Raw genomic sequence first — 144,179 nt, 5'->3', positions numbered from 1 at the left:
TGTGCGCTTAATCTATATTTTGTAATCAATTGAACATACTTGGATGGAATTGGTTTCATTAAATGGTATTGCATGCACAGTTTATTTGTTAAATATCTATACACAAAACACTTTGAAGACGAAGGAAAAAAAGCATCACACTCTTGTTGAAAACAGTCAGTTAATCTTTGTTAGAAAATTTTTAAAAATATATTTTTGTTTGTAATATTTTGACAATACCAAACATCTCCAAATCCTACTGAAAATAATAAATATTTTACACTAAGTAACCAATTATATTTTGTACACGAACTTGTCTCAATTCTTTCAAGCATATCTTGGTAAATACTTTTCAATATACAGTTTTCTGACTCCAATAGTTTTAGCCAAAACTTTATTATGCGGACTTTTCTTTGAATAAAAAGAGGTAAGCGACCAAGTTCATTATAAATCATCAATGACGAAGTATTTTTTCTCACTTTCAACATAATTTTGGGATATTCTAAATGTATTTTCTCTATAACATCACCTTTATGGAATCCCCATATTTCACTTGCATAATTCAAAATACTACTTACATAAGTATCAAACAAAGACAGACGAGTAACATAATTAAAATGCACATTTTTCATAGACTTCAAAAGTTTAAACATATATTTCCTCCCCTGAGAAGCCAATTTTACCTGAGCTTTATGAAAATTACCTGTGTATGTCAGAGTAAGACCAAGATAAGTAAACTGATTAACAGCTTCAACTTCCTCATCATTATAAAACCATTTAATATTTGGATTCATTCGACCAGATTTTCTAAATACTACTATTTTAGTTTTACTTACATTTACAGATAATTTCCAATCATTACAATATGAGTAAAGCGCATCAAGCATTTTTTGTAATCCCTCAGGAGAATCGGAAAACAATACCATGTCATCTGCATATAACATTAAAAACAATGACACTTCTTGGAGACTAATATCTTGACAATTGGACGTGATAAAAGCATTCTCAAAATCATTTAAATATAAAGAAAAAAGTAGTGGAGACAGTGCTTCTCCCTGAAGGACTCCTTGTTCTACTTTGAAAAAGTCACTAAAATTGTTTTTGTATTTCACACAACTCTTAACATTGTAAATCATACATGTTTTAATTGCTTATTTTATATTTTTATACACGTGTACATAAAATTAATTTAGAGAATCAATGAATGTTACAAAATTCAAAACATGAATTTAATTCATGAGTGCGATAAACAACGTCATTCAAAATTCATTTTGATGTTTGTTCCTGATTCAGTGTTTCCTTGTTTCTTGCTATCACTAAACCTTCTAATTCATTAGAATTTATATCTACATTTTGCAGAATTTTTAATTATAAGATGAAGTCAAATGTTCCCCTATCAATTAATTCTCGTGTCCGTTTATACATGTATGAGCTCTATTAAGTCAAATGTTCCCTATCAATTAATTCTCGTGTCCGTTTCACGGGCCCAAAATCATCATTAACAGAAAAAAACCCTCCCCGGAGTATTCTTTTTAGATTTATCCCAAGAAATGCGCGTAAAATTAAAAATATTAAATAAAAGACTGAGCTTAGATAGATAGCTAGACTATACAAATTAAAATAATTATTAAATCTGCACAATGTTTATAAATTGAAACTTCATTTTTTTTACTTTCAGTACTGCACTGTCCTATTTTGCTAAATATTTTTTCTATCAATTTTATTTGTCAAAATTAAAATTACAGGATAATTCTTTTTCAAAAACTAGTGAAGATTGTTTCTTCTCAAAGTAGCAAGAACAGTGTAGGTAGTTAGTTTGTTTATTGTGTACATCGGTAGCCGCAGACGAAGAACAAAAGGTGATTAGTGCCCATTGTTACGCTGACCACTATAATTCACATGGAATATACAGGTTGTACCCCATTCTGCCTCGGAGCCGGAGACATGTACACAACACAGCTAAATCACAGGTTGATCATCGAGTTCTGATCAATGAAAATCAATTTGATCATCTAAGATTAAAATCGATCAATTTGATCCTTAACTTTTATTATCAAAATAATAGATTACACTAGATCTCATATTTTATTTCTCATTTAAGGTCAGATGGCACGTTCCTCAGATATAGGTTTTGAATCTCTTGGTATTTATCAAAAAATGTTCACATCTGTCATTCTCTTCTGATTTATACATTGTTTTTAAAATGTGTTTTTAAAATAAGTACACCAAAAATTGTGTGATAGGCCATTTAGAAGATTACTCATAAAGGTTATATAAATATTCCACCCCCAAAGTTGTATCTACGATACAGAACCTGTCGAGTTCTCTAAATAATTTGTGACACGATCAATCAAAAATAGCTCCGCCCACTTTATAACTTTGCAGCATCCAAACTTCCGCCAGAGTCCTGTAGACGAGGCCCCGACGGGGAATACGCATCTGCAGTATATATATTTCAACGGAAATCGTAAAATTCGGTCAGATTAGTTTTGACAATTTAACGGGGTAGACGTAATTGAATGATAGTTAGTCTTAATGGATAAACTGGAGGATTTAACCGTCATTGTTGTAATCTATTGTAGATGGAGATTTATGATAATTAATTTCAGGGGTCTTAAAATCCCGGTTGAATTAGATTTATATAAACAGGATTTACAGAAAATTCCTCGCTGGCTTTGATGTCACGGATTTTTATTTCCATTTTGAATTGCGACATTAAAAACGAAGTGAAAGAGAGTGTGACTGTCGTCAGCGAGAAGGATTTTAAAAAATAAAAACGTGAAAAAATGATTTTGCACGAGGAGAGTCAGTGGCGTAGCGTGCCTCAAATATATGTGTAGGCACTAGAAAATGAAGCCGAAGGCTTCATTGAGGCGCGAAGCGCCGAAAGGGGGCAGGTGCGGGAGGGGGTCACCTCCTCCTGTAAGGGGGATTTGGGGGACCTCCCCCGAGAAAATTTTGAAAAATAGACGCAAAATTAGCACTTTGGAAAGAAGAAAATAATTGTTAATTTAAACAAAATATGTATGCTTGTTGTAATAGTTTTATAAATGGGCATTTTGGGAATTTCGCCCATTAAACAGTCTAGTAAGTTTTTATAAAGCAAACTCTTATAAATTCCAAATATATATGTCATATCAAAGTACACAGAAGTTGAAAAAATTTTCTAAGCAGATTAATTTTGGAAACGATGATACATATAAAGGCATATATATTATTTGTTATAAATTTGAATAAATATTTTCAAAATTTAAGTAATATGCTGTCATTGTTTTGTAGAAACAGATAAATTTTATACAGAGAGAGAGAGAGAGAGATAGATTTGGTCTTAGCCGATTCCGTTGTAGCCCCTCACTCTCCCTTAATGCATGAACATGTGTCAAACAAATTTTAATATACTAGTATCAGGAACGCTGCTGAGCGAACGGAAAAATGGAAAGAACGTTTTAAGGATTTGAAACTGCATGTAAGTTTGATGCTAAATTTTGGTTGAATTCGAACGACAACATATTACACTACAATAACTTTGTTAATTGGGATTAAAAGAGCAAAAGGTTTCCACTTTGTTGTGAGAAACTCGATTTTTTTTAATTTGTCAAAGATTGCAGGAATGTCCCAGGGCATCTCTGTATGGGGTTCTCAGTTTGACTGCTAACGCCACTAAAAGAAACAAGACTGTAAATCATGTTTTACAGCTATAAAATATATATGTGTACTGAATTTTATATTTTTGATTTTATCTATTATTGACAAATTAATTCATTACATTAATTTTATTTAAAAAAAACATGACCATATATTTTGCCCAAAATTATGTGTAGGCATTTGCCTTTTTGCCTTAATGGACGCTACGCCACTGAGAGTGGATGTTTTCCGTTATTGCGAATTTTCCGCGAGGAGATGGATGTTTTCAGTTATTGCGAATTTTCCGGTTCGTTTGGATCGAAATTACATGTAGATTCTGTGTGGAATTAGTTTTTAAAAAGTCATTGAGAAATTTTGACATTTTACATTCTCAGGAAAATACCGGATATTTCTCTAAAAATTATAATGGAAAACATCAAGCATTTACTATTTGTACGTGCTTTTGCTAAATTGAATCAGATTTATTTTTAGACCGTGCTGTATTTCAGATACAGAATAGTTGGCAAATATACAGGGCTAATACAGAACGGAAAGTAGCTCCGCCCACCACAGTCCCGTTCTGTATTGCTAATACAGAACAGTAAACTTCAAAGAAAAACACCGCTATCGTGTCACATGCTACCGCACTCGTCTCACCCCCAAATTTGTATCTACGATACAGAACCCGTCTCGTTCTCTAAATAATACATATAAACCCATGGTATCTTGGCCAAATGCCTGGTAAGATACCATAATTTTTTTGTGAGGAAATATACTTCGATGACAAATTCTTAGAAAAAATTATATATTTTTGAGGAACGTGTCGTCTGACCTTAATAAAATTAAATTAAATTGAAAGAAACAACGAAATTTTAAAACATAATCATGATAGATAATGTTTTGTGTCTTGAAATTTAATAAATCATCTACCGTATATACTCGCCTATAAGTCGGATTTTTGGGAGTTAATCTCTTGTCCAAAACTCTATGTCCGACTTATAGGCGAGCTATAAAATGAATGGTATTATATGAGGTCAGTCCCTCTGATATATAAGCTTATTAAATACAACCGACTTATAGGCGGACCGACTTATAGCCGAGTATATACGGTATATCAAAATTTTATGTTTAAACACCTGTGTACTCTACACTTATACCGGCACTAGGGATTCTGACCACTAAATTTTAATCAGCCCCTCATCTGCTGGTTGCACATATGGTGTGTGAACAATGTACAAGGCATGTGCATGCAGAAGATTTATATTCTGGGCCCGTCTACAAACACCTACATTACGTTCAAAAATAAATAAATAGATAAATAAATAAATAAAACTGAAAATAAATGAAGAGAAAGCTGTGCGTTCAGATTGAACATAATCATGATAATTATTTGCCCCTTTTTATCTCTAACTTACATAATTTTTTAAATGTATAATTTTTTTCAATTTTGAGAAAATTAAAAATAATTTACAATAAGGGACCAGGAAACTTAACACGTAAAATAAAAAAAAAATTCTTTTAGGAAAAAAAAGCTCTATGAAAGGTGATCTTTAAAAAACGATTGATGTCCTCTCTTGACCAGTTGACCGAGTGAAAACGGTACGAATAAAGCTTTTCTTACCTGCAAAAAACATATTTTGTCCCGAATTTTTTCCCATCCACTAAGAATTATTTCTTATTATTGATAAATAACCATAACTGATCTACCTACCCTATTTTAGAGTCTGAATAGTTGAAGTTAACTTTATAAAAGATGGTCTTATGTTATTTTTATTAAAGACGTAGAACACACTGGGGGAGATAACTCTTGCGATTTCAATTGAACGTTTGACGTTACGTCAAATTTAACGTCAGAAATAAAGCGTCAAAACGACGAGTAAAACGATCCCGATGTATATTGATCAATCATGAAAGAAAACTGGGATATGGGGCTTGGCTGTGATTGTGCGTACCATACTCAATTAATTAGTATTTTTTTAATTAACCCGATTAAACTCCGTAAAAAACAAGACTTAAAATACCATCCCTTAATGTTTATTTCATTTCATTTTGACAAAAAATTGTATTTTTGATCAAAGCGCAGCATTTTTTTTTATTCTTAAAATTTTATTTTGCCGAAATTCTCATTATGTACATTTGGCTATATGACATTCCAATTAATGGTCTTCATTACAATTTGTGCATACACGATATAAATATTGTTTTTTTTTCTTTTATTGAATAAAACAACAATAAATAAACAATAAACTTTTTACAATGTAAAATCGATGTTGTACTCAGACCCTTACTGATCAAAGAGGAACAACTCTGAAAATGTAGGAGATGTTTATTTTCCTCCTTTATTCACGGTTTTCCACAGAATCAATCTATACACAGCAAGACCTGATAAATCCGAGAATTGAATACTATAGACCTCAAATGCACAATTTAAGCATAGGCGTCGGAACCGGGGGGGGGGGGGGGGGGGGGCTAGGGGGCTTAGCCCCCCTCCCACTTTTTTTTAAAATATATACTTTGTATATACATTGAACACATTTCCGTCGGTTTAGCCCCCCCCCCCCACTTTCCACAGATACGTCTTAGTATAGGTTAAAAACTGGGTAAGTAGTAGTGTTTGGAAAAGAAAATTGGTACTGAAGTCCGAACCTAGCCCCCCCCCCCTTCCCCCCCCCGAAATAGGATGATTTTCGTGTTTGGGAAATGGACATTTCCCTTTTTTTTTTTTGCTTGTCAGATATTGTTGAAGGTACCAAAATTTTTTTTTACCCTTAGCCCCCCCCCCTTTCAATTTGCTTCCGACGCCAATGGTAAGTATATAATTGAAAAGAATTGTTTACTTGTTACTGAAATTATCTGCATTCATGAATATCCTATTGCAGCAAATCGTAACTTTGACTTTATGTCAACAATGTCGGTTCGCATTTCCTCGAATCAAAACAAAACGTAGCCTATAAGATTTTAGAAAATATCAATGTGCGATTTGATATAAATTGAAATAGATGAAGAGTTTAATTATTGATATTTTGATGTTCATGTGGACGAATGCGGAATTTTCATTTTAACTTTAGAAGCGACGACATTGAAAGAAATGCGTACACTATCTTGAGGGGTGAATGTACATCTAATGCAAATGTCGATGTATCCCCACTGCCACATACTGTCTCGTTTGAAAAGATGACATGAAAGAAACTACAATTATTCCATTCATATCACAGGACAGGAAAGTTGAACATACACCATTTTTTTAATGAATAAAATTAAAGAAATAAAATTGAAAATCAACATATTCAAGTTCAACAAAACTTGAATTCGTATCCAGGTTTCATGAGATACTAGTATGGAATGCATAACGCATAGGTATATATGGACTAGACACTAAAATCTTTCAGTAATTTTTTCCTGATACATATAAAAAGAGTAGTTAATATTTATTCTTCATTCGTGAATTTAAAAACTAATGCATACATCCGGGATTCTTGACGAAATACCAGTATAATTATTTGCACTGTAAACGACGTTTCGTCAAACGATAATGGTCTGCGACACAAAAAAGGAAGGAGTGGGGGTGATAGGGGTATTCAAAAATTGCCTAAAAATCTACATTTAAATACGCTTTACATATGAGAACTTTTAAATTTGTAAGTTAATATATTTTTGAAGCAAAAGCAATATTCCAATTTAATTTTTTAAATGTGTATTTGTAGATTCATATAACAAAGTGATCGACCCCCGTCTGAAAGACGCGCTTGGACGTGTTTTATTGAGAAAGGGGGAGGGGCTAATAAATCAAAACTGGTCGTACAAAAATTATTCAAAAAAGTATTAAGATTATTTTTACTACCAGCTACCTAAAGACAGTTTTTTACAAAAATTTAACAACAGGTTTTTTCACAAAAAAATTTTGAATTTGAAAAATACGCAATTTTCAAGGCTTAGAAAATTCATAGTTTTTCGGTTTAAGGTCTTTAAAAATTGTTTTGATGATATGTATATCAAAAAGATGACTATGTTTTTGTGTTAAATTGTTAAAGGAATACTAAGTAAGCCAATGAAATTTGACATTTATATCTAAGCTGGTTTTTTTGAAAATCAAGGTTTAAGTAGTTCATTGATTAAAAAATGTCTTTCCTTGTAAACAACTAAAGGGGGGGGGGGGGGGGGGTAACTTTCGGAAGTTCCTGTCCAAAAACCACTCGAACGATTTTGTCCAAAATATGCATACATGCAGTAGATATATTCATGTACTAAATATACAAAAATAACGAAAATTAAACGACAGGAATTTTTTGGGGGCAGGTGTGTTGTACATCCTTAATAACAGAACATTTTATAAATTATATCTTCAGTAAAATATACAATAATTAATCCATTCATCTAGCTTACAGATAAATCATACTATTTTCATAGAACATTTGCCTAATACACGCTGAAGATTTCATTTAATTACTTGTCAGCATTTTCACAACAGTATCATAGTAATAAATTGAGATCAGTGTTTAAAAAGAAATGGGGAAATGCCATGATTATTTAAATAAAAGAAGGTAATAATTGAAGATTTTTATGGCCCTTAATTCTGTTTTAGCTTCTTCCCAGCTTAAAAAAAGTGGCCACAGTAATTAACAGTAAATCTCAGCAACGACAGCACATCAACAGTATTTATCAGTATTTATCAGACTCAACAGTAAAGACGACAGCAATTATCAGTATTTCTCAGCAACAACTAAAATTATCAGCAACAACAGTAATAATAACAGTAAATATCAGTAATTATCAGCAAGAACAGCAGCTTATCAGTAATTATCAAACATTATCAGTAAAAATTGGGATTCTTTTTCGTTCAGTAGTGGACGTATTTCATGTGCTGTAAGAGGCAGATTGAGGAATTTTTTTTAACAATGAAAAATGCGTTTTATTATTAAATATTCGATAAAAGGTATATCCTTTGTTTAGTGCAATGATTAATTAACTGCCAAGAGAATATATTTATTTAATTATGTCGTGTTTTTATGTACAGGTTACGTATATTTTACATCGAGATGCCTCATAAAATCCTACTTTCGCAAGGGCATACACTGCATAGATCTGAACTATTTTTTGAATATAGGTAAAGGATATTTTCCTTAACTTGAAAAGTGCTGCTGCTTTCTTTAAATCGAAATTGTGATTTTATAAGTACACAAAATATTTGGTAAAAGTCAAACATTTTTCGACATAGGCTTATTTACTTGAAAATTTAACTATCAAAACGCGATTTCTATTCAAAGCTGCAGCACTTTTCAGAAACTACAAAGTTTGCAGATACAATTAATAGCTTGAAATTTGAATTTCAAGTAGGGTATGCCCTTACGATATTGACATTTGTTAATGACCTACATTTAGTTCACGAACTATGCATTCATCACGTGATTGTCCTTCGATGGGACTAAACTTCGTACAGTACAAAGTGGGTTATACATAGCTATTCACATAAGTATTAAAGTTCTGTGATAATACAACAGCTTAATTAAAATAAATTCAATTTTAAAAGATACCCTGTTTTGCAGTCTATTTTCCGTTGATTTCTCATAGCAGGCCTTAACAGTGCTGCGAAACGGCTCAAGCTAAAAGGCTGAAATTTTTAGTGCTGATAGAGGACATGTTGCCATGTTGCAAAATGGTCAGAATGTTTTCCGGAAGTGCCCAGTATGGAAGCTCGGTGGGGGGTCAAAATTTAGGATACGTTTTATGAGTCTTTTTTTTTTTAGACATTTTGCATCATATCCTTCAAAATATAATTATTTTGTTAGAATATACTGAACAACATTTGTGAAAAATATAAAGATCTTTAATATGATATCAATAAAAATGTGCTGACTCATCAAATTAAGAGCTAAAAGGGGCAAACAGTTTTTATTCAATAACTCTTTTAAAGTCATTACTGAAGAAAAAATGTTAATCTCAAGAATATACAACTATATTATGATTTTTATGACGTATGGTTCATAATTAGGGACCACAAGGGGCCAGAATGCTAATTCTTTGACGCTTTCTATCTCGAAAGTGAGAAAATTTTAGATAAATATTACTAAACAAAAGATGTTCAAAATAATATTCTGAACAATATGCAACCTTTCATTTTTCGCTAAACTTCCCCCTTAAGGAGTTGAAGGGTTGGCCCTTAAATATTTCTTTTGCAAATAACTCAAAAACGAAAAAGAATCTCTGAATAGTTGTTGAACAAAAAGTGTTCAAAATCTTAAGAGCTTTAAGATCAAATCAGGAAAAAGGGGCTGGGCACTCAAATAAGGTGCCAAGAGGGGCCAAAAGTCTTCAATCCATAACTCTTTATCAGTTAATATTTTGTAATACATTACTGAAGTAAAGATGTTTATCTTAACCATCTACAACTATATGTTACAATTTTAATGTCGTATAGTACATGATTAGGGGCCACAAGGGGCCAGAATGCGAAATCTTGGACGTTTTATATCTCAAAAGTGGAAAATATTTTGATATGTAATATTGAACAAAAGATGTCCAAAATAATATTCTGAACAATATGCAACCTTTCATTTTTCGCTAAACGTCCCCAATAGGGAGTTGAAGGGTTGGCCCCTAAATATTTCTTTTGCAAATAACACGAAAACGAAAAAGAGCTTCTGAATAGTTGTTGAACAAAAAGTGTTCAAAATCTTAAGAACTTTAAGATAAAATCTTAAAGTAAAAAGGGGCTTGGCACTCAAATTAGGAGCCAAGTGGGGCCAAACTTCTGCAATCGATAACTCTTTATCAGTTAATATTTTGTAATACATGACTGAAGCAAAGATGTTTAATCTCAACCATCTACAACTACATATTATGACTTTTATGTCGTATGTACATAATGAGGGGCCTCAAGGGGCCAGAATGCTAAATTTTTGACGTTTTATATCTCACAAGTGGGAAATATTTTGATAAGTAATATTGAAAAAAAGATGTTCAAAATAATGTTCTGAACAGTATGCAACCTTTCATTTTTCGCTAAACGTTCCCCTTAAGGAGTTGAAGGGTTGGCCCTTACACAATTCTTTTGCTAATAACTCGAAAACGAAAAACAATCTCTAAACACTTGTTGAATAAAAATGTTTAAAAGCATAAGGACTTTAAGATGATTTGAAGAGAAAAGGGCTGGCCCCTCATACATGTATAAGGGTTCTAGAGGGACCAGAATTCGATTCTATGGTTATGTAATGTTCAATATTTTTTTTTATAAAATGTAACGGCAGCATAATCGTTTTTCTTAACAATATAATCATTTAAAAAAAAATTCAATCAAAATCTCATCTCATCTCATCAAGAATCGGACGAAAGACCCACTCGTTACTCGCAACGAGATCTCATCTAGTTATTATTCTTTTTTCTCCACACATTTTGTGCTGACGATTTCTCAAAGATGGTTGGATGGATTTGCTTCAAATTTTCAGGGTTGTTGCTGAGTAATCTGAGGTTTGAACCATTTGAAGGATTTTTTGAAACTCACTTTCTGTCGAGAGTTATCGCCCCTTCATTAAAATTCAGCGGACCTTCTTGTCCGTCATTGATCTCAAAGACGGCTTGAGCTAGAGCACTGAAATTTGCAATGATGATAGAGGACATGTCTCCATGTTACGACGAGTTTAGATAGCTTCCGGAAGTACCTAGTATGGAAGCTCGATAAGAGTCAAATTTTAGGATACAAATCATGTGATTTTTTAAGACAATTTTAATGATATTTTTAAAAATATAATTAATTTGTTAAAACATATTAAATACCAATTGTGCAGAATGATAAGATCCTTCATATGATATAAGGAAAAAAGTGCTGACTCATCACATTAAGGGCCAAGAGGGGCCAAAACTCTTAATTCGATAACTGTTTTACAGTCAATATTTTATTTTACTGAAGCAAAATTGTTGATCTGAACAATCTCCAACTATGCATAATGATTTTTACGTTATATATTACATAAAAAGGGGCCACAAGGGCCCTGAATGCTATATCTTTAAATCTTTATATCTCAAAAGTGAGAAATATTTTGATACTGTATACAGGGAAATTTTCGCCCCCGTTTTATTTTCGCCCCTTTCGCCCTCTTCCTGATTGGGCGAATTTAAAACTGTGCGAATTCAAATTACACAGCTAATTTCTTAAACAAAACCATGACTGGGCGAATTTAAAACGGGGCAAAATTGTTCGAACATAACACGGGGCGAAAAAAACAATGTAAACAGTGAGTAATATTGAACAAAAGATGTTTCAAATGATGTTGTGAACAATATGTCACCTTGAATTTCTCGCTAAATGTCCCCATTTAGGAGTTGAAGGGTTGGCCCCTAAATATTTCTTTTGTAAATAACACGAAAACGAAAAAGAGCCTCTGAATAATTATTGAAAAAAAAAGTTTTCAAAATCTTGAGACCTTTACGGAGACATCAAGAAAAGGGGACTGTCGACTCAAATTAGGGGCTGCAAGGGGCCAAAAGTCTTCAATCGATAACCCCTTTGCGGTTAATATTTTGTAATACATCACTGAAACAAAAATGTTTATCTCAACAATCTTCAACTATATAATACAATTTTCATACCGTATGATACATAATTAGGGGCCACAAGGGCCCAGAATGCTAAATATTTGACGCTTTATATCTCGAAAGTCAGAAATATTTTGATAAGTAATACTGCGCAAAAGACGTTCTGAATGATGTTTTGATGAATATGCTACCTTGAATTTTTCGCTTAATGTCCCCATAAAGGAGTTGATGGGTTCGCCCCATAATATTTATTTTAAAAGAAACTCGAAAATAATAAAGAATATCTGAATAGTTGTTGAACAAAAAGTGTTCAAAATCATGTGACCTTTCAGATGAAATCAAGAAAAAGGGGCTGGCGACTCAAATTGGGTGCCAAAAGGGCCAAAATTCTCCGATCGATAATAGTTTAAAGGGCCAAGGGGGACCAGAATTCGAATTTATGACTATTTAACGTTTAATATTTTTTTTAAACATAACTGAAGCAAAATTGATTTTCTTAACAATGCTATCATTGTAAAAGAAATCTAAATCAAAATCTCATCTCATCTCATCAAGAATCGGACGAAAGACCCACTCGTTGCTCGCATCTCATCTAATTATAATTATGATTGTACAGGGGTCATGTTCTTTTATCACAAAATGCGCAATTATTATTATGTGTTGTGTTTTTTTTAAATTATACAATGTGCTTTTGTTTTTATGTGTTGTGCACTGATTTAGTCAAGGTAGAATATTGTGTATGCTTCCTTATTCCCCCTGCTAACTAGGCTAAGTAACCGATTTAGGGGTAACCCCTATAATTTTTGCTGTAGTTGATACATTCCTCTGATTATTATCTGTCCATCAGCGATTTGTCATCCTTTACATTAGACTTTTTATAAGCCGTTTTTCAAAACTTAATAAAAAGATAAAGTCGGTCGGTCTAAGAGAGAGAGAGAGAGAGAGAGAGAGAGAGAGAGAGAGAGAGAGAGTTGCAAAGTGGTCATACACTAAACAGCTTTGAGTCAGAAAGAGTACATTAGAGTACAGTAGTAGAATTTTATAATCTTTGAAATGTAATTAAGGTTTTTCACTCGTTAATATTTTTGAAATAATGTTTTTTTAGAAGTATATTTGGATAAGTACTCATAAAGTGGAACTCAAAATCACAGAGAAAAAAGGAAGTCAGTGTGCATCTTACAAATCTACAGTGCAATTAAGTTGACATTTCTGCACTTAAATTTTAACTCTTTGATTAATTACTCTAACCTTTATCATATTTTATCTCATGAAACCATGGTAATAAATCAAATTTTATTTTACGGAAAAATTATCATTGATCAAATCTTTCAAATTTATGCGCGTAAATTATTGTGTGACCTTTTCGCACTAAAATGTAAAATATTTGGGGTATTGAAAATCTAAATAGGCAATAAAACATTTTCTTGAATCAAGCTTTTTACGACTTAAGTGCTTATCAGTCAGTCACAGTTATGGAGTACTTTTAAATGAATAAAGAAAATGGTGGCGTCAGCAATATCAATTTTGAAATATTGGTCAAAATATGTTATTTTCAGGCAAAAAATGGTATACATATTATCTTGACTTATGTGAAATATCTTCATTTTTTGGCATAGTTTGTAGAAGGAAGATGTGAAAGTTATTCTAAAAATATGAATTAAATTATCTTCTAAATATCCTTCCACCACTAGAAACGGCCCCTCATAAATCTTGCTTCATTGTAGCTTTTTGAACAGTTTTTTTCGTTGAATGTTTTAAAACATTAACATTGTTAAATTTAGATGTCATAAAAATTGAATTTTGATAAATAGTTTTGAAGTATAAGGTTCGGTGTTAAATTTTCCTTAAAGCTGAAGAGTGACATACCTTAAAATGTATGTAATTCTACTTTAGCTGAACATAAATACATATTTTAATCAAAATTTATACGTTCCTCTTATTTTAGGAGTAATTTAAATATTTGATTTCATGTTGCGATTTATCGTATGATCTAACTTGACTTGGAATATTTCATTGTTAATGTGAAAAATATTTACGTAACGCGATGAATTTAATGTTTGATGAATATCATTTAGTTGATAGCAGGGAATTATATACTACATGTATATAGGTCCCTGTTGATATCACTATAATGGCAAAGAAGAAATATTATAAAGTATGCAATTTATATTAGATATATATATATATTATTTTACCCCACCTCTGTTGATTTTTCCGTGAAATCCTGGCTTACGATTGGTTAAAGTCTCTCACGTGAAGGAGGTGGATTACTTATACCCGGTCAGTTGTAAATCTATACCCGGTCAGTTGTAAATCTATACCTGGTCGATGTATTACGTCACAAACATAACGTGACGTCATAATAAGCGTGATGAAGCATTTAGCAGAGAAAACCATTTATAAACCACAGATAAAACGTAAATGTTTCATCGGTGTTTCATCGGCTCCGCCTCGCCAGGTATTAAATTTATTAACCAGCTATCATCACATACCCTGTCACTAAAAGACTATGTAACTAAGAAATACCCGCACTTTCTAAAGAAAGTTCGGGTATATTGTTGTTACTCATGTCCGTCCGTCCGTCTGTCACACTTTTCTTCCCTGAACACCTCCTACATTTTACACAGTAGCTTAATCATCTTTTGGGACATGACTGGTGGTGTCATGTAGATGTGCAGTAAGGTTTCGGAATTTTGATTTTGCCCCGGGGGGTCAAATGGGGGTCGAAAAATGACGTTTTTGATGCAAAAAGCCCCATCTCCCCTGAACTCCTCTTACATTTTATTCAGCAGCCTAATCACCTTTTGGGAGATGGTTGGTGGTGTCATGTAGATGTGCAGTTAGGTTTTGGAATTCTGATTTTGCCCCGAGGGGTCAAATGGGGGTCGAAAAATGATGTTTTTTATGCAAAAAGCCTCATCTTCCCTGAACTCTTCTTACATTTTACTCAGCAGCCTAATCATCTTTTGGGAGATGGTTGGTGGGGTCATGTAGATGTGCAGTAAGGTTTCATCTCTCTCGGGAATTTTCCCCTCATATGGAGACACCACCAAATAATAATAAAGACAAGATGTGTTTGTGAAACACTGATGTCCCCGTATGGAATTCTATGGCGAAAGTTTCTCAAATATATGTCAAACTCAAAGGTCAAAGTCAAAGGGTTCAAATTGTTGGTATTAGAAGAAAGTCTTGTCACAAGGAATGCACATGTGAAATAACCAATCTCTAGTACTTTCTGTTCAAAAGTTAATTGCCAAGGTTAATTTTTTATGTGGTTCAAACTCTAGGGTCAAGGTCAAACATATTTATACCTGTTGACAGTTCACAATGAATACACATGTTAAGCATGAAAGCCCTAGCACCTACTGATCAAAATTTAGGCCAAGTTCAAAGTTTGGTATTTTTCTTGTAAAAATGTGTATCCTAGGTGAAGCGATCAGAGGTAAAAATTAATGGTACCCAAATAAAAGGTCTTAATTGTCACAAGAAATAAACCTATAAAATATGGAAGCCATTTGTTTAGCCCATCCCACTTAAAACTTATGGGCAAGGTTATAATTTCTGCAGACAAATAGACAGACATAATATAAACACAAGAAACAAAATATGTATAATTAGTCAAATCACTCAAATGGAAAAAAATATACTATTTAATTGGAATCACAAAATAGATTGTTATTTCAGGGACAGGGAGTGGGTAGGGAGATTGGAAATCCCCCTCCACCACCTGGAATTTGCTTTATTTAAACAAGACTATATACTGAAGCAAATAAAAAATGACTTTGGACATCCTCCCCCTACATGTAACTTAGAAAACATTGACCCCACTATCATTGTTTTTATTTTGTTTATTTGTTTTCAGTTTTATCTCCTGCTTGTCAGGAAATTCTGGGCTGGAGTTTTTTGACTGAGATGTGAACCCCCCTCCCTACTTCCGAAAAAAAAATTCTGGATCCGCACCAGTATTGGCAGTAACTGCATGCCACATCGACAACGGGAGATAACTTCACAATATGAAATTCGTCTAGTGTGGCATGCGATGATCTTTGACCCTTTTTGAACTTTAACCTAATCGTTTGAGTTTTTTTTACCACCCCCCCCCCACTATACTTAAACTTGTACTTACCGACTGCCATAGGTCTTGTCAACTTCATGAAATATAATCCAATTATAACACAAAATGAATTAATCCAATGCACAGCAGACTGCAGCATGTGCTAGTGCTATTCCATTCGGCAAACCTTCGTCGATTCCGTCACCTTATCAGATGAAGTGGGAATCGGCCGAGATGTGCCGAAGGGTGTTTAATCTAAAAATATGATAATGGGTGACGCAACGTGATGTGATGTAGAAATTTACATGTTAACGTGTATAGTACAAGAACAAATTTTAAATTAATTCATAAAAAACGATGTTTTAACAAAACTTTTGCATCTAGCATATTCCAAAAAGTATGTGCTGTGTGATTTTGGTGTCGAGGGGGAGATTAGTAAATTTAAAAAGGACCTATTATGAGCAAAACATTTATCAAAATCTAATTTACATCATTAATAGAATTCAAACTGGTATATAATGAAATAAGCATGTAAAATAAATATAAGAGGTTCTGAGTTATAGGTCACAGGGTCTGAGAATTTCATACTCAATTTGATGAACACATGTAAATTATAGAATTATTTTGACTTTTTACTTGGAAAGCCGCCCAATATGTAGGAGCGTGTATTTAGAGGCAAACATCTTAGTGCGGGTATTACTGTCTCATGACAGCATCTAGTTTATAATTTATATTAAGTTAAAATGCTTTATTTTCTTAAACGGTAGAATTATTTACAACTTGTTTGGTATTTTCGTGACAACTGTTTAAATAAACTCCGTAAATTGTTGCCCTGGGTACCCGCCTACCCATTTAACAAACGTTTAAATTGCTGATAATATCTTAAATTCTGTATATTTATATTTAAAACGAATACAAAGTAACCCATAACCAACAACCCGAAAATCTAAGCTTAATCAGTAAAGTATTTATATAGAAAATAGAAAAATCTCAAACAGTCTCAGTTTTTAATTTGCATTTTGCATTTTTCCCCAAAAGTATATTTGCTTTTATGTCATATATTTAGATGTAAGAGATTTAAAAGACCATATTTTTCATTCCTCGTCACAATTTTACAACTTTAAGTAGTAATGGTAAAGTGCATTTAAAAACTAGCAGGGACTATATTTTTGGCGGAATGGTGGCGTATGAAAGTATCTTTTTTTCTGCCTCTAAAAAATATTATACAACATTGATTTTAGTTATAATTTTTACGCAATCAAAGACTGGACGGAATTTTCAAATATAAGTTAAATTAATAATAAGGGACTAAAGTTTCAAAATATATCAAATAAATAAGATTTTTCACACTATGTTTTTCACTATGTTGGCTTTTAAATGCTTCGAATCTAACTGCAGATTTGAGCCAAAAATCTGAAAAAAGTGTTATTTCTCTCTTAGTAAGCGATCAAAACTTTTAGTTTTGCATCATTTTGTACTTGTATGTGACAACTTTACCATATGTGAAAATGAGAAAAAGTTAAATATAGGAAGCATATTTTTGCCAGATAAGTTTTACAGTTAAATTGATTTGTGACATGGTTTTAAAAAATTGAGTGAATCTGTAGCATCATTACTTTTGAGACTTTCATATTCTAATACTTATGTATTGTATAAATGTTTTGGGAATGGAGAATTGAGGCTGGTTTGTTACGATAATATAAAAATAAATGAATGTTTACCAATAAATAAATAGGCATGACAGTGTACAAACTGTTGTAAAAATTTCTAAAGTGTAAATATTTTAGATATATCTTTTTTATCGACGGTATCAATCTCTTTTCTAACATTTAAAGATAAACATGTTGATATATTTCTTTTTATTTCAAGAAACATGGATGAATACCTGATTGTTACCTCCATTGATATTGGAACAACAAAAACGGCATGTGGATTCTCCACTCGAAATGACTTTGAAAATAACCCATTAAAGGTTAACTTTTTGAAATGGGAAGAAGGGGTTATGTTTGGTTGGAAAACTCCGTCCTGTATTTTGTTTGACAAACAAAATAAATTTCATTCATATGGATATGAGGCAGAGGAGAAGTATGCAGAAGTTCTTTCAACAGGGAAACGGGGCGATTGGTTCTACTTTCGGCAGTTTAAGAATAAATTTCAAGAAACGGTGGTAAGAATAATCAATAAGCTTAAATATTTACATTTGATATGCGCGCTTCACGAAATATGTCTGCTTGACAAGTCTTTGTGATTCACACACCAATAACTCACACAAAACTTAAAAACATTCCTTAAATGAATTCTGTTTGACTATGCTTTGAAGATGGAATGTAAAATCTGTATTTGATTTTTACATGGGAATATATTTGATGAAGTTCTGCTCAAACTTAATAGCAATATTACCACACAATTCTAAATAACATTGATATTTATCAAAAGTTCCCCTCTTTTTAGGAATCAAAGTTTTTCGCATAATCTTTTTTTGAAAAAGGTGTGGCTAACTTTGTTTTAAACATCACATAATATAACCAGTTTTAAAGGGATTTTTGAAAAAAAATAATTACAGCAACACTACCACTGACATTCAGAATCCTCATGACGTTTTGATGAATTGGTATTTTTAACGAGAATAAATTTAATGTTTTTAAAATGCTCACTCATGAAGCTATTATAAATAAAACGCAGTTATTTTTTTAGCGCTATTTAATTTTAGTGATCTCAGCACCCTCACTAATTATGCCAAAATTAAATCCTCGATAAGAATGCTATTTATACGGTATCATAAATTCAGTTTTGAAAGAGTAAGTATCAATGATATATTGTTTATTTATAAATGTATTATGTTTATTCACAGGAATCTGAATTCTTATCAATAAGATGTAACATAGGCTAAAATGTCGAAAAATTATACCCGTTCATATATAGAATACACAGACAAACTTAATCAGAAAAAATAAAAAAAAAACCGCAAGTTTATGTTGTTTGTTATCCGTTTATTTATCAAACATGTTAATTTTTTTTATGTATTAGAACATTTAGTTTGGAGATTTCATTTTCGTGACGTCAGGTCGGACCTTGAGACGAAATTTGAAGTTTGTATGAAATTTAGTAGCTATCTAGTAGCTATAGGACTGGTGTATCCGATTTATGTGTTGAATTGAAGCCTGAAACAAGCAGGAGGGGGGGGGGCAAAATGGAGTTGCATATTTTTATATTGTATATAGAAAGGAGATACAATTTTTCGATGTCTACCAAAGTAATTGAGCGACTTACTGATAAAATATCAAGTGTCCGTGGCATAATGTAGAGATTTTTATTATCATTTAATAGACTGATGAAAACGAGTACATCTTGGAGAGTGAGGATGGAAAAGCTTTCCCAGCCAAGATCATTATTACTTCAGCATTTAGATATTTAAAAGAAAAGTTGCTATCAGAAATGCAACTGTCATATCCTTCTGTAGAGAATGAAAATGTGAAATGGGTCATTACTGTGCCAGCAATGTGGTCAAACAAAGCAAGGATGTTTTTCAGAGAATGTGCTTCAGAGGTATGTTTACATGTAACATTTTTCATGTTGTATTTAATGAAATATGTACATTAAGATTTATAATGTGTTATCAATAGTATATCGGTAATGTATTTTTGTTTCAAATATAAGTATTAAAAGCATACAGTACTACAAAATTTTCATCATATTCATGTATGTAAATGTCAAATTTTCTCTGAAATGGAGCTGTATGTTTGAAAAGTTAGTACATTGATATATATATATATATATATATATATATATATATATATATGATTAAACATAACAATATTAATTTCATTTAAACTCTTTTACTGGCCTGAAAATAAAGGTAGAAGTCAAAGTTTAAACACACCCAACTACCCCCCCCCCCCATCCACCCTCGCATAACCTCTCACACATTTAAGGTTAAGGATGCTCCTATCAGGGGTATTTTCATATGATCACAAGTTTTGAATATTTGTATGCAGGCAGGCATTCAGTCTAATCACCTTGCAATTGCAATGGAATCGGAGGCTGCTGCACTCTATGTTAATTATATCGAAGAGATGGAGGAAGACAGGAGACGTACTTTTCAGAGTGGCCTGAAATATTTGATTTGTGATATTGGCGGTAAGTGCACAATTAAAGTTAATTGATAAAGCTTAATCAGACATGTGCTTGATAAGCTGATTTTAAGATAATTTAACACTGGTATAGCACTGGCGGATTTAAGAGGGGGAAGGGGCGTGGGGGCGCACGCCCCGACCACCCTAAAATTTTCGAAATATGAAAGACTAATATTAATAGTGCCACATTTTGGCACATAACTATACAAAACCAATTTTATCGTGCCTGGTTCTACTCTTTTTAATACACGAAAACCCAGGAGTTTCCGGGGGCTTCGCCCCTTGGGCCCCCACCATTCAATGTATGATATGACAAGTAATAATAATTCCATACTTTGGTACATAACTATCCAATACCACTATTAGTAAGTAAGTAAGTAAGTTAATCGTTTATTATAGTTATAATACAATACAATTAGAAACATTTAATACAAACACTCGGACCTATATGTCACTTTTAACAAAAATAATTAGAAACTAGATACGATCTCGTTGCGAGCTACGAGAGGTCTTCCGTCCGATTCAGGAAAATATCCCTGTAACCCCCGAGCCTGATTGAACCTGGGTGACCAGCGTGAAAATCCAATAAACTATCCATTACGCTACTTGGAGCTCTGCTCTTACTTTACTTGTTTATACTCCTACAACAGTACACCTGTCTTGGAATTATGAAAGGCGTGTCACTATTCATTTTTTTGCACCAAGCGCCATGAGTGAATATTCGCGTCTTTTGTTTGGAGTGTTCTATTAAATAGACGTGATAGCTTCAATGAAATTAAAAAAAAAAACAGAACGTTCTTATCGCCTATATTTTATTTTGAGGTTTTGAAAGAATATTTCATACATTGTACACATTGCATATTGTATCGAGCCCAGTAACACTAAAGCAGTGAAACGACAATTAATTTTTAGTTTGACACAGCATTGCAACGTAACTACTACGTGACAATCCAAGTAGTCTTTTACATTTCATTTATCCTTAGAATCATTTAAGCAAACGCTCAGCTGCCTCCATAAACCCCGAATTGCGAAATGGCGGAGTTGACAGAGAGAGCCGCCATCTTGGTCCCGCATCAGATTTTCAAATGTTAATATCTAAAGTTCAGACTAACCAATATTCAAAAAACTTATATAGTAATCATCAATCTAAGGGTCTCTATTAACCATTCAAAAATTAAATAAAAAATATTGAAAAACAAAAAAGTTAGAAAATACGATTTTTTCAATTCGCTTCTTCTAACGACAGGAAGTACCGACGACGAACAAAAAGTCGCGTACTGGATAGTATATATCACGATCTATTATCCCTGAAAGTTTCATATTGATATCTTTTACCGTTTTTGAGTTTAATCGTGGACAAAATGTCACTTTAATTTCAGAAAATTGTCCGTAACCTGGCACCGGAAGTGAGTTTCAAAATTTTCTCTCGGATCTAATAAATTCATGTAACAACACATCTGTCCGGACAATTTCATGTTATTTCATCCAGTAGTCTTCGAGAAATCGCGTGCACAAAATTAAAAAGTCAAAATAATAATAATAATAATAACTAGATATAAAACTCGTTGCGAGCAACGAGAGGTCTTCCGTCCGATTCTGAAATAAAAAACGAAAAACCTAGCAGAAAAAGTGATAAAAAAAGTCGGACATTCGAGGGAGCGAACCCGGGTCGCCTGCGCGACAATCCAACGCGCTAACCCTTCGGCCAATGAAAACACCGCTTCAAATTTTTAAAAGCGAATATCTCAATATTGCCTTTTTCGATTCAAAAAGAAATTACATATTACGCACTTGCAAATGAGTCTCTAAAAAAAAACACCAAAGAAAAATATTGAAAAACCAAAAAATTGAAAAAAAAATTTAAATATGCTTCCGGCAGAAACCGGAAGTGCTGACGACGCACGAGAAGGCGAATCTGCAAACCACAAAGTCATGATCTATCATCTCCAATTAGTCTCCAGTTCATATTCTCAGCTATTTTCGATAAAAGTGCGCGACAAAATCGCATTTTAAATCAGGAAACTGTCCATAAATTGGCACCAGAAGCGAATTTTCCAAATTTTTCTTCGGATGTAACAACTTCATATAATGACACATATTTTGTGAAAATTTTCATGAAAAATCACTGAATAGTTTTCGAGAAATCGTCTGCACAAAATTTTGTCCAAAAAAATAAAAGAATTATAGTAATAAGACTAGATGAGATCTCATTGCGAGCAAGAAGTAGGTCTTCCGTTTGATTTCTGATAAGGTCTTGATTTATTTTGGAGAGTTTGTTTGTTAAAAGAAAGTAAAACAACTTTATATGTAAAAAAAATATTCATATCAATTCGTCAGAATACGCTAAAACACATAAGAGAGTGAAATCTATCGATTTCAAACAACTTCCGGTCTTTTTATTCACTTCCGGTATGACCGGAAGTACTCAAAATGACTCGTAACTCCTTTCTGAGTGTGAAGGAATCATCCCTGATAATTTTAAGGAAAAATGCTCATTTTTTGGACAACTTCCGGTTTGGAAGAAATAACTTCTGGTGGACATAACATGACTCGAGACACTCTATTTGCCAAGATAAGAAACATTTAAACAAGGAAAAAATAAAATTTTGCATATTTTTAAACTACTTCCGGTGGACAACGGGCGTGACGGCAACAAAAACTTTATACAAAATTCAATGATGCCTGTCACAATCTATCATCCCTTAAAGTTTCAAGACTCCCGGACAAAATGACACTTTAAAAAAAGAAAATTGGCCGTATCTCGCGACCGGAAGTGACGAGGGCAAAATAAAAAAAAATGCCTTAAGTTCATATGATTTGCCATCATTGCTGAAAGTTTCATGAAAATCTGTCCAGGCGTTCTCGAGAAATCGTCTGCACAAAATCGGTAAGAAAAAATAATAATAATAATAGTGGAAAAGAAACAACAGAATCAGTAGAAGGTCTTCCGTTGGAAACGGAAGACCTTAAATAATAAGAAACAGTAGAATCACTATAAGGTCTTCGGTGAAGACGGAAGACCTTAATAAGAAACAATAGAATAACTATAAGGTCTTCCGTGAAGACGGAAGACCTTAATTACAAAATGCCGGGTAGGTTCAGTCAAAACATGGTTGACGCAAAATAATTCCTGAATTTTCCCTTTCAGTTCGAGCATTTCTGCATTGGACAGGGCTGATGTTTGTTATGAGATGATAAACCATGTGTAAACTTTCTTAGTTTAGCGGAATCATGAATATTTTCGGCGTGAATGAATTGTTTACAGTAGCGATGAGGCCACCGCGCAGCTGCGAGCGGATCCAAGGATTTATGAATGAATAAAAAAAAGATGGAAATAGAGTTCTATTTCTTTTATATTTTTTAATGACGTTATTCATATGCATTTATCATTTTCTTAACTTCAAGAAGAGTGCATTGTTATATGAATGTCGAGATCATTTTATGTAGAATATAAAACATTAAAGCGGAATTAGCATTCCTGTCAATTAGTGAGAAACGTGGGTGGGGGGGGTAGGTTTCTTATAGCTTACAAAAAAAAATTGTTGGGGATAAGATTCACATACATGATATATGTTTTAAACATTTTATTTGCTAATATCTCGTCTCTGTGGAACCAGAGAAGGTTTTCTACAGGTCCATTCCCCATCCCGGGGAAGACCTTACCTGCACATTTGTACAATGTGTATTACCCGCGCAGTCTATTTATGAGAAAATGAAATGAATATTTCTTAGTGTTTAAGGAAACGTTGAACCTACGTTTGCGAAAATTCTAAGATATTTAATTCCTTCTTAATTAAATGAAGAAATACGTAAAATTATCAAATAGGGACCTTTACTTACGCCAAGAATATCACAGAAAAAAGAAGAAAGAAAGGCAAAGAAATGTTCAAATTCGACTTTTTATTCCCTTTTCTGTGACGACCGGAAGTATTGACTGAAAAAATGTACATCGACACATCTTCAAGTCAGGATCTATGATATCTGACACAGTTAACTTTCATATCTTAAGCTGTTCTGGAGAAATGGACCGGACAAAGGTCATTTTCAATTTTTTTTTCAATACGATAATAGTAAGAATACTAGAAACGATCTCGTTGTGAGCAAAAAAAAATAACACGTAAAACTGGGCAGAAAAAGTTAGTAAAAAAATTTGGTCTCAAGAGGGATTGAACCCAGGTCGTTAGCGTGAAAATCCAACGCACTTTTTTTCTCTTTTATTCCTAACGCTTTAACTGTTATTGCTCTAAATGTACTTGTCTAAATGAACACCTATCTAAGAATTATGAAAAGCGGGTCACTAATCATAATTTGGTGCCAAACGCCACGAGTAAATCTTCTCCCCTTTTATCTGGATCGTTTCATTAAATAGGTTGGACAGCTTCAAAGAAATTAAGAGAAAAAAGAACGTTCTTATAGCTTAAATTTCGAGATTTAGAAAGTATATTCAACACATTGTACATATTCTCTATAGTATATAGGTAAGTAACACTAAAGCAATGAAATGGCTATAATTTAAAACTTTTTTATTTTCCCGGCAATCATCACCGAAGTGAACTATCCCGATTATTTACACTGTCATGAAAAGGTTTGCCAAAAAACATGTCTCGCTCTACGAGTGTCAAGGAATGAGATACCATTTATGTTCAAAAGCTTGAATAAGAATGTTAAGAGGTCATGTCAGTAAGCATTGAGCTTTGAATGGAAAGTCAAAAATTTAAATTTTCTTGAAATCAGTGTTTATGGATTATTTCTGTCACAATTAAACAAAAAAATACAAAAATATTGATTTCAACCACAACGACACTGTCGTATCCAAGGAAAAAAATTTCCTTGGTTACCAGAACAGATTTTTTACTTTCAAAACAGGCAAATATTGCCATAAAAAGAGTCTATATGCACATATATAGATGTTGTCAAAAGATTGTTTGCAATTACCTTTTCCTTAAAGAGGATTTCATTCTAAGTTCTCTGGTGACCAACTTAGTATGATTACATTTTTTCGGTACGTTGCTATGGTGATGGGAAGAAAAGATATGATTTGAACAAAAAAATAGTCGAATTTGCACCATTTTTTGAAAAGAAACTACTTATAAACTCTTTAGTGTGATTTTTTTAGGGTAGGGGTAATTAAAAAATTAAAAAAATAAAATTGGGTAGACAATCAAAAACAATGTTGCCATGGAGATTCAAAGATATGCTAATTTAGGCATTTCTAGATGATTTCCTGTGAACAGTTCATAGTATTAATAGTAATTTATCCTATAAGAAACAATGTCCAATGTAACAGTTTGGTGCATCTGGAATAAAAATGAGTCAGAAAGTACCATGACCTTCTTTTCACCTTGACCTTTGACTTCAAAGTCAAATTATAAAGGACTATATATAATAAGAGCCAATTTGGGCCCCGTAAAAATCAACATTTTAGAATGATATTCAGATATGTTAAATTGATATTTAATTTGAAGAAGAGGATATTTTAGAAATATTTCCAAATATTTTTCATATTTATACATGTATGCACACACTGGCTGTAAATGGCATGAAAAATAATGCTACTTTTGCTATCTAACCAAAAAAGGCAAAAAATGTGCCTTTTCTTGATGTTTTGTCTTATGGGAAACAGAGCGCAGTGTAGAACATAATATTATATACTTTTTCTGTCACTAATTATAATTGTATAGATACATCTTTGGTAAAAATATAAAGTTTGTTCTAGTCTGCACTCTTTATTTTCTGAAGAAAAACTGCTTAAAAATAAGCAGTTTTATACAAAATATGCTAAAATGGCAGGAAAATGTGAACTTTATGTCATATTTCTAAATAAGCGGCATTTTGATCAATTTGAAAATGTCCAATAAAGGTTGCATGTATACAGTAGCTGTACAAATTAAAGCTTAAATATTTTAAGTAAAATAAAGATATTAATTTTAAGGGGCCATTGAAGGTATAATATTTATGATACATGCATATTGCTCTTTATCTTTTGCTTCATATTTTTCAAGCTGCATGGTCCTTTAAGTTGTTAATCCTTGCTTCATTTAATAGTATTCCACAGGTTCACAGGTCTATGCATACTGTTAGACAGTTCAAGAAAAAAAAAGTTTTTGGTTATTAAAAAATTAAAAAATAAATGAAATTGGGTCGACTTTCAAAAACATTGTTGCCATGGAGATTCAAAAATAAGCAAATTTGGGTTTCTGTTAACTATTCAGATCACTAGAAGTAATTTATCCTTTAAGAAACAATATATATTCTTATTCCACATGGGTTCAGCTGTAAGAGGTAATGAGTCATACATTACTTTGACCTTCTCCTCACATTGACCTCTGACCTCAAGGTCAAATTATTCTATGTCTAATAATTTCTTAACTAAATCTACATGGTTCTTGATATTTTGAACCCTGCTTCGAATATTTCATGCATTGATACATAGTGTTTGTGAACTGTTTGACAATTCAAGAACAGAAATTCATGTTCTACTGTTGACCTTGACCAAAGTGGCAAGATCAGTTGTTGAAATACATATACCAAGTATTTGAAACATGTGCAAAGTAACTCATCATGATCAAACTTTAATCAACATTTTGATGCTTCAACATCAATAATGATTAAAATACCCTTGATGTTTCCCAAGATTTTTCTGCCCTGCAGTATGCAGTTGTGTTCAAGATGATGAAAACAACAACAAAGTTTTTTTTTAAACAAGAGGCCCATGGGCCTTATAGGTCACCTGAGTATCATGCAACAACTTTCCGACAAATTAAATTTGATTCATGTTTTAAACCAGAGGCCATGGAATTCTGACACAATTTTGAAAGAGGCACCATTTAAGTTTTATTTCATAATGTTGTTGATTAATACCAAAGTTTCAGATTATGTACCCCCCCCCCCACACACACACACCAAGCACCTCTGTCCCAGGGGCCAGTAAAATAACCATTTTTGAAAGAAGCAGCTTTCTTCGTCATAAATATATACTAAGATCATTGGCATAATACCCACGAAAAAAGGAAAACATTTTCAAAGAATTCATGCATTTTCACTAAATAAACATGAGAGCCCCACCCTAACACAAGATTCACAAACTCAAAGAAGCATCCTTCCTCCTCATAACAATGTACATAGTTCATTGGTTAAATACCCAAGTGTAGAAAAAAAGATTTCTAGAGAATTTATGCATTTTCACTATATAATCAATAAAGCCCCACTCTTACACCAGAACCCCTAACCCAGGGGTCATGAAATTCACAAATTTGGAGGAGGCAGCCTTTTTCAACATAACTACGTACTTGGTTAGTTTATTTAATACTCAGGAGCAAAGAAGAATATTTTCAAAGAAATAAATCATTTTTACTATATAATCCTTTAGCCCCGCCCTAGCACTAGAGCCCCTGAACCTGGGGCCATGAAATTAACAAATTTGGAAGAGGCAGTCTTATTCAACATAGCTATGCACTTAGTTAGTTTATTTAATCCCCATGAACAGAGAAGAAGAATTTCAAAGAATTTTTGCATTTTCACTATATAATCTATATAGCCCCGCCCTGCCACAAGAACCCCTGACCCTTGGGCCATTAGATTCACAATTTTAGAAGAGGCAGTCTTATTCAACATAGCTATGCACTTTGTTAGTTTATTTAATGTCCACAAACAGAAAAGAAGATTTTCAAAGAATTTTTGCATTTTCACTATATAATCTATATAGCCCCGCCCTAGCACTAAAACCCCTTGCCCTGGGGCCATGAAATTCACAATTTTGGAAGAGGCAGTCATTTCCAACTCAACTATGCACTTGGTTAGTTTATTTAATGCCAAGGAGCAGAAAAGAAGAATTTCAAAGAAATAATGCATTTTCACTATATAACCTATTTAGCCCCGCCCTAGCACTAGAATCCCCGACCCTGGGGCCATGAATTTCACAATTTTGGTAGAGGACTCAATGCTGATTACAATCATACTAACAGTTTGACTGCTTGATGTCCAGGAGTAAAGAAGAAGATTTTTAAAGATTGCACTAATTTTAGTGGTTTTTGTCCCACCCCCCAGGCCCCAGGGGGGCAGGGACCATGAAATTCACAATTTTTGTTCCCCTTCACCCATAGATGCTCTATGCCAAATTTGTTTAAAATTGGTTCAGTGGTTTCATAAAAGAAGCTGAAAATGTTCAATGTTAACGCACGACGGACAAAAACAGATAGCAATAGGTCACCTGAGTTTACTCAGGTGACCTAAAAAAGAAACAGAAAAGCCCATTAAGAACAGTTATGATTAATTCCCCTTTAAATGTTTCTCATTTAATACACTTCTTCATGTACTGAAAGCACTTACAGGAAAATACAATGAAAAATCTATTTTATTTTACCCCTAGCTTTGATTACTAGTATGTCATTCATGTCAGACTGAACTACAGTTAATGTTTATTTAGACTAAAAATTATTTAACAAAAATTATTTTGACCACATTGTGTAAAAACATGCTTAGAGTTCAGGCGACAACCCCCCCTTCTTTGTTTTTAATTTATGCCCTGCCATGAATATGGCCGGGGCATATAGCGTTTGACATGTCCATCTTCCGTCCTTCCTTCGTCATATTTTGAGTTTAGCTCAGTTCAAAGCTCAGTTTTAAAAGAAACCATCCAAGATATTTTTATCAAACTTCCTATGCTGATACATACAAATGTAACCAATTCAACTGTATCAACATTTTTGACCTTGTCCTTTCATTTGACATTGACCTCACTTTTATCAAATTGTGTTTAAATCAGTTTTAACGAAACCATTCATATTAATATTTTTTTAACTTCATATGCTGAAATACATACTAATGAGAGCTTTTCAACTGCATCAACATTTTTTGACCTTGGCATTTCCTTTGACCTTGACCTCACTTTTCTGAAATTACTGTCAAACTTCATTATGCTGATACATACTAATGTAAGCAATTCAACTGCATCACTATTCAAGATATTCTGATCAAATTTCGTACATTAAATTTCATTGTTTCATGTTACATTACTAATATAACCTCGACAGGGCATTCATGTCTTATGAACATATTTCTAGTTTTTTTTTTTTTTGTTTTGATAAAGTAAATTAAATATAATTTGTCCCCTTTGCACAATCTTCATTTCCTTTTTAGGGAGTAGGTTTCTTTTAAGTGTATGAATAATGCTTCAACTCTTTACAATTACTCCTTAACATGCTTAATAAAATACCTATTAATAAATAAAACCCCCCATTTTAACTTGGGAAATCCTAAAAATCAAAAATAAAACTTTAGTGGTAGCTTATACTTGCAAGTCCCATTTCCTAATAGCTCAAAATACAAGATTTTTTTTCATATTTAAAAAGAAAATGATATTCTTGGAATATTTATTCATTTAAAATTTAGTTTACACAGACATGATGCTAGAAAAAACAATACAAAGATTCCAGGCAAGTTTAAGTTTCACCTGTGATTTGGGCGCATACATGAATTAACTCTCCATATCATATTTTTAAAAAATACATAACACATAGTCCTCCATTACATTCCTTCACATTCACTTCCTGAGATAGACTGGTTTTTAGACAGCTATGTGGCAATTGATTTGGAACATGGTAAAACAATTATATTAAAACTTTGATTATAATTGTTCTAAACAAGACACATGTAGATTTCCTCCAGTGGCTTCTTTAGGGGAACAGGATGTTATCTTCAACTACCATTTGCTGTATAAAAAAAAAAAAAAAAAAAAAAAAAAAAAAAAAAAAAAAAAAAAAAACAGTTTATGTATTAATACTGAAAAAGTGATACATGTAGTAGGATTAATATATATTTTGTATATGTATATACATCCTATCTTCTGTGAAGACTGCATAACCATTATTATTGTATGCAATTCCCTCTATGCTAGTCAATGAATATAATTAGCATGAATCAGTTAAACAGTGGAACAATGCAGATGAACAAGCTTCAAAATATATAGGAGTTCTGTGTGGATTTTTAAGTTGGAGTGGGGTGGTTCAATACTCAAAGACAAACATTACTTAATTCCTTCATCATAATTTACACATGTATGTTCTGACTTTTTTAACCTGATATATGAATTAATGAGGTTTGATTTCTTGAAGATAGGGGGTGGGGTGGTAAGGTAATTTATTGACTACTTTAAAATAAACATTTTATAAATTTTGGAATTGTAATCTGTGATCCCTGTTTTTTTTTTTTTTTTTTTAAATTCATTAATTTTATTTGCACTTTTACATACATTAACACTCGTGAGCAGACACATTGATTTATAATAATTATAAACTACCTAAACATATTCAATCTTAACTTCCTTTCATAAAGAATTTACAAATTCCATTTTTTTTTTTGGTAGAATAACTTTTCTCTGTGTCATTAGATAAAATATTTCATCTAAAACTTAAAGGTAATTAAATAACTTTGATGCTATTTTCCACATTGAATTGGTATATGTACACTGTACCATTCCTAACTCATTTGGCAAATAAGTAGAAAAAACTCATTAGTCTAGATAAGTATCATGATATTTGTCAGTTTGTTCCATCACTAAGAAAAACTAAGATTTGGACATAGTTTAGGTTTTGAAACTCTGATTTATAAATGGTGAAGAAGGTGAGTTAAAATGCTTTTTGTGTGTATATAGCATTAGGGATTTCAGTGTTACCAGCAGTGTGACCTCATGACCTCTTTACATAATTCACAAATATTATAGGCATAAATTATTTTAAATATCATTATTTGCATTAATTTATCTATCTTTAATTTTATTAAGGGTAATCTAACAACTGCAGAATTAAACATTAGTGTTCATTTAACAGGTTGCTCTTAATTAGCTGTTTTAATGCAGTAAGTTCGTTGCATCACTCAACATGCTCAATATGATAATATCACATCATAGGATAGAGAAATTAATCTGAAAATACCTTACTAATCTTTACTCTTGCTTTAAAGAGATTAAGTTATCAAAAGTTTACCCAAAAATGTACATGACAAATGCATATTTAACATACCATTATATCAATATGTTTTGTATGAAGTTTTCCCTTTTCTCCGGCATTTCCTCTACTGTTGTCTGTTCCATTCTTTCCTGTCTCCTTTACTAGAGAGCTCACGCAAGGGAGGCAATCCAATCGTTTTTCAACCGAGTTTTACAACAATTCAATCTGATATTTTACTTAAAGTCTTAAGAGTCTACCCAATTATATTCATTTAATATATTGAATAGAACATTCTCCTTCTACAGATATATATAGAAATTTCTGAAGGTGCACAGCATTTGCAAACCACATAGCTCTATATGGGATATAATTCTATTGGTAAAATCTAAATAAAATTAAGCACAAATTAAATTTTACTTAGAAAACAGAAAAATATAGTTCAAAACACTTTATTAGCCACATAATAAAATTATACATGGGGCTTTGATGTGAAATAAATGAATTATAACAGGATAGGCCATTCCAAATATTTCTCTGATAAAGTATGACAAAATGCTCTGGTTGCCATGGAAACAAGAGGTCATATGCCTTGGTAGATATATTTTTTGAAAGACTAATCATATGCATCATGTTCACAAAATTTGAGCAAAAAATAAATTTTTCCACTTTCCATGTTTATATAGGGTGAAGCTCAATGCTTACTGACATGGCCTCTTAATATAAACTCCATTAAACGATCTTCTTAAAAAAATGTTTTTCTTATTTTTGTCTCTTGTATTAGTTTAATATTACACAAATGTGCATGGAAAAACCGATGGTTACGTTTTATACTTATTATATACATCGATATTGTTTCTTTTAAAAACTATTTCTTAGAACTTTGATTAAAAATATGTTTTTCTGTGATGCAAAACATATAATATAGCAGATGTATTTCATTTGTATATTTAGTCTTTTCTTTCTCTACTTTGAGAACCAGCCAAAACCAATTATAGAAGATGTTTGAGATGACCTTGGATTTAAACTTAGCTTGACACAGAAATGCAACGTAACTACGACGTGACAATCCAAGTATTCCTTTACATTACATTTATCCTTATGTTACTTTCGTTCAAGCAAACGCTCGGCTGCCCCCGTAAACCCCTATTGCGAAATGTCGGCGTTGACAGAGACAGTCGCCATTTTGGACCCGCTTCAGATTTTTAAGTTTTAATATTTAGAGTTTGGATATATCAATTTACAAAAGAATTATATATTTATCCTAATTAAAAGGGTTTCTATTAACCATACTAAGATAATTCGAAAATCTTGAAAAACAAAAAAGATAGAAAATTCGACTTTTTAAATTCGCATGCCGTAACGACGGGAAGTAGAGATGACATACAAAAGATCGCGTCCTGGATAGTACTTATCACGATCTATAATCCCTGAAGTTTCACATTGATATCTTTTACCGTTCTTAAGATTAACCGCGGACAAAATGTCATTTTAAAATCAGGAAATGTCCCGTAACTTGGCACCAGATAGGAATTTTGGAAAATTTTGGAAAAAAATAATAAAAAGAATAATAATAATAAGAAACAGTAGAATAACTATAAGGTCTTCCGTGAAGACGGAAGACCTTAATAATAAAAAGAAGAATAATAATAACTAGAAACGATCTCGTTGCGAGCAACGAGAGGTCTTCCGTCCGAATCTGGAAAATAACCACGTAAAATCGAGCTGAAAAATGGATTTAAAAAGATTGACACACATATGTTGAACCTGGGTGACCAGCATGAAAATCCAACAAGCTATCCATTACGCTATTTGGAGCTCTGCTTTAAATTTAATTGTTTATACCTCTACAACAGTACATCTATCTTAGAATTATAAAAGCCGGGTCACTATTCATAATTTTTCTCCAAAAGCCGCGAGTTGATACACGAATCTTTTCGTCAGAGTGTTCTATTAAATAGGTGGGATTGCTTCAATGAAATTAAAAAAAAAAATAGAACGTTCTTTTCGCCTATCTTTTATTTTGAGGTTTAGAAAGAATATTTAACACATTGTACGCATTACATATCGTATCAAGCCAAGTAACACTAAAGCAGTGAAAAGGCAAATAAGGTTCAGTTTGACACAGAATTGTAACGTTACTACTACGCGACAATCCAGGTAGTCTTTTACATTTCATTTTTCCTTATGTTAGTTTCGTTTAAGCAAACGCTCGGCTGCCTCCATAAACCCCGACTTGCGAAATGGCGGAGTTGACAGAGACAGCCGTCATCTTGGTCCCGCTTCAGATTTTTAAATGTTAATATCTAGAGTTCATATTAACCAATTTTCAAACAACTTACATAGTAAGGATCAATAGAAGGGTCTCTATTAGGATTCCAAAAAAAAAAATATATTGAAAAACAAAAAAGTTAGAAAATAAGATTTTTTCAATTTGCTTCTCCTAACGACAGGAAGTATTGACGACGAACGAAAGGCCGCCTCCTGGATAGTATCTTTCACGATTTATAATCCCTGAAAGTTTCAAGCTGATATCTCTTACCGTTCTTGAGATTAACCGCGGACAATATGTCATTTTAAATTCAGAAATGGTCCATAACTTGGCACCAGATTGGAATTTTCAAAAAATCGCTCAGATAGATCAGGTTCATGTTACGACACATCTTCTCTGAACATTTCATGTAATTCCATCCAGTATTCTTCGAGAAATCGCGTGCGCAAAATTAGAAAGTCAAAAAAAATAATAAAAAGAACTAGAAACGATCTCGTTGCGAGCAACGAGAGGTCTTCCGTCCGATTATGGAAAATATTCCATGTAAAATTGAGCTGAAATATGGATAAAAAAAATTGACACACGGGCGATTGAACCTGGGTGGCCAGCGTTAAAATTCAACAACCTTTCCATTACGGTATTTCGAGCTCTGCTCTTAATTTACTTGTTTATACTTCTACAAAAGTACATCAGTCTTAGAATTATGAAAAGTGGATCACTATTCATAATTTTGGGCCAGACGCCGCAAATAAATATTCGCGTCTTTTCTTTGTAGTGTTCTTTTAAATAGGTGTGATTGCTTCAATGAAATAAAAAAAAAATAGAACGTTCGTATCGCCTATATCTTATTTCGAGGTTTAGAAAGTATATTAAACACATTGTACACATTACATATCGTATCTAGCCAAGTAACACTAAAGCAGTGAAACGACGATAAAGTTTGAGTTTGACCCAGAATTGCAACGTAACTACTACGCGGCAATCCAAGTAGTCTTTTACATTACATTTATCCTTATGTTAGTTTTGTTTAAGCAAATGCTCGGCTGCCTCTATAAACCCCGACTTGCGAAATGGCGGAGTTGACAGAGACAGCCGCCATTTTGGACACGCTTTAGACTTTTAAATGTTTATATCTAGAGTTGAGATTTACAAATATTTAAACAAATTATATATTTAGCTTTTTCAGAAGGGTCTCTATTACAATTCCAAAAAGATATGAAAAATATTTAAAAACAAAAAAGTTAGAAAATACGTTTTTTTTAATTTGCTAGTCATAACGACCGCAAGTACCGACGACGAACGAAAGATCGCGTCCTGGAAAGGGAATGTCACGATCTATAATCCCTGAAAGTTTCACATTGATATCTTTTATTGTTTTTGAGATTAACCGCGGACAAAATGTCATTTTAAAATCAGGAAATGTCCCGTAACTTGGCACCAAAAAGGAATTTCCAAAAACTCGCTCAGGTAATTCAAGCTCATGTAACGACACATCCATCTTTTCTGAAAATTTCATTTAATTCCATCTAATAGGCGCTGAGAAATCGCGTGCACAAAATTTTGGAAAAAAAATAAGAACTAGATACGATCTCGTTGCGAGCAACGAGAGGTCTTCCGTCCGTTTTAAAAAAAAGAAACCCACGTAAAATCGAGCTGAAAAGAGATTCAAAATTTTGGTCACAAGGAGGATTGAACCCATGTCGCCAACGTGAATGCGCTTTTTTTTTTTTACTTTTTTATCCCCAACGCGCTAACCATTAAGCTATTGGGAGTACTGCTCTAAATATACTTGTGTATATCATATCAGAACTGAAAGTTTACTGAGGTTGGGAGGGGGGCTTGAATTTTACCCCCCCTCCCCCAGGATCATGATTTGAATGAACTAGAATCTACACTACCATTATGATTCCATATAAATGTTACTAATCATGGCTTTGAAGTACTTGAAAAGAAGGTTTTAAAAGGTTCCCTATATATTCCTATGTAAAACTTTGGTCGGCCATTTTGGCCCCACCCTACCCCCGGGAGTCATGATTTGAACAAACTTGAATTCCTCCACATTAGTTTCATCTTTCCTGGCCCAATTGTTCTTCAGAAGAAGATTTTTAAAGATTTTCCCTATATACTCCCATGTAAAACTTTGATCGGCCATTTTGACCCCACCCTACCCCCGGGGGTCATGATTTGAACAAACCTGAATCTACACTACCTGAAGATGATTCCACATGAGTTTCATCTTTCCTGGCCCAGTGGTTCTTGAGAAGAAGATTTTTAAAGATTTTTCCTATATATTCCTATGTAAAATTTTGATCGGCCATTTTGGCCCCACCCTACCCCCGGGGGTCATGATTCGAACAAATTTGAATCTACACTAACTGAGGATGATTCCACATGAGTTTCATCTTTCCTGGCCCAGTGGTTCTTGAGAAGAAGATTTTTAAAGATTTTCCCTATATATTCCGATGTAAAACTTTGATCGGCCATTTTGGCCCCACCCTACCCCCGGGGGTCATGATTTGAACAAATTTGAATTAACACTACCTGAGGATGATTCCACATGAGTTTTATCTTTCCTGGCCCAGTTGTTCTTCATCAGAAGATTTTTAAAGATTTTTCCTATATATTCCTATGTAAAAATTTGGTCGGCCATTTTGGCCCCACCCTACGCCCGGGGGTCATGATTTGAACAAATTTGAATCTACACTACCTGAAGATGCTTCCATATAAATATGACCATTCATGGCTTTGTTATTCTTGAGAAGAAGATTTTTAATGACTTTATCTATACATTTCTATGTAAAACTTTGGTCGGCCATTGTGGCCCCGCCCTACCCCCGGGGGTCATGATTTGAACAAACTTAAATCTACACTACCTGAGGATGATTCTATATGAATTTCATCTTTCCTGGCCCAGTGGTTCTTGAGGAGAAGATTTTTGAAAAATCCATTAATTTTTTACTAATTCATAATTATCTCCACTTTGTAGAGGGCGTGGCCCTTCATTTGAACAAACTTGAATCTCCTTCACCCAAGGATACTTTGTGGCAAGTTTGGTTGAAATTGGCCCAGTGGTTCTTGAGAAGAAGATGAAAATGTGAAAAGTTTACAACAACGACGACAACGACAACAACGACGACGACGACAGACGACGGACAAATTTTGATCAGAATAGCTCACTTGAGCCTTCGGCTCAGGTGAGCTAAAAAACATTCATAATTTTGCGCCAAACGCCACGAGTAAATATTCGCGCCTTTTCTTTGGACTGATCTATTAAATAGGTATGATAGCTTCAATTAAATTTTAAAAATAAAACATTCTTAGCGCCTTTATCTTATTTCGACGTTAAGAAAGTATATGTAACACATTATACACATTACATATCGTATCTAGCCCAGTTACACTAAAGCAGTGAAACTGAAATTAAGTTTTAAGATTGACACTCAGTTGCAACGTACTTCTGTAACGTGTCGGACCTGAGCGGTCAGTAGGTCCGTGCTCGGATTACCGATTTTTACTGGGGATATGATTGAATGCAATATATACAGATAATAATGTGACACCTGCCTGGTGTCTTTAAATCAAATGACCTAAGTGCTTTGTACAATTATATATCTTCAGTTAATACCGGCACCTGCCTGGTGCCATACATGTATGACAATTGCCTCACTATACAACTGACTATATAAGTCAACAGCCACCTGCCTGGTGCCTCTTGATTTAGCCTTTAGTGTGAAAATTAGCGACATCAATCAACCAAACTTGTAAGAGATTTATTAGGACCCGACACTCCAAACCACACTTTAAGTAGATATGATTTTTGCATAGAGCAGATTAATATCTGATTTGAATTATGCAAGTAGTTGTAGAGTGTTTCGGCTATTAAGAAGCCTCATCAGGGGTCACGGACATAAATCATGGTGTTTGTTTTAGGTGAGACCGGATTATTTCGTCACCTATATTCTTGTGTTTGCTGTAAGCTATGATTGGTTGAGAATGAAATAAAGTTTTGCATTCTGGATTTCTAAGAATGGTGTCCCAGTATTTCAGAATTCGTTTTTTCAGTCCTTTAACGCAAGGGTTAAATTTAGTAACCAGTACTGTAGGGTTACGTAATGAATGTTCTTTAGTCTTTTTGATGATGAGTTTTGATCGGTTTGTGTTGACCGTTTCCTTGATAATAGGATCAATTTCCGAAGTAGAGTAACCTCGCTTTGATAAGTGCGTCTTGAAGTCATTAAGTGTTGCATGTAATATTTCAGGGTCGGTAGTATTTCTTGCATGTCTAATGCATTCTCCTTTAATGAATCCTTTAAACACAGCTGGGCTATGAGCGCTCTGTCTGTGTAGATACTGAAAGTTATTTGTTGGTTTGATAAACGACTTGATATCTAGTTTGTTAAAATTTTGAAATTTCTGTCCCTTATACACTGTAGTATCAAGGAAGTTCACAGCAGATGGAGAAATTTCAAATGTAAATCTGAGATGCTTGTGACAGTGATTGCCGATATTGAAGAATTCTTCTATTTCTGGTTGCGTTCCATTGAATATTATGAAACCGTCATCACGGTATCTGCCGTGGAAGACAATTTTGCTGGCATGACGAAATTGTGCCATTATATGCTTTGTGATTTGATACATTCTGATGTCACAGATCTCTGGACTGGGGACTGCCCCCATACTTGCTCCTATTACATGTACTTGTTTGTAATATTTTCCATCGAATTCAAAGTAATTGTTTTCCAAGACGCATTTCAGTAAGAAGTTTAGATCCTAAGGGTCCGGATATGGAATGTCTAATTGCGTTTTATTGGCCTGTGTGTAAGCCTCATTTACTGATGAGAGAAGTTCGTTGAATTCCATGTTTGTGTACATGCTCGTCACATCATAAGTAATTAATAATGCGTTTGTTGGCAATGTGAGGCCTTCGATTTTGGTGATGAAGTCCGTAGTGTCTTTAATATAAGTTGATTGTTTTTGTACAATGGGTACAAGAAAATAATCGCAATATTGTCCTATTTCCCTCGTTGGCGTATCGCATTGCGAGGTAATTGGTCTACCAGGTGGTAATTTCCTAATGCTGCACTGGCCGTTTATTAAAGCATTGTAAATGTTTGCTGGTATTTTGTGGGTTTTCGGTAAAAGGTATAAATGCCCACATCTGAGTGAAGGTTTTTTGTCATTTAGAAATTTGTAAGTTTCTTTGTCCAGTGACCCATTTGAATGCATTTCGGCAAGTTTATTTTGAATGTTTTCATGCAATTTGAGCATGTTGGGTTCAGATACTTGCATATAGTGCTTAGATTGCAGTTGGCGTTGTGCTTCTAAGACATACTGGTCCTTGTTCATGATGACAATTGTGTTGCTTTTATCTGCTTTTGTAATAACAATGTCATTGTTATTTTTAAGAGATAAAATCGCTTCTCTTTCAGCATTTGAGATGTTTGATCTCTTTTTTACAATTTCCAAAGAGGAAAGTTCCAATTTTGTTTTATCTATATATTCCTCGAGTTCGCTGCATGTAAATGGCGGTTTGTAGCCAGATTTTGTTTTAAAGGGGTGAATGGCAATGTCGTCTCCGGTATCAAAATGGAATTTGCATCTGAGTTTTCTGGCAAATTCTTCAAAATCTTTGAGCAGCAGGCTTTTAGCATTGTCGCTTTTAGGCGTTGGAATAAATTTTAAGCCTTTGCTTAGAACTGAGAGTTCATGTTGGGATAAGTTGTATCTTGAAAGATTTAGAACCAACTTTCCCCCTGTTGCCGTAGTTTCCTTGCAGTGAGCTTTAACTCCCCGTAGATAATTACGAGTGCGTTTAGCATTTTTGCATTGTTTACTCCGTCTATTTATTCGTCGAGCCATTCAAATAGAGGAGCAGTAGGTGGTAAATTATATTGATTATAGCGAGGCGCTATAGATCAACAGTGAGTATTTTGATGAAATAACGAATCCGTCTAATTATCAATAAGTGTTGATAGATTAGAGGATAAGAAGAGTATGTGGCTTAAGAAGCCGATAGCCAGATTCCGGTGATTCGTTAAGGTCACGTGCGAGGGGGCGGTGTTTGTTTAAGAGCTGGTCCAATGGATGGCTAATGCACACCAATTTAATGGTAATCAAATCCTGAGGATGCTAAGTCGTCTGATGTACATAGTGTCATAATATGAGATTAAAATAAAGATCCGTCTTAATATCATATGATGATAATAAGAGGATTAATATTTCACATAACTGTCCAAATCCTAAATGAATTCTTCCTGGTTTATGTTGATCTGGTCCTTCAATATATCCTTGTATTCACAGTCTGATATTCTCGTGGTTTTCTTGTCTGGTAAAACGTTGGTACTATTGTATGTGTATACTTGAGCAAGTCGAAGTATTTGATTATAAGAGAAGCGTAAAAGACGATCTTTAAAAAGTCGCAGCTCAATCCTTTACAAACATGTGCTGATTTGGTAAAGGAAGTGCTGGTAATAAAATGTCTTAGAAGACAATAGAAGCGAAGAGTGCGGCCGGATTGTTGGATGACCAAATAAACCACACAAGTCGATCGCTGTTCAAGGGAGGGCGATGCACGGGATGATGCCGGTGGGACATTGTCCCTAGTCAAAGTGTGAAAATTAGCGACATCAATCAACCAAACTTGTAAGAGATTTATTAGGACCCGACACTCCAAACCACACTTCTAGTAATTATGATTTTTGCATAGAGCAGATTAATATTTGATTTGAATTATGCAAGTAGTTGTAGAGTGTTTCGGCTATTAAGAAGCCTCATCATGGGTCACGGACATAAATCATGGTGTTTGTTTTAGGTGAGACCGGATTATTCGGATTATCCTATATTCTTGTGTTTGCTGTAAGCTATGATTGGTTGAGAATGAAATAAAGTTTTGCATTCTGGATTTCTAAGAATGGTGTCCCAGTATTTCAGAATTCGTTTTTTCAGTCCTTTAACGCAAGGGTTAAATTTAGTAACCAGTACTGTAGGGTTACGTAATGAATGTTCTTTAGTCTTTTTGATGATGAGTTTTGATCGGTTTGTGTTGACCGTTTCCTTGATAATAGGATCAATTTCCGAAGTAGAGTAACCTCGCTTTGATAAGTGCGTCTTGAAGTCATTAAGTGTTGCATGTAATATTTCAGGGTCGGTAGTATTTCTTGCATGTCTAATGCATTCTCCTTTAATGAATCCTTTAAACACAGCTGGGCTATGAGCGCTCTGTCTGTGTAGATACTGAAAGTTATTTGTTGGTTTGATAAACGACTTGATATCTAGTTTGTTAAAATTTTGAAATTTCTGTCCCTTATACACTGTAGTATCAAGGAAGTTCACAGCAGATGGAGAAATTTCAAATGTAAATCTGAGATGCTTGTGACAGTGATTGCCGATATTGAAGAATTCTTCTATTTCTGGTTGCGTTCCATTGAATATTATGAAACCGTCATCACGGTATCTGCCGTGGAAGACAATTTTGCTGGCATGACGAAATTGTGCCATTATATGCTTTGTGATTTGATACATTCTGATGTCACAGATCTCTGGACTGGGGACTGCCCCCATACTTGCTCCTATTACTTGTTTGTAATATTTTCCATCGAATTCAAAGTAATTGTTTTCCAAGACGCATTTCAGTAAGAAGTTTAGATCCTCAGGGTCCGGATATGGAATGTCTAATTGCGTTTTATTGGCCTGTGTGTAAGCCTCATTTACTGATGAGAGAAGTTCGTTGAATTCCATGTTTGTGTACATGCTCGTCACATCATAAGTAATTAATAATGCGTTTGTAACCCTACAGTACTGGTTACTAAATTTAACCCTTGCGTTAAAGGACTGAAAAAACGAATTCTAAAATATTGGAACACATTCTTAGAAATCCAGAATGCAAAACTTTATTTAATTCTCAACCAATCATTGCTTACAGCAAACACAAGAATATAGGTGACGAGATAATCTGATCTCACCTAAAACAAACACCATGATTTATGTCCGTGACCCCTGATGAGGCTTCTTAATAGCCGAAACACTCTACAACTACTTGCATAATTCAAATCAGATATTAATCTGCTCTATGCAAAAAACATATCTACTTAAAGTGTGGTTTGGAGTGTCGGGTCCTAATAAATCTCTTACAAGTTTGGTTGATTGATGTCGCTAATTTTCACATTTTCAAATCAGATATTAATCTGCTCTATGCAAAAAACATATCTACTTAAAGTGTGGTTTGGAGTGTCGGGTCCTAATAAATCTCTTACAAGTTTGGTTGATTGATGTCGCTAATTTTCACACTCACAACTAGAATGTACACTACCATTATGATTCCATATAAATGTTACTAATCATGGCTTTGAAGTACTTGAAAAGAAGGTTTTAAAAGGTTCCCTATATATTCCTATGTAAAACTTTGGTCGGCCATTTTGGCCCCACCCTACCCCCGGGAGTCATGATTTGAACAAACTTGAATTCCTCCACATTAGTTTCATCTTTCCTGGCCCAATTGTTCTTCAGAAGAAGATTTTTAAAGATTTTCCCTATATACTCCCATGTAAAACTTTGATCGGCCATTTTGACCCCACCCTACCCCCGGGGGTCATGATTTGAACAAACCTGAATCTACACTACCTAAAGATGATTCCACATGAGTTTCATCTTTCCTGGCCCAGTGGTTCTTGAGAAGAAGATTTTTAAAGATTTTTCCTATATATTCCTATGTAAAATTTTGATCGGCCATTTTGGCCCCACCCTACCCCCGGGGGTCATGATTCGAACAAATTTGAATCTACACTAACTGAGGATGATTCCACATGAGTTTCATCTTTCCTGGCCCAGTGGTTCTTGAGAAGAAGATTTTTAAAGATTTTCCCTATATATTCCGATGTAAAACTTTGATCGGCCATTTTGGCCCCACCCTACCCCCGGGGGTCATGATTTGAACAAATTTGAATTAACACTACCTGAGGATGATTCCACATGAGTTTTATCTTTCCTGGCCCAGTTGTTCTTCATCAGAAGATTTTTAAAGATTTTTCCTATATATTCCTATGTAAAAATTTGGTCGGCCATTTTGGCCCCACCCTACGCCCGGGGGTCATGATTTGAACAAATTTGAATCTACACTACCTGAAGATGCTTCCATATAAATATGACCATTCATGGCTTTGTTATTCTTGAGAAGAAGATTTTTAATGACTTTATCTATACATTTCTATGTAAAACTTTGGTCGGCCATTGTGGCCCCGCCCTACCCCCGGGGGTCATGATTTGAACAAACTTAAATTTACACTACCTGAGGATGATTCTATATGAATTTCATCTTTCCTGGCCCAGTGGTTCTTGAGGAGAAGATTTTTGAAAAATCCATTAATTTTTTACTAATTCATAATTATCTCCACTTTGTAGAGGGCGTGGCCCTTCATTTGAACAAACTTGAATCTCCTTCACCCAAGGATACTTTGTGGCAAGTTTGGTTGAAATTGGCCCAGTGGTTCTTGAGAAGAAGATGAAAATGTGAAAAGTTTACAACAACGACGACAACGACAACAACGACGACGACGACAGACGACGGACAAATTTTGATCAGAATAGCTCACTTGAGCCTTCGGCTCAGGTGAGCTAAAAAACATTCATAATTTTGCGCCAAACGCCACGAGTAAATATTCGCGCCTTTTCTTTGGACTGATCTATTAAATAGGTATGATAGCTTCAATTAAATTTTAAAAATAAAACATTCTTAGCGCCTTTATTTTATTGACGTTAAGAAAGTATATGTAACATATTATACACATTACATATCGTATCTAGCCCAGTTACACTAAAGCAGTGAAACGGATATTAAGTTTTAAGATTGACACTCAGTTGCAACGTACTTCTGTAACGTGTCGGACCTGAGCGGTCAGTAGGTCCGTGCTCGGATTACCGATTTTTACTGGGGATATGATTGAATGCAATATATACAGATAATAATGTGACACCTGCCTGGTGTCTTTAAATCAAATGACCTAAGTGCTTTGTACAATTATATATCTTCAGTTAATACCGGCACCTGCCTGGTGCCATACATGTATGACAATTGCCTCACTATACAACTGACTATATAAGTCAACAGCCACCTGCCTGGTGCCTCTTGATTTAGCCTTTAACACCTGCCTGGTGTCTTACTGCTTACCAAGTTGCCTATATAACTCTAGCCAAGTGGCTACAATATATACTTACACAGTATGATTTAACTTTGCAAGAGCTTCTCTGTCCTAATGACAAACCTATAGCTAACGTCACACAGCTATATTTTAAATAGTCACTGACTACGGCAACTTTGCACAATCCGATTTGATCGATACACCAATTTGGTTCCTGTACCAAAGTGAAGACACAAGCCAGTTGGCTGTACTGCCCCCTTGTACCTCAACTTAATCAATGATCATAAGTTATCAGATATCATATTGATAAAAAACAACAGACTGCCTCTCTTTTGGCAACATTATTATTATTTTCTAACAGAACATCATTTATCAATAATACTTGTATAATTCTTTTGTCAATTGACCAATTAAATACAATATTTACATTGATTATCTATTATAATATAAAGAAGTAACGGGAGGTAACTCCTCCAACCATTTCACTACTACGTGAGAGTCGAAGTAGTTTTTAACATTTCATATATCCTTATGTCAGAATCGTTTAATCAAACGCTCAGCTGCCTCCATAAACCCCTCCTCGCGAAATGGCGGAGTCTACGGAGAAGCCGCCATTTTGGACCCGCTTCAGATTTTTGAATGTTAATATCTAGACTTTGGATTTGTTAATATTGAAACAGATTATATAGTAAGCATCATTGGAAAGGTCTCTATTACCCAAGCTCAAAATACTTCAAAAATATTTAAAAAAAAAGTTAGAAAAATCGACTTTTTAAATTCGCATCTGGTAACAACAGGAGGTACTGACGACGAACGAAAAGTTGCGTCCTGGGTAGTAATTACGACGATCTATCATCCCTGAAAGTTTCATTTTGATATCTTTTACCGTTCTTGAGATAATCCGTGGACAAAATGTCATTTTAAAATCAGAAAATGTCCCGTAACTTGGCACCGGAAACGAATCTTCAAAAAATCTCTCGAATGAAATAACTTCAGATAATAACACATTGTTTCCCTAAATTCCATAAAAATCCATCCAGTAGTCTTTGAGAAATCGCTTGCACAAAATTAGTTGGGCGGAAAAATAATAATAATAATAATAATAATAATGATAATAATAAGAAACAGTAGAATCACTATAAGGTCTTCCGTGAAGACGGAAGACCTTAATTAGATGCGATCTCGTTGCGCGCAACGAGTAGGTCTTCCGTCCGATATCTGATGGAATAAGACCTGTGTTGAGATAATTCCATTGATAGGAAAAAAATGTCAAAAACGCACAAGAATTCTTCAAAATATGTTTAGAAACACAAAAAATGTAGGATCTATCAATTCCAATCAACTTCCCGGTTCTACTTATTCACTTCCGGTGTGACCGTATATGCTCAAATCTACTTTCATCTCTACATCAAGCAAGCAGTAATCATCCCTGAAAGTTTCGATGGAAAAAACTCATTTTTAGACAACTTCCGGTTTGAACAAACCGTACTTCCGGTGGAAATATTAAGATGCTACGCATTCTTTAAATCTCTATAATGAACAATTACATTCATTAGAAAATGAAAAATAAAATCGCTGAACATGTATTTAAACTACATGTACTTCCGGTTTACAACGGAAGTGTCGACAGAAAAAATGAAAAAGGAAAAAATTAAAAGTATGCATATTGTTGGGAACATTATTTTGACCATCTTTTGTTCAATATTGCTTATCAAAATATTCACGCTTTTCGAGATATAAAGCGTCAAAGATTTAGCATTCAAACCCCGCAGCACTGTTAAGGCTAGAAAAAAGGGGGGGGGGGCTAATTTATACGGGAAAAGTTTACTGTGACGTCACACGAAAATATGACTTTAATGCATTCCTCATATTACCCAAAAATGAAATAATTTGCAACTTCAAACTGTATTAGCATAATAAACAACAATAAAACTTATCAAAGCATTAACAAAAGTCGCTAGTTAAATCCCATACAGCTGGTTTTGAACAAATCACTGATCTCGATGAACTTGTCAATCATGACGTCATTTTGGTAAAAATGACGTATTTCATGTGCTGTGAGAGGCAGATTCGGGAATTTTTTAACAATGAAAAATGCGTTTTATTATAAAACAGAATATTATTTAAGGGTATTTAGTAGGCTAATAATACCAATGTATATCCTTTGTTTAGTGCGATTATTCATTAACTATCGAGAGAATGTATTTAAATAATTCTGTCGTGTTTTTATGTTCAGGTTAGGTATATTTTACATCGAGGTGCCTCATTAAATCGCTCTTTCGCAAGGGAATACACTAAATAAATCTTGACTATTTTTTTAATTAAAATAAAGGATATGTTCCTTAACCTGAAAAGTGCTGCTGCTTTCTTTAAATCGAGAGCATGATTTTATAAGTACACAAGATATTTGGTAAAAGTCAAAAATATTTCGACATGAGCCTATTTACTTGAAATTTTAACTATTGAAACGCGAATTCTATTCAAAGCAGCAGCACTTTCCAGAAAGTACAAAGTATGCAGAAACAACTAATAGCTTGAAATTTTAATTTCAACTAGGGTATGCCCTTGCGATATTGAAATTTGTTATTGACCTACATTCCGTGTACCTACTATGCATTCATCACGTGACTGTCCATCGATAGGACCAAACTCCATACAGTACAGAGTAGGTTATACTATGCTATTTTCATAAGTATTTAAGTTCTGTGATAATAAAACAGCTGAATAAAAATAATTTAGTTTTAAAAACAATTCTCGTTTTTGCATTTCTATTTTCCGTTGATTTCTCATAGTAAGCCTTAACAGTGCTGCGCCCCTGTGACCCTTTATTACGTAACATATGATCAAATTTTTAGTATATATTGTTGCAAATCTTTAAGTTAAATATCTTTGCTTCAGTAATGTATCACAAAATATTGATCATTAAGGAGTTAAAGACGAGAGACTTTTGGCCCCACTATGCCCCTAATTTGAAGGGCTAAACCAATTTTCTTGATATTAAATAAAAGGTCTTAGTATAATGCACATCTTTTGTTATGTATGTCTTAACAAAATATTAACAAGTAAAAAGATATAAAAGAAAACGTATCAATTTTTGCGAGATGCGTATGAGCCTATTTTTCAAGCCCAGGCGAGCGTCGATGCCTTTTTACCTGGAAAGGGCTATATGCAAAATGTCACATCTACTATCCTTCCTCTACCTTCACTGAAAACCTCAAGTCGACATCTTGAGTCGTTTAGGAGGAGATATCAGGACAAGCCGACCCTCTAAAAATCAGAAAATCGTCCATATCTCACGACCGGAAGTGACGTCATCAACGACGAAAATTTCCGACAAGGTTCAGATGAATATCTATCAGATCTGAAAGTTTGATGAAAATCGGGCGAGCCGTTTTCGAGAAATCGCGTGCCCAAAATCGGTAAGAATAATAATAATAATAATAATAATAGGGAAAAAGAAACCGAACGAAAACAATAAGGTCTTCCGTTGGAGATGGAAGACCTTAACTAGAAACGATCTCGTTGCGAGCAACGAGATGTCTTCCGTCCGATTCTGTAAACAAAAAAAAAAAAAAAAAAAAAAACGTAAAATTGAGCAGAAAAATGTTAGTAAAAATTTTCTCAAAGGGGATTGAACCCAGGTCGCCAGCGTAAAAATGCAACGCGCTTTTTTTTCTCGTTTAATCCTAACGCGCTAACTATTATTGCTCTAAATGTACTTGTCTAAATGTACACCTGTGTAAGAAAAGCGGGTCACTAATCTTAATTTGGCGCCAAATGCCAAGAGTAATTCTTCGCACTTTTTCTTTTGAACGTTCCATTATATACGTGTAACAGCTTGAAAGAAATTAAGAGAAAAAAGAACGTTCTTATTGCCTAAATTTCGAGATTTAGAAAGTATATTCAACAGATTGTACACATTCTCTTTAGTATATAGGTAAGTAACACTAAAGCAGTGAAATGGCTATAATTTTAAACTTTTTTTTAATTTCCCGGCAATCATCACCAAAGTGAACTATCCCGATTGTTTAGACTTTCATGAAAAGGTTGAAATGGTTCGCCAAAAAACATGTCTCGCTCTACGACGGTCAAGGAATGAGATACCATTTATGTTCAAAAGCTTGAATAAGAATGTTAATATAAACTCCGTTAAACGATCTTGTAAAAAAAATTTTTCTTTTTTTTTGTCTCTTCCATTAGTTTAATATGACACAAGTGTGCATGGAAAAATCGGAGGTTACATTTTATACTTATTATATACATCGATATTGTTTCTTTTAAAAACTGTTTCTTTTAACTTTGATTAAAAATATGTTTTTCTGTGATGCATATAATAAAGCAGATATCGTATTTCATTTGTATATTTAGTCTTTTCTTTCTCTATTTTGAGAACCAGCCAAAACCAATTGTAGAAGACGTTTGAGACGACCTTGGATTTAAAATTAGCTTGACACAGAAATGCAACGTAACTACGACGTGACAATCCAAGTATTTCTTTACATTTCATTTATCCTTATGTTACTTTAGTTCAAGCAAACGCTCGGATGACTCCGTAAACCCCTATTGCGAAATGTCGGCGTTGACAGAGACAGCCGCCATTTTGGACCCGCTTCAGATTTTTAAGTTTTAATATCTAGAGTTTGGATATATCAATTTACAAACAAATTATATATGTAGCCTAATTAAAAGGTTTCTATTAACCATACTAATATAATTCTAAAATCTTGAAAAACAGAAAAGATACAAAATTCGACTTTTTAAATTCGCATGCGGTAACGACAGGAAGTAGAGATGATGACGTACAAAAGATCGCGTCCTGGATAGTACTTATCACGATCTATAATCCCTGAAAGTTTCACATTGATATCTTTTACCGTTCTTAAGATTAACCACGGACAAAATGTCATTTCAAAATCAGGAAATGTCCCGTAATTTGGCACCAGATAGGTATTTTCAAAAAATTGCTCAGATAAATCAAGTTCATGTTACGACACATCTTTTCTGAAAATGTCATGTAATTCCATCCAGTAGTCTTCGAGAAATCGTGCACACAACATTTTGGAAAAAAATAATAAAAAAGAACTAGAGCAAAGCTCGTTGCAAAGCAACGAGTAGGTCTTCCGTCCAGTTTTGACCGGAAGTGACGTCAACAAGAGAAAGGCATGAGTTAAGACGCCTTCAGTGTCTCTAAAATTTAAAAAAATCCAAGTTTACGTCAAAACCTTCAAAATAAGCTAATTTGGCTACTTCCGGTTTGACCGGAAGTGACCTCATTTGACGAGTTTAGACAATGTAGGCATCATTTCCGGTCGACGTCAAAGTCACAAGTACAAAAAAACTTTGAAAAAAACTCACATACAACCATTTGTTCTATTTCTTTTGACGCAAGAGAGAAAGTTTAATTTTTCGACTACTTCCGGTTTACACCGGAAGTTATTCAAATGGATGCGTTTTGTTGACGATTGTTAATGTGAACATAAGTTTAACTTGCCATTATTCAAAACGGTTAAGTTTTTCAAAAAATCTCGAAATTTAATGTCACTTCCTGTGTCGACCGGAAGTGACGGATGCAAAATCAAAAGATGCCATGCATAACTGAAAGAGATGTTTTAGCATCCCCGAAAATATCATGATTAAATCTTGAATGGTTAAGAAGGAGTTGCTTGGACAAAATGGCAATTTAAAAAAAGAAAATTGGACAAAAAATGTGACCGGAAGTGATTTTACAAAAAATAAAAAAATGGTCTGGAGATATTATAACAATGCATCATTCCTGAAAAAATCTTTGAAATCGGTCAAGTAGTTTCCGAGAAATCACGTGTACTATGAAAAGGGAATAATAATAATAATAGGAAACATAAGAAAAACAGTAAGGTCTTCCGAAGGAAGTGGGAAGACCTTAATAATAACTAGATACGATCTCGTTGCGAGCAACGAGAGGTTTTCCGTCCGATTCCTAAAAAATCCTGTAAAATCTAGCTTAAAATATTGCATGCAAGGGGGATTGAATCTATGTCGCCAGCATGAAAATCAAATGCGCTAAATATTACGTACGCTATTGGGACCTCTGCTCTAAATCTTCTTGTATATACCTCTGTATAACAGTGCCTTTGTCTTTGAATTATGAAAGGCTAGTCACTATTCATAATTTCGAGCCAAACGCCAATCTCCCCCCCTTTTCTTTAAATGTTCTATTTAATAGGTGTGATAGCTTCAATGAAATAAAAAGAACGTTCATATAGCCTAAAATTTGATGATAAGAAAGTATATTTAACACATTTCACAAACTCCATATAGAATGTGAGCAATTAACACTAAAACAGTGAAACGGCTATGAATTTTAACTTTTTTTTTAAATTTCATGTTTATTGCCAAAGTGATCGTATCAGGAATTCGTTAAATTTGTGTAGTTGGGGATCTAAGATAACTATATCCGTGAATTCGCAATATCCGTGTTCGTACTAAACGAGTTTTACTGTATCCCGATTAGTTAAACATTCATGAAGAGATTGAAATGTTTCGCCAAAAAAAAAAAAAAAAAATGGCTCGCCTTATGACGGTCAAGGAATTAGATACCGTTTGTGCTCAATACCTTGATTAAGATCTTTGAGACAATATTGTTAATATAAACTTCATTAAACGATCTTTAAAAAAATATGGTTATCTTATTTTGTCTTTTCTATTGGTTTAATGTGGCACAAGTGTGCAAGGGAAAACAGTGGTTAAGTTTTATACTTATTGTATTTATTGATATTCTTTCTTGAAAAACTATTACTTATAAAAATGATTAAAGATCTGCTTTTCCGTGGTGCAATCAGAAGATATTAGGTATCGAATTTCATTTGCACATTAAGTCTTTTCTTTTTCTACTTTGAGAACCAACCAAAACCAATTATAGAAGACGTTTAAGAATTTTGTTTGACACAGAATTGCAACGTAACTACGACGTGAAAATCCAAGTATTTCTTTACATTTTATTTGTCCTTATGTTACTTTCGTTCAAGCAAACGCTCGGTTGCCTCCGTAAACTCCTATTGCGAAATGTCGGAGTTGACAGAGAGAGCGGCCATTTTGGAATGCTTCAAATTTTTAAATGCTAATATGTTGAGTATAGATTTATTAAAATTCAAACAAATTATATAATAAGCATTTCAAGAAAGGTGTCTATTAACATTCCAAAAATAAACGAAAAATATTGAAAAACAAAAAAAATTGGAAATTTGGACTTTTTAAATTGGCTACCGGTAGCGACCGGAAGTAATGACGAGAAACGAAAAGTCGCTTCCTGGATAGTATTTATCATCATATATAATCTCTGAAAGTTTCACATTGATATCTTTTACCGTTCTTAAGAAAATCCGTGGACAAAATGTCATTTAAAAAATCAGAAAAAGGTCTCTACTTTGGCACCGGCAGCGTATTTTCAAAAAAATCTCTCAGATTTATCAAACCCATTTAACAACACATCTGTCCTGAAAATTTCATCTAATTCTAGCCAGTTGTCTTCGAGAAATCTCGTCAGAAAAATAATAATAATAATAATAAACAATACAATCGCTATAAGGTCTTCCGTTAAGAAGGAAGACTTTAATAAGAAACAGTAGAATAACTATAAGGTCTTCCGTGAAGACGCAAGACCTTAATAAGAAACAGTAGAATCACTATAAGGTCTTCCGTGAAGACGGAAGACCTAAATAATAATAAGAAACAATAGAATCACTATAAGGTCTTCCATGAAGACGGAAGACCTTAAATATGCACTATTATTGTGCCTAGTTTTACTCTTAAAATACACGAAAATCCAGGAGCTTACGGGGGTTTCTCCCCCTAAACCCCCCACCAGTGCTTCGCCTTGGAACTCACTGGGGGCCTTAAGGCAGCCCCCAGACCCCTTGCCTCAACAACATATCCATGCCCCCTCCCCAATCACAAATCCTGTACTCTGCCCATGTATAGGATTTGCATTATTTTCCGTTATTTTGAAGGAAAAAGATATCCATTTTTGTTTCGTGCAGAAATTGTTCGTATTAAAACTAGACTGTTCCAAGGAACGCATGTGTCGCTTGCTTTAGAGTCGAAACTAAATCTACATGTAAGAGTGGTCAGATATTTCAATTATATGCTACTAGCATATACGGTATTTCTAACAAAACAAGAGGCCTATGGGCTACATTGCTCACCTGAGCACTGTAGCTTGGAAAAAAGCAGAAATCAGTTTATTATTGAAAAGTTTAAACCCAAAAGTGGTCCCATCCAATTCTTAAATGGGATAGGGTATGATTTGAACAAACTTGAATCTACACTAACTAAGTATGCTTGCATATTTCTTTGAAGATACCTGTGGCTTTATTGCCCTTTACATTTGAACTTACATTCTGGCCCCGCCCTTCCCTCAGGAATCATGACTTGAACAAAATTGAATTTATACTACCTGAGAATGCTTCCATATGAATATGACTAATCATGGCTTTGGCATTCTAGAAAAGATTTTTATATGTAAAACTTGGATTTCATGTTGTGGCCCCGCCCTACCACCAGGGGTCATAATTTTAACAAGCTTGAATCTACACTACCAGAGGATGCTTCCATATAAATATGATCATTCATGCCTTTGCTGTTCTTGAGAAGAAGATTTTCAAAGAATATCCCTATTAATTTCTACATAGGAATTTAGCCACATATGGTCCACATATGCATTGCCTTTCATATGAGGATCACATGTGGATCATATAAGAATCATATGTATATACAATCATACGGGAATCATATGTGGCAAATCATAAGTGGATCATATGATCGTACATATGTGAATCATATGAAGTAATATACATATGATTCACAAATGAATATTTTGACAGTGATAATATGAGAATCATATGAAACAGTGTTCATACGAAAATCATATGAAACAGTGTTCACTAATTTGCCCTTGGTATACCCAAGTAAAATTGAAATTTCAATAATATAAATTTAATCAATAGGTATTTAAATGTACATGAATTCAAAAGAATTTGTTAGCAATTACTTAGCCCTATGTAAAGTTCTACTCTGTTTAACCCCCCCCCCCCCACCTCCTTCCCTTATAAAAAAGAAAAACCTTTCACAATTTTTTTTTCTGTAATAACGCATTTCCAAGAAAAAAATTGATAAAGAATAAATTAATTTGCTTTTGATTTCAAATCGTTTGGGTTTGGTTTATTACTTGTGTAAAATCAAATTAAATTCCGTATTTTTTTCGGACCGGTTTTGGCTTCTATCGGATGAAAGTGTACGTCATGTTTCACGTCACTGCTGCAGCAGAAGTGCTTGGTGTTGGAAAAGTAAGTTAGCTCCTAGCAATTTTTAAAGACCTTTAATTCATATTGTTTAAATATTCTTTCATCAGGGTTACAGGTTCGTATGAACCTATTTCTATAATAATACTCTCATCACTTCTAATTGTTAACTTAATGCATTTCGTAAACCTACATAACGGTAGTGATCTGTACGTAATTTTGGATAAATTTTTCTGAATGGATGTAAACATTACAATTTACATGTTAGGCTAAAGGCATTACTTCGTTTTCCTTTTGACTTTTGTTACGTACTGATTTGAAAGTGAAAGTAGAAACCTTGTTAGTTGTATAGCAGTTGGCGTTTATGTATGTTGAGATCGTAATCGAATCGATTCTTTCGTCAACTTAATGACAAATGTTTGTTTTTATGGCCTAAAGATGCATTCAACATGTTCAACAACTTGAGTTCAGTGTCACAGTGTTGCTTTTTGTATGAAGTCCAAAAATCCCAAAGCTGATAAGACTGGCGATTAAAGGTAAAAATCAGTACTTGCTATAAAAAATCAAATTGTACATCTGTAATGACTCCTTTATGACAAAATATTTCTTGATAATTTCTTTTTGTTCCTTTATAATTCTACATTGTTTCCATGGCTTCATCAAAAATAAATTCAACTCAATATAATATAGAAGTTTTATTCTACATTATGATACAATTTTAAACCAGTGCACTTTTAAAATACGGAAAGTATGAATACAATTTGATGGCTTTAAAAGCTATGAAACTATACAATAACTTCATGGGGGTAAATTGATTTTTTGAATTTGAGCTAAAAATCAATAATAACAGTGGAAACTTTCAAGGTACAAATACATGTGCATCTGCATGTGTTGAAAGTATCCATTGAATATTCACATCTATATTCATTGGCTCATGACATTTATAAAAAAATTTCCAACACTAGAGAACCTAGTTTCAGGTTTATATTTAAGAACCCTCTCTACACTGCACACTGAAGAGTTTTGATTCTAAGGTATTTTTCTGCAGTTAGAGTGATCTGCCTTTAGATCTAAATTCTAAAAATAGAAATTTACAATATAATAATCAATTTGTAATTAATTCAAAGAATTTTGATACTTTATAAGGCCAAGATAAATTAACTGAACGTGTTATTTACATATATTATATAACTTTGTGAAATCCAGTAATCTGATTGGTCAATACGAAGTAATTATTTTTTAATAATGACCGCTGAAAGCGAATAATGACTCGCACGAGCTGCCTCGTTTTCACTTTCGCTTTAGACAAACATGAAAGTTCGCAAGTTTGCAAGTTGTAGGTGAGGAAAATTTAAAATATATAGTGAAGAACTCTAATAGACTGAGAATACAAAACAATTACAAGGATTTCTGTGAACATTTTTCGGGAATACTTAGCACACACCATTCCATGGTTGAATTCGACTTTTCCACTCGGCGAGCAGAGTTTTGACGCTGTTTCCGCGATTACGGAGACTAAAGAAAATAAAGACTAGCGTGCCATGTATTGTATCTTATCGTAGAAGAAATAGGTATTTATATTTTTTCAGTGCGTATAATTTCCTCTGCAAGTGTAAACGAGTTCGATTCACAATCTGGGGGAGGGGGTACTCTGTGTTATTCGGAGATAGATAGGCCTACTTTGTGTTATTATCATGCTATGGCGGGTTAATATTTATTCCCGAAACAAGTTCCTCTGAGTAACATTCAATAAATTCTGAAACATTTACATTCAGCTCATTTATGGTTAATACTATCTCTGTAAACATTAGGAAGATAAACTTGTATCAATAAATTCGGGAAAATATTATTTATATAATATAATAAATATGGACTCAATGCACGGTCAATATGCATTTATAATGACCCAGGGTGACAGATATTGACCTCAGATACATGGAGTATATCGACCTCGGGCTAGCGCCCGAGGTCGATATACACCATGTATCTGAGGTCAATATCTGTCACCCTGGGTCATTATAAATGCATATTGACCTACATTGAGTCCATATTTGTATAGTATTTTCTCTATTGAAGTAATTAACATTGATTTCTATTCATTGATACTGTGTTGTCTTTGAACATTTTTCCACGCACCATATAGTGAAAGTTAGGTAAATAATCTAAATATTAACTCCTTTATACAATATATTTTTCTCAATGTCCAAAAATATATTTACACTTGTGTAGAGAGGGTCCCTAAGACTATTAAGAACCTACAAACTTGTACTCTCTCTTTTTTGCTTAGAAAATATCTACTGTGTGAATATTTGCTTTTCAGGTTCAATATACAGCCAGCTCCAAAGATCCAAAGCTTGCTTCAGAGTTAAGGTAACTACACACTGTTTAATAGACTTTGTTATAATCTTCCCAACAAAGTCTGGGATATCCTGGAATCACAAAGTTCTGTTTATCTGCCTGTCTAATTGTCTGTAGTTTTTTTTTGTCCAAAAGTAATATATTTGTGTCAGAACTTTCTTAATTCTTGGCAATTTGAATTAATATATATTATTATATGATTGAATAATTCCCATCTCTCTGATTGGCTTAGATCCAACTATGTTAGAGAAATACTACGTTGTATTGACCTGCACGTGACGTTCCAAGTCAATACAAGGAATTATTTAAGCTACATCGGACCAAAATAGATAGGGAACTTCTTGATGACGCGATCGATTATTCTTATTTTTGTCGTCCAATGAAATTGCGCGTCTTACACCGAGTTCGGTTATGACTTCAGCAGACGTAAACAATCCAATACACAATGGCTACTAGGTTGCTTCGATTGACGACAGCGATTTTGATAGACTTTTAAAAGATAAAGATGCCGAAAACACACAGAAGGCCACGAAAATGGCAACAAAGATATTTCGTACCTATTTACAAGAAAAGGGTCTATCTACGGAATTTGAATCGTTTGAACCGAGTGAACTGGATGCTACGTTAAGCAAGTTTTATGCGGAGGCGAGAACAGTTAACGGTGAGCTTTATAAACGCAGCAGTTTATTTTCCATTAGACATGGACTTAACAGACATTTGTCGGTGAATTCCCAAAATACAAGGGACATCATCCATGGAGTAGATTTCCGCAAATCACAACTGGCTTTCACCGCAGCTACCAAGGAGCTAAAACGCAGTGGCAAGGGAGGGGTTTCCCATTACCCTCCAATTGAAAAGAACGATTTAAAGCTTATGTACCAGTATTTTGATCTTGAGAACAACGTGAAACTACAGGAAAAAGTGTTTGTAGACATTGTCTTGTATTTTGGACGCCGAGGCCGTGAGAATTTACATCAGTTAAAGATATCGGATTTCAGTGCCAGGCACGATGCAGAGGGCCATCTTTACATTTATTTAGACAAGGATGAACTGACCAAAAACCACCAGGAGAACGCTAACACAGCGGACGGAAGGATGTATGCAATGCCAGGTTAGTACATCATATAGCTTAAACAGTGTTTAATATGTTTTGTTTATTTATAAACTTTAAAGACAAAGTATTTTTTTAAACATGTTAGAAATGTAAACATGTAAAGAAATGCAATGTGACATTTTATTTATTCATTTTATTTAATTTTTAGATGATCCTCTGTGCCCAGTGAAGTCATTCATCAAATACAAAAGACATCTTAATCCAAAGTGTGACCGAATTTTCCAAAGGCCAAAACGTAATTTTTCTAGTTCTCATTATTGGTATGACAACGTTCCTTTGGGACATAACACTATAGGGAACTTGATGGCTGCAATATCCCAAAAGTCAGGACTATCACAGAGGAATACGAATCATTCTTTGCGTGCAACCTTGGTGCACACCCTGGATTCAACAGGTTTATTCTCAGGACGTCACATCATGAGTGTCACCGGACATCGTGCGGAGTCCAGCTTGAAAACTTACTCAGGCCAAACAGAGCCAGAAATAAAGCGGAAAATGTCCGATAGTATATCCAAAACTCTCCGTACTGACACCAGTGTGCAGGAGAAAGAAAATTCAACAACTACAAGCTATTTCGAGGCTTCTGAAATGAAACTTGAGCCAATACCGGAATTAAATTCACTGTCTGACATTGACAATGTACTGGCAGATTTATTAAATGATCCTGATGATTTTGATTCCATTTTAAGAAGTGCAGATTTCGATTATGGCATTCAAAATGTGGGGGGTCCAGGTATTTCTGAAACGAATGCACTGTCGAATCTGAATGCAAGTACTTGTAACTCAGTAAGTAAAAGTGGACAGACCACAGTTACCGAGCACGTAGAGATGTCCAGAACATCTTTTCAGTCTATTGCCTCAGGCCTTCCAGTTTGGACTCTAAACAATTCATCAAATATTACTATCAATTACAAGGTCAACTTCAAGTGAAAAGGGTTTTAATGTTCAGTGATAGACAGATAGACCTGACAAAAGAAGCTGATGTTTCAATATTTTATTGTACCATTTATTCTGTTACAATGTGTTAAATATTGCTGAAATTTCTTGTTAAAATATTCAACTAAATCGAAAAACAGACTTTTTGGAGTTTGCTATCATGTAATCATATTGCTATCATGTAATCATATAATAAAGCAGTTGCCATAATTTAATCATATAATAAAACAGTTATTGCTGTTTTTTCGGTCAATACAATGATTTAGCCATCTTCGAAGTACAATATTCACCTCGCCCTCCGGGCTCGGTGAATATTGTACTCCTCAGATGGCTAAATCATTGTATTGACCTCAAAACACAGCAATAATTGTATAATATTTGAACATTTCAAATTAAATTTTCAAAATAAAAAAAAATTGCTTTTTTAAGATTTTGATATGAAGCATATTTTCTAATTGTGTAATTTTCTTGCAAAATTCAATTCAATTGTCAAAAAAAAAAAAAAAAAATTCTTTTTATAATTTTGTTATTAAGCATATTAACAAAAAGTGTCTTGCAAATTACATAATAGGAATCCACAAAACACATAGTATAACATGTGTCTTTGAATTGGGAATACATGTATTTGCTGATGATAAGTAACTTTAATATAACTTGTAGAATTGATTTTGTATTTTGAATCATTTTATTTTTACTTTTGAAATTTTTGTAGAGAACAATTAGTGCCAAAAAGAAATTGTTCAGGAAGGGCAAAACTAGTGGGTATGCATTTTTGGTACAGTTCAAAGAGATTTTCAAAATGGTCATGGAAGATCAGAGGGAGGACAACTAAAAATATTCAAAGATACAGAAGGAAAAAGAACCAAGACGTATATGGAATAATTATGAAATGGAAAGGATGTACACAATCTTGTCTGAATTTGACCTGTAAAGATTTCAAATTTTTATTTTTATGCTGGAATATCAAATAACTTGATTTTTCATGAATTTACAATAGAGAATACATGGCAAATGTATATTTTTCAATTTTGCTGTGGACACTGTCATGTCATATGGTACTTTTATACAAGTACATGACCTGATTATGTTATTCATTTGTACATGTATCCATGTTTAACTTCTTAATCATTTTTGCTGAAATCTTATCAATTGTACTCATTTTAGAATATGTTAAATACATGTATCGACAAATGCTACTGACTTGTTTGTATATTTTCTTGTTTAGAATGAAAAATAAGTTATTTCTCTTGATGAAAATAATTTTATCGAAAATGTTGTGAAAGCATTATAAGATAGTTTCAAATATTTAACCCATGAGGATAGATCATTGGAATGTAATGAATTTTCATTTAAAGCAGAAATATCTGATTTTTAAATGTGTACAAGAATGCGTATTTCCTTGTGATAAATATTGAAAGAGAACACGATATGATTTACATATGATACCATTTTCATTTGATTCTCATATGTAAATGGCTTGAAACACACTTAAACTTTTCATATGCAAATCATATGAAGTTAGTTTCATATGATTCACATATGATGCCCTTTTTCACAGTGTACATTCTGTAAATTTATGAAAAATCAAGTTATTTGATTTTCCAGCACAAAAATAAAAATTGGAAATCTTTACAGTTCAAATTCAGACAAGATTGTGTACATCCTTCCCATTTCATAATTATTCCATATACTTCTTGGTTCTTTTTCCTTCTGTATCTTTCAATAATTTTAGTTGTCCTCCATCTGATCTTCCATGACCATTTTGAAAATCTCTTTGAACTGTACCAAAAATGCAAACACACTAGTTTTGCCCTTCCTGAACAATTTCTTTTTGGCACTAATTGTTCTCTACAAAAATTTCAAAAGTAAAAATAAAATGATTCAAAATACAAAATCAATTCTACAAGTTATATTAAGGTTACTTATCATCAGCAAATACATGTATTCCCAATTCACCGACACATGTTATACTAGGTGTTTTGTGGAATCCTATTATGTAATTTGCAAGACAATTACACTATTGGAGGATATACTTCATAAAAAAAAATCATAAAAAGCAATTTTTTTTTGACAATTGAATTGAATTTTGCAAGAAAATTACACAATTGGAACATATGGCTGCTTAATATTAAAATCATCAAAAGCAATTTTTTTTTATTATTTTGACAATTGAATTTGAAATGTTCAGATAGTATATATTAGTTCAAATTGCCAAAAATTAAGAAGATTCTGACACAAATATATTACTTTTGGACAAAAAAAAAAAACTACAGACAAGTAGACGGGCAGAAAAACAGACTTTGTGATTCCAGGATATCCCAGACTTTGTTGGGAAGATTATAACAAAGTCTATTAAATAGTGTGTAGTAACCTTAACTTTGAAGCAAGCTTTGGATCTTTCGATTTTTTCTTATGAGAGGCTGGTTGTATATTGAATCTGAAAAACAAATATTCACGCAGTAGATATTTTCGAAGCATAACTAAAGCTTAAACTACAAAAAAGAGAGAGTACAAGTTTGTAGGTTCTCAATAGTCTTAAGGACTCTCTACACAAGTGTAAATATATTTTTGGACATTGAGAAAAATATATTGTATAAAGGAGTTAATATTTAGCTTATTTATCTTAATTCCACTATATGGTGCGTAGCATTTGCCCCCGGGAAAAATGTTCAAAGACAACACAGTATCAATGAATAGAAATCAATGTTAATTACTTCAATAGAGAAAATACATGTAAATAACACGTTCAGTTAATTTATCTTGGCCTTATAAAGTATTAAAATTACTTGAATTAATTACAAATTGAGTATTATACTGTAAATTTCTATTTTTTAAAATTTAGATCTAAGGGCAGATCACTCTAACTGAAGAAAGATACCTTAGAATCAGAACTCTTTAGTGTGCAGTGTAGAGAGGGTTCTTAAATATAAACAATTTACCTGAAACTAGGTTCTGTAGTGTTGGAAAAAATTTTAATTTATAAATGTCATGAGCCAATGAATATAGATGTAAATTCAATGGATACTTTCAACACATACACATGTATTTGTACCTTGAAAGTTTCCACCGTTATTATTGATTTTTAGCTGAAATTCAAAAATTCAATTTACCCCCATGAGGTTATTGTATAGGTTCATATCTGTTAAAGCCATCAAATTCTATTCATACTTTTCATATCAGCCTCGTCGGATAGAAATCGACCTTATCGTATACAACGTCATAATTTAGAAATAAACGAATAAAGCCGAGAAAGATTTCCCGGTATTATTTCTACACATGGTTTTCAATTCAAAGAAATGTTGAAAACATCATCAAATATAGTTTTCTAAGAAAAAATCGGATCATTTTGAATTTGTACTGAAAAAATAAAAGAATTCTAAATTTATTCCCCTTCGTAGAGCCTTAAATTTCATGTATCGTTACCATGGATGAATGTAAACACAGGCGAAATGAATGCCGAGTCCGATCTACATTTATTTTTTCAAACAGCAGAAGACGCAAAGTTAAACCTAAAGCCAGATAAAGATTATATTGGATAAACATTTCGCAAAGCAGACTTAATATGGGGCATCACTGAGGAAGAACAGAATGTATGTCTTTTATTGCAGTTTGGAATATAGATTTAAATTTACAAACTTAAGTTATATTTTCCCAAAGTAGTACACGGTGAGGCTGGCGAAAATCGCACATGCACTGATGCAGTGTTTGAACCTCATTATCATTTTCTGTATTCATTCATTCAAGATTATATTAACGATATTATATTAGATATCCTATAATGTTTTATTGCTTCGAATGAATGTACGTGTAATGGCAGATTTTAAAGCCTAGGCATTAAAATTTTATTAACCAACCAAAAAATCAACAAGAGTAAAACGCGGTTATAAGTTCAAGATACAAGGGTCACGATGCATCAATTTTTAAAACGCACTTTTCAAACTACAATATATCAAGATATAAGGAAACAAATTATACTTGTACTATAAAAGACAGTTTCTTTATATCAGTAAGCCTCAAATGGAGTCATGGAGCGTTAAATTCCGCAAGTTGCTTCCCTTTGACGCTAAAAGAGGCTCAGCATGGGAAAATCATTTATTTAAAAAAAAAATTATTCTCTCTATCTTATGTCTTGCTTCCATAACATTTTTTTCACTTGATTTTCTTGTATATTTCGTTCCTTATTTTTACAAGTTTATAAAAATATATATACCAACGATGAGTTATCTATATATTCTTGGCTGGCGAAAATGGACTAAGCTAGATTTGGATACTTGTACACGTGTAATTCTTATACGTCATCAATATTTGTAAAAAAAAAAAAAAAAAAAAAAAAAAAAAACTAGTTATTTTAAACCGAAAAAAAAATCACGTCTGATGTGAAGAAACAATTATATTTTTATGGAAGGTGTATACTTAAATATTCAATAGTTTTCACCACAATAATAGGAAAATTAATGATAAGTATTAAGAGCTCATTTAATATTTAACTCTTCTGTAAAATACATCTTGAGAAGGAATTAATTCAAGTGTACATTAATAAACAAATATTTGGTTTCATTTCGTTCAAGAACCTTCAATAATTTTTGATTTCCTTACATTACTACATTTTACAAGTTGCATTTTTTTTTATAAAGAGGGGGGAGGGTTATTCACAAACGACGATAATTTCTAATTTAAGATTATTCAATTAAATTTATGATTAAAAAATCAGCTGTAAAAAGTCAGAAAACGAATAATTATGAAAAGTCCACTTTGCATACCGCGAGTATGTTGTGTTGAATTGGGTTAGGAACGGGATAGGAGAATATTGTTTTTGCATATGCAGCATGCCTTCATAAACATTATTAGGGAGGATAAGCGGTTATTTTTTTTCGCGGGGAGGGGGAGGGCTTCTTAAATCAGCATTAGACTTCTTCACTGGCTAAATATGACATATTATAGTAACTTAGAATCCTACGTGCCCCTTATATCCCCAACTGAATATGTCTTTTTAAAACAATGACATTGAGATACTTATCCTATGGACTGGTTTAACTTTTTCCAAATAAAATAATTATTAAGACATTTTTCAATACAGACAACACGATCAGCTCTTTTATTAACACTCACTTCTGTCATTTCGCGTTTGCAGTTAATTGAATTGTATAAGAAAGAAAATTTGCCACATGATTTTTTTTTTTCGTTATTCAACCTAGCCTGTGTTTTGTTTTTTTTATCTCTCTCAATACCTGTCTAATACTCCAGTTAACAAAGGAATAATAATTTTTGCATTTCATGTTGATCCTTCATTTTATTCTTTTGATCTAAAATATCTTGTAAAACTTTACGTAAATTCTCTTTGTAGAATAGTACATGTAATGGCCACAAAAAAAGGAAATTCATGATCAAATTCGACTTAAAACGTCAGAATGATGTGATTATTGGTATTTAAAGAGTGCGGCACAAGTCCAAAAATATTAATGCCTGCATACTAATTGCATAGGAAATATTCAACAAGTGTGCAAGTGTATACATGTTTCCCGTAACTATCCAGTAACTATAAATGATATTGTTTTGAAAATTTACTGTTTTTCTCATAATCGATTTTTCTTTAAATAATGTACGTGTACAAGCGATGCATGATTTTTATTTTATTAGTATTTTTTATGTACCAATTTTAAATTTAATAGAATTTTAGATTATTTGATTACATCACATTGATTTTTACGAAAAAAATATTAGAAGTACATTATGTGAGATATTTTTCAATGGACACAGAAAGAATTTTTTCAAGGGTTCACATATTTTTTAAATCTCAGTCCGTCTGATTGAATGTTTAATAACTTCTTATGTTAAGGTTTCCAAAACCTTTTCATGCAAAAATTGGCTGAAATCTTGCCGACTCGGCGTTAAACAATAATCAATCAATCAATCAATGATCTGTACACTGTTAAACATCGCATCTTACACATATTTACTTTTTTTTTTCTACAAACATCATAGATTATTTGATTACTGGTTTGATGAAAAGGCAGATTATTTTAGGGGGGGATAATATAAGGCACAGAGTGGTTAATTTTTTGCCGAGCCATCCATCCAGTAACGACCAAGTGAGACGGATGTGAATGAAAGGAAATTATGTATAAAGTTGCTATTTAAAGGTGAACGTGATTGCGGTATAGACACTGCTTTAGGTAAAATATCCTGATAAAAAGAAAGTGTAAATGAGCTAACCTCGACACACAGGACTAATAACATTATGTTTTATTTCAAGTTTAGTCCGATTCTATTTGTCATTTTATAGGCTGCATGCTACATACATGTATTTCCTATAAGAAATGGAGTATTTCAAAGATCGACTCCGTTTAAATTTGGCCTTGTCCTTTTCTGTAGATGGTAATTACGTGTTATTGTTACTGTCCATCATGTTTAAGGGTTACAAGCTCGATCAAACGTAAAAAAAAATACAATGTAGATATATATTTAATTTTGTTAAAATCAAAAATTCACGAATTTGTCGATAGGAAAGAAAGAAAAAAGAAATCACAGATCTATTTTTGTACTCGGTTTTTACAGGTTTTAAAATTCAATTCAGGTATTGTCCGTACGTTAACAGTGATTAAGAAGATCATGTCCATCTATTTTTTGTAATTAATTCAGCATTTTGTTTATCATATAAATGATGACCATGACGTCACAATTGTGAAAAAATTATGATATGCTCGGAGTTGATTTTGAAAACATACCGATTTCAAAATGATATAACTTTATTATAAATGAAAATATTTTGATTCCGTTTTCAGTTTTTATCGTTATTTTATATGGACCACTAAAATACATAAAATCTCAAATTCGATAAATTTTGCCATAAGGTCGATTTCTATCCGATTTTAAAAGTGCACTGGATTAAAATTGTTTCATAATGTAGAATAAAAATTCTATATTATATTGAGTTGAATTTATTTTTGATGAAGCCATGCAAACCATGTAGAATTATAAAGGAACAAAATGAAATTATCAAGATATATTTTGTCATAAAGGAGTCATTACAGATGTGCACTTTCATTTTTATTGCAAGTATTGATTTTTACCTTTAATATTGTGTCTGTCAAAATCATCTTTAGGATCAATCGCCAGTCTTATCAGCTTTGGGCTTTTTGGACTTCATACAAAAATCAGCACTGTGACACTGAAATCAAGTTGTTGAATGCATCAATAGGCCATAAAAACAAACATTTGTAATTAAGTTGATCAAAGAATCGACTTGATAACGATCTCAACATACATAAAAGCCAACTGCTATACAACTAACAAGGTTTCTACTTTCACTTTCAAATCAGTACGTAACAAAAGTCAAAAGGAAAACGAAGTAATGCCTTTAGCCTAACATGTAAATTGTAATGTTTACATCCATTCAGAAACAAATTTATCCAAAATTACGTACAGATCACTACCGTTATGTAGGTTTTACTAAATGCATTAAGTTAACAATTACAAGTGCATATAGGCAACACCCATCAGCCACGCAATTCTAAATCTATAGGACCCGACACAGTACTGTGATTTTTTTCACATTTCTTTTTCATTTTGACATCGTTTTGAATAAGCTATTGTTTATTGACATAATTGTTTCTTCAGCAGTGTGTTTCGGCGGTTTTATATAGTATTGATGTATTAAAAATCTAAATCACGGCCCCACCTTCATCAAGGATCCTGCCGTAATTTTTATTGTGGCAAAATAGCATTTGTTAGCAAATCACCAATACTTTTATGCTTAGCATATGCAATCACTGGTTTTGTTTCAAAAATTTGTTTACATGTTTCATCTTTTAAGATTAATGACCAGTATTTTAATAACTTGGATTTCAGACCTTTGATTCTTGGATCATACTTTGTAATTAGAATATTAGGTTTTTCTTTTGTTTTCTTGGTTTCTTGTAGTGTTGTGACTCTGTTTAAAGCCAAGGAGTCATTAATAATTGGGTCAATCTCCATTTTCTTGTACTCTCTTTTTAAAAGATGTGATCTGAACTCAGCAAGTTTTTTATGTTTTATGTAATTGTGTATTTTCACTTGTATTGCGAACATGTCTTAAACATTCCCCCTTCACAAAACCTTTAAATACTAATTTGGGGTGAGCGCTGTGGCGGTGCAAATATTGGAATGTATTTGTTGGTTTTATATATGACTTCACATCAAGAATATGATATTCTTGGAATCGGGTTCCTTTGTATACACATGTGTCCAGAAATGCTATTGATTCTACAGATAATTCAAAGGTAAATTTCAGTAAGGGATGGCATTCATTTGCTGTTTCGAAAAACCGTTTGATTTCGTTTTCCGAGCCGTCATAAATCATGAATCCGTCATCCCGGAATCGCCCATGAAAACAGACTTTCTGTTTGTATTCCGAGTTGTTTACTAACATTTCAGTTATTTGATACATTCTGATGTCCGATATTTCTGGACTACTGTGGCTTCCCATTGGACACCCGATTGTTTGTTTGTAATATCTGCCATTGAATTCAAATAGTGTGTTTTCTAGAATGCACTTTAGTAAAAACATCAAGTCAGCTGTCTCAAGACAAGGAATGTCTGAGTGCATGTTGCAGTCGAAATTCGATAGCGCTTCTTCTGCCGCCGTAGAAAGTTCATTGAAGGTCATATTTGTATACATTGATGTTACATCGTAAGTGACGAGTAAACAGTTTTTTGGCGGTTTGATACTTTCAATTTTGTTGATGAAATCTTTAGTATCTTTGATATATGTTTTTTTGAGATTGAACAATAGGTAGTAAGAAATAATCCACGTAATGACCTATTCTTTCCATTGGTGACCCTATTTGTGATATGATGAGTCTACATTTTGGAAATGTATTGTCATTTTCTCTCATTTTATGTACTTTAGGCAATAGATAGAGTCGCCCTGGTCGTACATTCTGTTCGTTTGTTTTTGTATGATATGAGAATGTTTGTTTGTCTTATTTTCTTTTCTGAAACATTTCATTTAGTTTGTTTTCTATAATTCTATAGATAATAGATAAATTAGGTTTTTTTATTTCAGTATAATACTGTGTCGATAATTGGCGCAGACCCTCTTCAATGTATTGTTGTTTATTCATTATCACAACAGTGTTACTTTTGTCTTCTTTTCTGATAACGATGTTTTATTGTTCAGTAGGTTATAAAGTGCCCTCCGTTCGGAAGGTGATATGTTAGAAACATCTGATTTGATCTGAATTGATGACACCTCTAATTGTGTAAGATCTATATAGTTTCCGAGCGCTTGGCATGTATAGCTAGGTTTATAACCAGGGATGTAAACGTTCATTTTCATCCGTGCTAAAATGATATTTGCATTTCAGTTTTCTTGCAAATTCTAGAAAATCGTTCATGACTTTGTTTTTGACGTTTTTTGTTTTAGGAGTCGGGATATCTTTTAATCCCTTTGATAATAATAATAATGTTTCACTCTCTGTAGGTGAATGATTGGAGAGGATAAGTACGTAGCTTTGAGCTTTACTTATTTTGGCCAATACTACTCGCTTTTTCCGAGAGGAAGAATTTCCTGCTCTTTTTTGTCTTTTTTAAATCAAAGATACTAAAGATTTCATCAACAAAATTGAAAGTATCAAACCGCCAAAAAAACTGTTCACTCGTCACTTACGATGTAACATCAATGTATACAAATATGACCTTCAATGAACTTTCTACGGCGGTAGAAGAAGCGCTATCGAATTTCGACTGCAACATGCACTCAGACATTCCTTGTCCTGAGACAGCTGACTTGATGTTTTTACTAAAGTGCATTCTAGAAAACACACTATTTAAATTCAATGGCAGATATTACAAACAAACAATCGGGTGTCCAATGGGAAGCCCCAGTAGTCCAGAAATATCGGACATCAGAATGTATCAAATAACTGAAATGTTAGTAAACAACTCGGAATACAAACAGAAAATCTGTTTTCATGGGCGATTCCGGGATGACGGATTCATGATTCATGATGGCTTGGAAAACGAAATCAAACGGTTTTTCGAAACAGCAAATGATTGCCATCCCTTACTGAAATTTACCTATGAATTATCTGTAGAATCAATAGCATTTCTGGACACATGTGTATACAAAGGAACCAGATTCCAAGAATATCATATTCTTGATGTGAAATCATATATAAAACCAACAAATACATTCCAATATTTGCACCGCCACAGCGCTCACCCCAAATCAGTATTTAAAGGTTTTGTGAAGGGGGAATGTATAAGACATGTTCGCAATACAAGTGAAAATACACAATTACATAAAGAACTTGCTGAGTTCAGATCACATCTTTAAAAAAGAGAGTACAAGAAAATGGAGATTGACCCAATTATTAATGACTCCTTGGCTTTAAACAGAGTCACAACACTACAAGAAACCAAGAAAACAAAAGAAAAACCTAATATTCTAATTACAAAGTATGATCCAAGAATCAAAAGTCTGAAATCCAAATTCTTAAAATACTGGTCATTAATCTTGAAAGATGAAACATGTAAACAAATTTTTGAAACAAAACCAATGATTGCATATGCTAAGCATAAAAGTATTGGTGATTTGCTAACAAATGCTATTTTGCCACAATAAAAATTACGGCAGGATCCCTGATGAAGGTGGGGCCGTGATTTAGATCTTTAATACATCAATACTATATAAAACCGCCGAAACACACTGCTGAAAAAAACAATTATGTCAATAAACAATAGCTTATTCAAAACGATGTCAAAATAAAAAAGAAATGTGAAAAAAATCACAGCACTGTGTCGGGTCCTATAAATTTAGAATTGCGTGGCTGATGGGTGTTGCCTATATGCACTTGAGAGTATTATAGAAATAAGTAGCCTGTAACCGTAATGAAAGAATATTTAAACAATATGAATTAAAGGTCTGTAAAAATTGCTAGGAGATAACTTTCTTTTTCCATCACCCAGCACTTCTGCTGCAGCAGTGACGTGGAACATGACGTACACTTTCATCCGATAGAAGTCAAAACCGGTCCGAAAAAAAAAATACGGAATTTAATGTGATTTTACTCAAGTAATAAACCAAACCCAAACGATTGGAAGTCAAAAGCAAATTGATTTATTCTTTATCAATTTTTTCTGGGAAATGCATTATTACAGAAAAAAAAAATTGTGAAAGGTTTTTTTTTCTTTATAAGGGAAGGGGGTGGGGTGGGGGTAAACAAAGTAGAACTTTACATAGGCCTAAGTAATTGCTAACAAATTCTTTTGAATTAATGTACATTTGAATAACTATTGATTAAATTTATATTATTGAAATTTCAATTTTTACTTGAGTATACCAAGGGCAAATTAGTGAACACTGTTTTGTATGATTCTCATATGATCACTGTCAAAATATTCATATGATTCTCATTTGAAGGAGTTTTCATTTGTGAATCATATGTATATTACTTCATATGATTCACATATGTGTGATCATATGATCCACAAATTATTTTCCACATATGATTCTCATATGATTGTATATACATATGATTCTCATATGATCCACATGTGATCCTTATATGAAATGCAATGCATCTGTGGATCATATGTGGCTAAATTGCCGATGTAGAAATTAACAGGGAAATTCTTTAAAAATCTTCTTCTCAAGAACAGCAAAGGCTAAATTGCCTATGTACATGCACAAAAACATCCACACATATAGTATAAGACTGCGATAAAGTGTGTTAATAAAAAAGTATTATTCCTAACCCTCAAATGAATAATTAATCATTACAATTTGCTAAACGTAAATTCATACACTAAATGTAAGTCTATCAATTGAAGCTTCCAGAATTTCCCAGAATGATTACGCGGAAGTGAGTATTGTCATTTCGTACATAAAATTTCAGGATTTGAAGCTAGTAAAAACGCGATATCTAAAGAAATATTTGACCGATTAATTTGAAAATGAATAGGGTATATCCACCTACAATGCCACATTGGTATACAAAAAAAAACATTAATGTGACCATCAATTGTCGCCCGGGAAATAAATGAAGTAAACAATAGAAATGATTGTTGATCATCACGTTCAAGTTCAATTTATTCACTCAAAGCAATTAATGGTACATGAGGTTCTACAATGTATGTACAATATATACAAGAAAAAACAATATACAGTGTACAAGATACACGTGAAATGGCGGAAATACATTCATATTATAAAGAACAAAACATTTTTTTATGGAAGAGAGATTTTTTTCAGATACTCTATTTATGTAACTGCATAGTTTAACTAATACCTTAGGGCCTGCAGATGACAACAATTCTGAAAATTTGAAAAAAAAAATATGGTCTATTACAATATTTGCTAGGTAGATATTTTTTCTGCATTCTGAAAAAAATTCACATTCTAAAATGTAGTGATATTCATCAGCTATTTGTCCGTTTTTACATATAGATTACATAGTCTATCATTTTGGGGAATTCCAAACCATCTTCCAGTCTCAACTGAGATGATTTGCTGTTCTTAATTTAATTAAAATTGTTCTATATTTTTTGTTAGTAAGTCTAAATATTCTTCAAATCCAAATTCTGTTTTGAAGATACAATACTATACATCAGACCTTTCGACGAATCCCGCATATTACTTTGCCATTTCTGTATGTACTGATCTTTAAGACAATGTTCAACTGTAGCTTTTAGCCAATTAATATTTAAAAATGCCCGTTCATTCTATATATTTGAGGAGCCACAACTATCAAGTATATTCTTAATACATAAAATCAAAGGGTTCTTATGACTTCCTAAACAAAACTGTTCTAATAAATGCCTATAAGTAACATAAACAATCTTATTTTCAGGGCTTACTAGTAGTTTCGCCCAATATGATACCATTCTTATATGAACTGTTATATGCAGAGGGAAGCGACCCGTTTCGGCATAAACCATATGACTAGGAGTACTATCTTTTAGATTAAAAATATATTTCCAAAATTTAATATGTTTAATTATTTCCATGTTCTCAAAACCCAACATCCATACAAAAGTACTAGAGTGACTACTTCAGCGAACAAATCAAGCTGGCAATCTCCTGCTAAATTAATTATAAATTACCTAATTTTTCGTATAATTCCATACATGGCTTTTTGAACTTGCTTACATAAAAGTTTTTTAGTTTTACAGAATGAACCTGATCGGGAAAATAGTATACAGTACCTAGGTATTTAAATTCGTTCACAATTTCAATAACAGGATTATTGTAGTAAAATATATTTTTAACAGATGGACCTTTCGAAAAAAATCTTAATTTTTGTTTTGTCTATATTGACATTCAGTTTCCATTGTACACAATACAAATGAAACTCATTTAAAGCATGTTGTAAACCCTCTGCAGACTCAGACATTATAATTGTATCAACAGCATAGAACAAAATATATGGTTTAAAATACAGCAAAAGTACATTTTCTGCAGCGTTTGAACTGCTCCCATTAAAAGATAGTCCATGCACATTTTTGCTGGCGAGAAATTCTTCTAAATCATTTATATACATAGAAAACAGGAGAGGTGATAAATTTTGTCCTTGACGGACACCAATGTTACAGCTGTAAAATTCAGATGAAAGACAATTCAAAGTCAAAAGGAACTTAACTCCATTATACTGGAGTACATGTTTTTTATAAAAGTAAAACATTCACCTCTAATGCCATTATTCAACAATTTGTACCAAACCCCATTTCTCCACACACAGTGTCGAATGTCTCTTTGAAATCAATAAAACCACAAAAAGTTTTCTTTTTTAAAGACATAACCATTTTTGTAAGAAAATGTAAAGTCAGTATATTAACCAAGGTAGAATAACCTTTCCTAAAGCCAGTTTGACTTTCACTTATATGGTTTAAATTCTCCACATAACATTCCAAACGTTTACATAAATTTGATGTAAAAAGCTTACCAAGGCAACTTACAAGTGTTATTGGACTATAATTTTCTGGATTTGTTGAGTCATCTTTATTTTTGAATATCGGTTTGACAATACCCATGAGCCATTCGTCTGGAATGATTCCACTATCAAAAATCAAATTAAACATTTTATTATATATACAGGCAAAAATATAGCTATTGTTGATGAAATGTGTTCGCTAAACAATTGATCATAGTCTGCGGCCTTATTATTCTTCAATTTTTTAACTGCAAATAATTTTCCCCCTCACAAATCTCAAAATTCAAAAAATCATCACATTCATTGCTGTCTGTTGGAAACCTTAGAGTATCGACATCATCTATGTCATTGTCTTGACCTTCATTGATGCCCCTAAGAAAATCAAACATAGCATTAATATCTGCAGCACATTTATGTGACGCATTTTGATCATTTAAAATTTTCCAGTAATCTGTAGTATTTGTAGAGCGTGATGATTTCAAGTTTTTTGCGATGCCTTTTCTATAAACTTTTATATAGGAATCAAAAATCTTTTTTTTTTTTTATAGTTTTTGCTTTCTAATTGACGATTATCTTTATTTTTTAAACAGGAATTTTTACTATTTAATCGCTTTGCCAAATGATATTCTTTCTAGCCTTCCTGCACTCTTTATTGAACCAGGGTTTATCGCGTTTGTTATCACATTTACTTTTCTTAAAATCACGACTAAACCCAAATGTTGATTTTAGTTGTGTTTAAAAATATAACACATATCTTATTAGTAACATCATTTAAAGTGTCTTGACTAATGATTACTAATGTTTCTGTACTACTGGTCAAAATATCTCATTCTCTATGTTCTTGACCTTAGAAATATCCACATTCTAAGGGAAATGTTTTGCTTGGTCTTGTGACCATAGTTTTACAAGTGATTGATTTTCAACAACACCACACCTGTGTTCTGTGAAAGGCGCTGGTAAGACAGAAAATGAAACAGGATTATGTACGCCCGAATACAAGATACAGAAGTCAGTGATATAAAAATCTTGAATAATTTCAAACATAGGTGCTGTGGCAACCACATAATCCACTGTGCTACTATCCGTACATGTTAAACCTCCCACGTATTTATCACTGCCAACACGACCATTTACAATATAAATATCATTGTTTTTGCAAAAATGAATTATTTTGTATCCAAAGTTATTAACGTGGACATCTTGTACTACCCTATGGAGAGGACTCTTAAAGTTATCAAAAATAATGGTTCTAGTTTCTATGGCTGTGTTAAAAATTGCTCACCTTTATGTAATTGTAACTGAAAATCATCACCTTCAAACCAGACATGCAAATTGCCAACTCTGTAGTTAAAATCACCCATTAAACACACATATTTACTATCGTTAGATATAGAAATAATTACACACTCAATGTTTAAAATACAATCTGTAGATGCGTATTTACTGCCTTCCGGGGGCAGGTACACGACACCAAATATTGCGTATTAAAAATACATTTGCTTATCTTAAACCAAAGAACATATTTACAAGTAGTGTTCATCTTTTTCACATGTTTAACCAAACTATCATCAAACCGCTTTTATATGTGTGAAAAAAGCATGCGTCTGAATGATGGAGACATTCGATAGTGGAGAATATTTTGAAAACTTATAGTCGGATGAAAATCGAACAAAAACGATACCCATTTAAACTTTATCAATTCCTCATGTAAACGTTGGCTGCATAAATATAAATTGAAACCAGAAACATGTATCACAAAGATATTGAAAAAAAATTAGTTTACTTTAAAACTTTAAAACACGAACAGTGTAGAGTGCGTTTTTTTTTTTTTTTTGAGACATGTAAAATTCGATGTTCTAAAAAAAGGACCTGTTGTTTTTCGAAAGTAAATGATAAGCAACTTTATATATTAAATGTGAAATACATATAATTCATATTTTTACAGATTCACTTTATCGAAGTAAATATGTATCTCATAATTTATAAAAGGATAGAACATTGTGATTAACACTTTTTAATGTTTTAAAAACCATAATTCTGAATTTCTCCCAGCTAAATATCCATACACCAACACTTAAACTTATATGTATAGAGCAGCCCAATCCTCCGGGCTGCAATAAAAGCTGAGAATTGATATTCCGAAGTTTTTTTTAAATCTTGCCCACATGCTGTAACGGACACACTTACACACACATAAGCACATTCGCGATGCTAAATTTTCTTCGTAACTCGTTGCGCTAGTAGATAACAAAAGAAATAGCTCCGCTAGCCACATTGGTCACACCGTTAGCATATAACATGCCCTTATTATAATGATACAAATGTAAATTAATTCCAGACACACAACTATTTACTACAAATGAACTTAATTATACTCCCGCTTGAAAAGCGAGAGGATATATAGTAAGTGTTATGTCCGTTGTCCGTCTAGCTGTATACCCATCCGTCTGTATGTCTGTACGTCCCTCTATCTGTTACGTTTAGGGGTACACATCTCTTATTTGCAACTCCTTTTATACCGCTGAGGGAAATTTAATGAAACTTTCACAGAATCTTAATTACAAATTGTCAATGTGACCTTTTATTTCACTTTTTGACCCGATACATATTTAAGAGGGCTGTTCAATAAATAATGCCATGAACTGTATGACAAACAATACAGATATTATATGACATTAAGCTTGACTTTCTCTCATTATTGAATCTATAATGATTTTATGACAGTTTATGTGACCACTTTTCATCACAGAGTTTTACTGTGAGAAGCTGGAAAACAAGGGCTATTCGAGACACTGCATTATAAATGAATGGTAAAGAATCAGTAAACTAGAGTGAAAATAAAAGCTTCATTACAGCTGCCGTTAAACGTGCTAAAAATCCCAAAGAAATATTCACTGAAATAAGTGACACTTACAGCAACCAATGTCTGTTTTACACGTATAGACAAATGCGCAGGTTGATTTCAATGATAAAAAAATATATAATGGGCATCAAAAATGGGTACAGTCCTTGCTAACAAAAAATTATAACAACTTATGTACTGTTTGCCAAATTTCAACAAATGATATATGATGATGTATGATTGACTTTAAAACACATAGCAAATACGAGGGCTGTTCGGAAATTATTGAGACATTGTGTATATTTTGCTTTCTAATGAGCGTCTTTCGGTGAAATTTGCATATACGTTTGACATACACAAAGAATTGATCAAAGCAAAAATATTTTACAAATATTAAATATTTTCTGTACAATGGTATATAAATGCGTCAATAGTAGGGGTACCCGGAGCAGTCACAAAATTAGATATTGAAAATATGTAACAACAACGTTCCAACTCTTCGTGGACCTATAATAAGAGCGAAAATAATTCAATTTATGTGTTTAATTTTTCAGCTTTATTTCAAATTCATGTTGTGCAACTTTACTACAATTTTGATCAGAAATACGGAGATCATAAAAAATTAAGCGCGGTAGAGAAATCTGCTAAGAACGAAAAAATGGATTTTTGACGTCAAGGGCGGAGCAGCCAGCATACCTAAAATTTTGTATAGCGCAATGTAAAAATCTTTTCCAGGCTGAAGGACCTGCTAAAACATTACAACGAGAAAATGATAATGTGTTAGGGTTTGTTATTTTATTGGTATTCATTTTTATTTTACAATTAATTTAACCAGAGTAAAATAAAAAGCTTCGGACGATCGTCAGTTATTACGTACGTATTAATATCGTTACGGTATTAATATCGTTGACCCGCGTTGCATAAATCGGCACTGCATGATTCTAAGTCATCCTTTTTTCACAAATGAAAATTTTACACTGGGGTGGCAACAGCATACATGTTTAAAGAATAGTGTAAGAAAAGAGACTGTTTGATTTTGTAATGTTATATGTAATAACAAAGAAGGAATGGTTTTAAAGACTTCCCCATCGTTTTACATGCGAAACCATCTCCGGCTGAAGTGACGTTAAATGACCTAGCGATGCTGCTCCGGGTCGATAGACATATGCATACTTATCAATTCACCAAAACTTTTCTTATTATCATAGGAATTTAAGATTTTGTATAAGTATTTTATTCGTTCTTTATAAAAAGTTGATGAATTTTCATGAAATTATCTCCATCCTTTATGAAGTAAATGTAATTGTCTCAATAATTTCTGAACAGCCCTCGTATGTATCAGCTTAGTGTCAATAATCGGAACGGAAATAGATAAGCTTTTTGTTGAGAGAAAAAACAAGCCCGGTCCTATAGGTCATATCCCTATTTATAATGAAGTGATCCTTTTTTATAAGATGTATTTGATAAAAACAGCGAAGAATTGCAAGAGCACAAAGACGGATTTATATGCAATTTTCATAAATATTAGTGGTATTGTTGTTAAAATTCGTATTCAGGGAGACAGTTTAATTTCTGGAGGAGTCTAGAAAGCAATTTCTTTGCAAAAAATTGAAAGGTTTATTAGAGGAAGGACCCAGAATAAGGAATATACTACATTAAATTTTCTGCATGACAGTTTCCAAACCCGCACGCCCTGAAGAGTTAAGGGGTTTTCGAGATAAACAGAAAGTTAATGTTTTTATACACCCGAATCGATAGGCGTATATTGTTATTGTCCTGTCTGTCTGTTTGTCTAGCTGTTTATCTGTCTGTTGTCAACTGTAACCATCGCCATAACTTTTGAACCGTGAAAGATAGAACCTTCATATTTGGTATGCATACTCCACATTAAGCCCATTCAAATGACACCAAGATCGATGACCTGGTGACTTTTGCTGTGACCTATATGCTAAAAATAGCTTTTCGAACTTTTGCCATATAACCTTTAAACCAAAGGAGATAGAGACTTCATATTTCGTATGCATTCTCCACTAAGTAAGCTCTTTTAAATGATACTAAGGTCAATGACCTTGTGACCTTGGCTGTGACCTTTATGCTAAAAATAGCTTTTTCGAACTCTGTTGCCGTCGGGCTCATAATTTTTCACAATCACATCTTGTTTCACATTAAGAATATTCGCCAGATCTTTGACCTTTTGACTTGTTTCAATTTCCAACTTTAAAAAAAACACCTTTCAGAAGGAGGAAACAAGTCCAAGAAATCATTGATCTGCCATTTTCCAGTATACTAAGGGTCATACCCCAAAATGAGTTCTAAAAACAATCAGAAATTGAATAATTGGAAATGTTACCGACATGTAATAATTGAAAAACGTCTTTCCGAGCACCGAGGACATTATTTATTGAACAGCCCTCGTAGGGGTTTCCAGCCACAGCAAAACATGGACTTTGTCATTATAACCATATGGGAGGCGGGGGTATCATTTAGTGAGCTCATTGCTCACAATACCTCAAGTTTATTAATAAAACAGCATTAAACATTTCATGGCGCGCGTTTGTCAAAAGCTGTTTATACATAAATATGTATGAAAGTAAACCGGCGGAATCCAGGAAATCGTTACCTGCCTACCGGGATGACCTCCCCATTAACCTGCGTTATAGCGCCCCTACAGGGAAAATGACTGTGGTGAGAATAGACCTCATGGTACTAACAAGAGTGACTGCAACATACGAACAGGGAATTCAAGTTCTGACTCGAATCCGAAATCCATACTGTCCCCCTGGTATAAAGCTACCAGTCACACGTCTTCGTACTCTGCCGGTACCTTTTAATGAAATGTCTATGTATTTGTTCCAAACCAGGTCTACACGCGAAGCTTTTAGAAAATGTGAGGAAATATATGGAATGAAGTTCTGATGAGCATAATCTTCAAATGTCTTAGCAGTGCCTGGTCTAAGCATCTGAACAACAACTGAACCATCCAGAATTACACAGCTTGTCAATGGAGACTCAGACTGTTCCTCGTCGTATTCTTCCAAGCACTGAAGAAGGTCACTCTTAGTTCCAAGGTGGATGTTACATCCATCAGAGAGTGAAGGCGGGCATGGTTGATTCTCATGTCGAAAGAATTCTCCAAAGTTACCTTGTCTGTTTTGACACCAATGTAAAGTCTAGAAAAAAGAGCCACATCACATTTGAGTAAAGTTACATCTTCTTTCTTTTCACTGGATTTTAAACTGCCTTTGTTTTTGAATAAGCTCAGCTTATTGCGATGAATAATATCATCAATTGGTCTTGACCTGTAAATGGGACGTTCTTTGCAAAACTTTATCAATTCCAACTCTCTTTACACATTGTACTGCGCTTACTGCAGACTGGTCTGCAAGTTCCTTTGTATCTAGAACAAGAAGATCTTTACTTAATTCTTCAAAAAGTTTGCCAAGGTCATTGATCACACAGACAAGAGAGCGAACATCTTTAGCAAACGAAGCCTATAAATAGCGATAGCTGACACGTACTAGGCACCTATGAGTTGATGATTGATTGATTGTTGATTGTTAAACGTACCTCTCGAGAATTTTTCACTCATATTGAGATGCCATCACTTGCCGGTGGAAATGTTTTCCTATACTCGGCACTCAGGGCCATCAATCAGGGAAGGATTTTTTTCGTGCTAGCACCTACTGCGATACGGTACCTCGGTTTAAATACGGTCTCAGCCGAAGGACCGGTCTCTACGTCCCACAGTGGGATTTGAATCCGCGATGTAAGGATTAACTCCTTAAGCTTTACTTCGTAAGTCTAGAGCAGACGCTCTAACGACTGTGCCATGCATGCGCAGGCGACGATGAGTTGACGAAACATCAGCGTCAACATTATTTTTCTAAATCATAGAACATGTGCAAACGTACGTACATATATAAATATTGCAAAGTTGTTTTTATTTTAAACTTTTAAAAGAAAATGTGCTTGTAAATGCTTGCATCTGTCAACCATTTTGAAACTCCGCCATCAACGTCATACAAGGTACCGATTGGAGTGGCTCAATATCCAAATATGTTTGTAATGAACTACTCTACTAACATACAAAATTCTACGCTTTTATCACAAAATGCACAATTCTTTAAAAAATTTAGGTATGCCGCCTGACTAATATAGATCTTGTGCATTATTTAATGAAATATGTTGTAGAGTAGATGTAAACATTTTTTGTTACTTTTAAGCTTTGTTCAAAGAAAGAAAGAAAAGTAAACCTATCTTGATAAAGAGCAAATATTCTTGGTGTTTTGTATGGTTTAAATAAATTCGCATGGAACCCTGGAAGCAAAACAATGTTTGGAATGTTGCACAGGGAAGTTGCCTGACATATGTACAGATTTTATTCCGATTTTCCTCTGTTCTTACACGTTAGTTGATTGAGCTCATAGCGCTCACAAACAAAAACAAGATAGATTAAGACCCCTTTTTGGCCTCTGATTTGAGGTTCTTTGAGAATGATGCGACAGTTTATACATGAACATTTTTTTTTTTCACCCCTGCCACAAAATATGCTGACCTCAAAGCACTGAATATTTTCATAAGTAATGACGTCATATGTTTGAAATGACGTCACGAAGATGACGTAAATTTAGAATTTCCATCATTTCTACAGAAAAATGTCTAAATTACGTCAATATTTTGAGTAAAAGTCACCGAGCGCAGGTCTTATCAGGCTCAATATTTTGATATAATGTGAAGAATGATAATATCAATGAAATATGTAAATATTGTTCCTGAGCAAGCTTGTGCTCTATAGATTTTAAAACTAAAATTGTTGAAATTTTGTCCATTTTGTCCTCTTTCTGAAAAATGATATAAATTCGGACTAGTTTGTGACGTCATAAAAACAAAAACTGTCAATAAACTACTTTGGAACTATAATATGTTCTGTTAATTTATATTTCTCATAAAATTTATAGAATTCAGCACATTTCAAGACTTTTTTAAAATTAGACTTTTGTGGGGGCAAAGATATGCAATATATCGCATACAGTTCTTTTCATCAATTTTACAGCATACTTTGCTTTGGGAAACATAGAGCACAAGTTTGCCTATCTAGCAATTTTTTTTTTTATATTTTATTCATTAACTAGTATCAGATGTAGTTTATGTGTAAAAATCTTAGATAGGCAGGGTTGTGCCCTCAAATATGATTAAATTCCACAAAAATTGAAGATATTCGGGAAAATTTTTCTACTTCTGCACGCACCCTCTAGTGGCTTCCATGCATGTCAGCTTTGAGTACAAAATAGTGCTGGTTTTAAAGCAAGTATCATTTTAGGTTTTTGTTGACAAACTATCACAATCTTTACAAGTGATCTGATTTTTACATTAAAAAAGAACCAAATTTGGCCGTTAACCTATCTTGTCCTTGTGCATAGTGATTAGTCGGCGCTAAGGAGGTTTAATATTCATGTAAAACTCGTGCAGCTGTCTTTGTGATTAACTTCAGTGTGCAAGGCCTATTGGAATGACATGGAGGGCTCGTGTAATATTGCGTGGACCTTGAGGTCCTGGCAAAAAACATATATTAGCAAGGTTAAATCGGATGCCATAGGCATACGTCAGGCTATCCATGTGCTAGAATGCTAATAAAGGGGTCGTCCCTAAGATAAATTGCGCGTTGAATAATTCGCCATATTAGAATGTGAATATTTGCCTTTCTTTGTAAGACTCCAAAGACCGATGTTGACGCCAAAGTGCAATGCTCTCGCCAAAACCGATGTCCTTCGCGAAACCCCGATTGCTTTCTATCTTTACGGACACCAAACCCCGATGGTCACGCCAACGTCCGATGGCTCGTTTCCTATGAGTCGCGATGCGCTAAAGTGCGATGGTTCCACATGCGAAAGTCCGATATTTCAGAGAAACAATTAATATTGTGACGTCACAATAATCCAACGTCAATCTTCGATGCCGTTGTTCTGCATTTAAAAAGCAACCATTTCGGCATTCATCATACAATTTTATTGATTTTGATCTCACCTGAGATATTAAGAAACGTCACTAGGAACTCAGGAGCCAGCACTCTGTGAGACACGTACAGGACCTCCGTTTATAAAGTCTTATCCGGGGGACCGGTCTCCACGTCCCATAGTGGAATTTGATCCTACGACGTAAAGATTGACTCCTTACTTTGCGACTCTAGAACAGAAGCTCTAACTACTGTGCCATGACGGCGACAACATTCATATATAAATAATAATCAAATATATTTCATAAGTATGTGTCTTCTGTACCTTCTATGACCAATTTTCAAGTCCAAGAACCAGTATTATATCTCTACAAAGTTTATAATTCCATGAATCTAAGTTCAGGACTCCAGAATTGTTCCTAAATATTTAATTTTTTTTTTTAATTTTTGAATGCTTTCAAAAGCCCCTTTGTTTGAAATATATTTCTTTAGATAAATCATTTCATTTTTATAGGTGGCTCAGTCAATGCTACAGTGTTTGAGATACTTCCAGATAGCAAAACTAAGGAACATTTCGTATCAACAGGTGGGGATTGGTGTGGGTCCTTAGCCTTTCAAGAATATGTTAAATTTTTAGAGATCTTGTTTGGAAAAGAAGTCTTTAAGAAATTTAGATTAAAAGAATCAGAAGATTTTTTAGAAATTCGTAAGGATTTTGAAAATCAAACAAGATTAACATCCGTTGACTTGCAAAGGAAATTTATTCCATGTTGGATACCTGCTTCGTTGCTGGAAATTGCCAATTACACTGTGGGAAAGTTTAAAGAGATGATAGATGCAGTTTCCATCATGTATCAGGAGAGAGTAACTTTGACTGGAAATAAATTAAAAATAACTCTTGCGACATTCAGAAAATTTTTAGAACCGGCTATCTACAAAATAAGCAGTTATCTTCACAACGTCTTAACTCATCCAAATGCCACAGATGTCGAAATTATCATTCTTGTCGGGGGATTCTCTGAATCCAGAATAATAACTGATGCCATTGGCAGTGAATTCACTTCCTACAGGTTAATTATTCCAGAAAACTCCGGTGTCTCAGTTGTTGTGGGTGCTGCAATTTTCGGACACAATCCCTTAATGATTCAGCAAAGAGTTTCAAATTATACCTATGGTTGTGTTGCTGTTTACAACAAACATACATTTTCAACCGACGAAACTCCTATAGGAAGAGGAAACTTCGACCGGTTGGTTGGCATAGGTCAACCATTGGAAAAAGGAAAAACGCAGGTCACAAGAACCTTCATTCTAGACAACGATACAAAAAGCATATCCATTTATATTTATGGCTCGACAAAAGCTTATCCGATTCTTGTTAACGATAAAAGTTGCTTTTATCTTGGAAATGTTGCTCTGCGGCTTTCTAAAATTACGAAGAAAACGAGAAAAGTACAACTTGAAGTATCTATCCCAGGTTCGATGATTGAGCTTACCTTGGTTGATACCTTGTCTGGACAAACTGCCATGGTTTCAATAAATACAAGGTATACATCTATAAATAAAAACTGTCTCTTAAAAAAAAACCACAGCATTCTTATATATTTAAACAAAATCTATTACGCCGTTTTTGCATATTGTTTAGCAATGCTTTTTTGGTTATATAGACGATTTATTCATGCAAGTTGAAACGGCATTTAAAGGATGATATATATCGATGATCTGTGAATTGATTTTCTTTACTTTTTAAAATAGCATTCATGATTATAAGTAATTATAAGTCAATAAAATCATGATTCTAAAACCTTTAAAATTGACCTCATCTCAATATTTAATACGATTCTGATTATATGTCGTGTAGACTTTCAGTTTTCTCTCCATTTTTTTTCCCTGGATATCTACGTTCAATTTTTCGTAGAGTAATTTACCAGAATTATGGTGTTGTATAACAGTTTTACTTGAAAGTTGGGATATTTGTCGAATACTGGCTGAGAGACAATAGTAAAAAACTATTATAATCATTTAACGTTCAAAATTTCAGAGGTAGAAATAACAAGCACTCTGAGAGTATTCCATAAGCAATTTCCCCCTTTTCTTTAGAATGTTATTTCATAATATGCAAAAGTTATGACCAAGGTAAAACTGTTTGATATTAAGATTTTCAGTTATGCATGCCTTTAAATTAAAAAAAATAATCCACATGTACACAAAAATTCAACTCTTGGTCTTTTTCTTGCTTCATATTCATAATGTTGACCTTCGGAATTTTGCGAACACGAAGCCTATCTTAAATTATTATGAAAAATTTAAAATGCCATAATTCTGTCAAAAATGAATGAAGCGAAACAGCATTTAAACTTGATCTGTAACTTATTGAGATACATTCACATATGATTCTTTAGCTCAATATCTGCAAGCGTTTAGAAAAAAAAAGTGCGAAAAAACATGAGATTACATGATCCGTATGTACCGGACACAGTAGACACGGAGGGTTTATAAAATCGTCTTTATTTAATATACATTTTGAGATGCTTTTTGAACAAAATGTGTTTTATAAAATGTTCCGAACAATTTGGAACCTCTCAAATTTGGCTAAACATCTTGTTTAAGGAGTCGAAGATATCAAGAAACTAGATGTGTTTGCGAAACACTGATGCCCCGTATGGCAACATAGTTAATGTTAAATTTTATCAAATGCAAATCAAATATGCTGAAACCCAAAGTAAGGCGACATGAAATGCAATTGTGAAATGGCACCACCTGTTCAAAAGTTATGGCCAAGGTTAAAGAATTTATAGCAGGCAAAACTCCAAGATCAGTGTCAAAGGTTCAATGTTGTTGGCATCTCAGGAAATTTCTTGTAACAGGGATTATATACATGTATGTGTAGGACGAAAGCCCTACACCTTACCGTTCAAAAGTTATGATGGAGGTTAAAGTTTTTTATTCAAAGTAGGTCAATCTCCAAGGTCAAAGGCCAATGAAAGGTCTTGCAACAAAGAATACATATGTGAAGTTTAAAAGTTCAAGCTTCAAGCGTCATTGCCAAGTTTTAAATTTTTTAAGTATGTTAAATTCCAAGGTCAAAGCATCAAAGTCGTTAAAGTTGTTGATATCCAATGAAAGGTATTGTCACAAGAAATACATACGAGAATTATTAAAGCATTAGCCTTTACCATTCAAAGTTATTGCCATGGATAAAGCTTTTTAAAAAGTTGGTCAATCTCCAAGGTCAATTGGTCAAAATTGTTGGTATCCAATGGAATATCCTGTAACATAGAATACATATTTGAAGTACAGGTATGAAAGTCCTAACACTAATTGTTCAAAAGTTATTACCAAAGTAATAGTTTGGAATTTTGATGTAAAAGTGGTCAAACTCAAAGGTCAAGTGGTCAAATTCTCTGATACCCAAGAAATATCTCGTCACGAAAAGCACACCTGTGATATATAAAAGCTATTCTTACCTAGTTATTGATAAGGTTAAAATTTTTGCGCACAACCAGACAGACAGACGGACAGACACGGCAAAATTTTTTATCCACAAAACCTCGTTTACGGGTAATAAAAAGGACTGTCTCCACAGAAGAATTAAGGTCAGAGAGGAACCTAAATACTTGTCTTTAATTCTTTATTATCGATATTTTGTTATGCATTACTAAAACATAAATATATATTATTATTGTTGTTATTGCTGTTATTATTATTATTATTATTATTATTATTATTATTATTATTATTATTATTATTATTATTATCAATATTATTTAATTCCGACTATCTTATTGACAGCTACAAAATGCATTCAGATGAGTACTTAATAGTTGGTGCGATCGACTTTGGAACAACTTATTCAGGGTATGCTTTTTCAACAAGACATGAGTATGATGAGGATCCGACATCCATTTCAAACAGAACTTGGACAGCTTCTTCTGGGCAATTGCAGTCACTTAAAATACCAACTTGTGCCTTGTTTACACCTGAGATGACTTTTCATTCCTTTGGATATGAGGCACAAGACAAATACGTCAGTCTTTCTTCGGCAGAGGATCATAAGGACTGGTTCTTTTTCCGACATTTTAAAATGAAACTTTACAATGAAACGGTAATTATCTTTTTCTACCAAATAAAATGAGGATTTCTTATGAAAAAATTATAAGAGATCCATTTATCTCTTAACTCAATTTTTTGCACCAACGATACAAGTCATTTTATGAAGACTAGTCTTTAGTTCTGCATACAAAAATCATCCTTGATTATGTTAAGATGGAACACATCATACAGGTTTTTTTTCAAGAATATTCTACAAAGGAAAATAGGATTAAATAGACTTGTGTAGGACTTCCCATTTAAAAATTGATCATGATCTTAATCTACCTTTACTTGAACAGAGATAATGGAGAGGGGATAAAACATTTTCATTTTGTTTAAAATTTAAATCATAACTGCGTATCGAATATCCTGATTATAGAACCATTTTTAATTTCAAGATGAATTCGTCATAAAAATTTTAAATAATTTCAGAGCCGCATGTATTTTTTCCTCAGAATAATGTTGACGTTTCTGGAGGAGGAAAGTAGTCATATGTTAAGGAAATGTATTACCAAAAGAATTGTCCACCATTCTGTGTAATTAAAAAGATTCATTTCCTTACGGCCAAACGAAATTAATCAATAGTTTCTTAGGCCAAAAAATTCAAAATTCAATGCGGCAGGCAGGCTTTATTCATCAATTTTTTTTTTTTTTTTTGGAAGCAGGTTTTACACCTTTTTAAGCAATTTGTTCAATAAAATGATAATATCTACTAATTCTTAATTTTTGCATCTGAAATTAGTTTTAATATATATTCAATTTTAAATAATGTTATTCTGAACAAACATTTATTTAAAAGTAAATTCTTTAAATACTTTAAATTTAGAAGAAATATATTGTTTTTCTAATAAAAAAAAACTCTTTCTTATGCATTTATGAAAAGGGGAATAACTCGATTTTCTTTTAAACTTGGAAAAATAAAAAAAATGAGCTATTTCCCTTTTCAATATGTCAATAAAATTGATCAATGCGGCCGTTTTTGAACTGATGCGGCGGTGCCTGAGAAACTATTAATTAATATTTTTGGCCTAATTATACGAATCAAAAAGTTTGTTTCTGGAATCAGTTGAATGCAAGGTTTATGAGTCAATGATGATCAAACTATAAAACCGATTAGCCAATAGGCGAATTTTATCAGAAAGCAATTATATTTTGATCTAAAATAAAGTTTTAAATAAAACAAACGGTGATAAGAAATCTCTTGCCTTGATCATCATATATAACGTGATGTCGCCTTAAGGTAGGATTCTTCTCATATTTCTTGTTAAGAATTAATGAATTTTTCACAGGAAAAAGAAGACAATATCAATAAATAATTGTAACAGTGAGATTAAATTTGACCGTTTTATATCCCTTTTTGTACATGTATTTCAAAAGATTGATTTTTTTTTCTTTGCATAAAAGGATACTACAATGAAGGGCCTATAAGATGATATCACGGTAGCCAAATTGACATACAATGTATATAATGTATCTAAAATGGATATTGGCTAATTTTCTCTAATTTTCCTTGATTTTTAGGACATATTATAATACGAGGGTTGTTAGAAAAGTTCGCGGACAAGTTCTACCATGTCTACTGTGAGCGCGCTATTTCAATGAAACCGGTGAAACTCTCCAATTAAAAACTTTACCTATTTTCCAATAAATATACGTAGATTTATTATTTTCCGGTGATCTTTAAAATTATATTCAGCTATCTTATCATGATTAAACATGCAAACAAAATCATTTGAAGTGTAATAAGCAATACTATAACTCAAAATATATGTTTAAAAGTTTCTTGTATGTAAAGAGAAAATGTCAATGAGCATCCGTAGTAATCTTGTACAGGGTATAACATAGTACAACAGTATAAAATGGCTTCATAACACATAAGAAGAATGTTATAATGAAACTGATATTTGTAGAAGTAAAACAATATAAGGGAGCTTAACTTTTTACGGGACTTGGAAGTATTTTGTCATGCTATATTAAATGGTCAGTAGAATCTTCTTGATTGATTTTTTTCTCTGGAGAATTTTTCTCTCAATCGTAAACGCCCAGTATAATCTGAAAGATATTTATTGGAATAGTTTTGTTGGCAGTATTTCCTCCGCGAGATTTCAGCTAGTATTCGTAAAATTCAAAGAATGATTTGAGTACCTTGAGCAGATAATAAAAAAAGCGCATTCCTTGAAAAAAATGTTTTTGTAATCATCAGAAACATATCTATCATCAAATAAGTTGGCATTTTAGATCAGACATTACGTTCTGTATATGATATGGAATAAATATATTTAAATACTACAGTGTAGCTTCTTTTGTAGAATTTGTCAGAATATTTGAAAACTGACACAATCCATGACGTTCTGATATATCTCTTTGCCTAGAATTGACATTACTTTAATAGATAATTGGACACCATGGGTCTAAAAATATTTATCGCATTGTTACTTAATCTGAGCTGAAATTCACATGGAAAAAATATCCAAAGCAAATCCTCTTCTTTATAGAACAGATGGACATTACTCATTAACAAATTCAGAAATGATTTCATGATGGGGATTTGAAATTGTTTCAATAAATTGCAAAAAAGGCTGAATGCTGTAATAAAAGGCGACCTTGTTATGCTATTATTATTAGAATTTTGTTACTATTGCAGACAATTAGTGATGATTTTCAATTAGAATCATTGGACGGAAGGAAGACTTTATCTGCAGTCCTGGTTTTTAGCTCTGTTATCCGCCATCTGAGAGAACAAATGCTATCGGACATTCATTTTACAAACCTGAACATCCATGAGTATGGTCTGCGATGGGTTATAACCGTACCAGCAATTTGGACAGATGCATCAAAGTCCTTCATGAGAAAATGTGCTGTTAGGGTAAGCCTTTTTCTTTTGAGCATAACAATGATAACTAAGTAATGAATGATTAATTGTCTGATCAAAAGATATATTTTTGGCATTTTATGTAAATAGCAGATGCTAAGTAATGTTTAAGTAAAAGGAAAACATTCATGTAAGTCAGTCAACCGTGTCAATACGGAGAAACAAATCTTGAACCTGAAAAAGCTACCCCAATGGATAATAGTGTAATATGTAATAATTTGATACCGATTAAACAATCCACACCAAGCTATCCAGGTTATCAAGGGAACCCCCAATTTATTACGTATTTTCCTCATCGGCCACCTTGACCCAACGGTTTTGTATCTCCTACTACAAATATGTGAAATGTCACATCTCGGCTAGTGCGCTGGGACCAGCACAGGGTGATATGCAAGACGTTATGAAAACCCTTATGGAGAAATAAGTGACCGAAAGCTAGATAAACTGAGTTTAATTGAGAACAGGCTACATGATTTCGAAAAATGTATAAACTATTAACAGCCATTGGAGGTGTAAAACAAGGAACATATGCAAGGGAACGTTATAATTCCACTTTTACGTTCGACGAAAGAAAAGCCGTACTGATTGAAACAGTTATTAGAATTACCATGGAGAGCAGTGTAGCAACCTCTAATGATAAAACGCCTAATGATACAAATATCATTAAGCGTTGCAATTGCAACGCTTAATGCCATCAATTATTGCATTAATAGCTGACATTCTCAACCGCTAATGCTAAATCGCCCCTTAATGATAGAATTATATCATTAAGCGTCACAAATGCAATGCAACACTGACACTTAATGAAACAAGCAATTATCGACATAGTCGACGACTAATGATACACACTAGTGTATCATTAAGCGTTGCAGTTGCAACCTTTAATGATATAAAATATAGAAATGGCTTGTAATATCTAAGAGAAACACACATCCACCTTTCCTGAACAATGAGATATCACTTGTCAAAACATTGTTATATGCCCTTGTGCTATATAAATGATAATTATTGAAGTTTTCTAGCTAGTCAAGGGAACTTCTTTTAGCCCCGGATGTTTAAGAGACAGAAAGTCAGATAGTTGAGAGAAAGAGATATAGACAAAGAGATAAATAAAATGATATTCAAATTCCTTTAAAAGAACCATTTTTTTCACTGAATATAGAGACGTGAACAAGCAAATTCCTTTTAATTTGATACAACGATTTGAATAATCAACCTAAAATATACATAATATATTTGAGTATTTTTATCGAAACTTTGAATTTTAGATTTGATACAGCTTAACACATATCACAATTAACTTTTCAGATATACATATCGAGAAATAAATTCATAATTTTCACTATTGTATTTTTAATCTGCTTTGTTTCTTCAAATTTCGAAAAAGAGAGACATCAATTTTAAAAACTAATATTTAAGGATATATAACACAACGAATTCAATATAATACATTGAATAATATATATTATTTTGAGAAAAAGGTTCATTTATCCTTTATTTGTGATCAGTGTTTCTTGAATACATTACTGTTGCATGATTATTTTAGAATCAATTTTGAATATAAGTATATATCAAATAATAAAATGCATGTTGACTGAATCCGATAAAGCTGATATTTTTTTAATTATAAATGATGCATATTTCATTTTGTAGTATGTTTTTTTCTTTCGATATATAAGACTAAGTTTACATGTGACTTACAATAAAATGAAATAGATTTAAATAAATAGTTATTTTTTTTCAGTACAAGAGACAACCTTTGAATTAATATTCTTTTCTTGAACATTATTCTTTTAGAAAGTTCTTAAAAAAAATTTGGAACCTTTTCTGAATTTAACCTTGAAGTATAATGAAATACAATGAATAGGAATACATAATTACATCAAAGTTCCAACGTTTTTCAAATAGGTAATCAGAGATCCAAATTAAAGTTTTCACTGTAGTAAATCAAAGTTCCAATTTTTCACTATAATTAGTAAATCAAACTTCAAAATTTTCACTATAGTACATTGTAAATCATTGTCTCAAGCCACGGTCCAGAGTCTTAAAAAAACTCGCTCCTACCCGTGACTGCTTGATCATAAAAAGTGTCGTAATCTTGAATATCTACGCCTTTCTATTGTGTCGTCATATTCAGTCAATGATAAGGTTTATTTCCATCGCAATTGAAATCTTGAAAAATTGAATAACTGTTTGTTAATTGCAACTTACATCAGCAGTATTTCGTACACTGCGAATGGGTATTGAAAGGTCGCATGAAAGGTCAATGTCCAACTATGCTTTACTTGCATTGGTCAATACTTCAATGAGCTACAAAATATTCTTGTCTCATGCAATAGCGGCCAGAAAAGGAGAGGATCGTACATTTTGGCCGTAGTTTGCGACGATGATTGTAAATGAAAGTTTTAAAGTTTTCACTATAGCAAATCAAAGTTCCAAAGTTTTACTTTGCTTCTATAGTTAACTATAGTAAACTATTGTTAAAAACAGAGATTTTAAGCACCGCCTTCAAAAATCTCTGGTCTGGGTAGCCCGTCAATCAAGTGCTTGAAAGTCCATCATTGGATGCTGGAACTTGATTGACACTTACTTACAGGTCCCTGTGTATACCCTATACACCTTGTTTGGGACTCGTAATTAACTTTTGGTCCTTTGATGTTTACTGAACATGGTACACAGAAACTGTATTACTATGAAAATTTTAACTGAGATTGATAATATATGAATTAAAGATACCTTTAGTATTTGAAAGAATTATAATATAATATGCATTTTTTGAAAATAATCGTTGGTACATATATAAAACATTTTTCAAATGAAATTTCGATATTAATTTTAATATGCTAATGCTGATAAACCTAAAGTGGAAATGTTATTGATAAAGTTCAGAGCAGCACTGTGTGAAGTAATTGCGTTTAAAAATAATGTTTCTAATCATGGGAAACTTATATTTTCTTTTTTTATTCAGATAAGAATTTTCAAGCATTTTTTAGCTGTTTCATAATGACAAAGCCTTATTAAGGTTAGAATTAACCAAGATATTTTAGTGTTATTTAAACTAACACTGCTCTCTTTTCATTAAATTTATTAATAGATGGGATCCTGGGGATAAATGAATTAAGCCTAATTTGGTTGTTACATGAGTTGTTTTTTTTAAATTAACACATACACTTACATCTATAATAATCTTTGTTTTAAAATCTAAATTTATAGTATGATATTCTTATATTTTTTTAATGGGTAGGGGTGTTTTCAAACAGTCAAAAATAAATCAATATATGAAAGTGGAGGGGATGACCAGTAAACATGGTAAAACTTTTTTATTACTAATCTTAAAATTGTCTCAAAATCTCTAAGACAGTTAAAGTTTGACACTTGGGGTATTCCATCGTGTATTAAATCACTTCCTGTGTATAGGGATTAGGAGACAGATGGTCAAAGGTAGACTGCTAGCCCCCAAGGCATTCACACCTGTTATAAATAAGCCCCTCCCTCACCTGGAATTTACCACCCGGTAAAAAAATCTTTGCCTTTAACTATAGTTTTCTATTGTATTTTTTGTTAGAGATATGTCCGCTATTTGAGGTCAGGCGTGAAAATTTCAGTTTGTCGTCCAGTGTAACATCACTGACTTTCTGTTAAAAGTTTTTAAAAAATGCTGATCAGACTAAGCTGTAGTTTAATGGAAGTTTTCAATTTTAGGAGAAGTAATACGACGAAGTATGTTTGTATGTTTCGGGATGGGATGGTTTGGGGATTATTTACATTAGTAAATATTTTAAATAGTGCTGGTTAAGTTCAATATTTCTTAAGGGTTTTGGGGAAGCTAAAGGATTTTTTGTCTCCTTTTTTGGAGCCATCCAAATTTACATGTGCTACCCAGGGTCCTAAAGTAAGTATTTCTAATCGAAGTATTGTTTATTTATATCGATAAAAATGAAAATAAAATAAATGTCATTGCAATAAGAACTCTAACTCGTGCTTATTTTGGACAGCGTGTTTGCATCAAACTCTTCTGTGTTTCTTTCTTTTCTTGCACTTGTGCTACTTTCTATGTATAGAATCAGATGAGCTAGTGACCAAGGGGAATCGATTTAAAATCTAATTTTGTAGCGCCAAGAATGGCACGCCTTATATAACCAACGTGCAAGCATATCAAAGAAATATACTATTATGAATTCGAAATAATTAGACACAATAATTTCTTATATTATTCAAGAGTGTTTAATTCTATTCCTAACTAGAAAGATTTCAGTCGGTCTCTTCTGCAATTGTCACTAAATAATGATCCATTTCAGTATACCATTATACTCGCCTGTACGTCGGTTCTGTTTATAAGTCTGTTGTATTTTTTTGCATGTAAATTAGAGAATGATTTATTGACCCGCTTATAGGTCAGTGATATTTTGTTAGTATCTGTAGCCAATTTCAGATGAACAATCTACTGTTTTTATGAGCGTTTTAAAGTATATTTGGGGGGCATTTAAACAAGTACAAGATCATCGAATTATTTAAATACTAGTGCTTATGGAAGATTTGATTGTTTTTTCGACCTTTGATGGATTTGATTGTTTTTCCGACCTTTGACGGAAAGACCCAAGACCTATTATAAGAAATCGCTGCAATTGAGCCTAACCCAATGTAAATTAAATGATCCCGACTGGAAATACATTACCAATTAAAAAAATAGTAGACTGTTTGGTTGCAATATATTTACAGATAATTTTAATCTCTTAACTTTTAACTTTTTATTTCTCATTGTTAACTGCATCAGAATGACAAACTTGCTGTTTTATTATTCTGAGTTGATTTCATCGGGTTGATTTGATTAGAGATTAGTGCAAACATGAACCTTAGAATTATTTGCAAATTTTGCAATTCAAATCATGTTGAAAAAAAGATTTTCCAATTTTGACTTTTCTATCTTCAATTTCCCTTACTTATGCAGCAATATACCTTCATCACCTGCATACGGAGTATATACTAGTATATCTTTCAGTTGATTCGATACGCAAGAGCATGCTCTACCTATGAACAATTTCTAAATTGAGGTAAATTATTGACAAGCAAGTTGATGAAACAAGAATATCAGCAATCTCGTTTAAAGTCATTATTTCGTAAGTTCTGTGGTCGATAAAATGACCTTGTCAGCAAATACAGTTTATCATTGAATCAGATGCTGACTGACGTTTTTCATACTAATTGTTAGTCCATTATTTATACACTGAATTGACGACGGATTTTTCCGTTATTTCCTGATCATGACAAGCAGCACACGGCGGGTGTGACCGGTCAGCAGGGGATGCTTACTCCTCCATGGCACCTGATCCCACCTCTGATGTTTGGGAGGTCCGTGTTTGCTCTCCTCCTAATTTGTATTGTTTTATGGACTTCGATATTGAATACGTAATAGATAAACATATCCTTATTTTGTATATGTAAAAACCCTTCATTTAATGTCTCCTTTAATTGTATAGAACAGGAACGGATATAATTTAACGCCTTTCAGAAAACGAACATACTCTTTTCGAATGTAGCATGGTTGAATTTGCATGATATACTAGTGTTCTTTGTCGGATGGCAATAAAAGTCAAAAAAAGCAAGTTGACTCCTCTGTAGAGACGACGATAAAGGGTAAGGAGGTGGAAAAATATTGCTTAAAAATGTGTCTAGATTTAGACAGTGTAAGGTGTGTGAGTGACCAGTGCTTGAAAGTTAAGATATTCTCCACAACCGTGCGCAGAAAATCTTGCGCCGTAAATTGCGCATTATTTTCATAAAAGGATCTGTTGCGTCCTAGTTAAAGATTACAATATAAAAGCATCATGCAACAGTTCTGCAGATGCCATAAATACTTAAATTTAAATACATGTGCTAAGATAATGCCATAACTTATTATACTCGCCTATAAGTAGGATTTTTGAGGAGTTGAATTTTGAACAAAAGTCTAGGTCCGACTTCGAGTGAGTTCTTAGAAAACTCACCAAAAAAATTCTTAAAGAAAATAAGGAAACGCTAGTAAATACAACAGATTGTTTATTTCAAATTGGCTACAGATACTAGCTAAATACCACCGACCTATAAGCGGGTCAATGACTAAATTTCTAATTTACATGAAAAAATACAACCGACTTATAAGCGGAACCGACTTACAGGCGAGTATAAACGGTATACTGAAATGGATCACTAATTACTGACAATTGCAGTAGAGACAGACTGAAATCTTTCTAGTAAGGAATAGATTTAAACACTTTTGAATAATATAAGAAATTATTGTTTCTAATTATTTCGAATTCATAATAATATATTATTTCTTTGATATGCTTGAACGTTGGGTATATAAGGCGTGCCATTCTTGGCGCTATATAGTTAGATGTTACATTGATTCCCCTTGGTCACTAGCTCATCTGATTCTATGCATAGAAGGTAGCACAAAAATAATGCAAGGAGAGGAGAAACACAGAAGTGTTTGAACATATTCTGTGTGCTGTTTAGTTGGCCAAACTAAGCACGATATAGAGTTCTTTTTGCAATGACATTTATTTACTTTTCATTTTTTTATCGATATCCAAAAAAAAAAAAAAAAAAAAAAAAAAAAAAAAAAAAAAAAACAATAATTATAGTAATAACTTTGGAACTTTGATTTACTACAATGAAAACTTTGGAATTTTGATTTACTACAGTTAAAGCCTTGGAACTTTTATTATCATACTAAAAACTTTAGAACTTTGATGTAATTATGTTTTGATTTCTATTCTTTATATTTTATCATATTTCAAGGTTAAGATTCAAAAGAGGTTCCGAATTGTTTTTTTTTTATCTGTAAAAGAATGATATAAAGAAATGAATATTAATGTAGAGGTTCTCTCTTGTACCGTAAAAAGAACTATTTATTTAAATCTATTTTATTTTAATGTTAGTGAGATGTAAACTTAGTCTTATATATCGAAAGAAAAAATATATTACAAAATGGAATATGCGTCATTTAGAATAAAAAAAATTAGATTCATCAACTTCAGTCATCATGTTTTCATAATTTGTTTTCAAATCTGATTCTAAAATAATCATGCAACAGTAATATGTATTCAATTAACACTGATCACAGATAAAGGATAAATGAACCTTTTTCTCAAAATAATAAATATTATTCAATGTATTGCATTCATCTGTATTCTTTGTGTTATATACCTTAAACATAAATTGTCAATATTGATGTCTCTCATTTTTAAAATTTAGAGAAACGAAGCAGATTAAAAATATGATAGTGAAAATTATAAATTTATTTCTCGATATGTATATCTGAAAAGTTAACAGTGACATGTGTTAAGCTGTATCAAATCTAAAATACAAAGTTTTGAATATTTAAATAAATTACAGTCAAAACTGCCATAGCGACCCACTGTATTAAGCGACTCACTGTCACATGTGACCGTAAAAATTCCCCACAATGCTTTTCCTTATATATTCTACCTGTATTAAACGACCACCTGTCTAACGCGACCAACGACCATAATTTTCCAGACCGTTTTCTGTAATTTCAAGCAATTTTACCTGAATTTAACGACTACATAATTTCCGATTCCTACTTTCGATTTCGGTCGAGTATGATAAGTTTTGCTTCAAAACAACTACAGGCACGCTTTTATTTAATTTGATAATTATATAATGCAAGATTTACGAATTAAACAACATTTAAAAATAAATATTTTTACTTACGCTTTGATATTTATTGAATAAACATTAAAACATTAAAATCTAAAACATAAACATCACGTTTTTTCTATCTGGTGATCGAGCGCCATTTTGAAAACAGACGTCCGAGGTCGATCCCGATATCATTTCATACTACAAGGGCCAAATGGATATTCAGCTTTAAAACCTGCCTGTTTAACTTTAATTAACAAGTAACTTAATCATACAAATGTAGATGTTTATTTAAGTACATTGTGTCACCAATGGGTATGTAAACACACGCTTGCTAGCACCCACACCAGGTGATACTTGAAGTGATTGAAACACTTGGTCACAAACAGGCAATTAGGAACCTGCTCCGATTATCTTTTCTTTAGAGGGCGCCACAGGCAAACACGGTCCTGTATCGGAACACCCTCGCGCCTTATCAGTAGTTACCGATCGAAGAAAAACGTAAACAATCTGCTGTCAAACACATGCTCGTAAAACATGCCTGAAACTTGTTGTTGTGTGCCGAATTGTAGTAATCGGGGTGGCCATATATTTCCAACAGATCCGTTAAGAAGAAAAGCATGGATACACGCAATAAAACGTGGTGAAACTCGTTTTCAAAGCTGGACTCCGTCAACTCATGCTGTTGTTTGCAGAGCACATTTTAAATCAGACGACTATTTGACTGAAACCCAGCATGGTAACAATATTTATTTATTTATTTTGAAATCTTTGATAAGCATGTGCAAAGTAATGTTAATAGATTTTATTCTGAGCAATGTTTATGCCTTATTTGCTTAGATGAAATGCACTAAAATATCGAATCCCTTGTTTACCTCTCATACGAAGTAATCTGATAACGTTACAGACACTGCCACATGCAGACTCCCTACTGACATCTTCAATTACTGGTCATTTATTACAAACGCGTTATCTTTTAACAATATAAACACAAGGCATGTCTAAAAGAACACATGCTGTTGCCTGATAATTTATGCATATCTACCAGTACAAGATACTGTGTTTTGACATTGATGTCTAATTAGCACCCTGCTTAAAAACAAATTTGACCTGTTTAGTTGAATTAATAAACACATGGGCATGTTTTGTAACATCAATTTTATAACAATAATACTTGTAATAATAAAAATATTTTAGTAAATTTATATTTGTTTTATTTGCTTTAAAAAGTTAGTTCAAATTATAAATTAATTATTTAATAAATAATCTAGTACTATGAACAAGTATTGATATATTAAATAATTTAATTCTTAGGAACTACTCCTTTAAGTAAAAGATTGAAGAAAACTGCAGTGCCAAGCATTTTTCCCTGGGTAGAGCCAAGTCCACATTCACATGAACGAGCCGACAGAGCCAAGTCCAGAGGCATCAAACGAAAACTAGCAGAAGAATTTTCTGCTTCGTCTTCCATAGATGAATTCATCTATACATCAGCTGATGATCTGCAAGTATCCGAGGAAATTGTATCTAACTCTACCCAAATTTTGGCTGAAGAAATTCAAGTCACTGTTCAGAAATCTGACGTTAAATTTTTTGATGTACAGACACAAACTCCTCGGTATCCCCCAATGAGTATTGAAAACTTTACAAATGATGATGCCGGAGTAAATTTCTATACTGGATTGGAAACTCTAACTAAATTTTATTTTGTTTTAAGAACCTTAGGACCCGCAGCTCACTGTTTGAATTATATTTATCATAAGGTTTCAAACATAAGTGTTCCTGACCAATTTTTCTTAGTCCTCTGCAAGTTACGGCGCCATACGACCAATTTTGAACTTTCAAGATTATTTGGAGTTTCCGAAAAGACTGTATCAAATATATTTTTTACATGGATTTTATTCATGAGTAAGCAATGGCAGGAAATCGACATTTGGCCTACAAAGTATCTTGTAAAATATTACTGTCCATCAGATTTTAAAACAAAATTTCCAAATACTAGAGTGATAATAGATGGCACAGAGTGTCCAATTAAAAGACCAAAGTTACCAAAGCCACAGCAAGCAACGTATTCTACCTATAAAAACCGTAACACGGTAAAAGTTCTTGTAGGAGCGACACCAGGTGGATTAACATCTTATATTTCTACAGCTTATGGGGGATCCACAAGTGACCGTCAAATAGTTGAAAGAAGTAGGCTGTTAGAAATGTGCAATTCTGGAGATTCAATAATGGCGGACAAAGGTTTCAGTGTGCAGGATATGTTTGTACACAGGAACATTCAAATAAATACACCAACATTTTTCAAAAAGAAAAACAGAATGTCATGTGCTACTGTGATTGAGGACCGAAAAATATCCAGCAAACGTGTGCACATTGAGAGGATCATTGGACTTGCAAAAACATTCAAAATTCTGACTGAGCCTATGAATAGTTCTGAAACAAAACTTTCTTCAGAAATAATCTATGTTTGTTTCATGTTGTGTAATTTTAAGAATTGCATAGTGCCATCTTATGCATAACTTGGTATTAAAAATGACATAATAAGAGAAAAAAGTCTTTATTTCATTTTTCTTTATTGCAACTACATTTTCCATCATATGTCTTGAAAAAAGTTTTTTCCAATAGAGCAGACTTAAAAAAATCTTCATAGAATTCATTCAATTTTTTCTTCATCTCATCAATAAATTTATCATCCCTTTCTATTGCAAAGAACAAAAAGTCATTGAAAGTATACACAACAAATATACACTCATTTTTCTCTGCACAGTAAAGTTGTCCTTGGACCTGATAGTAATAGTCATGGGTTTTATTCAAATAAAATTTACTTCCAGACTGCTTGATATAAGGAACTGTTTTTGAGGAAATAAAACTGTTTCTTGCCACATATGGACACTTAACTTCAATCAAGGTGTCATCGTCAATAATACCATCTGGGGTTGCTGCTAAATGAGGGGAGTCCAGACTGACACAAATTCCACTATTGTAAACTGTGCGTCCCGAAATTTCCTGGTACTTCTTCACAGCTTCTTTTTCGTATTTTCTTCCATGAAGAATAGGTTTAGCATTAATTTTTTGTGCCTTTGTTGTTAAAAAGTCAGCAAGTTTCACCTTATCAGTTCGATCAGTTGCTTTACATATTCTCCCGAATACCGAAGAATGAAGACGTTTGCAACGTTCCTCAAACCAAAGGTCGTTGGCCGCTTGTGTAGCTGTTTTTATCATAACTTGACGTGCATTCTCCTCTGAAATTTCTGATACATTTAAAAGTTTCAAATGATTTTCACTAAACGTGTCTTTTAGATAGTCATGGTCCAGGTTGTAAGCTTTCATGTTTACAGGCTCATACAGCTGAAAAATTGGAGTCTTACTAATACCTGGGTAATTCAAGCACACATTTCTAAAGTAAGACTGGTATCCCGGATTGCCTCTAAATTCAACTGGACGAGGGTCATAGTCATTATTGCATACTTCGTCACAGCCTGGCATGTCCAACTGTCTTGCTTTCATAGGGCTTCCTTTATGGGGCTTAGCACGATGAAAAGTTTGTAACCTCTGTGTGCAGGTGAGTTCTGTTTTGTATGTCCCATGCTTAACAAAATCTGCACATGAAAAAAGTACAGCACAGACATGCTTGCAATGTGCATCGGGTCCCATGCCTGCCGCACATTCACATTGAGACTCTATAACACTTCTGTCTTTTCCTATCATAATGTCAACAACATATTTCACAGACTTCATCATTGAAGCTTTTACACTACTTCTAACGAACCAATTTGAATCATGAAATGTCACCCTCACATACTGGATAAACCCATCGTTGTACATATCCCTTCCTTTCTTATCAGTTGTCTTATTAAACTTCGACAAGAAAGTGGAAATTTCTGCCTCTGTGCAACCTGGAAAGGTCTTGTCACCATGAAGGTCCTTGTAGAGTTGTGGATCTGGCGTCATCATCATAAATTCAGGTCCATAAACATCGGTCTTAGCACAATGTGCATTTCTTCTGTAGGCTTCAAGTCTGCAATAAAATAAGCATATTTAATTCTTTTTCATGTATATTTTGAGTGAAACATAGCTGCAACAATCAGGAAATAATAATACTGCTTCATAATAAAAATGTAGAGAAGTATTCTTATTTTACTGCAAGCACCAAGCAATATGAGATCGATGTTAGAATTACCGAGGAAATTCAAGTTAAAAATCTAACACGCTAAAGTTGCAGATTATTTAAGAATTAGTTTCTTAAACGAGGTAATTCTGATATTTACTGTCAATTTGACTTAATGTTAATCTTTTACACACCATTGATAATTATTTACTGTGTTATTAATAATGTTTACTTGGATTTGCATGAAAACATCGTATGTTTATTTACCTCTCCACAAGTTCCCACTTCCTTCCTGATTTCTTTGCTCCAAACTTTTCTAACTCGTTCTTAAGTTCAGGTATAGTCATATCACCACAATTAGATGCCATAGTAAATTAAGGATTGTAACTGAAACGTGTGTGCTTTCCGATATCGTATTCGAGAATGGATGCTGATTATCCATCTTCACAGGTTTTATCACTTTTGTAATGGACCGCATTTTCCTGTGGCGCCCCCTACCGATACAAGATAAGATAACCGACTCCGGTTCCCCATTAGAGAAGACACGATAGTTCAGTAATGAAAACAAAATTAATTAGGTTAAATAAATATTTTAGTCATAAATATAATTTAATTTGATACCAAGTGCATAACACAAATCATGATCCAGTTTTAATTCTTAGTAATTTGAAAAACATACGAAGTAATAAATATAGTCTATTATGTAAAAAAAATATATATATATATATATATATATATATATATTCTTAGAAAAAAAACCTTTGCAGCTTTTTCATAATGTATGAAGAAAATTTATTTTCAGATTTCACAATATTTCACAATATTTCCCAATAATTAAATGACTCACGTGTGGATCACGCAAATTTTTAATTCTTAACAGGACAATTGTAAAAAGCATTTCAGAGTTAATTGAGCAGTAACCTGTGAAAGAAGGTGTTATAAAATACATGTACATTCAATATACACTTGTGATATTTTCAGCATTGTATATTTGAACACTGTGGAAAATAAGCAACCTGTATTAAGAGACCACCTGTCATATGTGACCTTTTTTCCTTTCTCCGTTGGAAGGTCTCTTAATACAGGTTTGACTGTATATATATTTTAGGTTGACTATTCAATTTATTGTATCAAATTAAAAGGAATTTGCTTGCTCGCTTCTGTATTTTCAGCAAAAAAATGTTTTTTTAAAGAAGTTGAATATCATTTTATTTATCTCTTTTTCTGTATCTCTTTCTCTCAACTATCTGACTGTCTGTCTCTTAAACATCCGTGGCTAAAAGAAGTTCCCTTGACTAGCTAGAAAACACAGTAAAACTTCAATAATTACCATTTATATAGCACAAGGGCATATATAAATGTTTTGACAAGTGATATCTCATTGTTCAGGAAAGGTGGATGTGTGTTTCTCTTAGATATTACAAGCCATTTCTATATTTTATATCATTAAAGGTTGCAACTGCAACGCTTAATGATACACTAGTGTGTATCATTAGTCGTCGACTATGTCGATATTTGCTTGTTTCATTAAGTGTTAGTGTTGCATTGAATTTGTGACGCTTAATGATATAATTCTATCATTAAGCGGCGATTAAGCATTAGCGGTTGAGAATGTCAGCTATTAATGCAATAATTGATGGCATTAAGCGTTGCAATTGCAACGCTTAATGATATTTGTATCATTAAGCGGCGTTTTATCATTAGAGGTTGCTACAGAGCAGTCTTCAATACAATCGGGAACCATAACAAGCAAAAATGTCTCGAAAGAAAAAAAAAAAACACTTGAAATAATCAGTCTAAATGTTTGTGGTTTAATTTCAAAGCTACAGAAAGAATAGTTTACAAAGAACAAGGTTCACTTTTGCCTTCTTTGGCCCTGTGTGTTTCTGAAAATCTGAAACTCCATATTTAGTCAACAATGCATTGAATATCACTTAGATCTTTCAATTGTTGAACATTTGCAGTAATCTTAAGCTCATCCAACGATCCATACCTTGCAGCAAGTTCCTGTAAACTTAGCTTACAGGACTACAGTATTCGGACCAACATAAGACTTCAAAGCGTTGGATTTTCATCTAAACATTGCTTTAATTACCTTGCATATACAATGACGTTGCAACCCCTATGCGTAATGAATGGAATTTGAATGTTTAAATATCAAATTTCAGGCATGAAAGAGTTTTCTTTTGTATTTGATTGAGTTGATTAGTAGATCGTGAGTGAGTCATGCATGTGGCATAAGAACTTTGATGTTTGAGTCTGTGAAGGTCTATGGGTCATGTATTCTTGTATGTTTTTGAATAGGATCTGATTTTGCTATGTGTTGTTAATTTGCATTGTTGTGCCCTTGCCATGCTGATCTCTTTTGGTTTTCTCTAATGTGATCAGTATGGATGATTGTGAGGTGCATACATTTTGTATTGATAACGGAGAAGTGTACGGGTTTGCCCTAGTGGTAGTTATTTCACCGACTCGAAGTAAAGCGAAGAATGCAAGGCCATATACAGAGGATATGTGTAACTTTTTCATAATAGTATTTGCTGCAAAGAGTTTATTATCTTATCTAATAGTGGAAATGTTATGGGGCCTCTTGAATTTTTTCTATGTTTAAGTTGTTTAAAGCCATTGAGCAATGTCTTGATTATGAAAACTTGGCATGGGTCTTTGGAAATTACTAAATTTCATGTGGAATCTTAAGTCTGCTTGATAGGTTTTGGGTGTAGAGTCGTCTTTGCTTGCCAATGGTTTCTGATATGCTACTCTCCTCATTAGTCCTTGAAATATGATGCTGCGAAAAGACGGTATTGTTTTTGTCACGTGATCTCGAATTTAATTGAACAGGTACGCACAAATTTCTTCATCATAGGAATTAAACAACGTATCTAAATTACGAAAGGTTTTAAAGAATAATGAACAAGAAGGTATGATTAATTTGTCATTGGTTATGTTTAGTACATATCTAAATATTCACTGAACTTCGAGATATGGCATCTGCAATAAAACTAGAATGACCTGGTACATATGTATATGTTCACAGCAGACTTGGATATTGCATTTTAATATTTTGTAAAGATGGGGTCTGAGGAGGGTAACTCTTGGTGACTTTGATGTTCTTGGTTGATTAATTTTTTGTCTTGGAGTTTGTGGCACCATATGTAAATTGCAAGAGCGACTTGGACTATTGTTGGTAGGGACATTATGTACCAAACATGACCCCACACTAAAGTGAGCCAAAGCTGCAAAGAGCTATATGGATTGTGTCCTTATCTGACCCGTTAATATCTGGAAATACAGTATTGCCATTAAAGTCCGACAGAAACTCCAGCCATGTATCTACATTTTTGATATAGTGATATAATGGTCTTTTGTGTCTCTGTGATAGGCTGTGATAAAATCCCTTACAGAAGGCTCTCTCTGCAGGTATTGCGTTGGAAATAAATTCCAAAGATCCCACTAATGATTGTATTTTTTAAATTTTGCGATGCGAGGATGTTTTCTGTAGTTGGGCTTTCAGGGCGTCAACTTTATATCTAGGAACAAATTTTTAAGATGATTTAGTTATGGTGTTAATCCCTTGCGCTAGAAATAATTGATATGTTGTAGGACCTGCGGTGTTTTCCTCTGACAAAGGAACGCCAAGTGTTTCGCAAGGTGTGTCAAATTGGGGTAGGTCGATTTATGAAGGTGAATTTTGTTTGGTTGAATCGTAGTACTACGACTAGAGAGTTTTGCCCTTTTGGCGGCTGCTTAGGCGCTACCCAGTCTGGCGTATGGATATTTGGGTGCTCTTTTTGTACGATGTCGTGTGGAACAAAAAGGCAGAACATTAGCTAATATGCATTAAAACCACAGTAGGCTACTAAAAAAATAAACACTAAATCCTACTTTTTTTCTTTTATGAAAGGTTTTCCAATAAGTATATTTAACCTTTTGATCACCCGTCGTAATTTGCAGTCATTAAGGAGAAAGTACTTCATGATTATAAATATATTATCCAGATGTTTCTCCTACATGTGCATTTTACACAAGAGTTTAAAAACGTATAATTTTAAAATATAGCCTGATTATGCATTTGATCTTGTGAAGTAGGCAGGAGAGCAGATAAGATTTCAGTGATCTACACAAAATCGCAAAACAAGCAAAGGATTTTTGCCCGCTGAAAATCCCACTATTCGAGCTATAGCATTTGTGGCCTCTTCTCCTTTCCAAAAAATCTCTTTTTGAGAATCACAGGGCCATTAAAAAAATGTAACTTGGATAAACGCTTTATAATGTAGTGTAGATTCATTTTTTTTTTCAAATCATCGATATCGTACTTGATAAATCTGAAAGTCGAGTATAAGGGAACTCTTTTTTTATCCTCAATGGGAAATATTTGAAATTCTGCTTCAATGGAGAATACCCAGTCACGCAATTTTTTGAGATATTACATTCATTCTTGATCTAATGGCTAGGGTTTAATTTGTGAGTCACACCGCCCAAGTCCTAAGATTTAAACATAGGTTAAATGACTGTTCCTTCACCAAAATCAAGCTCATGGCAGGAAAAGTGACATTCAAGGGCCCTTTGGATGAGACCTTATTCGATCGAAGTTCTATGACACAGTAGGCTGTTCTAGCTACGTTAAAGAACCTCGGTTCTTACTGGTTCTTGGTGCCAAGTATAGTTTAAGATATATAGCTTCATCTGTATACAGTGGCGTCTCTACAACTGAGTGAATAAATTCTATTAGGTCATAAAACAACATACAAGAAATTATACTACGGTTCCGATTGAAGGCAACAGCCAGAGTTTTCTTCTTCTTCTATAGGTTTTCAAAACAATGTCCGATGTTTTACGAAAAATCGTATTTACGATAAGAGTCTACAAACTCCTATTTAAAAAAAATAATGATCGGTTAAGAAACATCCTTGTTTATATGGAATGGGGTTTAACTTCTAGATAGCACCATGTATTTTAGATACACATAAAGCATTCTCTTTCTGCAGATTGCTTGTATTCGTTACCAATATCCTTTCTGATATTAAAACAACGTAAAGATTTGTACAATGTTTAAAGGGACATGAACACATTTCAGTTAAAAAAAATAAATTTAGTTTTTTTTTTTATTTTTACAAATATTTTACTAAGTTCTTTCTAATGAACATAAAAAATGTGAACTTCAGCTGTCGAGATACAAGACGGATTTAGAGCTCCAAACCGTTGTTAATATATAGACAGGGTCGGTGTCATGTTTTGTTTACACCGATTACTATACTAATATATGTTCATTCAAAGCGGATAATTTCAATACAGAAGTTAATTCTACATACAATTAGACAGAATCTAATGATTTGCTGAATATCATTTTGTTATGAATAAAATATTTTCTATATGTTAACAAAAACGAGGCACAAGCCTTGTTTACATTTTGAAGAATTTGCGTTTTTCATTGCTCATGATGCTAGTCAAATGATTTTTTTTCTAAATTTTGAAAATGAGTAAGACCTTTCTGGTATATTTTTGAGTGCTATGAGAGACTTATGCTCAAGGGTAGCAATAAATGATGTTCAAATTTTTGCTGATCATTAGATGATGCAATAGTTAGGAATTGTGAGCGTTAAAACTGGTTAAAATATTCAGTTGTAATTGTGTTCATATCCCTTTAAAATAAATAAAGCTAATTATGTAACGACTGTTAAATTTAAATGCACTGATATTTTCACAAAAAAAAAAAAAAAATCTTTAAATGAAAAAATGCTTGATGTTTTTATAAATACATTACTTTATATGGGTTTGGAATATATGTGTAACTGATGATATCAACATGTGCATACCTTATTTGTTTTAGGCTGGAATTGATGACGAAAGATTAGTAATAGCCTTAGAACCAGAAGCGGCGGCTATGTACAGCAACTTTGTGGCAGTCATAAACCCTGACAGTCACATCAGAATTACCAATGGGACGAAGTATTTAGTTTGCGACGCAGGTGGTGAGCAAGATTTAATGCCCATTTCTTTTTCTTTTTATTTTTTTCCTGCGAATTGAATTTGAAAATCATGTGAAAAAAATATTCTTGATAATACATACTGGTAATTACACTAATCTTAAAACATTTAAAGATTCGGATTTTTTAATAAATACTGAAGAATAATTCCTAATTTTACTTTAGGTCCCGCATTATAAATCAATATTTAAAATGTAGTTTATTTCCTTCATTTTCAGTATATATTCTTTTTTTTTATCAAGTTTTTAATTGGCTATTTATAAGCTTTGACAAGCAAAGCCCACCATACTTAATTTGAATACACTATATGCATATACAGGCATAATCACAGCCTATTGTTTCCATTGGTATAAAATATATTTCAAATCACAAAGAATGTACATAAAATACAAGTAAACAAAACAGTAGAGCAGACTGATGTCTTTGCATTATGTATCTCCACCTTTAAACTGGCACGTGGGCAAGGATAAGGGCATTGATTTAAGGAATCACTGTCTGTTTAGTAGAATATTCTAGGGCATCATCGATAGCTGGAAACATAAAAGGCAATTTGCATAACGGGCGGAATTATCCCACTTTTCAAACCCAACTATCGTTGATATACCTAGCATACTCTACAATTAAAATTACACAATTGTGTCACATATTTCCTTTCAATTCTGAAATAAAATTATAAATTCAGATATTTAAAACAAGAGACAGAGGCTTTCCATGTCAATTTCAAAAGCCCCCGCCCAATTTCTTCGAACACAAAGACAGCCGCAAGATTTTTACATGCATATTAAGACTCCTTAGCGTCAGAAACAGACATACTCACGAGATTTACATGCGCATTGGGCCTCCTTATCTTCCGACGTACGAGCATTGATTGGCATAATTTGTATGCCGACAGAATGATCAAGAACTCAAATCGTCTAACTTTCAAAGAGTTATAACAGTTATAACAAATGAAAATGGGAATATTTCAATTTATACGATCAGATAAATTGATTTTTATAAAACGTAACGCTTCTTTATTTGAATTGATATTCAAACGTGAGTTTATTATTTTAACCAAGAATATAATGTTAACTGATATTCGAAATAAAAGGTTTAAGATCGCATAATATTATTTCACATAATAAATGTGATTTGAAAGAATTACTTACGTGCAATTTTGTTATTGTATGTTTCATGATTTTTCAATGATGAAATATTTCGAAAACTACATATTAATTCTTGTCGTACTCGAAATTTATGATTGATTGATTGATTGTACATTGTTTAACGTCCCTCTCGAGAATTTTTCACTCATATGTAACCGTCACCGTATGCCGCTGAAGGGCTTCAAATTTTGACTTTACTCGGCACTCAGGGCCATTGAGCAGTGAGGAATCTTTATCGTGCCAACGCCTGCCGCTGACACGGGGCCTCGGTTTTTAAGGTCTCATCCGAAGGACCCGCAACTTTCACTTCAAAGTACCGAGCGCATGGCGAAGGAACAGTTGCTATCCATTTTTTACCGACTTAGGTCAGTCGCGGCCGAGATACGAACTCACTACCTCCCGATCACGGAGCGAGAGCTCTACCGACTGAGCTACCGAGAACGGTCCTCGAAATCTATGAGGAAACCATTTACGTATGTGTCTTAAGTTATTTTTTATCAGGGATACCTAAGGAAACACTGGTTGATTATTTACTTTTTGACAATCTTCATAGAAACGACATGTCCGTTTAGATTAAAAGAAAATATTGAAACCAATTATATCACGATTCTCATTGGTTTTGCAACCGTTTCCACAATTTGGAGTCGAAGGTATTCACCCTAAGTGGTGATGTGTTAGATACAGATATTGATATAAAAAAACATTTTCAAGCCCCTGTAAATATCTATAATTATGAAATATCGATCATTTAAATAGTATGACTTTATAAAGTTTTATTCAAATCTTTTACAATAGTTTAATATTTGTAGAATTTCAGATATACAAGTTGATAAATTCAACATTTTTTACTATTTTACTCTCAATCCAAAACTCGCTGACGGGGATACTTATGCTTAAATTATATTTTCCAAACAGATTGCAGACAATATAGAAAGATAAATCAGTATGATATTGTGAGGTTACATGTATTTTAATAATTAAACTAGAGGCACTGTCAGCAATGAGCTTAGTAAAAGTATATGGAGATAACGAACAGTATTCAACCTCAAAGTCATAAAACAATATAGAATAAGAGCAGAGCAAACACGGACCTCCGAAACATCAGAGGTGAGGTTGGATCACGTGCCGTGGAGAAGTAAGCATCCCCTGCTGACCGGTCACACCCGCCGTGTGCTCCTTGTCATGATCAGGAAATAACGGAAAAATCCATCGTCAATTCAGTGTATAAATAATGGACTAACAATAAGTATGAAAAATGTCAGTCTACATTTGACTCAACAAAAAATTGTATTTGCTGACAAGATCATTGTATCGACCATAGAACTTACGAAATGATTACTTTAAACGAGACGGCTTATATTCCTGTTTCATCAACTTGCTTGTCAATAATTTACCTCGTTTTTGAAATTGTTCATACGTAGAGCAAGCTCTTGCATATCGAATCAACTGAGATATGTACACTCTGTATGCAGGTGACGAAGGTATATTGCTGCATAAGTAAGGGAAGTTGACGGTAGAAAAATGAAAGTCATCACTTTTATCATATAGCTTTATTGTTAGATTACCATTAATGTCTTTTGCAAGTAAAATATCCAAGTATGAAGCAGATTTGTGAGACTCTGTGGTATCTTTTATCTCAAGCTCACCAGGATATATCGTATCGATGTAGGGATGAAAATCACCATTGTTTATTGACAATACGTCGTCGATATATCTGAATGTCGAGTTGAAGGCCGATCGCCTCCCATACGAGTTTAATGGCAGTGTGCATGTTTTGCTTTGGGAAACCAAATTTGTGTCCAATCAAAAAGTAAAACAAGATGTGTTTGTGAAACACTATGCGCCCGGCGGCTACAAAGTTCGAAAAAAGTTTTTTGACATATAGGTCAATGTCAAGGCTACAAGGTCATTGACCTTGGTGTCATTTGAAAGAACGTGACAAGTGAAATATGCATTGCAAATATGAAGTCTCTATCTCTCATGGTTCAAAAGTTATGGTTAAGGTTCACAAAAGCTATTTTTAGCATATATGACAAAGATAGGGTCACAAGGTCGTTGTACTTGGTATCATTGGAAAGAGTTTAATAAGTAGAGAACGTGATAAGTGAAATATGCATACCAAATATGAAGTCTCTATCTTTCATGGTTCAAAAATTACAGGGAAGGTTAAAGTTTGCAGAAAAAAAATATTTTTAGCATATAGGTCACAGTCAAGGTCAAAAGGTCAATGACCTTGGTGTCTTTTGAAAGAGCTTAATTAGTGGAGTACGTATACCACATATAAAGTCTCTATCTTTCATGGTTCAAAAGTTGTGGCGAAGATTAAAGTTTGCAGACAAACAGCTAAACAGACAGACAGACAGGACAAAAAGAATATACGCCCCGGATCTATCGATCTGGGCGGAACTATTCTGTCACTCAGAAAGTTTTTCACACATGAGTGCACAAAGCAGTCCCAGGGACAGCTGGGACTGCTTTTCAGAGCAGTCCCAGAGCAGTCCCATAGTGGTCGCAGAGCAGTCCCACAGCGGTCCCAAAGCAGTCCCACAGCAGCCCCAAAGCAGGGACTGCTTTCTGGGACTGCTTTGGTGTCATCTTGGGTCTGGTCGGTACTGTACCCTCCCGCTTTTCAAGCGGAGGTATAAAAACACAGTTCAATTTTATTGAGTGCTCACTGAGTGTACACATTTTGCAGGTGGGACAGTGGACATAACTGTCCATGAAATGGTAGATGACGAAGGACATGTGCGCGAACTTTACAAAGCTTCTGGTGGTAATTGGGGTGGAACTAATGTCGATGAGGAAGTGCAGAAACTTTATGAGAAAATCATAGGAAAAGATTTAATGGAGAAGTTTCGTCACGAATACCCTGAGGATGCTCTTGAGTTTGCAAGAGAAATAGAAACAAAGAAACGGTCTTTTCACTCAAAAGTTGAGAGAATTTCATTTTATGTTTCAGAGTCTTTGGTGACATTATATGAAGAAGAAACCGGAAATAGTTTCTCTATGGATATGATTGCATCATCCAGCTTAGCAAATAATGTGGTCATTTCTGACGAAAGAATCCGTATCAAAGGAAGTTATTTCCGAACCTTTTTTGATAGATCTATAGCAAAGATTTGTGATCATTTGAAAGAGATCTTTCAAAAGCAGAATACAAGGGATGTTGGTTTAATCCTTCTTGTTGGGGGATACGCCGAGTCTCCTATCCTACAAAGTGCTATTAAGACCGCTTTTCAAGATAAGGAATTGCTTGTGCCAAAGGATGCAGGACTATCAGTTTTAAAAGGTGCTGTCATATTTGGTCATAATCCAAATCTTATCATTGAAAGAAAAGCAAAATACACTTACGGAATAAGGTGTTGGGAGGAATTTGAAGAGGGGAAACATAAAGAAGAATACAAAATAAAAAGTGAAGGAAGTTTCTGGTGTTGTAATATATTTTGTCGTCATGTTACAATCGGTGACACGCTCATTGCAGGAAAAAGCCAATCAACAAAAACATACACCAAGCAGGAAGAGGCAAATTTTGCTAGAGTAGCTGTTTATGCTAGTTTAGAGGAAAATCCAACATATGTAACTGATGCAGGGTGCTTTTATTTAGGTGGAAAAGATCTAGAGTTTGAAAATGGAAAATTCTTAGGTGCAAGCACTGTGGAAGTTCAAATGGCTTTTGGTGGTACGGAAATTGAGATGACAATGACATGCAAAGTAACTGGACGAGTCACAAAATTTCATCTTGAAAATGATAAGGAGTAAAAACTATTGCTAATTGGAATATTGACGGGAATGATTAAATGAATGGTTTCCAGATCCAAGGCAAATTTTGATGAGACATTAAATTCAGAGCTTCAATAGTGTAACTCCATAATCTTATTGTAGATCTGGACTTCACAAATATGTTCTGTGTGAGAAAACTTTTTATAACTAAAGAAACTTTTGACAATGATAAATAATTCGTATTCATGAAAGTTATAAGAAACAGTGGCCGTAATTAAAGCAAAGGGTGGTAAAAAAGAGTAGCCTTAATTAAAGCAAAGGATATTACAACTGAAAGAAATAAACAGTTGTACTCTAAATCAACTATAACTCGCGTCACCTTTTACAAGCGAATGGTCAAGAAATTAAGCCACAACAATTAAATTTCTCGAATAAGAAAACACTCTTTACAAATATTAAGCAAAATAAATAGTGAATTATATTCGTGATTTAAAGTAGGTCGCGAATTTTGTGGATATTTTAGCACGCAAGTAAATGTTGGTTTACGTTACTCAATTCAAATATATATTCTGTTTTAGTGAAAATTGTGCCATGACTGTAACATAATTCTTTTTTTCTACATGTTCTACTGAAAATTCTTCAAGAAAACACAATGTTCTCTTTCGTTCAACATTCAATTATGTTAAACATAAAATAGAGCGTCTTTTTGATTTACACAGTACATATATTTGCTCTGCATAGCTATCAAATGACCGATAATTGACATCTTGTTTGAATTAGATTAATCAACATCAATGGGTCGGCGTCAAATGCCATTTAGGAACATCGGCAAATTAATGTAACTGTAACGACTTACGGCTGTCTATGTTTAGCGGAGTAACATTGTGGGGCTGAAAGTTGAACGAAAGACAACAGGATATATATATATATTTTTTAATATTTAGTTAGATTTTATCAAATAAATGTACAAAAATACTCTTCTTTGGCTCTGCGGTCTTCATCTGAAATAAAAACAAACCAACCACCCTTTCCTACAAATGTTAATCTAAACACCACACTTAAAAAACCCTTTAACAACTGCAAATAGATCTAATGCCCTTAGGTCTTGAATAAAGATTGAACTATTGATTTCTTCAGTTAGTGAGTATAAACATAAAATGTCAGGTTATAGCAAACAACTAATTGTATAGGGACATAAAAATGTTGATTTGATTTGAACATATTTTATTGATTATACTTTACAATTGGGATTGGGCAAAAGTTCTAAAAACTTATTACGCCCTCTCCCTACATATACATTATACCAAACATATTTACATACATGGGTTTCAGCTTAAAATGAAATAACACAGAAAAACATAATATATAATAATCAGAGTAAAACACATTCAAAAGAATACATTCCATATGTAATAGACATGCTGTATAAGATTTACAATTAGAAATAGTTATTGTATCAACCAAATCGTCCTGACTTTTTAATAAAAGTTTGTACAATAGAAAATAGGTATTCATTTTAAACATCATTTAACGATTTTAATACTGTCTAGTTATTGTATCAACCAAATCGTCCTGACTTTTTAATAAAAGTTTGTACAATAGAAAATAGGTATTAATTTTCAACATCATTTAACGATTTTAATACTGTCTACCCAGAGTAAAGTGTGAGTATCGACAGTGTGTAATTTACCCATTCGCAAAATTTGTCAAAAAAATCTTTCCTGGCTTCTGTATATTTTTTGCATGAGAAGAAATAATGATGAGTATCCTCTACTCTTCCACAAGAACATAGTGGACTCAAGATTACATTACATCGAAAAAGATCGCTATTAAGCACACGGTTATATCTAAGCCTCGTGTGAAATATATTTAAGCGTCGAGTTCCATAACTAAAGTAAGAGGGTGGCATTTGTTTATTGTAAGAAATAAAGTTTTTAAAAATAGATAACGAGGAAGAATTTTTTACATTAAGGTAGGTCGCGGGTTTGCTTTTGTCATCAATTTTGGTACACAATTTTGACGATTCGAGCGGTTGTTTTGTGCACATTTGATTATGACGTCAGTTACGTCACAAAAGCAACGTCACGTTGTTTCCCGTTTAATTCTCTGCAAATGACTTCAAGTCTGTACGAATTTAAAAGTAGATTTAACAAAAAGTGCATGCTTTTGTACGTAAACCTCGTACATGTTTTATGATTAAAATTCAGTCTGAATTCTGGTGTGATTATATGTAATGTCTTAGGACTAATTAAATACAATACCAAATGAAAGCAGTGTAAGAAAGAAGTGTAACTTAACTGCTAAAAGTCAATCAGAATAAATCAGCGTTAAAGTTATGGCTTGCTGAAAGAAAGTTATCATGAATAAAAAATTGCTTAGCGAGTAACTTGAGTGATTGTATGTGCGCACGTTATTTGAAAATCAGGGGAACTTGACTTTAAATCAAAACCGGGGCGAAAATATGCGTATACTTTTCAGGATGGAAATTATTCCTCATCACTAAAAACGAGTTATATTTAATTACAAGTATTTTCCTGTTTTTTTTTTTTTTTTTAAATTATCATTATTAATATTGGTTGGTTGTTATTTATTTAAAAACGTGCAGTCGCCTTGTTTTGCTTGCTAATAAATTGTGAAATGCATTTAAAAATAAAATTTATTCAAACATCTGGATTTTAAGACTTACAAAACACTGTAAACAATTTACAAGTATAATATTTTTCTATATATTTTTTATGACAAAAGCTCAACATGTAAAAGCCAAATGCAAGTATTTTACATTTTGCATATTAAAATTTAATTCAGAAAATTCGAAACTAAAAAATGCTTTAGATTTAGAGCCAAATACTATAGCTTGCGACTAATATAGAAAGAACATTGCAGGTAACCCCCCCCCCCCCTCGCCCACTTATTTCCTCACTATAGGGATGTTTTTCCTACCGTTTTCAAATAAAGTGATCAAAATTTTGTTTTATGACTGAAATCCTATTGACCATGCATTTCCTAAAAATACAGGTACTAATATTTTTTCACTCGCGGTGAACATTGTCGCTGCATGTTAATGTCGCTGCACGAGGATTATTTATACCGTTCATTCTGACTTTGTGATCAGAATATGAATTTCACAATACTAGTGAAAATAAGTTGCTGGTCATCCTAATATGTCTCGGCAATAAATTAAATGATGAATAAAATTAAATTTTGTATCGATATCACCTTTTAATTCTTGCATATTCCATAGGTCAATATATTTACACTCGTACCGTAAAACGTGACTATGTTCAACAAATGACGTTGTAGATATTAATTACGCCATAAACGCCAAATTTTAGCATTTTAAAAGAAAACTTTGAAATTATTTAGCAAAAAATCTAGCGAGAAGACGTATTGATTTTTTTATATTAATGGTTTTGATTTTACCTCATCTTGACATTTTGAAATTCCTAAATAATTCGTCTACATCTTTAAAAAGTTATCCAACCTTTTAAAAAGAAATTATTTTCACAAAATTGGCTTAAAAACGTCATTTTCCCATATATTTCAATGGTAAAAGCGTCAAAAAGGATTAAAAACTATACCGCGTTTACAGTACTATAACATTAAAACTACTTAGGCAAATTTAATAAAAATTGCAGATGATACGCTTTAAATTCTAAGGAACATTTTGTCAAATTTCCGGGATATGTTTTCTCGTAATAATCTTTATGCAGTAAACCCGCGACCTACCTTAAGAGGTAATGAGTTCCATTCTTCAATAACAAGGGGAACGAAAGTTGACTTGTAAGCTTGCAATCTACATTTGGGTATATTATAATTCTGTGAGTTTCTCATACTGTAACTTGATGAATTACATCGTAAGTTTGGGATTATATCAGTCAGATATTCAGGAACTTGGTTTTTATCAATTTTATACATTGTAGTTAGTCTAACGTTATGCTAATCTCTCAATACAATGCGTCTAGCATTTGTTAATATTCAAATGTTGTAGCAAACAAATAATTGTATAGGGACAAAAAGTTATGCTAATATCTCAACAAAACTCAATACAATACCATCCGTTTGTTAGTAATAGTGTCAGGAGTTATAAATACCAAGTTAATGTCACTTGATGTGCCTTAGTAAATACTTATCAACAGTAAACAATAAGGAGTACAGATCACTACTTGCGTCTCAGTAAACACTCTTAAACTAATAAAGCAATCAAACGTTGCTAACAATTCAACACTAGTTCAGGTTGATAATTACCCATCATGGCAATTTTTTTTAACATTTTAAAAAATAACATATATGAAATGATTCCGGACAACCCACAGGCCCGTCCGGTCAGTCTGGCATACTGTGGCGATGTGTAATTTTCAAAGAGGAGGATTAAAATATAATAACCACTAAACTGATCATGAATTACAAAAAAAAATCAACTTCTTCTAACATATTTTTCAGTGATAATATAATATTGCAAATAAATTCTTGTTAATAAGTAGAAAGTGATTAGACAACTGGATGAAATGTATCAAAATTTTCATTAGTAAATATTAGTTTAAAAATTGAACAAACATAAAATATATATTTTATTTAAAATTGTTTAAAATCATAATAATCAATAACCCATTCTTAAACTGTTAATCATTGTGTCGTTATTAAATAGTTTTCCTCGTTAAAGTTTTTCATATTTTGAAGACCTTTAAACATTATCATTTGAAATTTGTAATATGTATACATTGTATTCAAACATACGCTTATATGTGAAGTAATAAAAACTATCAAAATGTTTGTAATTTGTTAATAGACGCAGTGTTTTGAACATCAAAATGTTTCAAGAATATTTTTCTCAATTTTTTGTCCAGTAGAGATAGATTAAGAGCATTGATAATTTAAAGCAGTTTTGTTGCAAAAATCATAGTGTGTTGACAACATTAAGTGTTGTCGAATTTTACGCAAGATTCCATACTTAAAAGATGTGAAAGTATTTTCCCTTTGCACTATATCTGAAATTATTCTCTTTTCATGTTTTAAAAAAAAAAACTAGCGGAAGGTCCGTACGAGTGCTTTTATGGAATCGATGTTACTTTTACACACCAATTTAAAATGCTGATTATTACTTGCCTATTTATTTATATACAATTATACATATGAGGACTCCACACTATTATTATAACCATTACTCAAATTCCCTTGAATATTTTGTATTATATCTTTAAGGAAATATAATGGATCCGGTTTTAATTTTACCCACCAATATAAAATTCTGATTGTCACTTGTCTATTGGAATAAAATCGTTTTAATTGGATGATCGAAAATGAATTAGCATGTATTTGTGTATAAGTATGTATTTGTTTATTATAGTGTCATTATGCATGTATGGAAATGATCACTTTGAACTCTGTCCATCGAATTTATATGTCATTTAGTATATGCACAGATACAAAATTCTTAAGTGCTTTAATAAACCAATAAAAAAAATTAAACTATCTATTTCTAAAACTCTATTTCTATTGATTTTAGCGGCCTATTTCAATTATATATAATTTTAATTTTGCATAAAATGATTAAAAGAATGATACAAGTATTCCAAAAATTAGGGCATCCATGTTCAAAGACATTTTGTTAGTTTTTTTTTTTTTTTTTTTTTTTTTTTTTGTGGGCTTTCTGCTACCTAAGATATAATTCTTAATATATAGTTTCAAAGAAAAATTGGCATATAAACAGTTTAGATTTTAAGAATAATTCAAAATAGATAAATTTTAAGATTTTTTCTGAAAGATGTGGACAGATTCAACATTAATTAAATGTTTTCCAATAAAGATTTCAAATATTCTCTTGGCAAATGAATATTTTTGTTTTATCTTTTATGTTTCAGCATAAATTTGATGTGATTTGGTGCATAGCTAAATAAATATGATATCACACTTCGAATACTTTATGTTCAATTTTGGCTGTTGAACTTTTAGAGGCATTTGCTCTGAAACTTGTATGAAAATTAACCTGGGGGGATATATCTTTATGGCTGTATTATTTTGTTAGTTTATGACTGTCACAGATAGTCGAGCGGGTCTACTATTTCTTTTAGCTTTACTAAGTTTAAATATAACCCAACCATTTTGTCCAGATAATTAAAAAAATTAATTGCAATAAATGTACGAATATGCAAGATCTGTTGTTTGTCTTATAAAGGGTTTTTGTCCTGCCACCTTCCACTCCACAGTCTAGAGGGAGATCTCTAGGGCTCAAGGGTTGTCGTCTCTAGACTACTACTCCTCTTGATGGGAGGTCGGATTCACTCAAGGCACTGGGTAGCCTCTCGACACAATCTAAGCATAAACTTTTAACTAGGGATGGATGGAACCTGCTAGAACACGCACATACAAAGGTTTTACTAATAAGCTCTTCTGGCTTGATACTAAAAGATAATATACTTTACTCATTATCACATTTACTGATAATGTACACAAATGTAAGTGTAAAATTTGTTACCTGAAATTTAAACACAAAAACAATCCAGTTTTTTTAAACAAACATTTCGTCCGTGCATGTGTGTTTACATGTATCTTTTTTTATTCAATGTAATACTGTACATTTCTCGCCATGGTCTCGTTACCTAGATTCAAATGTTGTTTTTTAACTCCATAACATTAAATGAAAAATTTATCAAGTATTGGAATCACATTTTGAACATGCACGCGTGGGGTAAAATCCTTTGCTGTGTATATTGAAGCGTATCTAATCCCGTTAGTCTAGATATGACTACATTCACAAGTATATGCATCGAAGATTACTGTCTTAAACAAAAAGTATACACAAAAAGAATTAGCTTTAATCCGCAGATAAACAGAATGTTATGCGCAATCAAAGGAGATCCTTTACTACTTCAGTGAAAATATTGTTAGTTTGAAACGAAGAACAAAATTTCAAAAAAGGGGGAGGGGCTGCTAAACTCAAAACCTCTATTTCACTGAAGGGAAGTGGGCAGTATTAGATATATTAGATATTAATGTCATTGATAGGTCCAAAAAATGCTCTTTTATGCCAATGTTTTAGTCATAAAGATATTAACTGCTGTAAAGGGGAAATTTCAGACTACTGTGTTAAAGCGTATTTTAGAAGAGGTGCAATAAACTATGACAAACAACAAAGATCGAGAAATAAAGCTGAGAAGTCAGTTAAAGAATTTGAAGTAATGCAAAAAGCAAACACCAACCTCTGAAAGCGTCAAAAGTGGGTTCAGCATATCACGTAGACATGTCAAACTAACTGTGTGTTAATGGTCATGTTGTGGAAAATGGAAATTTCAGTAGATTAGTTGTGAAAACAGTGGTAACTGAAATGCATTCTAGATAATTTTAACAGTTACAGCCAATAATTTTTTTTTTCTAAAATACGAGGGGTGATCAAAAAGTTCCCTAACTAATTGAATAACTTCTAAAACAGAAATGATATAGAGTTTCAGTGTTGAAAATGTTTCAAAGTAGTCCTCTCTGATTTTAATGCGCATCTGCAACAATTCTGCCCATGCGCGGATCACGTGATATAGGCGGTCACGTGACATGCTCCTTAGTGTTCTGTCACAGAATCTTAAAACTTTTTCCGACTCTTTTATTTCTTACCATGCAGGTTATTTTTTCCAATAAAAACAGTCCATTTGTCAAAAATGGCCTAATCTCGGCAATAGTGTGGGTGGATAATGATATCCTTTTGCAGAATGAGCATGGTGACCATCAAAACCAAGTCATCTGTCTTTTGAGCGTCGTTTTTTCATGTGGATAAAGTCTGGGTGCCTTTACTTTATCATATCTGATATGTTTAAAGACTAAATAAACGATATTTTAGGTATTTGATAATTATATTATTATAAAGATTTTCATCTATTTTTCCAACTGTGAGTTGGCGATCTTTTTTATCAAACTGCTTAACATTGGACACGTCTCTCCCAGTTTGCTTTCACTGTGCAACAGAACAAACATCAATTTTAAACATCTCTCTTCCTTCACTTAAACAATCAATCCAATTAATGACAAAACTTCTAGCAAGTCTTTTGTCTTCATAAACCGTATACAAATAATTATAAACTTTTACAAAAGAATTTCCAAGATATACGGTTAACTTTACAGCCGTTCGAATTCTTTTCTCGAATACGACTGAGTCAACCATTTTTTGTCACAAGTGATCTACCTTTTGACGTCATTTTCACATTATGACGTCACAAACACGGATAAAGGTTTCATGACATATGCTATTTATAGAGCATGTGCATGACGTTATGTGTGCCAAATTTCATTTTAATCTGAATTGTGGTTTTGTAAATATAGAGATAGTTCGCGAAGTTTTTGATCACCCCTCGTAAGATTAAGAAAATATTTAACTTCTATTATTCCAGATATTCATAATATTTCCTTATGTCTAAAAGAAAAGCCCCATTTAAATGCACATACAGTGTATTGACAGATATAAATTACACAGTCATTGAGTTTAGAATTTTATTCCTGGCGTATCATGTGTTTTTGCCATGCTTTCACTTGCTCTAGAAACTGTGTGTAAATCTTCATGAGGCCTGCAATTTCCAAGCAACATGGATGTATTTTGGAGACATTAATTAAAGAACAATCTGGGCCCAGAAGACATAAAAACTCCAGCATTTCAAAAGTCAAGTACAATGTAGAATCGAAACCAGTGTTTTAAGAACTAGAATAACTTATATAACAGGATAAATTGAAATATAAAGTTGCTCGTATATCACATTGATTCTGATGGTCAACATTAAGCAGCAAAAAATAGCTGATTTACACATTTTTGATATATCATTAATGTAATATTTTCCAAGGACTTGCTTCGAGAAGTAACCCTTCTAGACAAAATAGAAAAGAGATAAAAATAAGAAGAAATAATCCAGTGAATATTATTTATTAATGCAGATTTAAATCATTAATAAAGAAATGTTTTAACAACTAATTGAATATAGAACATTTTGTTATACAACGTTTATAAATGTGGAAGTAAAACCTTCAAGAAAATATAGAAATATACCATTTAAAATAACAGGCAAGTAGCATCTAGGGAGGGGGCATTATGGCCTGTCCCCTTTTTTCAGACAAAACATTTTTACTTATTTAAAAATGTTAATTGAAAGTTTGGTCCTCCTCCCTGCTTTTTATTGCGATATAGCCAGCCAAATAAAGGATGATTAGTTGTGTATGAATAAATTTTGGTATTGAAAGAAATTGGAATGTAACACCCCATCCCCCCCCCCCCCCCCCAAATACAATAGGATTTTAGAGTTTAGAGGATTTTCTTTTTTTTGTGATTTTTGTTTTGAAGTTAAGATGATTCTATTATCCTAGCTGCCTCACCCCATCTTCCAAAAGCGATACTACGTCCTTATATTAATAATTATTAATGCATATTTTAATCATCTTTATTGCAAAGATATGTAGTCACCAATTATATAAAATATATTAATTATCATATACATGTTTAAAGGTATTACTGATTTTAAAACTCATTGTTGAAAAAAGAAAAATTATCTGAAGCATGAAACGTCTAAATATATTACATGTTATACTCTAAATATGATTACATACATCTAATAGGATAGTGAATACATTCATAAAAAGTTATCCTCCCAAAGCCATTACAACATAAAACATTAACAGTCTACATGTATTAGCTATACATACTAGTAGTATAAGCAATATTATTATTTAGGATTTTCTTTGAAATTAATAGAGAGTGCTTTGAGATCACTAGCCTTTAGTATTGAACACGCTTACTATTTATTCAACATCGATCTGACTGTACCTGTTGTTAGAGATATCTTTCTTAATATTAAAAATCCCTCGAATATTTCTCACTAAAAAGGAAACACTTATTGTTTTGATGATTTGAGCTAAATTTTTGTTATACTGTGTCTTTTTCTAAAATCCCTCTTTGCTACCTAGAGAAGATAAGTATATGATGTGGCTTATATGATAATATCAAAAGACATTATACATTAAATATTTTTAGCCGGGCTTATTGCTTAAAGAGCAATTGCCGGCTTATGTCATTCTGTTCAAGGCAGGAAGTCAGCCCCATAGTCGCCATTTTAAAGTTACGAGTAAAAATATAGTTCTTGCTCTCAACCGTTTTTGAGATTATACAAACGCTAAATAAAGCAACAAAAATAAAACGAAGTTTTGTCTTTATAAAACATAAGTAGTAATGACTTTGAAAACTTCAGTTCTAAGTCAAAGAACATAGTTCATTAGCGTAAGGATTTTTGATAATCAGTGTTATCGTAGTTCTCTACACATACAGGTAAAGTAGGAGAGGGAACCAGACTGGCCTGTTTGTTTACATTCAGCTGCGGTACCATATTAATTCTGATTCTGACAAAATCTTATTAGGATCGAAAAACTCACTGTCAGTGTCTTATCATTTATATTGATAGTTTTAGAATAATTTTTTTCATCAGAATATAAACGTGTGATTCATGTAAGAAATTCATTCTATTCTGTAAATGAGCCCGGCTCTCTGTACTTCTGAGTACTTTGATTTCTTCCGGCATATAAAATTTTTGATAAGCTAAACAAAGTTGACATTCGATTTTCTCTTACTGTAGATCTACGTAAACAAACTTTAAACTATTGTTAATATAGTGTTTAACAATAGATTCTATTTCAAAATACAAAGTACTTAAAGTAGTCATTAATACATCTATAGAGATAAAACTAATTAAATCAATTCTTGAATTTTTGCCTATGAAAGTACAGTCCATCATATTTTGATTGAGATAAATAAATAATGAAAACAAGATGGCAAATCCATTGAATTCATAGGTCTGAATTAAAAAAAACACACTCTAAGGTACACAGTTACATACCAGAGTACCCATATGTGATAAAATTTTGCATTATCTACAAATCAACTGAATTTATTCTAAACATAGCTTAATTCCTAGGTTACGAAATACGTATTTACGGATACATGTATGAGACCTCTATCAGTCTACGAACTGTATTATGTTGGTTAACAATGACGCTTTCGTATTTCCTTGATTATATTTCCTGATCACATTTATTTGAGAAAAAATACATTTTTTCTTGCAGAAAGGGTCCTGACATTCTGGAAGTAATCAATGATCAATAATTTCCAAATAGTTTATAATTTTTCATTTAAAAATGAGAATTTACTCTTGAATATTTGAATTAATTAAATATGATACATCGTGTTTAACAGTAATGCATAATATGGACCTATGAAGTTAAGTATGCATGCATAATTTTTTGTTTGAATTAAAAAAAAACAACTTTTACTCACTAAGTCAGGGTATTCATCATGCTTAATATTGATGGACAATCAATAATATAATTGATATCTGCAAATATATCCTCTAAACAGGTTAAAATCATTAAGAATGGCATTTTTATTAAAATTATAATAGGATGAAAAATAAAAAAAAAAATTCTTATTTTACACATTACTTTAAAAAACTTTGAAATAAAGTTAACAGATCTAAATACATGTATATTGAAACAAAATGCTTAATATTCTTATTCTGAATTGTATAGTAAAAGTAAGTGTGAATGTACAACTTAACAAGACATATTTAAGGGTAACCACGTCATGAAGTTTTTTTTCCTTAAACAATATGCATCTGTTTGTTTCAAAGTTTTGTAACTTCTGAATCTCTGGAACCCGATTCAGATATCCTTCGACTTATCACAGCAATCCAAGCGTCTCGGGCTCTTCGATTTTCCAAAGCTAGTTTGACATTTAGATGTGTTGTCGATAGAAAAATTCCATAAAGATCTGGAAAAATAACAGTTGACTAATGATACATCGTCCAGAAATTATAGACTATAAGATAGTTGATAAGTTGACACGTGTTTCTGAAACGTTTCATTACAAAACTTACAAATGGGTAAGTTTTATAGAATTTTACAAAGTCATAAAATCACTAAATGATTTAAATACACCAAAAAAGTGTTTGTCAATTTTCGGGTTGAATTAAATGATTTATCTTGGGATGATTTATCATCATGATAAGGAGCACGATAATTTTGTATAAATTTCAGCTATAGCGAAAACATTATAATTTACCTCAAACATTCATTCATACAATTATTAGAACGAGGGAAGGGAAATTTGAAAATGTTGACAATTTGCCTTATGTACATTTTTAATCAATTCTCTTTGAAAGTATAATAAGAAATTTATCATTTCTGAAAGGTCATTTATTATCATTAGACCCACACCGATGAAACAAAGTACGACCTTCCAACAATATATGAAATAAATAAACGAGAACGTCAGTATTGAGTTATTAATTTTTGATGTTTACGGATAGATATTAAAGTAAATTTTCATACGGCACCAAAGCGTATTTTTTAAGGTATCCTACCCATATCAGGACCTAATTTTCTAACTTTAAATATCAATTGTGTATAAAATACTCTATTATTTCAAAGCATTTTACAGTAGAAAAGGATTTATCAAGAAAAAATACTTTAAAAATCATTACCTAAGTAGTAATTAATCATTGAAGATTTGCGTTGAAGTCCATGGAAATAAGTAATTTAAAAAAGAAATAAATACTAAAAATATCAACAAATGATATGGTGAAAAGAAATATTTTTCATTATCTTTAGGGATAGAAAAACGATTGAAAACTATTTTTTCACCGGATAGAATTTTTTGGGATTGATTTTTATCGAATAAAATTGAAGGGGGATAACTCTTCAAGGACAGAACAAAATCATTAATTAGGGCATGCTCTACTCTTACATAGTGATAGCAAAAGATGAAAAGTATGTCTAAATATACTGAGTATTAGGCTAAAACATATATGTTATGCATTCAATTTCATTGAATCAGAGGCTTATTTAGCTTGAATACCTTAATTTGTCGATACACCCTTCTGTATTTTTGACATAAAAAAATTAATCAATATTTAAACATAAATCAATGCATCTTGCCTTGAAACGTAAAACTTTGCATTTGCTGAATATCTGTCACAGAGATACGAGTCTTTTTCTTCCGCCCCCATTCAAAAGCAAATACAGGATGTTGTAATAATGAAAGGATTTTTTTCTTGGGATGTTTTCTTCCATTGATTACCAAAAACGTTGCTGTAAATGAAATGTAGCTAAGTAAATCACTTAAAACAAAACATCATCACATCAAATGTTTAATCAAAGAGAGAGAGAGAGAGAGAGAGAGAGAGAGAGAGAGAGACAGAGAGAGAGAGAGAGAGAGAGAGAGAGAGAGAGAGAGAGAGAGAGAGAGAGAGAGAGATACACTCCTGATTGTGAGCTCTCAATTTCCTGCTCTATACAAGAGGTTGATTTCAGGTCATTCAAACGCAGTTCTGGTTTTGAAAGTATCATGTCCAGTAGACCTTCGGGGGCTTCAAGCATATTTTCTCCAAGATATCGTCCGACATGTTCAGTGGAAATTTGCAGCCTGAGTTCCATATCCGCTTTAGAATGTATGATTATGCTTAAGCATGTCTCAAACGTTGTATCTTGCTCAACACTGAATCTCCCCATTTTAATACTGTGGCTATCAAATTGATTCCATAGTGTTAGGTCTTCCATGACAATCTGATGCTTTAAATGAATGTTCTTCTTACATTCTGGCAAAGCTTTTAGGATTTTGAAAGGAAAATTGCTTTTTGAGACATTGACTGCTATTTTCTTATGATTTTCCACAGCAATGTCGTGAATGAATCTGCTGGACGTCAAATCGGGTGAAATTAATGGAATTTAATTTACGCATAAAACAGCTCGATCCAATAATTCTGGATAATGCATCCTCATATCAGCTGCACTGACTAAACATACTCTTTTATTTTGCAAAAGCCTACCGATTACAATCTGATAGGTTGTGCAGAGTAGGGAAAATAAAGTTATCTTTTTTTCTGATATGTATTCGTTTAATTCTTTGAACGTTTCTTTGCTGAATGATCTCGACAATACAATGTGATTTTCAAAAGGTTTTTCAACCATTGGTTTTGACACCTTTCGTAAGCTATTATCTTCCGTGCAATGTTTTAATTCTGCTGCCCAGTAGGACTGAAGATTTTCAATTTCTTCCTTTAGTGTTCCTTCCATTATTAATGCTGGGTCAAGAGGACGTCTTATCATCGAGATTGGTATTGTTTGTTTTAAAATGGTATATTTAACAACCGTTTCTAAATCTTTTGCAAGAATGGAAACACAGCCATTATCAATGTTACAATGACTAAAAATCAACCGTAGACATCCAAAATCAGCTGATTGCCAGTAAACAAAGCTAACTGGGATGTCTTCATTCGGTCTGAATTTAGCTATTTTCGTGGAAGTTCTTTCTAAATCTTCCTTTGTCTTAACAACTTCAAAATATAGGTCAATATCCTCAATATCAAGTACAGTTCTCATTTTGTTGCTGCGTTTCTCTCCATGGTCAGTAGGCTTAAAAATAGTTCTCAATTCAGGATTCATCAATATCAGGTTAAGGGAAGCGATCTTCCAGGTTTCCGCATCGTTAAGGCTTCCAGCAATGGACAAATCTACCATGATTACCAGATGAGCATTATTTTCATTTTCCTCGAGTAAATCAAAGTAATGCAGTTCCAAATACGAGGGACTAGATGATATGTAGCCGTCATCTGATGTGTCGGCAGTCTGTAAAACTTTACTTACAAAATATTCTGCAATTGACCTCATTGTGCTTTTACCTGTCATTAAATATATGACTGGAAGACGAATTTGACTGTGCAAAAACAAATAATTGACGAGTTCAATTGCTTTCTGTGAATCCAACCCATAATCAAGCAAGACAGACGATTCATTTATTTCCTCATTTTCAACAGATAGAACAAATGCTGCTGCTGTTATGACAAAACGAGTCCAAATATCCAAAAGATCGCCTTTCGATTGACAGTCGTTTCGCAATATTTTTCCTTCAACATTTTGGGGGGAAGGATGGTGAGTGGTCTTGGTATTTCCATGGACTTGAAATTTACCATCATTTGAGGATTCAGTATCGGCCACCATAATTTGTGTAGTATCCACCAAAAGTGTAGACACTAATGCCGAAAGAATTTGATCAGTCCCAAGAGGAAACATGCCATTCAGAACATTTATAGACCGAATGTTTTGATCAGCACCCATTCCAACTTCCAAAAGACCCCAGTTTATGACTTGGGCTGCTTTGCCTATTGAACGTCGATAATGTGCAAATGCGTCCAAGAATGAATTTCCTGCGGCATAATTTGTCTGGGAACTGTTTCCAATCATGGAGACAATACTTGAATGCATAATAAAGTAATCAAGATCTAAGTGTTTTGTAGCATGATGTAAATTCAATGTACCAACAATCTTAGGTAAAAGTGGCTTGTCAAACATTTCTAATGTAAGCTTCTCTACCGGAGCAACTTGAAGTACTCCTGCTCCGTGAAAAATTCCCCTGATTGGAGTTCCAGCTAGCATCATATCTAGACGAAGGAATGCGTTTTCAGGACTTTTTCTATTAGTAATGTCTGTCGTTGTATGCCAAATGTCAATTTTTCGGAGAAGTTCCAGGTTTTTTAGACGAGATTTGTCTGCTTCAGATGGCGTTCGCCTTGACACACTTATCACAATTTTCGCGTTAAGAGACGCCAGGAACTTCATTATTTCCCACCCTAAACCAGAGAGTCCTCCTACTACTACGTATGCTGAATCATTTCTTATCAGCATCTGTTTAGGAACTTTTAAATCCAATATTGACTTCAATGTGCTTAAGTTTAATACGCAATCCTGAAAGTCGTCATCAACGTAATAAGAGGTGTTTTTAAAGGTTGACAACCATCTTTTCACTCTGGGAAACATCTCCTGCATTTTTTTTCTCCTGGAAGATATCATAAAAGTCAAAGATAGACGTTTTAATTGGTTTATTCCTGGGATGCAATGCAAATGTTGAGATTGGCAGTAACCCCCGAATACTTAGTAAATGTTCTAACTTCGGAAACCAATGAGCAATTGTTTCATGAGAACAACCTACTTGTTCTGATAATATCACCAAAGCTTGTGCAGTTGGATGCTGGATATCCTCTGATAAATAAAACTCAACACTGTCTAACTTACACAGCTTTTCCTTAAGTATTTTGCAAAGGAGATCGGATAGGTGTTTGAATTTTAAATACGAAGACTTTAGATTTCTTTAGATTAACAGTTTGGAGAATTTGCAGGAAAAAATGTGCATTTTGCTTAGTATTTTCAAATACAACTTCTGGTGGATGATTTTCGCTCATCCGTGGCATCCCATGAACGAAGATCAATAAAAGATCTTCTTTATTATTGACATTTCTCAGGAAACGTTCTCTCTCAAAATGGCTTGCAAAGTTCACATCCTGAATGTCACTGAAGCCTTCCGGTAATATTTCATGCATATCGTGTATTTTACTTTCATCCCATGAAAGAATTTTTGTCTGCTTGTTAGTAACAAAGCAAAACTTTGAAATTTCTATTTCTTTCCAAATTTCCTCATAAAATAGTTTTTGAAGATCAGTTTCATCAGCGATCATGTGCATTTCAAAGCCTTTAATTTCAGCCACAACTGATCCATTTTCCTTCAAAAGAATAACATTTGAAATCACTTTCGATCGGTCCTCCATCATCATTTTTGCGTAACAGACCAGTCTGAGCGTTGGTGGCTGCTTAAGTACAAGGCTTTGTACTTTAACAGGAAGTATCCGTGCGTTTCTATGGATCTGACGTGCTGTATTGGGATTTGTACATGCCTGGAACATCCCATCTATGATAACTGGATGCAAACATGTTCTATGAAGATCTCTCAAAATACTAACGGGCAATGTAATTTCCGCTAGTCCTTCGTTCATTTCCACCTCAAAGCTTGTGACTACGTGAAACATTGGTCCATGACAAAACCCAAGACTACTTAAGTATTTGTTAATATCAAATGATGCTTTCCGTTTTCCAAATGAGGTTCCTATGTTTGAAACATCAAAAAAATTGTGTTGGTGTTGTGAATCATTCTTGAAGATGCTACCTGTTGCAAGAACTCTAGAGTCTTTTATTTCATGCACGGTAAAACTGGTTTCACTGTATGAGGTGTTTTTTGTTCGAATTATCAATGTTTTTTGTTCATTCAAGCTCACTTCTAGAGGAGATTGAATTACCCATCTAGTTTCAATTCCGTCATTGTCCTCCTCAAAAACATGTCTTCCGATTTCTAAGCCAATTTCTCCAAAGAGTGCACCTGGTATCAGAAATCTATTTTCAACAACATGTTCAAACACAAACGGCGTGTTTGGTTCCGAAATTTCGACACAGAATGTCATATTTTCTCCAGGAACTTTTTTTACTAAACGACCAATGTCTGAGTCTAAAGAGTTCTCAGGTGTCCATTTTCGTACTTTTTCTGATTGCAGACTGCAATCATTTCTAGAAAATTTGTACTCTGGACACGAGCACAGGTTACCGATATTTGAAGTTAAATTTTCCCAATCAGGAGTTATTCCCCTTTCGAACAATAATCCAAGCGTTTTCATGAAAGTAGGGACCTCTGATCCTTTGTTCATGGTTGGAAATGCTACCTCATGAGGATCATCGAGTATGTTAGGCAAATGCACCCTCAAAACAGGTCTCGGTCCAATTTCTAGAAATACCACGTTAGTATGTTTCCTTTTAACAGCTTCTACTGCCTGTTTAAATAGTACTGGTTTAGTTACGTTTTCTGCCCAGTATGATACGGACCCAAAGTTCTTTCCTGTAATTTCGTTTCCTGTAACGGTTGAAAATATTTCACAACTCGGAGGGTTTAAATTCAATTGTCCCAGAGATTTGATTATATCTTCACCTGCAGGAACTGTGTGATGACTGTGATATGCACATAGTGTTTGTAAATGAATAAACTGTGTTTCCTGTGGTAACAGATTCTTTGAATCCACCAAGGCACTTGGATCACCTGAAACTGTGCACGATTCATTACTGTTATAAACAGCTATATTCGCCTTATGCCCTTCGAGACTTCTGCAGGATTTCTCAACTTCTCCTACTGGACAGTTTCGTACAACTATCATATTTCCACCTTTGCAATTTGCTAATGCAAGGGATCTATAATAAATAACTTTAACAGCATCTGCCAGTGTTAATGATCCGCATTCACACGCTGCCGCAACCTCACCTACTGACTGCCCAAGAATAGCAGTCGGACTAATCCCTATGTGTTTCCATGACGCAGAGAGGGGCACTTGACAAGCAAATATTGCAACAGGATTTTCGATGGGATCTCTTGTTATGTCTTTCCCAGTTTCGAACAATTCTGAAACTGATATATTTGTGCCAAGAGACTGCAAACAAGTGTCAATTTCGAGTACACATTGTCTAAACTGTGTATTTTTCTTCATCATTTCTTTGCACATGCCACTCCAGGCAGTTCCAACTCCGCAAAAAACAAAAATTATACGCGGTGGTTTGAATGACAAATTTCTGAAAAGGTCACTTCTTTCTGTTAGACTTTGTAATTGGTTATCAAGATCAGCTTCGTTCTGGGCTTTGATGAGTTGTCGATACTTGAAATGATCCCGCCTGAATATTGACGTGTATGAGAGGTCATGTAAATCGTGTAAAAAATCCAACTTTTGTCTCAAATGAAATGCATTTTTTCTGAAGGAATCCCTAGTTGCCCCAGATATCACAAAAAACATTTCTGAAGGGAAAGCAACATTTCCAGAACTTTTTTGGATGCTGCAATCTTTTGGATGGGGCGCTGTCTTTGCATTGCAAAAAAGAATAGCGTGTGAATTTGTTCCACCAAACCCAAAACAATTAACGCATGCAATTCGTCTGCCTTGCTCGTCAGCATTCCATTGCTGAACTTTATTGCACACATGAAAACCATATGTTTCGAACGGTATGTTTTCATTTAATTCAGTTGAGTGTAAGGATGGGACAAATTTACCTTTTTCCATCATGAGTAAAATTTTAATTAAACCTGCTATCCCCGCTCCAGATTCTAAATGACCTATATTTGTTTTCACAGATCCAATCATTTTCTTGTTCATAACAGATTTTTGTCCAAAATATGATCCTAAGGCCTTTACCTCTATGGGGTCACCAACAGGTGTTCCCGTTCCTTAATGAAAGAAAAAAAAATATAAAAGAAAACATTAATTGATAACTTCTACATTTTTGTATTTCACCCTTACCCATACCTTATATACTAAGTCTGCGATTTAGAAACTTAATGAAATGTAAAAACTGCTTGTAGTTCACACAATATGTTTTAAATAACAATCCTAAATCATAATGGTTTCCATTGAACGCACATGCAAAGATTGATGTCTTATTTATCAACAAGACATCATAAGAAAAGTAAAAATTGAAAATGCAATTTAATAACGAGGGAATATCATTTCCATAAACCATGTGACCGATTAACATCGATACAGTCATATCTTTTTAAGGGAAAGTATTAGGGGATACTTTTTTCTTATTCCTATAACTGTTGTAAATTAATAGAAAATTAGATATTAATCCATCGGTCAAATTGAATAAAGAGCTAAATCCACGAATGTGCTAAATCGGCCTAATGATTTTAGGAAAAATAAAGTGAGGGGAAGAAGAAAATTATTTACGGAAATATTATCCTTAGGTATCAAACTTGGATAGTTTACGCCAAAATTTTCATTTGATGATGTCACATTTGTGCAGAAAACGTCTAAACACGTGAACTTTGCCACTTTTTATCAAAATTTAGCATTTTTTCGTCTTTGATTCAAATTTTTGCTGTGGCCACACCCTTTGAACAAAATAAAATTCACACCATTAAAAAAAATTAAAAAATGAACAAATAGAGTGTTATTTTATTTTGTTCGAGGAGTGTGGCCACATCGAAATATTTAATTTTCGTTTATTTCAAATCTCTTCGCACCGACCACCAAAGTAGAAATAATGGGGGTTTACCCAAATTAATTAAAAAGAAACAAGATTATATGTTGCTTTTGTAAATTTTAATTAGTTTTTAAATGCAAATATACCATTTATTATAAGTTATTTTGTGTTGTGGTGCAAAAAAAAGTACGAAAGTCTCTCGGAGTCTCTATAAGCATGACTGCATGAAGATGCAATAATGGTGACTCATTACTAACCCAAGACTTTTTAGTCAAGCGCAGCTGATCTAGGTTTACATTATCATTGATTATGCTGAAATATTTTTTAAAAGATGGATACTCTTTCCCCCCAAATCTTACTTATTTTACAAGCAATGTATTGATGTTTTATCTCCCGATCTCGTCTCCATGGTCACTATGTAATCAAAGGGAGATCACCCGAGAAACTTTATTGTCACCAAGTCGGAATTAATCCTAGAATATATTTTTAACATAAACAATTACATCGGTAGCAACTTCCAGGATGTATACATAAACTGAAAATTATTGTTTTACCCCTTTTACAAAACACAAATTGTGTATGTCGTGAAGTCTGCATCGACTGGCTTCATAAATGATAAAAATGATTTACGTTTGGCTGAGTCAAGATACAAGCGCACAAAGCCACAGGCCCTATCCAAAACCAACATGCATTGCAGAAACTGCTGTTGGCATTTCAAGAAGACCACTTAATTTTAAAAAGTTTAATTTTATTATTAAAAATATTTTCCGATCCGAGAGTTTATAACATATGTAGGCCTAACGAAGCATTGAACCTAGAAAATTCGAGATCTATTGAAATAAACAATTTGCGAAAATATATTGATTTTTGATCGCGTGTAATTTTTGTGATGGGCCTTTATTAGACTAATACAATGTACATTGTAAAAACGAATAACTTACTACATGTACCGAGATAGTGACAGCTCTTTATGGATGCAGGTAATTCTAGTCTCGCCTTCATGCCACATGAAAAAAAGTCAAAGGGAGGCTACTTGTTTATGTTTATCTCTTTTTATTTTGAGTTATTCCTCTCAAATGTAACGTGTTCAACTTTTAAGGGGAAGAGGGCAGCCAAGATTAGCAAGCCAGTTTATAGTAGAGTACATTCTTATAGAAGATAGAGCCTGGACATAAAATGAGAAGCGAAGAGAGAGAGAGAGTGATGTCTTCTAACTAAAAAAAAAATAGCCTGAGGGTAATGGGGGGGGGGTGTTCGGATCCCCACAATATCACTCATAATAAATGATGTATGACAAATCATTACCGATTTCTGAAAAATAACAATTGCAGATAACTTTAGTACTTGTTTATAAGACAATAATATATGCAATGAATATGCCAATAAAGATACTACAGGGATACAGTAATATTTAAAAAAAAATTAAAAATTGAATTGCATTTTCATTTATTTTTAAATATCTGTATGATAAAAAATTAAGAACATTACTGATGTTTTGTGACTTGGTCATTGATTTAATTCATTATACCGGTATGTCCCAAATGTATTACGTGTATCATAAACGGATTGAACTGGTAATTTTACCTGTCTATCATTTTTGTTTTCTTGAAATAACGTATAGAATATAACATCATAGATAGGGCGTTTGTCTCTGATTCATTCAACATGGTATCGGGGGGGGCGGGTATGGTAAGGTAATATGTTGCTTGACATGTTGTCAGGATATAAATTACAGTGCCGAAATGTCTCATATATTGTAATAGGTTTTCTGAAAAGAAGTTCTAGATAAATTAGTTTCAAGTGACACAACGATTTTTTTTTTCACCGCGCATATATTTTGAAAGAACATCGGCGTTGTCACATGACAAAGATTCATAATATTAGCACGTGAAGTTAGTTTCGTTTATTATACCTCTACTGAATTTTCCCTGTATAACAATAAGTGATTAGATCTGAACAATTTCATAGAAATCGCTGTGAATCAGCGAATCCTCGTGCGTTAGTTTTTGAGCTAATCTCTTCGTCGAAAGCTAGTCATGCTTATCCTCGTGCGTTTACAGTTTTTTTTTTAGCTAATCCCTCTGTCGAAAGCTAGTCATGCTAATTCGCGGTTACCGGTAATCCTCTAGTTTTTCAATAAAGGGGGGCACTTTTTCCCAACATTACCTTTACTATTGAAAATGTTTATTGAAAGGTTGGTGCCCCCCGCACTTCTTACCATAGTAAAATAATATCAAGGAAATGTAGTATTGTTTGCAAAACAATTGGTAGTGAAAGAAAGTTGACATTGAAAAAAAGTTGCCCCACCCCTCCCCACGAAATAGGATTTTCGAGTTTGAGCAATTTCTTTTTCTTTTTTTTTTTTTCTTTTTTTTTTTTTTTTTTGCTTGTCAACTTTAATTTACAGGTAAGTGAAAAAAAATTCTATCCCCCCTTTCAAAGACGATGCTACGTGCGCCTGCTTTGCATCAATTTTTTGTTTAAAGTCTACTATTGTGGTTTCTTTCCTAAATATATATACTGCTCTGTGTGCGTAAGATACATATGTAGCCTTAAATATTAGAGAGGTTAAGCAAGCTCACTTGTACGTGTACATGTACGTGTAAACTACAAGTTAGAATTACACTACACGTTAACACTTTTTTCTTGTTTAGCAAAGTATAACCTTTACTTGTACCTGTAAGTTTTCAAATGTAAAAGTGGTTTATATTTAAAAATCATCCGAAAAAGCAATGAATTTATTACGTATATGACCGTTTTACATAAATATATGCATGTATTTATGAGAAAAAGATTGATTTATTATATTTTTAATCGTTCAAAGCCTGTTTCGAAAATCTAGATGTTGTGATTTTAACTCCCTATAAATTAATGTTTTTCAATTACTGACGTTCAGTTCTTTTTTTTCAGTATTTGCATCAAATATTCAGGTTTTAGAAAAACACAGACTTTTTGAAAAATAAACAGCAATTAAAGAATTATAAGCTACAAGTTTTGACTTACGTGTACTTGACAATCTACACGTAACCTGCATAAAAGGATACGTGTAGAAATTCGTCATTAGCAAAAGTGATGACGTAATGCACAAATTTCTGGTGCTACACGTACACGTACGCGTACACGTTAGTTTGCTAAACCTCTCTATTGTCACTTTTTTTCGTGTATTAAATGTAAAAACTGTGTACATATCAAATGTTCAGGAAATGCCATATAAATTAAGGAAGTGCAGCGAAATCTTTAAATGACAATATAATAAATGATGATTTAACTACAAACATATTCATTTCTAATTAAGCATTTTTTTAAGCTTGATGTTTTCGTTATTAAAGAACACTTGTCTATTCTCTGTCAAAATCTCTATTTTTAAGTTTGTATGCCGTAGGACCATATAATAACACATCTAAGGATATTAAAATCCGTTTCCTCCATGACTACCATGTATAGTATATATTTTACTACAAAAGATTCAGTTTTACTCAGTTATGATAGATTTACACTTTGTGTTGGTGTTCAACTTAATCTGCCCCTTATTTTCATTTAAAAGGTGTTGTATGTATCCACGGTTTTTCCACTCAATCATTATTTATAAATATATAACAAATAGTTCTCATTTCTTTGAATTACATATAAATAAAAAAAAATCCATTCTTCAGAACTTCTTTAAAAAAATCATAGAAACATTGTCCTGAAATTTTAGAATTTTGAAGAATTGCCTATATTGTTGAATTTTATTCCATAAACGTTTAGGTATTATTTTTATAAAAAACGTCAACGTCACGGTGTTGAAGCATATAACGTCAACGTAATGACGTGACATCATTGATTAAGAAAACAATGCTAAATTGAAACGGCTGTAAAAAGAAAACCAGAAAAGATATTCATAAAAAATAAAATGTTTTACAACATATAAATCTTCGAGTATAATGTCAGGAAGTTTTATTTATTTTGATGACTAGGCGGATTTTTGCACTTCGTGAACTTAGCTCTTTAGTTAGTTAAATTCTGTTATGTCCCTTACATGTACCTTAAATAATAATATTAGGGGAAAATCTTTTGTTTTGTTTTGTTTATGTTTTTCAGCTCACCTGAGCCGAAGGCTCAAGTGAGCTTTTCTGATCAAAATTTGTCCGTTGTCTGTCGTTGTCGTCGTGGTAAACTTTTTCACATTTTCGTCTTCTCCTTAAGAACCATTGGACCAATTTCAACCAAACAAGTATCGTTGGGTGAAGTGGATTCAATTTTTTTTTCAAATGAAGGGCCAAGCCCTCTTCCAAGGGGAAATAATTATGAATTAATGAAAAATTAATGGTATCTTCTAAAAATCTTCTTTTTCAGAACCATGGGGCCAGGAAAGATGAAACTCACGTGGAGGCATCCTCAGGTAGTGTAGATTCAGGTTTGTTCAAGTCTTGAACTTTGGGGATAGGGCAGGGCCACAATGGCCTATCACAGGTTTACATAGGAATATATAGGAAAAATCTTTTGAAATTTTCTTCTCCAGAACCACTTTGCTGGGAAAGATGAAACTCATGTGAAATTAGCCTCAGGTAGTGTAGATTCAAGTTTGTTCAAATCATGACCCCCAGATTTGTTCAAATCATGACCCCCAGAGATAGTGCGGAGCCACAATGGCTGATCAAAGTTTTACACAGGAATATGTAGGATTTCTTTAAAAAAAAATCTTCTTCTCCAGATCCACTGGGCCAATAAAAATGAAACTTAAATGGAAGCATCCTCAGGTAGTGTAGATTCAGTTTTGTTTAAATCATGACCCACGGGGATAGGGCGGGGCCACAACAGAGGATTAAAGTTTTACATAGGAATTTATAAGAAAAATCTTCTTCTGAGGAACCACTGTGCAAGTAAAGATGAAAGTTATATGGAATAATCTTCAGGTAGAGTAGATTTAAGTTTGTTCAAATCATGACCCCCGGGGGTAGGGCGGGGCCACAACTGAGGATAAAAGATTTACATAGTTATCTATGGAAAAAATCTTAAGAAAAAAATCCTTAAGAACCACTGGGCCAGGAAAGATGAAACTTATGTGAAAACACCTTACCGTAGGGTACCGGTATATTCAAGTTTGTTCAAATCATGACCCGCAGGGATAAGGCGCAGCCAGAATGGACTATTAAAGTTTTCAATAGGAATGAATACATGATCGGAAAATTATTTAAAACTCTTCTTTTTAAGAACCACAAAGCCATGATTGGTCATATCTTTATGAAAGCATCCTCACGTAGTGCTGATTCAAGTGTGTTCAAGTCATAAACGGAAAGTAGGGTTTAGTAGTATGGGCCACAATTGGGGATCAAAGTTTTGCCTAGAAATATCAAGGACTTTTTTTTCCAAGAACAGAAAAGCCATGTTTAATCATATTGATATGAGGGCATCCTCAGATAGTATAAAGTCATACTGGTTCAAAGGAGGGCTCACAAGGGGAAGTCTGAGCTACAATGGGGGTGGATGGTTCAAATGAATAGATAGGAGAAAAAATCATCTGCTAACAAGAGGCCCATGGGCCACATCGCTCACCTGAGCAATGTGGATAGGGAAAAAGCAGAAATCAGTTTATTATTGAAAAGTTTCAACCCAGTAGTGGTCTAAACCAATCCTTAAAAGGGAGATGGTATGATTTGAACAAACTTGAATCTTCACTAACTAAGGATGCTTGCATATTTCTTTGATTACCTGTAGCTTTATTGCCCTTCACATTTGAACTTACATTGTGGCCTCGCCCTATACCCCAAGGGGTCACGACTTGAACAAAATTGAATCTACACTACCCAAGAATGCTTCCATATGAACAGGACTATTCATGGCTTTTCTATTCTTGAAAAGAAGAATTTTAAAGATTTTTCTACATGTTTCTATGTAAAACTTGGATTCCATGTTGTGGCCCCGTCCTACCCCTTGGGGTCATGATTTTAACAAAAATTGAATGTCCACTACCTGAGGATGCTTCCATAAAAATATATGATCTTTCATGCCTTTACTATTCTTGAGAAGATGATTTTTAAAGAATTTTCTTATATATTTCAATGCACAACTTTAATCAGCCATTGAAGCCTCGCCCTACCCCTAAGGTGTCATGATTTGAATAAATCTGAATCTGCACTACCTGAGAATGCTTCCATAAAAATATGATGATTCATGCCTTTGCTATTCCTGAGAAAAAGATTTTTAAAGAATTTTCCTATATATTTCTATGTAAAACTTTGATCGGCCATTTTGGCCCCGCCCTACCCCCAGGGGTCATTATTTGAACAAACTTGAATCTACACTACCTGAGGATGTTTCCTATAAGTTTCATCTTTCCAGGCACAGTGGTTCTTGAGAAGAAGATTTTTAAAGAATTTTCCTATATATTTCTATGTAAAATTTTGATCGGCCATTGTGGCCCCGCCCTACCCCGGGGGGTCATGATTTGAACAAATTTGAATCTACACTACCTGAGGATGCTTCCCTATAAGTTTCATCTTTCCTGGCACAGTGGTTCTTGAGAAGAAGATTTTTAATACATACCATCAAATTTTCATTATTTCTTAATTATCTCCCTTTGAATAAGGGCGTGGCCCTTCATTTGAACAAACTTGAATGCCCTTTACCTAAGGGTACTTTGTGCCAAGTTTGGTTGAAATTGGCCCAGTGGTTGTTGAGAAGAAGTCGAAAATGTGAAAAGTTTACAACGACGACGACGACGACAACGACGACTACGACGACGACAACGACGACAGACAACGGACAAATTTTGATCAGAAAAGCTCACTTGAGCCTTTGGCTCAGGTGAGCTAAAAAACTGCATAGGCATTTGTTGTATAAAAGCATCATCAGTTAGTTGGTAGCTTTAAATCCCAGACCCCACCCCCTTGTAAACTTCTCAATACCAAAGTGATTTCTTCTTTTATTTCCTAGCCAATGTGCTCAGGTGAGAGATGTGGCCCATGGGCCTCTTGTTTAATATGGAAACGTTTAACTTCATGCCAAAAAAATACATTTACCTTTTATACTTTACATATTTTGTTGTTTTTGGCAATTACAAAACAAGGGGACCAAATGCCACAACACGCACCTGATTCACATTGTAGATTTAAAAATGATATTTTACATTTTATTCACATTGTACATTTAAAAAAGATATTTTACATTTTATTGAATTTAAACATAAGCAGTTTTGCTTAACGTTGGTTGAACAATACATGATTGGAAATATTCGTAATCAATACGATGATCATAAAGAACAACTTTATTTATTTTACAAGTTTTTTGTTCTTTTAAGTTTTGATGTCTGACTTCGCCTCAACTGTTACCAAGGGGCTCATAATTTTGAAAAATCTGCTCAACATATCTTAGGTATAAGCTCTGCTTATTAATAAGATTGATGGTGAACTAAAATTCTTTTAAAGGATTTCGTTCCAGCTACCCTCCCTCTTGTAAAATTCTAGAAGTCTCAACCTATTCTCGAATAACCTGATCTTAATAAGCTAAAATCTGAATGAATTGAAGATGCTTGCACGTAATATGCATCAACATGGTTTTGTGACTGATTTATTACAAATCGCTGTATTTTTGTTATTTTTTTTTAGAAAAAATTCAGATTTTCTAATATATTACCGTGTAAAACTTTGACTTCATATAGTAGCCCAAGCCATACCCTAACATTACCTGAAGATGCTTCCAGATTATGATTACGAATGGCTTTGTGGTTATTCAGTGTGTGTTTTTTTGAAGTTCTATTAATTTATGTATGTACTAATGTAAAACTTTTGATTCCCTAATATAGACCCACAATAGCCCCGGAAATGAGGATTTGAACAAACTTGAATCTCTAATCCATGAGTGTGCTTTACCCCGCCACCCTACGGCTGTCTCCCTCGACTACCTCGGCGGCGCGGCCAGTTCCGCCAGTGGAGGGGCGCCGACCTCATATTTTCCTATGTATTTCTAAGTGAATCTTGAATTATCCGTAATGTCCCAACCCTAACCCCGGATATCATAATTTAAACTTAATTTTATCAAAACTTTCTGCTGATTATACAATATATGTATATCTATTCGTAGTTATTTTTGATTATCCATGGATTTGCTTGTTCTTGTACCCCAGCCTAAAGGTCATAATTATAAAGAAATATTTGAAGCTTCACTAGCAAGGACTGCTTCTATACCAATATGATAAATTTTACTTTTCCTGTTCTTGAAAATTAGATTTTTAAAAAGATTTTTCCCTTAAATGGTAAACATTGATCGCATTTTTGGCCCAAACCACCCCAACCCCCCCAACCCCCCCAGGGATTTGAATGAAATTAAAGTTACACAATCTGAAAATTTTGTCATGTCAATTTAACTAATTATTAAAGTACTATAGAAGCCTTGAGTTCAGTCATGGTAATAACAACATGCTTGCCCAATAGTCCATCTTTACAATTTATAAAATAAAATTGCTTTCAATGGTAAAAGTTGGCAGAATAGTAGTAATTCTTTCAACTTTTTTACAAAAAGGAAAAGAAGCAAAGCTTGAAAAATTCTTTCTTGTGTTCTATTATATCACCAAATAGCTATAATGATAGATCTCGAGGGATTAAAACGAACAGTGTTATCTAAAAATACAAACAATACATATCTGAATAGGGCAAAACACGGACCAAATATTCAACAGGTGAGATGAGGTACCTGGAAAAATCCCTTTTGACCTGCCGAGAGCCCTATGTATTGATCAAGTACTAGACGTAACATTCCATCATCAATTGAAAAAATGAAACGAAAGGAAAGATTTTAATCAAAATATGGCCCAAAGACACGGCACGGTAAATTTTCTAATAAAGATATTATAATAACCTTAGAATTTGCCAAATGTTGACTTTAAACGAGGTTGTTGAAATCAAAAACAAAAGGTGACATTTATCGTATTCAGATCTTGCTTTTTAGAAGGAAAAACAAAAGGTGACATTTGTCAAAATTATATGAATGTCAAAGTAAAAGTGTATTGAAATACCGTGAGCCTCTATATACTGAACGAGTTGCGGAGAAATGCCGGTTTTGCTGTATATCTTTTCTAGAAGTTTGACTTGTTGTGAACCAGAAGGAGCTGTTATGGGAGAGTTTTCATGTCCATCTTGATTACAACCCGTTGTCACTGTTCCCCAAATCTTGTTGTTTTCTCTTTTTGCCTAAAAACAATTATATACTATGATAGAGAGAGAAGGGGGGGGGGGGGCAGGGATCATAAATGTAAAAATCTGTGAAAATGGTCGATTTCTTTAAGAGAAATCTTGTTTACTTTGAAAATGGAATTGTGGTTGACAAATAATAGGAATCAAGAAAAACAGTAATCACATCCGAAGTAAATCGAAAGACCTTAAAAATAATGAAAGTAATAATCGATAATAACTTATATTTGGGGCGAACTTGTACCATAAATCAATGTACCTATGCATGCATATTAAACAAACAGTATCGAGATGCTCTATATGGATGAAATATGATGTGCATGCTCCCTCTACAGAATGTTTACTCATATGGAATATGAAATATGAGTTTTGGGGGGAAAATTGTATAGTGAAAAAGAATTGGAATAACCTATTAACAATTTAAATAGAACAAACAGCAGAAAATTTCATTTTTGACATCATTTCATTTTCACGGGAGATCTTTAGATCCGATAAACGTTGTCAATGTCCTTATGATGAAAGAAAGATGAGGACAAAAACCTTTATTATACTTCTGTTAAAATGTTTCCTAGATAAAGTTCAGAAGGTAAAATAACTATCTTTTATAGTCCACGCTTAACTGAGCTATACCCCGGGGTATAGTTTTTGCTATCCACCCTCGGAAAATTTTCATGCAATTTTTGCCACCAATTTTGATTTCCAGCGATAAATCTATAGACATGATGATGTCATAATGACTTCAGTAGCATTGTGACGTGATCAGGATTTCAGATTATTCTTGCAGTATTATCTTACTCCAAAAAAATTCAAACCTCAAAAGTTATATTATACATCAGTATAATAAAACGCTTATCCACTGGGTGTGAGTGGGATAGCTCTTTTATCAAACCCTTGACAGGAACTATTCCCCTCGGGCAAGCCCTCGGGGAATAGTTCCTGTCGCGGGTATGATAAAAGAGCTATCCCACTCACACCCAGTGGATAAGTGTATAATATACATGTATGTATCTTAATACTGATATCTTATGCAATATCAGTTTTACTACATATAATGTAAATGTTTTACAGAGGAAACTTTAAAAAAAAAAGTTAAAGTTGATGAGCTTAGCATTTTTAGAATAAGGTACTACATAAAATCTTACATCTCCGAGCTTCTTAAGAAAGATAATTCCACATCCTTCGCCTCGAGCATATCCGTCAGCGTCTTTTGAAAATGCGTGACATTTCCCTGTCGGTGATGCCATTCTTGCTTTTGCCAATGCAACAAACATTGAGGGGTTCAAAAGAACATTAACTCCTCCACATATTGCCATAGAAATTTCTCCTGAAATTGCAAAAGTAGTGGGACGTTGGTAAAAGATGTTAGTTTACCATTTTATATATAAAGGGAAAAAATATTTTAAACTATATACAATGTGCATTCCAAACATCATGTTTGCAAGATTTGTAAATTTAACTCTGGTGTTATTTTTAGGTATCTTCTCAAATTACATTTCCTCTATATCACTAAAAACAAATATTTATATTTGCAACTGTTTTCATTTATATAACACTATATGCACAAGGCGTTTTTATATTTGTGTAAAACAAGTTCATCATGTGACCATAAATTGATTGTTTAGTCATACACAATCTATATAATATCATAGTGACGTCATAAGATATCGATGTTTTCAAACATTCAATTTTTAATGGTGAGTTTTGAAAAAAAAAATCATTCCTCGGTTAAAAATTTTAGTACCTTAATATTTGTAATAAATCAGTCACAAGTGTAAATATATAAGTAAAAAGGTATCTTTTAAAAATTTTGATCGGGATGTTAATACGGGTTGGCAAATTTTGGAATTTTATCACATGACTAGCCGTATTTACATTCCTATAAAACGTCTAAAATGATACCTATATTTCTTAATACAATTCAACTTATCTAGAAGTAAAGTTAGATAACCTGATTTAATTGCTTGTGCAGCCATATGAATAGCCACTAATGACGATGAGCACGCTGTATCTAGTGTGATGGCGGGACCGTGGAGGTTCAAATGGTAGGCGATAGCTGCTGAAATAATACTTCGGCTGGATCCTGTGACGGTATAATTTGTCACCATATTGAAGTCCATTGCCGACACTGTTTCAAAATCACTATTCATGGCTCCTTTTTTATTTAAAAAAACAAAAACAAGAAATTTTTATTTGATTTGAATCATAATTTGAATAAGAATTTTAAAAAGATGGTTATTTAAGATTTGCATTTAAGAATAATCATTGATATATTTTATTTATTAATGAATGTATGTTTAAATGTTTTCTTGACATTGGAACAGTAAAACCATGACAGCCAATGTTCTAGATCGTTTTTAAAATAAGAATAAACACGTTTTTATACGATCAAAAATAGAAACGGACAGCTTACAAGACATTTTACTTTCATCATAAACATATTGCATCTGAACAACTTTATTGTAAAATGGGTTAATATAAGTTTTAATATATAAGAAGTTCTATACCTATGTGCACTCCAGTCTCCGAACGGTTCAAATGCTTTGTTGTTATGCCACCGTCTTCCATTGCCATATAGACACAATCAAGTACCAAACGTTGCTGGGGATCCATCCGTTTTGCCTCATTTTCTCCAATGCCAAAAAACTTATTATCCCATTGATTAATTCTGTACAAATAATCAAATAAGAGGCTCATGGACTACAGCGCTCACCTGAGTAACTTAGGCCATGTTTTTTGCAACAGATGTGATCCCAATAAACTATGTATTCCTATGTAAAGCTTTGATTGCTTAAGTTGCCGCAGTGTATATAAAGGAGGTTGAAGAAAAATAAATTAAAAGGATTTCCAGAAAAGCTTAAATATCTTCATTTTGGTTTAGATAATTAAAAAAAATTTTAAAAGTAGAATAATATCATTTTTTAAAATTATTAACTTGGGTAAAATGTTGACCATGTTTATTTTCAATAACGTTCTTAATAAAATAATAGTATGAACCTAGATGAGGTAGTATTTTTTTTTAAACCAGGTACATGTTTTTCTTGTTTTCTATATCTCTTGCAATTCCAAACGAGTTCATTAAGCAAAAAGAAATATTTACAGAAAATTTCTTCATCTAAGCATTGAAAGTGTTTTAGCAATTGAGTGACCATCATCATAATGTCAGGCTCCTGTGTCAACTCGACAAGCTGACACGGGACGCTTGACGTTGTAAAGATGAAGAGCCACCTAATGATGATGTTAAAACATATTAAAGTTAACTCTTTGCTGCTCAGTTTAAACGATATAAATGTACGTTAATGTAATTTATCATAAAAGTTAATATACTTGCTTCCAACATGAAAGACCTTCTAGAATCTCCTTAAGTATTTTTTTTCCAGAAGGAATATTTGTATAACTTGGTGTAATTCATGCAGTTACTTGTGCGATTGTGTGTTGATTCTATCTTGTTAAAATCATGACACCCGGGGGTAGGGAGGGGCAAAAATAGGGAATCCAAGTCTTACATTGAAATACTTAGACAAAATCTTTAAAAATCTTCTTCCGAGAAGCTGAAGTTTCTGTGGAAGTATCCAGATTTAGTGTAGATTTTGAATTGTAAAAATCATATTAAAGCGTTTTTTCCTACTAATATCTTGATTGGTCAATCGAAGCCCATAATATAAACAATTTACAATCTTCAATACATGTGCCTCAGAAAGCCTTCACTTTACAGTATATTAAGTTTTTTCTGGTCCAGTAGTACTTGAAAAGTAGATTTTAAAAGATTCCTCTAATACATGTTTATTTTCAAATTTGGATATTCTGTTGTGGCCCACCCTCCGGGGGATCATCTATACAATTTAGAATAAATATTATAATAGAAAGCTTCCATACTAGATTCAGCTTTTCTGGTCGAGTGGTAGTTGAGAGGAGGATTTGAACAGATTTTTCTTTCTTTATAAATCAATGTACAATATCAGTTTTCTATTGTGGTCCCACTCCCTCCCTAGGTCATGATTTGAACAATTTTAAATCTAAATGACTTCAGAATCTTTCATATCAATTTCAGCTTTTCTGGCACAGTTTTTTTTTTTTTTTTTTTTTTTTTTAGAATTTTAGATATTTTTCTACATCAAATGACCGTAGAAAAAAACTGGATTTCTTATTGAGGCCCAAAGATCCCCGCCCCACTGGTGCAATTATTTGAATGATTTGAAATCTTAACAAGCTCGATTCCTTAAATAACATAAGTTTTAACTTTTCTGGCCAAGTGTTTTTTGACAAGTAAAGTTTTAAAAGGATTTTTTTTTATATGTAGGAGAAGTAACTTTTAAAGTGTAATTTAATAAAAGTTACATAATTTTAAAATATTTAAATAGATAAATTGATTTATAGCTTTTCTATTACTAACGAGGTTTTTAAGTACTACGACCCATCCCTTTAAATCCACCTACATATTTCACACAGACATTCATTGGTTGTACACTTGCATTATATTGGTCAAGATGGTGTACATTGTCCAGCGTGATAATTGCGCAATTTAAAAAAAATATATCACTCTGAGACATGTAGACAGCTGTTAAAAATTACTAAATTTATTGAAATCTACAATATTTACATTTTCCTGACATTCATTTTTTAAAAGACAAAGTCATGTAAGTAATAATATTTAACCTTTTTATCGAATGTACGAGTTACGAATACTAAATCTGGTACTCGGTTACTTGGATGAACATTTTTTTTTTCCATTTAAAGAACATTGGTTTTTCACTTTTGTGGCCTATAATTTTTTGATGGCTTCAAATATTTGTTTTCATTGAACATCGTTTAAGTATTGTCTATTATCTTCGTTTAAAAATTATTTAGTTCGTATACGGTAGCGAAATTGGACATGCATAGAAATACCGCTACCAAATTCAAAAGTAAAGAAATAGTTTGGAATAAATGTAACTGCATGAAAACTAAAAAAAAAATGTTCAAAGTCAGGTATGCGAAGTAAATTTATCATATATGGGGGAAACTTTTTTTTACAATCAGCATATGAAAAAATGCGACCAGCTAGCGATTCCTAAAATGAATGTGTTCCTTTTCTTTCGATATAGTTAGATCATTACAAAAAACTGTGAACTATTTGTAATGATTTGTTCATTATTTGGTGTCTTTTTTGTGTGTACAAGGGTCATTCAAAAAATATCTTGACAAATTATTACACTATTATAGATCAACACATTTTAGTTTCATTCCATTTGATTAAATAGAATTAATGTTAGCGAATTTTTAAAGCAACATGATTTGTCACCACGGAGCATGGTATACCAACATTGTAAAGTCAAAAACGTCGAGAAAGTTTCTCAACATTACTCCGCATTTTGATTTCATACACGGTTGGACATGTAGCGTCTTCCCCATTCATAAACACGTATCCCATTATCTCCATATCCTTCATCCATAACACTTGATATCTAATTGTGCAAGTAGATTGAACTAAATTGTCAGTGTTTTCAAATTCTTTACCGCGTAACTCTACTAGTTTCGCAACAGTGAAGCGCACGTCACCTC

The 144,179-nt window shown here is 33.1% G+C and overlaps 4 protein-coding genes across 4 annotated transcripts; all 4 read left to right on the top strand.

Annotated features, from left to right (window-relative positions):
* The first annotated feature begins 18,059 nt into the window (after positions 1 to 18,059).
* Positions 18,060 to 20,349, top strand: LOC134272404 (heat shock 70 kDa protein 12B-like). Its single transcript, XM_062754639.1, has 3 exons — positions 18,060 to 18,353; positions 19,514 to 19,732; positions 20,182 to 20,349. Exons 1-3 carry the CDS (start codon positions 18,060 to 18,062, stop codon positions 20,347 to 20,349), a joined length of 681 nt encoding a protein of 226 aa, XP_062610623.1.
* Positions 20,350 to 55,700: 35,351 nt separating this feature from the next.
* Positions 55,701 to 58,182, top strand: LOC134272403 (uncharacterized). The gene is made up of 3 exons (XM_062754638.1): positions 55,701 to 56,411; positions 56,563 to 57,200; positions 58,063 to 58,182. The coding sequence occupies exons 1-3, from the start codon at positions 55,835 to 55,837 to the stop codon at positions 58,180 to 58,182; spliced, it is 1,335 nt and encodes a 444-aa protein (XP_062610622.1). The 5' UTR covers positions 55,701 to 55,834.
* Positions 58,183 to 83,850: 25,668 nt separating this feature from the next.
* Positions 83,851 to 109,806, top strand: LOC134272400 (heat shock 70 kDa protein 12A-like). The gene is made up of 4 exons (XM_062754634.1): positions 83,851 to 84,157; positions 86,789 to 87,010; positions 104,602 to 104,743; positions 108,599 to 109,806. Exons 1-4 carry the CDS (start codon positions 83,852 to 83,854, stop codon positions 109,660 to 109,662), a joined length of 1,734 nt encoding a protein of 577 aa, XP_062610618.1. The 5' UTR covers position 83,851; the 3' UTR covers positions 109,663 to 109,806.
* LOC134272402 (uncharacterized) lies at positions 95,064 to 97,337 on the top strand. The gene is made up of 2 exons (XM_062754637.1): positions 95,064 to 95,399; positions 95,975 to 97,337. The coding sequence occupies exons 1-2, from the start codon at positions 95,198 to 95,200 to the stop codon at positions 97,180 to 97,182; spliced, it is 1,410 nt and encodes a 469-aa protein (XP_062610621.1). The 5' UTR covers positions 95,064 to 95,197; the 3' UTR covers positions 97,183 to 97,337.
* Positions 109,807 to 144,179: the final 34,373 nt, after the last annotated feature.

The sequence above is a fragment of the Saccostrea cucullata genome, unplaced genomic scaffold (assembly GCF_032062105.1).
Source record: "Saccostrea cucullata isolate Sc308-1 unplaced genomic scaffold, CSIRO_AGI_Scuc_v1 ctg322, whole genome shotgun sequence".
NCBI classification, from domain to species: Eukaryota; Metazoa; Mollusca; class Bivalvia; order Ostreida; family Ostreidae; genus Saccostrea; species Saccostrea cuccullata.
This window is presented reverse-complemented; position numbering and strand designations above follow the sequence as displayed.

Excerpts from the sequence above, each read along its gene's own strand:
- LOC134272403 (XM_062754638.1), top strand. The coding sequence starts at position 55,835 with ATGGCAACAAAGATATTTCGTACCTATTTACAAGAAAAGGGTCTATCT. Across the intron at positions 56,412-56,562 it reads AAGGATGTATGCAATGCCAG|ATGATCCTCTGTGCCCAGTG; the intron begins GTTAGTACATCA and ends TTTAATTTTTAG. Across the intron at positions 57,201-58,062 it reads ATGCAAGTACTTGTAACTCA|AGAACAATTAGTGCCAAAAA; the intron begins GTAAGTAAAAGT and ends AAATTTTTGTAG.
- LOC134272402 (XM_062754637.1), top strand. The coding sequence starts at position 95,198 with ATGCCTGAAACTTGTTGTTGTGTGCCGAATTGTAGTAATCGGGGTGGC. Across the intron at positions 95,400-95,974 it reads TTTGACTGAAACCCAGCATG|GAACTACTCCTTTAAGTAAA; the intron begins GTAACAATATTT and ends TTTAATTCTTAG.
- LOC134272404 (XM_062754639.1), top strand. The coding sequence starts at position 18,060 with ATGGATGAATACCTGATTGTTACCTCCATTGATATTGGAACAACAAAA. Across the intron at positions 18,354-19,513 it reads ATAAATTTCAAGAAACGGTG|ACTGATGAAAACGAGTACAT; the intron begins GTAAGAATAATC and ends ATCATTTAATAG. Across the intron at positions 19,733-20,181 it reads TCAGAGAATGTGCTTCAGAG|GCAGGCATTCAGTCTAATCA; the intron begins GTATGTTTACAT and ends ATTTGTATGCAG.
- LOC134272400 (XM_062754634.1), top strand. The coding sequence starts at position 83,852 with ATGCATTCAGATGAGTACTTAATAGTTGGTGCGATCGACTTTGGAACA. Across the intron at positions 84,158-86,788 it reads TGAAACTTTACAATGAAACG|ACAATTAGTGATGATTTTCA; the intron begins GTAATTATCTTT and ends TTACTATTGCAG. Across the intron at positions 104,744-108,598 it reads TTTAGTTTGCGACGCAGGTG|GTGGGACAGTGGACATAACT; the intron begins GTGAGCAAGATT and ends CACATTTTGCAG.